Source organism: Eschrichtius robustus, chromosome 4 (assembly GCF_028021215.1).
Source record: "Eschrichtius robustus isolate mEscRob2 chromosome 4, mEscRob2.pri, whole genome shotgun sequence".
Taxonomy (NCBI): Eukaryota; Metazoa; Chordata; class Mammalia; order Artiodactyla; family Eschrichtiidae; genus Eschrichtius; species Eschrichtius robustus.
In genome coordinates this window covers 79839019-79983197 of record NC_090827.1, presented here as the reverse complement: position 1 = coordinate 79983197, position 144179 = coordinate 79839019, and the positions used below count along the sequence as shown (strand labels likewise).

The window sequence follows — 144179 nt, the reverse complement described above, 5'->3', positions numbered from 1 at the left end:
AATCCCGCAACGAGCCAGAAGGGGGTGCACTGGACCTAACTTACGTGCCTCCCCGGATTGCTTTGGCCACGGGCTCCAGGGCCCAGTCATGGGGTTGCTGCCAGCCGTGCTGGACCCTTTCCACCCTCTGCTGCTCTTTTCTCATGGTAGGCAGCCTGGGCCAGTAAAGCACAGCTCCGGCAAGCCTGTTATTGTTAGTGACCTGTTACTGACCTCACCCCATAACTGTTGAAATGTGGGCCCCATGGGAGCCATTGTGGCTGAAGCCAGAGCACCACCATTTTCAAGTTCAGAGGCAGCATGATTTGACAGGGATTTGGCTTCTGTGAGTGCTGAACGGAGGGGCCGGGAACACAACGCAGAAGCGCAGGAGAGTCTTGGCTTGTGAGGTAGAGTTTGAACAGGGAGGGGCAGGAAGTGGAAAGAGCCAGCGGATGCATTCCTTGCCCCTCCCCCTTTCCCCTCCACCCACCCCCCTCCCCGCCCCACCTCTTGACTAGTTCATGACTCCAAGATCCAAGCAGCCACTCTAGAGATGCCCATGTGCCTGCGCAACCGGCTGTGTTTCCCTGAGCATTGTCTTGTATTTGCATCCCCTGCCCCTTGCTTCAGTGACCTTTTCCTCTCACTCTGGTAGCCCGGGGATTGTTCTCCAACCCCATGCCTCCCTGCCAATAATACACTGGCTTTTAAGTTTTCCTGCATACTCTTTTTTTTCTAGGGACCCCAGGCTCAGGCAGCAAGTGTGGAGGTTGCTTAAGGTTTTTCCTGGGGATCTTGCCCCAAAGCAGATCATATACGTGGGGCTGGGTGGCCCTCGGTGGAGGGCTTTAGGGCTAGAAGTGCAGGCAAGTCGGGCTGACCTCAGTGTTTGTGAGAGCCTGGGTGAGGATCGGCCTGTGAGGGACAGACCTTGACAAAGCCAAGGCAAGGGACAGCCAGAGAATGACAATAAGATGTGCAGCCACTGGGCAGTCAAGGGACACCGTCTGCAGAGCCTAATTTGAGAACCCTTTCTCCCAAAAGCCCCAAAGATAGAGCGTGTCCCTCATATACCCAGACACTGACAGGAGGAAAAGAACAGAGACGAGACAAAAATCAGAGAGATAAAGTCATTCTAACGAGGCTGCTCGAACCAGTCGCGACAGAGAGTTCAATTACTTTTCAACAGACTCAAATTTTATTCAGAAAGAAGACAACTTAGATTGGAAGAGATATAAATATTTTTTTATTGGCAAATCTAAGTTGTTCCTCCTAGCCCAGGAAGAATATCAGTTACAGATGAAAGAAAGAAATCGCATTTACTCTCCAAGTCTGCGTGGCTTTTGAGTGATTTTGTGGCCCTGCTATAATTCACTGGAGTACTAGGTGAGAGCCAAGATTATAGGTCTAAGGAGCACCAGAAGTGGCCCTGGATGGGCAGACAACTGGCCAGCGCTGCTGTTCACTAACTTCGTGATTGGGAGGTCATTCTTTCTTATCTTGAAATGTGGCTGTTTGGCCAGATCCGTGGTTCTAAGGCAGAGGTCGCAGACTGCAGGTGTCCACGGGGGCCAGGCAGGCAATGAAATGGGTGAAGAGGACCCGAGGGGAACTGTGTGAAATGGAGTATGTTTAGCCCGCATGAACAGGCAGCCACTTCTCGACTCCCGCAGAAAAGAGGGTGTGGTGTTCCCAGGTAGTAGCTTACGTTTACTGAGGCAAATAGACGATCTCATTTTCAGCTCACAGTAACCCTGTGTGGGAGCTACTATTACTATCCCTGTTTTTCAGATGGGGTTGATAACTTGAGTTGCTTTGAGTCCTGAGGCAGAGAGAGGTTAAGTAATCTGAAGGCCAAACAAGTAGAAAAGTGGCCGAGCTGGGCTTCAGACTCGAGCAGTCAGGCTCCAGAACGTGCCCCGTAATGACAGCACAATTCTGCTGATTTTCCATGATTATTTGGAAATGGAGATTTTAAAAAATTTCCAAAAATGATACAAATATTTTAAAATGAACTTATTTACAGAGTAGAAGCAGACTCACACACTTAGAAAACAAACTTATGGTTACCAAAGGGGAAAGGCGTGGGGGAGGGATAAATTAGGAGTTTGGGATTAACAGATACACACGACTATATATAAAATAGATAATCAACGAGGACCTACTGTATAGCACAGGGAACTCCACTCAATATTCTGTAATAACCTACATGGGAAAAGAATCTGAAAAAGAATAGATACATGTATGTGAATAACTGAATCACTCTGCTGTACACCTGAAACTAACACAACGTTGTAAATCAACTATACTCCAATATAAAATAAAAATTTTTTTAAATTAAAAATAAAACATTTTAAATCTCCCAATTTAAATATTCAGAGTTAAAAAAAAAAAACAACTCTGCAAGCCGAAGAAGACCAAAGTGTGGGCCAAGATATGGCCTGTGGGTCGCCAGCCTGTGTTTGGCCTTCCATGAGAGTAAGTTAGGCAGTATCCTTGGAAAGCAAAGTTTTCGGTTTTTTTCCTCAGGTATCCATAGCAGTGTTTAAACTTGTGCGTTTCTCTTCAGAGCAGTCAAGTTGGGCACCTACACACTTTTACCAACAATGCTTTCATTGCTCAACACATTTCTGGAATTTTTCTTTTGGAATTGCCTTCAGAAAGGTTTACAAATCAGCTATATTATTTTGTAGCCATATCTCCTTTTTTGATGAAACTAGCACTTCCCTGCATGAGTCCAATCATCTTCACCAGATGTGGCTCTGAATCACTTTTAGTTATTTCCAGAAATCACATCCATTCCTAGTGCATGGCAACTTACTGCCAGGGGAATCATTCAAAAGAATGTGTTTCAAAAATCATTAAAATAAATTTATAGCCTTCAAGATAACGACATTTAAAAGGACACACCATTTCAGCCTTACATGTTCTTATTGGTTAAAAAACCAGCCACTAATATCAGGCTTCATCTCATTTATATTAGCTGGGTCAGACATTTGGAAAGATGATATGATATTATCCTTTGTAAATTCTGCCGTACGCAATCAATCATCTTTCTTTCTCTCTCTCTTTGGTGCTAAGAATTATGACAAGGTACAGATTTAAATGGTTTAGGTCTACAATAGGATAATATCTGAGATCTTGAAAAGCTGAACAGTGCACATTAGATTACTTTTTCTAGGCTTTTTACTATGTACGAGGTGGCTCTTGTAGCACAGCATTTCTAAATGCACCTGTTATGTGCAGTTTTCCTTTAGTTCCTGTGATCTGAAACAAATTCCAGTGTAGTTACTAGCTGCATAGAGAGTGCAGTTTTCCATAAGTTATTTAAATGGGAAAAAAACTACAGAGGAATATGAAATAAAGAGGAACAGCCACGGTGGCCCGTTGGACAGGTCATCCTGTTTCTGTTGCATCCATTCTCAACTCACAGCCTCCCCGGAAGTGGGGTAGGGGAGACAGGGCATACTCCGATACCATCTGCTACCCCTTCTGGATTAGAGTAAGACTGGTTTCCAGCTAGGAGATGTTATTCTGTCTCTATTGCATCTATGCTAGAATCCATTTATTTTCTTTTTGTATTTTAAACCCATCCTCTTCTTACCCTAAGCAAGTATTAGTGCATTTGTTGCTCTTTTCTGCCCAATAGTTTCTAGACTCGGATTTTATGATGTGAAATTTTTCTTTTAATGGCAGGGATTGACATAGCAATGTCAACTTTTAATTTTTCCATGTAAGGATATTAAAAAAAATACCGTCTATGATTGCCGCTATTTGATGAAAGAAAGGTGATTTTAACCTTTAAAAAAGTAAAAGAAGACACAATCCTAAAATAAAGGATGATGAAAGAAATTTATCTCTTCACACCCTACATGATCACACCCATTCTTGAAAAGAAAATAACAAGTGTTGGTGGGAATGTGGAGATATTGTAACCCATGTTCCCTGTTGGTGGGAATGTAAAATGGTGCAGCTGCTATAGAAAACAATACAGTGGTTCCTCAAAAAATTAAAATTCTCATATGATCCAACTATTCTACTTCTGGGTAAATACCCATAAGAATTGAAAGCAAGGTCTTGAAGAGATTTGTGCACCCATGTTCATAGCAGCACTATTCACAATAGCCAAAAGGTGGAAGCAACCAAATTGTCCATTGACAGGTAAACAGATGAACAAAATGTGGTATATAGATACCAAATAATATATTAAAAGAGAATGAAATTCTGACACATGCTACAACATAAATGAAACTTGAGAATATTATGCTAAGTAAAATAAGCCAGTCACAAAAAGACAAATGCTGTATGATTCCACTTATATTAGGGACCTAGAGTAGTCAAACTCAGAGACAGAAAGTAGAATGGTGGTTGCCAGGCACTGGGGAGAGGAGGATATGGGAATTATTGTTTAATAGGAACAGAGTTTCAGTTTTGCACGAGGAAAAATTCTGGAGATGTGTTGCACAATAATGTGAATATATTTAACACTACTGAACTGCACACTTAAAAATGTTAATATGGAAAATTTTATGTTTTATGTATTTCATCACAATTAAAAATAAAAAGTAAAATAAAATAAATGAAACCATCCTTCTCCTCTTCAAAACAGAACAAAACCCACCCTATACGAGTGTATCTCTTGCATCACTCATATCTCAGCAGGCTGGTAAAACTTCATCACAGTTGGGCACTGATCCTCAGTGGCTGTTTGGGAATAATTGGGCCAAGAGGCCTCATGCTTCTAGGAGGGAGCCGAGGTTCTTTGCTAGAAACAGAGAAGGAGCAGTGAAATGTGCCTTGCCTCAACCAACAAGGGAGTTTACCTGGGACAGGGCAGCTCTGTGGGAGGAGCCTGGCTATGTCCCCCAGGCAGTGGAAGTCTGCCAGTCTCTGGCCACTCAATTTCAGATGAGGAATCTGACTCTGGAATGTGTAATCTTATTTATTTCCCTTAGCATGGGGTAACAGTCAACTATTTTAAGGACAACCATTCATCAGTGGAATGGTTGCTGGCTGAGTGTTGGGGCAGGGATCTGGAGCGCCCCCTGCTGCTTTACCGGGTGCTCTGCCTTTGCTGGAGGGTTTCAGGAGGCTTGGGGAAACTGCTGAATGAATACCAGTGTTTCAATATCTTACATGCGCGCGCCCCCCAGCTTTATTAAGGTAAAATTGACAAATAAAAATTATAAGTATTTACAGTATACAGTGTGATGTTTTGATATATGGATACATTGTGAAATGATAACCATGATCAACTCAACATACCCATCACTTCACATAGTTACCATTTGTGTGTGTGTGTGTGTGTGTGTGTGTGTGTGTGTGTGTGTGTGATGAGAACATTTTGCCTGACCAAATGTCAAGTATATGATATTGTTACCTATAGTCACCATGCTATACATTAGCTCTCCACAATTTACTTATCCTGCATAACTGGTACCATTTTACCAACATCACCTCATTTTTCCTTCCCTGTCCCACTCCCTGGCAACCACCATACTCAGTACTCTGCTACTGAGTACGACTTTTTTAGATTCCACATATAGGTGAGATCATGCAGCATTTGTCTTTCTGTGCCTTGTGTATTTCCCTTAGCATAATGTCCTCTAGGTTCATCCATGTTATCACAAATGACAGGATTTCCTTCTTTTTTTTTTAAGGCTGAATAATATTCCATTGTATATATACACTACATTTGCTTTATTTATCATCCATAATAGACACTTGGTTGATGCCATATCTTGGCTATTGTGAATAATGCTGCCATGAACATGGGAATGCAGATATCTCTTCAAGATCCTGATTTCATTTCCTTTGGATATATACCCAGAAGTGGGATTTCTGGATCATAGTGCCAACTAAAAATAGGCACTTGCCATCTGCTTCTACAAGGATTAAGTCACAAACTGCTGTACAGCTGACCTTCAATGCACTCTGAAAGGAGTTCAGGGTGGAGATCAGGAATGAGGCACTCTGCTCTGGGAAAAACAGGCAGAACAGGCCTTCAGATAGTTAGATATTTTCAGGAGACGATTTTATGAGCCCAATTCTTGCATCTCCTCATATCTGGAAAAGCACTAAAATCATTAATGGTGACCTCTGCTCCTCGTGACTACTAGCAAGCCTCTGCCAACATGTGTGCTGGAGTGCATATAACCCCCTTCACTAAAATCGTATATAATACTGACCTCTCCCCTGCCTCTTTGGAGCAGTTTCTCGAGCTACCTGAAATGCTGTGTACTGGGCTATAGTCCTCATTTTGCCCCAGATAAACTTAACTCATAACTCTCATGTCGTGCATCTTTTTTCTGTTGACAACAGATAGTTAAATTTTTATCTTTTTGAGGAACCTCCGTACTGTTTTCCATAATGGCTGTACCAATTTACTTTCCTATCAACAGTGTGTAAGTGTTCCTTTTCTCTACACCCAAAACTTGTCTTTTGTCTTTTGATAATAGCCATTCTAACACATGGAGGTGATACCTTACTGTGGTTTTGGTTTGTATTTTTCTAATGATAAGTGATGTTGTATTTTTTCATATATGTCTTCTTTATGTCTTTTTAGGTCCTTTGCCTATTTTTTAATAGAGTTATTTGTTTTCTTGCTCTTGAGTTGTTTGGATTCCTTGTATATTTTGAATATTAGCTCCTTACCTGAGGTACAGTGTGCAAATATTTTTTCCTGTGCCATAGATTGTCTATTTACTCTGTTGATTTCTTTGCTATGCAAAAGCTTTTTAGCTTGATGCAATCCCATTTGTCTATTTTTGTTTTTGTTGCCTGTGACTTTTGGGGTCATATCCAAAAAATAATTGTCCAGACCAAGGTCAAGAAGCTTCTCCCCTATGTTTTCTTCTAATAGTTTTACAGTTTCAGGTCTTATATTTATGTCTTTAATCCATTTTAAGTTAATTTTGTTATATGGTATGGGACAAGGGTCTAGTTTCATTCTTCTGTATGTGGATATCCAGTTTTCTCAACACCATGTATTGAAGAGATTATTCTTTTCCTATTGTGTGTTCTTGGACCTTTGCCAAAGATCAGTTGCCTGAAAATGCGTGGATTTATTTACAGAGTCTCTCTTCTGTTCCACTGGTCTATTTATCTGTTTTTATGCCATTACCATACTGTTTTGATTACTATAGCTTTGTAGAATATTTTGAAATCAGAAAGTGTGGTGCCTCCAGTTTTGATCTTTTTGTTTGAGATTTATTTGACTATTTGGGGTCTTTCATGGTTCCATATAAATTTTAGGATTGTCTTTTCTATTTCGGTGAAAAATGCCTTTGGAATTTTTTTAAAATTTAATTTTATTTATTTTTTTATACAGCAGGTTCTTATTAGTTATCCACTTTATACATATTAATGTATACATGTCAACCCCAATCTCCCAATTCATCCCACCACCACACCCCACGCCACTTTCCCCTCTTGGTGTCCATACGTTTGCTCTCTACATCTGTGTCTCAATTACTGCCCTGAAAATCAGTTCATCTGTACCTTTGTTCTAGGTTCCACATATATGCATTAATATACAATATTTGTTTTTTTCTTCCTGACTTACTTCACTCTGTATGACAGTCTCTAGATCCATCCACGTCTCTACAAATGTCCCAATTTCGTTCCTTTTTATGGCTGAGTAAAATTCCATTGTATATATGTACCACATCTTCTTTATCCATTCATCTGTCGATGGGCATTTAGGTTGCTTCCATGTCCTGGCTATTGTAAATAGTGCTGCAATGAACACTGGGGTGCATGTGTCTTTTCAAACTATGGTTTTCTCAGGGTATATGTCTTTTCTCCATTGTATATCTTTGCCTCCTTTGTCATAGATTAGTTGACCATAGGTGCGTGGGTTTATCTCTGGGCTTTCTATCCTGTTCCATTGATCTGTATTTCTGTTTTTGTGCCAGTACCATATTGTCTTGGTTACTGCAGCTTTGTAGTATAGTCTGAAGTCAGGGAGTCTGATTCCTCCAGCTCCGTTTTGTTCCCACAAGACCACTTTGGGTATTCGGAGTCTTTTGTGTCTCCATACAAATTTTAAGATTTTTTGTTCTAGTTCTGTAAAAAATGCCATTGGTAATTTGATAGGGATTGCATTGAATCTGTAGATTGCTATGGGTAGTATAGTCATTTTCACAATATTGATTCTTCCAATCCAAGAACATGGTATATCTCTCCATCTGTTTGTGTCATCTTTAATTTCTTTCATCAGTGTCTTATAGTTTTCTGCATACAGGTCTTTTGTCTCCCTAGGTAGGTTTATTCCTAGGTATTTTATTCTTTTTGTTGCAATGGTAAATGGGAGTGTTTCCTTAATTTCTCTTTCAGATTTTTCATCATTAGTGTATAGGAATGCAAGAGATTTCTGTGCATTAATTTTACATCCTACAACTTTACCAAATTGATTGATTAGCTCTAGTAGTTTTCTGGTGGCATCTCTATGTATAGTATCATGTCATCTGCAAACAGTGACAGTTTTACTCTTCTTTTCCAATTTGTATTCCTTTTATTTCTTTTTCTTCTCTGATTGCCGTGGCTAGGACTTCCAAAACTATGTTGAATAATAGTGGTGAGAGTGGATATCCTTGTCTCATTCCTGATCTTAGAGGAAATGCTTTCAGTTTTTCACCATTGAGAATGATGTTTGCTGTGGGTTTGTCGTATATGGCCTTTATTATGTTGAGGTAGGTTCCCTCTATGCCCACTTTCTGGAGAGTTTTTATCATAAATGGGTATTGAATTTTGTCAGAAGCTTTTTCTGCATCTATTGAGATGATCATATGGTTTTTCTTCTTCAATTAGTTAATATGGTGTATCACATTGATTGATTTGCATATATTGAAGAATCCTTGCATCCCTGGGATAAACCCCACTTGATCATGGTGTATGATCCTTTTAATGTGTTCTTGGATTCTGTTTGCTAGTATTTTGTTGAGGATTCTTGCATTTATATTCATCAGTGATATTGGTCTGTAATTTTCTTTTTTTGTAGTATCTTTGTCTGGTTTTGGTATCAGGGTGATGGTGGCCTCGTAAAATGAGTTTGGGAGTGTTCCTTCCTCTGCAATTTTTTGGAAGAGTTTGAGAAGGATAGGTGTTAGCTCTTCTCTAAATGTTTGATAGAATTCACCTGTGAAGCCATCTGGTCCTGGACTTTTGTTTGTTGGAAGATTTTTAATCACAGTTTCAATTTCATTACTTGTGGTTGGTCTGTTCCTATTTTCTATTTCTTCATGGTTCAGTCTTGGAAGGCTATACTTTTCTAAGAATTTGTCCATTTCTTCCAGGTTGTCCATTTTATTGGCATAGAGTTACTTGTAGTAGTCGCTTAGGATGCTTTGTACTTTTGCGGTGTCTGTTGTAACTTCTCCTTTTTCATTTCTAATTTTATTGATTTGAGTCCTCTCCCTCTTTTTCTTGATGAGTCTGGCTAATGGTTTATCAATTTTGTTTATCTTCTCAAAGAACCAGCTTTTAGTTTTATTGATCTTTGCTATTGTTTTCTTTGTTTCTATTTCATTTATTTCTGCTCTGACCTTTATGATTTCTTTCCTTCTACTAACTTTGGGTTTTGTTTGTCCTTCTTTCTCTAGTTCCTTTAGGTGTAAGGTTAGGTTGTTTATTTGAGATTTTTCTTGTTTCTTGAGGTAGGATTGTATTGCTATAAACTTCCCTCTTAGAACTGCTTTTGCTGCATCCCATAGGTTTTTGGATCATCGTGCTTTCATTGTCATTTGTCTCTAGGTATTTTTTGATTTCCTCTTTGATTTCTTCAGTGACCTCTTGGTTATTTAGTAACGTATTGTTTAGCCTCCATGTGTTTGTGTTTTTTACCTTTTTTTCCCTGTAATTGATTTCTAATCTCATAGTGGTGTGGTCAGAAAAGATGCTTGATATGATTTCAATTTTCTTAAATTTACTGAGGCTTGATTTGTGACCCAAGGTGTGCTCTATCCTGGGGAATGTTCCATGTGCACTTGAGAAGAAAGTGTAATCTGCTGTTTTTGGATGGAATGTCCTGTAAATATCAATTAAATCTATCTTGTCTATTTTGTCATTTAAAGGTTGTGTTTCCTTATTAATTTTCTGTTTGGATGATCTGTCCATTGGTGTAAGTGAGGTGTTTAAGTCCCCCACTATTATTGTGTTACTGTCGATTTCCTCTTTTATAGCTGTTAGCAGTTGCCTTGTGTATTGAGGTGCTCCTATGTTGGGTGCATATATATTTACAATTGTTATATCTTCTTCTTGGATTGATCCCTTGATCATTATGTAGTGTCCTTCCTTGTCTCTTGTAACATTCTTTATTTTAAAGTCTATTTTATCTGATATGAGTATTGCTACTCCAGCTTTCTTTTGATTTCCATTTGCATGGAATATCTTTTTCCATCCCCTCACTTTCAGTCTGTATGTGTCCCTAGGTCTGAAATGGGTCTCTTGTAGACAGCATATAGATGGGTCTTGTTTTTGTATCCATTCAGTGTGAGCCTGTGTCTTTTGGTTGGAGCATTTAATCCATTCACATTTAAGGTAATTATCGATATGTATGTTCCTATTACCATTTTCTTAATTGTTTTGGGTTTGTTTTTGTAGGTGTTTTCTTCTCTTTTGTTTCCCACTTAGAGAAGTTCCTTTAACATTTGTTGTAGAGCTGGTTTGGTGGTGCTGAATTCTCTTAGTTTTTGCTTATCTGTAAAGCTTTTGATTTCTCCATCGAATCTGAATGGGATTCTTGCTGGGTAGAGTAATCTTGGTTGTAGTTTCTTCCCTTTACTCACTTTAAGTACGTCATGCCACTCCCTTCTGTCTTGTAGAGTTTCTGCTGAGAAGTCAGCTGTTAAGCTTATGGGAGTTCCCTTGTATGTTATTTGTCATTTTTCCCTTGCTGCTTTCAATAATTTTTCTTTGTCTTTAATTTTTGCCAATTTGATTACTATGTGTCTCAGCATGTTTCTCCTTGGGTTTATCCTGTATGGGACTCTCTGCACTTCCTGGACCTGGGTGGCTATTTCCTTTCCCATGTTAGGGAATTTTTTGGCTATAATCTCTTCAAATATTTTCTCGGGTCCTTTCTCTCTCTCTTCTCCTTTTGGGACCCCTATAATGCAAATGTTGTTGCGTTTAATGTTGTCCCAGAGGTCTCTTAGGCTGTCTTCATTTCTTTTCATTCTTTTTTCTTTATTCTGTTCCACAGCAGTGAATTTCACCATTCTGTCTTCCAGGTCACTTATCCGTTCTTCTGCCTCAGTTATTCTGCTATTGATTCCTTGCAGTGTATTTTTCATTTCAGTTATTGTATTGTTCATCTCTGTTTGTTTGTTCTTTAAGTCTTCTAGGTCTTTGTTAAACATTTCTTGCATCTTCTCGATCTTTGCCTCCATTCGTTTTCTGAGGTCCTGGATCATCCTCACTATCATTATTCTGAATTCTTTTTCTGGGAGGTTGCCTATCTCCACTTCATTTAGTTGTTTTTCTGGGGTTTTGTCTTGTTCCTTCATCTGGTACATAGCCCTCTGCCTTTTCATCTTGTCTATCTTTCTTTGAATTTGGTTTTTGTTCCACAGGCTGCAGGATTGTAGTTCTTCTTGCTTCTGCTGTCTGCCCTCTGCTGGATGAGGCTATCTATGCCATTGGAATTTTGATAGGGATTGCATCGAGTCTGTAGATTTCTTTGGATAGTATGGACATTTTAATAATATTAATTCTTCCAATCCATGAACATGGGATATATTTTCATTTACCTGTCTCTTCTTCAATTTCTTTCATCAATGTTTTATAGTTTTCAGTATACAGATATTTCACCTCCTTGGTTAAATTTATTCCTAAATATTTTTTGGTTTTGACACTATTGTAAATGGGATTTTTTAAAATGTTATTTCTCAGATAGTTTGTTGTTAGTGTATACAAATGCTACTGCTCTTTGTATGTTGATTTTTGAATCCTGCAATTTTACTGAATTTGTTTATCACTTCTAATAGTTTTTTAGTGGAGTCTTTAGGGTTTTCTATATATAAGATCATGTCATTTGCAATATTTCAATGTCTTTATTACCAGTAGGATCACACTGGTGAATACCAGCTCAATACTAGCTTGTCCATTAGGTTCTTAATAAAAGTCTTTCAAAAAATTACCAAACTCTGCTGCACTGAACTGAGGACGGAGGAGATTTGTTTGTATCTGGAACTAGTTAGCTAAGGAAAACAAAGTGGCTTAGATTAGGTGTATGGGCTTAGTGGGGAGTCAGGGAGGAGGGATGGTGAGCAGCTGGCCAACTGGAAAATCATGGAAGAGCTAGGTAAGCGGTGGTAAGGATGTGGGCAGAAAGGATAAGTTGGAAAGAATAAGTGGAAAAACACCTCTCCCTTCCCTCTTTTCAAGGGAGTGTGCAGAGCCTTGGCATACATGATTAACCTTGCAAACTCTAATAAAAGTAAGGACAGTTAATGGTTTATCTTCCTTCCACCACTCTGTTAGAGCTCAGAGCAAATCACAAAGCAGATTTTCTGAAGCCAGCAAACTAGATAAATGGATGGTTAGTTCAGGGAAAAGCTAGCTTTCATATACAATCAGACTCAATAGCTTTTTGGCATCTCATGGGCACATCTCAGTGTAACCTACTTTCTCTTCTTCCATCTGGAGGTGATGATATTGACAGACGAGGAAAGCTGAAAGCCAAACAGGAAATAGAAATAGCAGCAAAAGGCCTGGAGAGCATCCATGAAGACTGAGTGGCAGGCAGCACCTTCCATCGGAGAAGCTTGACCATCACAGTTTAAACCCGAGAATCCTCCCACACTAGGGGTGGTGGTGAGCCCCCAGTTGGGAAGAGAGGCATAAAATTTGCTCCCCTTCGCCACTGGAGCCAGCACTAGCACGTCTGCTTAGAGGATTTAGGCCACTTCCCCCAAAGCACTTCCCTGGGCACTAACAGCAGAGCCAGGGCTCAAACCGAGACCTCACCCCAGAGCTGTCCTCCTCACCAGTGCACTGGAGCACATTGTGATATATCGCCCAGAGTGTAAAAGGGGTCCACCTGGAATGGGGGGCTGGGACAAAGGAGAGGAAAGGATGGGTGAGAGAGATTTTTGCAGAAAGCACTCCAAAAGACAAATGTTATTCATTTTTCTCAGCCCAGCAGTCTGAAAAAGCATAGTTCAAAGATCAATGTCCAATTAATATCCAGCTGCTGAAAGAAAACAGTGCTTTGACCTTAGCAGAAAGTTACATAAACTCTCCTCAGGGCAAGAGACTTCTTAGGGAGAATTAAGAGGTTGCATAAACACAGCTCATTTGGGAAGAACCGGAAGAACTTTCCTGTTTAATCCCTAGAATTCCACTGAAAGCTGCGGTGGGTGGGGCAGCCCAGAGGGGGACTCAGCAATAGCTCGGGAGGTTCTGGGATTAGGGGATCAGGTTTCTTGAGGTATCTCAAGTCAAAGACAGTGGGATGGTGGTGGTGGTGTTGGGGGTGATTTCCAAATTCTTCCTCTATGCTTCTGTGTTGCTTTTTGGACCCAAGCTTGATTGTTGCAGTAAAGGCTCTGGCTTGCTCAGGGTCCCTGGCACATGGTGCTTTGTTTGATAAGCACGGATGTGGTGTGGCATGTTGGAGAGAACTCTGAACTTCTGAACTTCATTCTGGTCCCAGCCCTGAGTTATGGGCTGGCTGACCTTGGCTGTGCTACTCTGAGCTGACTTTTGTCATTTGAAACACAAAAGTGTTGGGCTTGACTAATTTTTAAAAATTCATTCCAGCTCTAAAAGGCTATGATTCTGTGACACAAATATTTTCATTTCCTAAGTGAAATGAAACTTTCCTAAGTTTCACACAGAAACTTTGATGAAGCAAATCTAACTTGCAAGTAGAATAACAGTAACAATAAATATTTGCATGGTGCTTATTAGTGCCAGACATGGTTGAAACGCTTTACAAATGTTGAATCATTTAATTCTTACATCAGTCATTTGAAATAGATAATATTATCATCTTCATTTTGCAGATGAGGAAACCAAGGCACGAAGTGGTTATGTAAGCCTATGGGGTAGGTGCTATTCTTATCCCTATTCCATGGATGAAGACACTAAGGCATACAGGTGGGGATGTGCTGCTAGCTTTTAGCAGAGGGTGGAAAGGGTCCAGCACGGCTGGCAGCAGCCCCATGACCTGGCCCAGGAGCCCGTGGCCAAAGCAATCCGGGGAGGCACGTAAATTAGGTCCAGTGCACCCCCTTCTTGCTCGTTGCGGGATTGCCTGGTCTGAGCCACAGCACAGTGGTACAGAGAGCAGCTCTGGAAAGCTAACTTCCAGCTCCCTCCTCCTGGCTTGGCTCTGGTGGCCCCAGGTCGGTGGGAGGGGGTAGTGTCTGAGGCAACCCCCTCCCAGAATCCTACCTGATGCCCTCAGCATGCCCTGGTCTCATGTAACCCAAGTCCCTCCCTCCTCACCTCTCTTTTCTCCTCCTTCTTCCTCTCTTATCACCTCCTACAATCCTTCAAGGCCAGAGGGGCAGGTTCTGACCTTTCATTTCCACTATTTCACATCCTCCTGCTCAAACAGTAAGCCCGTGGCCCAGGCCTGGTGGGCAGGAAAGGGATCTTCCCTATTCAGTGGAAGAACTCTCTGGGCCGGGTCCTCTGAGACTGGTTCTCGACCTTGTCGGGAGAGGTGCTCGGCCATGTGGGTGCCTGCAAGTTCCTACTGGGTGTACCAAGCATGCAAGCTCTCAGCCCCTTTCCCAGGGCACTTCTCAGGGTTGTGTCTGCAGGGAGCAGCCCAAGGAATGAGGCGACACCTCCTCGAAGACAAAAAGCAGGCTTGCTCTGAAGGAGGTGACTCCCTAAACTCAGTGCTCCTGGCCGTGACCCAAACCATCGTCACCGTCCTGTCCCCAGCCTTTCTGTGAGCACCTGCTGAGCTCCAGTGAAGGATTTGGGTGGGGGGGTGGGGGGTACTGATTTGGAGCATTTACCTGGGATTTGTATTCTCATTGTAGGCAGCTTGAATCAGTGCCTGCTATGGAGCCTGAACATGTACAGAGCCAAGTGGCTAAGTGTTTCTAGAAACAACCAGCTATTTATTGGCTTCCTGGCTCCAAGTAATCTGATTTGTGATTTCATAAGATCTCCAACAGAGCAGTGGGAGGAGGATGAATTATTAGCTCTCCTTACTTTTAAAGTTTTTAAGATAATTTTTTATGCCAGGGTTGTACATACTTCCTTGAAAAGATTTTTCAAAGTAAGAAGACAGATGAAAAATCTCACAATTAGATGCAGGGAGGCCCTCGGTTGCTGGCTGTCCTCACCGTCCCGGGTTTGTAGACTGAGGTGCTGAGACCCATGGAGGATTATAGAAACCTGATCCTGGCCCTTGAGAAGGAATTCAACACATCCTCCCTGATGGGAATGATGGAGATTTATAATAAAAGGCTCCTACTGGGGCATGACTGCATTAGGCACATGGGTCATGTAGAAATCAAGGCGGGGGGCCCAGTACGGGTGGGAAGCCAGGGCAAGTTCAGGGCTTTGGTTGAAGCACTGAAAGGGGCCGAGGAAGGTATGTCAGACTCAAGAGACGAGGGTAGGGTAGATACCACCGGGGACCTAGAAATCCCAGGAATCTTTACCCAAGCCCTTTTAAAATACACTCACAAGTGGCTTTCCATTTACCAAAGCAGAGAAGAGTTGGGTCCAAGCAGCCCTCTTCCAATGGTGAAAATTGTTAGAGAGATAGTACTTGGTCACTCTATCTATTGAAATTTTATGAAAATGTTTTAAGCGAAGAGAAAGACTGAAAGTCAGGAATAGTTAACATTCATCTAATTAAAAAAATTTTTAGAACATGAGGATGCTTCCCAAGAGATCACATAAAGTTATTATTAGAGGAGATTGACTGCATTCTTCTTTAGTGATTTCTGCAAAGTGAACAGTCTGGGACCTCCTTCCCATCACTAACATGTGTGTCCTTTCTCATAGAAGTATGTCAAAAATCACTTTTTCTGGCTTCAGTTGAAATTTATTTGTTCAATCAAAAATGTTTATTGAGACACCAAGGGGGGAAAGGGGAGGTGGGATGAATTGGGAGATTGGGATTTATATATACACTAACTAATATGTATAAAATAAAATAGATAACTAATGAGAACCTGCTGTATAGCATAAGGAACTCTACTTCACTTCGCCGTACAGTAGAAACTAACACAACATTGTAAAACAACCGTACCCCAATTTAAAAAAAATGTTTATAGAACACTTACTCTGTGCCAGGCACTGTCCCCAGCCCAGGGAATGCTCTAGTGACCAAGACAAATCCAATTTTTGCTCTTACTGGGAAGACAGGCAATAACACAAGGAAGTATTTAAATAAACAATAATTTTATAGATAATTTTAGGAGGTATGAATGTGATAAAGAATGCTTTGGGTGAGGTGTGCTACTTTATTTTTATTTTCTTTTATAAATTTATTTATTTATTTTTGGCTGCATTGGGTCTTCGTTGCTGCACGCAGGCTTTTTCTAGTTGCGGGCGAGTGGGGGCTACTCTTTGTTGCGGTGTGCGGGCTTCTCATTGCAGTGGCTTCTCTTGTTGCACAGCGTGGGCTCCAGGCACGTGGGCTTCAGTAGTTGTGGCACGTGGGCTTCAGTAGTTGTGGCACGTGGGCTCAGTAGTTGTGGCTCGTGGGCTCTAGAGCGCAGGCTCAGCAGTTGTGGCGCACGGGCTTAGTTGCTCCGCGGCATGTGGGATCTTCCCAGACCAGGGCTCAAAGCTGTGTCCCCTGCATCGGCAGGCGGATTCTTTTTTTTTTTTTTTTTAACATCTTTATTGGAGTATAATTGCTTGACAATGGTGTGTTAGTTTCTGCTTTATAACAAAGTGAATCAGCTATACATATACATATATCCCCATATCTCCTCCCTCATGCGTCTCCCTCCCACCCTCGTGGCAGGCGTTTGTACTGCTGGTGAAGGAAGCTTGTCTTCCTGAGTCTTTCCCTCTGAATTCTAAGCGGTCTGAGGGCAGGACGGCGTCGCTGAGGGTCCAGCCCCGGCCCCCATCCTCCCTCATACCTCGCACCCCGTCCTCACCCAGTGGCCCTCACTGCATTTTGCACATGAGAGGCTTTACGCTGAATGGAGGGGTAAATCCAAGCGCGATTCCGTGCCTATGCGTGTACAATTTAGCGAGCCAAAGTCGGCCTGCCATAAATACCATAAATACTTAGGGGATTTAAAAATGTGCCACCGAGTTAACTGAAAGTAATTCATCCCAGGCTGCTGAGCCAGCCAGAGTAAAAGCTGATACATTTTGAAGCCATGAGGTCGGGGAGTTGGTGGAGTACGTGGGCGCTATGACCTACCGCTGGTGGTAGGATTTACCGAACGGAAGGATCTTAGGAACTTCTCCTACGGAAACTGCAAGCTTTTACATAACCCACTCTCCCTACAAGCAACTCTTTGCTTCTGTGCAAGGAAATGCTTTTGCATCTATTTGGTTTTATCACGGTTTTTTTCCCCCCTTGGCAACAGCTGGCAGCACTTGTTCTAGGTTTTCTGCTCCCTGGATTTGGGTGTGAGTGAATTTCCATTTTTACTGCTTGTAAATCATTGTCTAGGCTTTGACGAGACACTTTTGCTGGCATGGGTGGCATGTGCTTAAATGCCTCATGCAGGACGTACCAGACATCTGATCACTGCCTCGGAGGCAGCAAATGTAGCTCACCAATGTTCACTGTCTCACACCCTTGCTGGAGCTGCAGACTCTCTCAGGACCTTGCATGGAAGATTTTTCAGCTCCTTTTTATTTGAATGTTAAACTAGGGTTGCCAGGTAAAACACAGGTCACCCAGTTGGATCTGAATTTCAGCTAAACAACGAATAATATTTTAGTAAAATAAGTCCCAAATATTGCATGAGACCTACCTCCATAGGAAGAGAGTACTTGTTGTTTACCTGAAAGGCAAACTCAGCTGGGCGTCCTGTATTTTTATTTGCTAAACATGGCAGCCCTAATTAAAGAGAAAGACAAATATCATATGATATCACTTATATGTGGAATCTAAAATATGGCACAAATGAACCTATCTACAAAACAGAAACAGATTCACAGACATAGAGAACAGACTTGTGGTTGCCAAGGGGGGCGGGGGAGGGAGAGGGATGGACTGGGAGTTTGGGGTTGGTAGATGCAAACTGTTACATTTAGAATGGATAAACAAGGTCCTACTGTAGAGCCAAGGAACTATATCCAATCTCCTGGGATAAACCACAGTGGAAAAGAATATTAAAAAAAGAATATATATATGTGTATAAATGAGTCACTTTGCTGTACAGCAGAAATTAGCACAACGCTGTAAATAAACTTTACTTCCATTTAAAAAAAGAGAATAAATAAATCACAGTCGCAGCCAGCTCTGCGGGCGGACGTGCTCCCTCTGTAGGCGAGGCGCTGAGTGGTGGTGAGTTGATCTCACGCCAAGGTGTCCTGCGGCACCAGGTCCCTCCGTGCCGGGAGCGAGGCCGCGTGGGCAGCCGCGCCCGGGGCTGGCAGGAGGCAGTCAGGCTGCGCTCAGAGCGGATGGCATCTGCCAGCCGGGTCGCGGCTATCTGTAGCAGGAGTTAACTCCAGAACACACAAACACACCCAGCTGCTTGAGTTTAAAAAAAAAAAAAAGGAGGGTGGGGAGCGGTGTAGCAACCGAGGGCTGCTTTAGATTTTACCGCTCCTGGGGTTGTAGAGTGTCCCGGCTGCCCCCAAGCTGAGTGCGCCCAGCCCACCTGAGGGAAGGAGCGGGGCGAGAAGGGATCCATCCGGAGGGAGAACCATCCAGAGAGGGAGAACCGCATGGCTCCCCTGGATCCGGAGGGAGCAATGGAGGGTGGGAACGAGGAAGCCTTGACCCTCGTCTGCCCATCCGCAGAACGTACGAAGGTGACGTTCGGGGCTGGAACTGTGGAAAGCCCAGGGCTACACCCAGCTGCCGGGCACCACACCCTGTCCCCGTGCCCGGAGCAGTGAGGACAACAGGCGTGGCTGCAGCAGGTGGCCGGTCTTCTTGGGAAGGAGCATCTGGAAGATGTTGTGACATCCTGAAAAGAATGTTTTCTAAATCTCCTGGGTGGCAGGGCCCCCGGTCAAGCAACCCAGCCAGCGGGAGAGGCAAGGATAAGGATTGTCCTCAGTGGTGCGGGACATCCAAAGTGAATTCTGGTTGGAAACAAGGACTAGCTGGGTGACCTTGGGCACATCAATTTACGAATCTGTGCTTCAGTTTTCTCCTCTACAGCATAAGGTTGGAATCAATGGTGGACTCTGCCAGCTCTGATCCGTTATTCACCGGGAAACGGCTCCAAACTGGAACAGTGCTTACCCGAAGTCAGGTCAGTTACCTACACCAGCTATTAGAAAGAACAGAATGACAAAGCTGGAAAAAAAAAAAAAGGAGTGGAAGCGAATTTACTTCCTGCATAATTATCAACATTATTTCTTATCATCCAGCATCAGAAGTTTATTCCCCTTGCTGAGGGATGGCATTCTGAACGTGACCAACATTAATAATTCGATGCTGAGGCAAATCAAAACTATAGTCATAGTGATTTTGGTATCTAAAGATGTCCATAGAGTCTGGAATCATAGATAATACTGCTTTACTTTAAAAATATATGGCAGATTGAAGATATCTGTGATATTATTCACCCATGTTTCTGGAATGTATATATATGTATGTATGTATTTAGTGTGTGCGTGCGTGTGCATGCATGTGAGAGAAAAAGCAAATATGGCAAATGTTAATAATTAGTGAATCTAAAAGTAGTCAATGAATGTGTATGTAACTCTAGGTTTTTCACAGGTGTATTCAGGTAACTACTATTTAACCAGTCAAAACATTGCATATGAATGGAAAACGAGCTTTTAAATCAATGAGATATAAGAAATGACTGCAATATTTACATTAGTTATTAAGGGCATTAAGTATATAGAAAGACGACTTTACATGAATGTAAAGAATTTATGGAAGGGACTTCCCTAGTGGTGCAATGGTTAAGAATCCTCCTGACAATGCAAGGGACATGGGTTCGAGCCCTGGTCCGGGAAGATCCCACATGCCAGGGAGCAACTATGCCCGTGCACCACAACTACTGAGCCTGTGCTCTGCAAAAAGAGAAGCCACTGCAATGAGAAGCCAGCGCACCGCAACGAAGAGTAGCCCCTGCTTACCGCAACTAGAGAAAGCCCGCGCGCAGCAACAAAGACCCAACACAGCCAAAATAAAATAAATAAATAATTAATAAATACATTTATTAAAAAAAAGAACTTATGGGAAATATCTAGTCTTATTTTTCATTTTTGTTCATTTTGTAACTTTACATTTGATTTGAAAACATTGCTAATTTCCACATCACATCTTAGGCAAAAATTGCAGGAACCCATGGGTTCACTCCTTCTAGGTACATCTGCTATTGAATGAATGGGTTACAGTGCTCCACCCAGAATTGGTCAAGGCCTTGCTAATTCTCCTTGTTTATGAGCTACACCGGATTACTTTTCATTAAAACTGAAGCATCAAACTCCGTGTTTAATTATTTTGATGAAATAATTCACCAACTAAGGATTATTTGAAATCTGCCTTTTCCTTAATTTCTGTTCACTATTTAATGCTGGAATGTAGGGGTGGGAGTTATATATAAAGCATGACCCTTGCTCTCAGTGAGCTTGCAGTCCAGATGATATAGGACACGGGTTGCATAAGGACTGACGTTCTAGTTCTGGGGATGGAATTGGAAGCAGGGTTTTTTTTTCCTCTAAATTAGAGTGGATCTTTACGCAGCCCCACGAGGTGCGGGTAAAACACCAGTAAGCTTCAATGCCATCTCCAGCCCTTCTGGGTAGAGCAAAGCCTGTTGTCAAAGAAAAGGAAGAAGGACTTCTTCTGACAGCCTGGAGTCTCCAGGTGGTACCCAGTACACCACCCAGGGCACATCCTATTGCCTTGGGCTACCCTGCAGAGAAAGTCAGAGGGCCCTCTGTTTACTGCAGTCAGTGATGTAGTCCTGACCGTATCAAGAGCGGCCAGCTTTCAGGGCCTGGGCTGTGCTGCCACCATAGCCCACTAATCCTATAAAAATACATGGCAGAAAGTCCCACGCTTACATTTCAAACATAATATTGGGGCCTAAATTTAAGCTGCTATTTAGCAATCGAGTTTCATCAGCCAGCTTTTTGTCTCAATACATTTGGAGAACAGTCTGATGACTAAAGAAAGCAAATCTGAAGTCTTGTAACATGGTGTTTTAGGGAAGCTCCTGAAGGAGACTATCCAGGGACCGCTACCAAGACACAGCCAGGTCAGAAAAACCATGTGGTGCAAGGCAGAGTGGAATAAAGGCTAAAGAGAATTATAAGGTATGCATTTGGGGACCACAGAGAGAGAAACGAGGAAGGTTGATTCTGGAACAATCAGAAGAGGCTTCATAAAGAGGGGAGCAGCTTTTGAGGTGGGTTCTGAAGGGTGGGTGGGATATTCACAGGCAAGTAATGGAGAAACATAATTCTTGCCCTCAGGAACAGCCAGAATTCCAAATACTAGATGGAATAAAATGATACTAGGAGGAAGCAATTAGCCAAATCCAGACTGTAGGTCACTCTGCAGGACAATTTACCCTGTGTCTTCAGCAAGTCAAGGGTATGGAAAGAGGTGGTAGTGGAGTGAGGTTTAATCTAGATTTAAAAAGACCTACTGCACCTCATTATAGCAGAACTCTCTGCCTTCCTTTCTTTCTTCTGCTCCCCCCTTCCTCCCTCCTCCCTTCATCCCCTCATTCATGTATTTGACAAATATTCATTCAGCACTCACTATGCGACAGGCACCGGGTTAGTCAATCAGCTCTGTGGATCCTACCCTCATGATGTCTCTCCAGTTGGTCCTTTCAGTTCCTCTCCCTCCAATCTTCTATCAATACCGTTTCCACAACCTGTAAAGCTAATGTGAAAATTGATTTGGAATCAACAAATCCCACCGAGCCTGGACAGAGGCCATCTGCCCAGGGGAGGGCAGATGCGTGGGACCTCACGGAAAGGGTTCCACAGAAGAGAGCTCACAGACAAAAATTATAAGACATGTGGGGAGGGCTTCCCTGGTGGCACAGTGGTTGAGAATCTGCCTGCCAATGCAGGGGACACAGGTTCAAGCCCTGGTCTGGGAAGATCCCACACGCCGCGGAGCAACTAGGCCCGTGAGCCACAACTACTGAGCCTGCGCGTCTGGAGCCTGTGCTCCGCAACAAGAGAGGCCGCGATAGTGAGAGGCCCACGCACCGCGATGAAGAGTGGCCCCCGCTCGCCGCAACTAGAGAAAGCCCTCACACAGAAACGAAGACCCAACGCAGCCAAAAAATAAATAAATAAATAAATAAATTAATTAAAAAAAAGACAAACTGAGGCATAAAAAAAAAAAAAAAAAGACATGTGGGGAAGTCACATGGCAAGAAAGACAAATAAAATGTTATACACCCCAGAGTAATAGAGTAATATAAGCCCCTTTTTGAGAGAAATAGGGAACAAAAAAATTAAATCTCTTTAAGAAAGGAAAATATTTTAATTAAAAGGAACTGTGAAAGACAATCCCTGTCCTGAGAGTAAAGGAAAGTCCCTGAAGAGTTTTGAAAAGAGATATGACATATTTGTTTGTATAAAACATCCCACTGAATGTAAGAACATGAGTCATGAGTCTGGATGCTTGGGCAAGATTGTAACTAGTGGAGATCAAGAGAAGGTAGTAGATTTCAGACAATCCAGGAGGTAAAATGGATGAGAATTGAACAATTAGTTATGGGAAGTGAGGAAGTAAATAATAAGCATTAATGATGGCTCCTAGGTTTCTGATTTGGGTAACAGGTGGACGGGGGTGTCATCCACTCACATAGACATCATTCATGTTTTTGAAGTTTAACCATTCTCATATGTGTGTAGCTGCATGTCACTTTAAATTTACATTTCCCTAATGACAAATGTTCCTGATCATCTTTTCATATGCATATTTGCCACCTCTGTATCTTCTTTGGTGAGGTGACTGTTTGGATCTTTTGCCTATTTTTAAATCAGGATGTTTGTTGTTTGATTGTTGAGTTATAAGAGTTTTTTATATACTGTTGATACAAGTCCTTTATCAGATGTGTTTAAAAATTTTTCTCTCTCTCAAAAAAAAAAAAGGGAACTGTGAGCAGATGCTCTTGCACCTAAATGTACATTTGTTTAATTGGGCATCATATGCAAATAATACCTCTTTGTTGAAAAGAGAAGGTGTTGCCACCAGTACACATTTGCTAAATGACAGGGTTGAGACAAAGTCTCAGGTGAGCGAGACTGCCTGTCTCTGGTGATAATTGTTTTTGGCTGTTTCCCAGCCATTCAGTGTAAAGCCATCAGAACTCTCTTGTTATCAAATTGTTTTATGATAAAAGTTTCTTTTGACCCACGTGAAATGTAAACCTCTATTGTTCGTTTGGATGTCAGTAATCATGAAACAGATTTTAGAGAAGTTTAAAAAGTCACAAAATACAGGTAAGAGATAGTAAATAGAAAAAAATGGTACTTGTTAATGACTGCAAATATAAATAAACTCAAAACAAGTTATGTTTTCTCCTTTCTCTACTAAAAGCTGTTTCTGTTTCTACTAATACTTTAGGAAGTACATTATAATTTCTGGTATTTGAAACAGTAGCATGGTAAAGATAAGGCTTTCAACAATCTCAAAACCTAAACACAACAGGAAGCTTTGTTTATGTTTCAACCCCAATAAATCAAAACAAAGGAATCTGAGTAGCAATCAGTAATGGGATATGTACAAATATAGCTGCCAAACACTGCAATGTTAAACCTTATTAGTCATCCAGTAGCCTTATTATCTGTGTTAATATTAACATTTTTACTTTAGACTTATTTTGTGTGGAAGGATAAAACAAGTAGTTATATTATTTGATTTTAAGTTATAAATAAAGCTATGACAGCAAATTATGAAAGAAAAGGAATTAAAATTAAAGTTAGGAAGAGAAGCTAAAAGTTTTAGCAGGTATGTCACAGAGCAAATGTAAAACTAAACCTTAGAAGTGTTCATGTGAACTCATGTATACAAAGGAGACCTTTTCTAACTCTGCCTCTAAATAGCCCAGCTACTGTTACCTCAATACTACACTCAACACAGATAATCTATTCTCCATCCTATGCCTAATTTTCATATGCTAGTATAGTATATTCCTCCATGTTCTGGTCAACTACATAACAGACCATCCTAAAACTTAGTGGCTTAAAGCAACAATCTGTTGATACTATTATCTCTCACATTTCTAGAGGTTGACAGGTTCGGCTGAGTTGTTCTTACTTTGGGTCTTATAGGGTGCAGTCAGGTGTGGCCTGTGGCTGAAGTATATATATCTTTATTATATATCTTTTTTTTTTAATTTGGCTGTGCCACGAGGCTTGCAGGATATCAGTTCCCCCTCCAGGGATTGAACCTGGGCCACAGCAGTGAAAGCACTGAGTCCTAACAACTAGACCACCAGGGAACTCCCTGAAGTCATCATCTTTAAATATCTGACATCCGATGGGATGTCTGGAACAGTGGGGAGCTGCTGGGCGTCTCTCTCGCCATGCGGCTAGCTTGAGCTTCCTTACAGTATGGTGGCCTTAGGGTAACTGAACTTCTTACGTGGTAGCTGGCTCCACCCAGAGTGAGCATTCCAAGGCACCCAGGCAGAAGCTGCAAAAGTTCTTATGACAATCTTGGAAGTCCTACAGTGTCACTTCTGCTATACTCTATTGGTTAAAGCCGTCACAAGTCAGCTCAGATTCAAGGAGGTGGGAGAATAGTCTCCACCTCTCAATGTACCCTGTATATACAAAGAGAGAAGAAATTGATGGTTTCACAAAACATGTTTCTACCACATGAATTAGTTCAAGTGCAATTAAAGAATGATGTCAGTCTAACCTAGAAGTCAAGTTTGATCATAACAGATTTTTTCTAGGCAAGGGGAGCCAGAAGAGCAGGAGTAGAATGGAAAGAAAACAATCCCACAATTCAGTGCTGTACTGGGAGTAGGAATCCTTTAGCTGTGTTTTGTGAAAATTGAAAATGAGCACCTGCATCAGGCTCTCTGGGGAGGCCCAGAGAGGTGCACCCCAGCCTTGGGCCACTTTTGGCTCCTGTGCCTGGGAAGTTCCTGGCTTGGAGCTGGTCTGGGCTGGATTGTCCCAGCACCCCCCCAAGCTCTGCTCTAACTAAACTGTGGCCAGCATTGCCACTCAATGTTTATGTGAATTTTTAATGTCTACTGTTGTAGCCTCTAGCCATGTCTAGCTGCCTGCCTGGGTGGTCCAAGGTGATTTCCAAGGTACCAGTGATTGTTTTTCTTAGTCCTTTGGTCACAAGGTTGCCTATTTTGAGTGGTCTCCCCAACTTTATTATTATTATTATTTTTTAATTTATTTATTTTATTTATTTTTGGCTGCGTTGGGTCTTCATTGCTGCACGTGGGCTTTCTCTAGTTGCGATGAGCGGGGGCTACTCTTTGTTGCGGTGCGCAGGCTTCTCATTGCGGTGGCTTCTCTTGTTGCGGAGCACGGGCTCTAGGCTAGCGGGCTTCAGTAGTTGTGGCCTGTGGGCTCTAGAGTGCAGGCTCAGTAGTTGTAGCACCCGGGCTTAGTTGCTCCACAGCATGTGGGATCTTCCCAGACCAGGGCTCGAACCCATGTCCCCTGCATTGGCAGGCGGATTCTTAACCACTGCGCCACCAGGGAAGCCCTCCCCAACTTTATTTATCCCATAAGCCCCATGACTTTTAATGTGTGATTTTGTAGAATGTGAGGTTTTTCAGTAATGCACATTTCACCTTATAGCAGACAAACCAGAACTATTTATTCTCCACTAAATGAAGGCAGGTCTCCTTGGAGAGAAGCTAATTCCATTCTTGGGATAATAGTCTAGGCTGACTTGGAACATTTATAGCCAGAAAGTAATGATGCTTTAGAAATTCTGAAGAAGGACACAGAAACTAGCTTAAAGGGGGATGCATTGACCAAACTGCAACAATTTGAGTATCAAAAAATAAAAATAAAACAAAAAAATTATGGTAATTACAACATATTGAGTCATGAAAAGCCAGAGTCAATAATGATATTCAAAGAAAAATAATGAGAATTTTCTTTTCAAGTAACGTGTTATATTTGGGTTGTACTTATTCAAAGGAGCAAAGATGTTATTATGTTTAAGCGTACGAATTGCTTCAGGATTGCAGATACATAGACACACAAAGGCAGATGAAATACTCGTCAGCAAAAGACTGAAAAGATTTCTTGCCCAGGTTCGGGATGTCCTTGTTCATTCTGGCAACTGAAGTACATTTATTATATGTTAAATTATAAAGAGTCCACAGAGCCTTAGAATTCATTAACACTTTCATTGCCCACATCACCTAGAATTTTCAGATAGTAGTAGAACATTTGAAAAATATAAACTGGCTGAAGTTTATGCAGAAACAATGTTCAGATAGCCACAGTTCTTGCCCTCAAGTTCTCATGAATATAAGATTTTTCAGGCAACAGAAAGATGGCACTCTCTCCCCTTTACTTATTAGTGGATAGGCTCGTGAGCCCTCCTGCTGTTAAGTCTGTGGCCTGCCACTTACTTTATTTGATGACATAGTAATCTAGTACAAAGCACTAGTGGAATTCACAGGCTATAGGAACCCCTTCTCCCCCTCTCACCTGCATCTCCCTTGGGTCTGAAGGTACTTCAGAGAAAACTTGTAGCTTTGAGTTGAATGGATTTTGTCTTTCAAATAGACTGGAAATATGGCGATATCTCTTTGCTTGCATTTATTTGCCGTTCGGTGGTTCTAGCGGTTATTCCTGGTTGTTACTCCCTGGATTTTCTCCTTTGCCCTGCATGGCCACTGAAAAGAACTGGATGAATCTTTCCTGAGGAGTGAGGGAGAGGACTGAGGCCTTACATATTGAACCATTCTAGAGGGTTAGGGGAAAATTTTGTCAACATGAACCAAAATGACTTTATTGAACCTGAAGGGTAGAAGATAACGTTAAAAAGACAGTTAAATGTGGCACTAGTTGCTCTTCAAAAAAGAAAAGATTTTAATGTTTCATATGTTGGGTTTGCAGCCATTAGCCCAAGATGTATTTAATAGTTTTAGCAACATGTAAAGGTAAATTATGCCAGGGATTTTTTGAATGTTTCTTAGATGAAAATATGCTATTATGGAATTGTTAGGCTGATAAAAAATTGAGTTACTCTGCTAAAGAAATGCAAAAAGACTTATCTTAATGAAAAGTGTGATGTTTTAAAGGTCATTTGTGTAAAAATAGAACTAGAGACATAATCCAAATAAGTGAAACTAAAACAGAGGGGGAAATTGGGGTAAAGGAGATCTATGGAACTTAGGTAGTTTAAAGTTTGAGTCAATTTGGGGGCAGACCCCGAAGGTGAGACATTTTGGAAATCTGGAAGTAGCAGGCCTCAAATCTCACTCACATCAAGCAGTGTTAGCCAAGCCTACAGCAAGGCGTATTGAGAGGGGTTTTAAAGTTTTGTTTTTATGAGTGCTTGCTGAGACACAGAGCTACTAAACTGCAATGCCTGTGATGTTTATGCCACATTACCAGAAGCTTTTTTTTTTGGAAGTGTGAACAAAAACAGTCAAAACTGTATATACTTTTTTCTCAGTGCTGCTGAAATACAAAGTAATTTTTCACTTTATAAAGTAACTGCTAACTCTGAGATTAGCAGAGTTAGCAGTTACTTTACTTTTTTGTCTTCATAGACTCTATGCTGGCACTGAACTTCACCCAGAAGTTGGATGTTGGCCCATAGAAGAGTCTCTAGTAGATCTCAATCAAACCACGTGAAACCTTGTTTTCTCCATAATGCACAGCGGTGCAGTGGGGGCCGAAGGAAGGAAGAAAGTGGTCTGTTCTACTTGGGTGGAATGAGCCAAGAAAGGCTCATGGAGGAGGCGACCTTAAACAGTGTCTCAAAAAGAGCAGAGATATTTGCCAGGCAGATGAGGCAGGGCTTAGTGGAGAGGCCAGATGTGCCCCCAATGTGGGGAGCAGGTGGGCAGGTGTGGTGGGGTGACATAGCCTGGTGTGTCTGTAACTGTGGCTTTCAGGAAGGAGGTAAGGCACAGAGAGATAAATGACACATGGAAAGTTGGATGGAAAGCCGGGCCAGGTCACCAACCTTGTGTATCACACTAAAGAGTTTGTTTTCATTCATTTATTTAATAAATCCATATATCGAGAACCTATTAAATGCCAGGCCTTTAGGAGACAAGACACATTTTTGTTGTTGTTGCTCTCACAGAGGTAGGGGTACAGAAGGGGCAGGCAGACATTAAATCAATAATCACACAAGCAATTATTTAACTTTGCTTGTGATAAGCTCTCCTCTCAGAAGGACAATGCCTGTGTAAGGAAAGAGTTTGCAACAGGGAAGTCTAACTCAGTCTAGGGGTCTGGGAAGGTTTCCGTGAGGAAGCGACAGTTAAGGCTGGGACCCAGGTAGGATCTACTGAGCTAAAGGGGGGCTTGTTTGGGTGGGCTTGTTGGGTGGGGTTGTTAAGAGCATTTCAGGCAGATGTGAAGTGGGCAAAGCTCTGGAGACAGGGAGTTATGCGGTGCTTTAGAAAAACCGAAAAACCTGCAGCCATGTAGACTCTACTCAGGGGAGCCACGTGATCATACTTGGGTTTCAGGAACCACCCCCTGGCTGTAGCGTGGGGATAATAAAGGCACGTAGGACTGGAGGTAAAGAAACCAGTTGGTGTGTTGTCGTCACAGATCTGGGGGGAGTGTCAAGGTGAGAGCTGAAGCTGGGACTGTGTGGACCGAGAGGATGGAATGGACTTGACAGATGTTGAGGGGCTAGAAGTGGTTGCACTCAGTGGCCAATAATTAGACGTGGGCAGTGAAGAGAGGGAGACTCCTGGGTTTCTGGATGGAGCAACGGAGCAGATAGTGAAATGGAACTTGGAGGATCAGACTGGGTGGATGGAGAGGATTAGGGGCTGCTACTGAGTTTCACTGTAGGCATAGGCATGGCTTAGTTAGAAGTGCCTGTGGGGATATCCAACAGGCAGCTGGACGTGAGTGTAAAGTTCCAGAAAGATGTCAGAGCTGGAGATACAGAAGCAGGAAATATCAGCAATTAGGTGATGGTGGAAGCCATGAGAAGTGACACCTCACATGGGGAAAGGAAATTGAGTGAGAAGATAAGGAGGTCTGGGACCAAACCCTGGGAAACATAGATATTTACCAGGCAAACATAGAAAGAGGAGGTAGGAGGAGCCTGAGAGTGACCAGAATCGTAGAAGAATCAAAAGGAAGTACGTGCTGTATGGTCCCTATTTGCCCAAATCTATTCTCCAAATTGACTTTCTCCCCCTCTCTGTCCTGCTCTGTGGCCTGGAAGGCTGACCTCTGTGGACTGCATCAACAGGCTCTCTTGCCCTCTGGCTTCCAGTCAGCCACTGGGAGGCTGGAGGGTAAGAAGAGAGAGAGTTCAGGTGCTTATTATCTTGGCTTCCTCCTGCTGGACAATGGATTCTTGGTGGCTGTGTTCCTCTACCAAAGGCCACAGCTCCTGCTGGGCACCTGTAGCTGCAATTCCCCTTGTCTCTTCAGGCCTAAGTGTGGGAAAGGCTTTCCCCTATTTATTACTAGCCTTTAGGTCCTTCACCTTCCCTTACTAATTTCCCTTCATCCTGTCCAGTTCTTTCCAAATGGTTCTTTCACTCAACTCTCTCTAGTCATCCCTGTTTCTTGCCATCTGGGTCCTGCTGGGATCCTCACCTTTACAGAGTTGTGTCACAAAACTACAGAGAAAGAATGTCAAGTTGGGAGTGGCTGACAGTGTCCAAAGCTGCAGAGGTTTTACCTGATGAGACTGAAGAGTCCATGCGTGTCCCATTGGAGGTTGTTGGTGACCTCTACTGGCATGGGTTAAAGGAACGGTGAGCTGAAACCTGACCATGGTGCGCTGGTGTGTCAATGGACAGTTGCTGACCATTCCTTGGAGGAGCCTAGCTATAAAGGAGAAAAGAAGGTGGTATTTTGAGGGAGCAGCAGGGTGGTGTTTCCGTTCTTCAATGTGAGTGTTGAAGGGACTTGAACATGCTTATTGCCCGTGAGTAAAAGCCATTAGACAGGGAAAGCTTGGACGTGCAGGAAGGGGAAACATGAGTGGACCCACACCCCAGGACCACAGCAAGAGCAGAGGGATTGACATTGACCAAAAGAATGCAGACTTGTTAGACTGGAGGACAGGCGTGAGTGTAGATATGATTATAAAAATGCTTACTGCATGGGGTAGAGGCGTGAAGGAGTTTCCTCCTGATAGCTTAAATTACCTCAGTGAAAATACAAGGACAAGGAAATTTCAAAATAGCAATTATGAACAAGGACAAGGAGGGAGAAATTTATCATGGACCAGTGAAGACCTCAAAAGTTTGCTGACATAAATGAATAAATTATTGATGTAAATGATATAAACCAGAATATAGAATGTGTGATGAAGTGATAATGTTGTGAGATGAAGCTGGAAAGGTAGGATGTGTCTAGATTATGGAGTTTGGTCTTTATATAGACAATGGAGAGCTATCAAAGGTTTTTGCATAGTGGACAGATGGATACGATATAAGATTATTTGGGGGTGAGTGGAGTCAAGGAGAGATACTAAAGGTCACAAAGAGGCCTCAAAATAATCTAGGTGATAGATAAGGGATGTGCCTTATTTGGGCGTTGAGAGTTGAGATCACAAAGTTAAGAGCTCCTGAGGAGTTGGATTCTATTAGACTAGTGGTGATGCCCACAGTTGGACTGGGAGGTCCTTAAGGTCATTCCCCCCAAACTCCATCACGTTCCATCTTAGTCTATCCTAAATATTCACTCTAAGTAAAAAGAGGGTGCTTTCTATGCAAACACTGGTTCAACATACATAGCCTAGCCCCCATCCAGATTTTCAAGCCTGAATGTCTCCTTGCAGAGACAAATTTCCACTGTATAGAGCTTAGAGGCTACTCAGATTTAGGAAATGAGAGAGAAGGAGTCAGAAACTTTAACTGGCTTTACTGGGTGAGTGTCATGATACTTTTGACCAAGGAAGAGGATGTGGGAGGTCATGATCATGAGGGAAAATGATAGATTTTGGCCCCCGGAGGATCTACATGGATTTGGGCAACCGGGGTGGAGAATGGGAGTCTGGAGCTTGGGAGGAAGGTTGGGTCTTGTCATGCAGACCTGGGCGTCACCTGTATAGAGCTGGTCGTGAAGCAGTGGGGTCCAAGGAGAGTGGCCAAGACTGGGAACAGACCCTTGAGGAATGCTCTTCAAGAAGACAAAGCAGAGGAGAAGTGTCAGGAAGGAAAGGGAGAAACTGTCAGAGAAGTAGGAAGATAAACAGAAGAACACAGATCCTGAGATTTCCAATTGGAGAGTCACTCCGAGGAAGGCCTACTCAAGGGTAATCGTGGAGTACCTTTTTCTTTTACAAGAAACATCACTTCTCTTCTTGAAAATTGATTTTTAATTTACACTTTGTTCTACAAAATGGTCCCTCCTTTAACATTGCTTTTAACAAATATTTAGAATTGCTCTGAATCCCTCCAATTTTTTAGCTTCCTCATCAAACTCCAAAAGGCTGTGCTGGTCTTTGTGCAGAACTTGTTAAAATCTCTTCAGCAGCTCCATGTAAGTGCTTCAATATGCACTAAAAATGTTACTTGAATTCCCTTTGATTTTCAAGGTGAATGTCCTTGTCTTTGTCATAGTAGATCTGGTCCTCACATAGACAGCCAACAACCATCAGGTTTCTCTGGGTCTGCATTTGAGTATAAAAATTAGAATCATCTTTTCCTAACTGCAACATCATCCGTGTTCAGTTTTAATGTAAAATTTATTCATTGGAACCTTTGATGTTCAAATATCTCAGTGCTTTCCTACCTAAATGATCTATGTCTTGTGAATGGTGGTTTTATATTAGAATTAACTGAACATAGGGGAGAATTTAGAGAATCAAATTCATTGATTCGGCTCTGGATGTTGACCCCAGTCTCTGTCACTGAAGGGCTCCCGTGTTCTTAGTGAACTGGTTTCATTTGGAAGCATCTGTAATAGTGGTACCTAGCTCCTGACACCATCTTCAAAATACCCCTCCCACCACCCCACCCCCTCTCACACTGAAGATCTGGTTCATCACCACAGGAGTGTAACAATTGTGTTTGGCTTATAACCTTGCTGGAATCACTGTCCTCAAGAGGACATACAAACCCCTCATCAGTGTCCATTCATGTTGTCCTCTTCAGAATCTTGTCGTGAGGGTCTTAAGCTTTTCCCCACAGCGATCTTGGAAGGAATATGGCTTTGAGCTGTGTCTACTCCCTGAACGTAAGGTTCATATTTACAAATGTCTGCATCTCCTTCACCACAGACACTCTCATCAGGATCTGAGGGAACTTCAGCAGAACGTGTTGGCGTTTGTGGTGAAACATCCACAACTGAAAACTCCAAGTCTCTAAGTGAGCATTGCCACTCTGCTGCCTTGGATTGAAGAGCTGTGACACAGTCGTCAATGGACATGCCTGGGATCTCATCACTGCAAGGACTGTTGCCCAGTGACACGGGCAAGGTCAAGGGATCCTCAAATTTATTGGTGTTAGAGCCACTTTCCGGATGAGTCTCGTACAAACCGTAGTCTGGATCAGAAATGAGAGTTTTTCCATAACGATCTTCCTGATTCTCACATTTCCCCAGAATCTTCTGGAAGGCGATGCTGTCCTCAAGACTCTCTAATGACACGACATTGTCCCTCCTTTCCCCTGAGTCCTCGTCCCCCAGGGGCTCGTTGGCTCTGCAGCTCTCCTCGCCACGTGCCTCTGCTTCAGCCACATTTCTCCAGTCTTCTGAACTTGTTGAACTTAGAGTAAATAAAGACCCTTCGTCAGAATCGGTGTCCAACTCGTACTGAGCGTCAGGAGTGTCCTTTTGTGCTAGCTCCTTGTTAGCAGGAGTCACATGCAGGTCATGACCCCAGCCCGGAGCGAAGACGGGTGGGGACGGGTCCGTGGTTCCTGGGTCATTGAGCGTGGCCGCTCCGCAGTGGGCGAGGGGCTCTTCCTCGTCACCGGCGCCCTCTAGCCTTTGCTGCTGTGAGCTCAGCACATTCTCCTTAGAAAACTCCAAAGGGAAGTGTGGAGTGCCCCCTCTCCCCTCCTTCTCTCCAGTCCTCAGCGCTTTTGTACGCGCCACCATTTGGGAGACAGGCGTGGTCATTCCCCTGGGGAGGGGTGGGCCTAATTCGTTGGAATCCTTACGGATTGAGCCAGGGCTTGTCTGTAATCTGGCAGCCACGGCAGGGATGCCCACTGAACGCTCACTGAGGGAATCTTCCCTGGCCACGGTGTCATAATTTACTTCTCCAGGAATATCATACCTGTAGATGCAGTCCTGTCCCGCCGGCATTAGTTGGGTATCATCAGCATTCGGCCGTCCGCGGAGAACGGGCCGGGCTGCACCGTGATTTGGAAGCACGTTATCCTTCCCGCTTCCTGCCCCAGTGTGGTCCCGGCATCGTTCTCCACCCTGCCGGCCGCCAGCCTCCTTGCTGCTCGGTGCCAGCGTCCTCGCAGGACTGACAGCCGCGTGTGGGGCTTGGTTCTCACAGAGGTTTGGACCGTGGAAAGTTTGGCGCAGATCCATCCTTGGCTGCTGCATGTTCCCTACAGCTACGATTTCATCGTAGAAGCCCTGGTTTGAATACACGTTCCCTGAACCTGGACTTTTTTTCCGGCATCTCTGTTGCCACAGTCTGTCCACATAAGGCCTCGCCAAAGCCCCCAGGCAGAAAGCCACGAAGAACGTGACGAACACTGACAGGCAGACGGCCAGGGCCAGGTCCTGGGAAGCGTCCTCCCTTCCGCCAGCAGCTTGCACATCCCCGGCGCTCCTAACCCTTCTTGGCAGCCGTCTCTGCCCCTCACTGGTATCAGAGCCCGCAGGGTCCTTCTTGCGCAGAGTGGAAAAACGCACTTCCCAGGGCCTCTCAGCTTTGCTCGTCGCCGTGAGGCTTTTCATACGATTCAGATTACTGTGAGGAAGGTGGGTCTCTCTGGATGCTCGCCTTGTGGGCGTCCACCAGTAGGTCTCCTCCTTCCCTGAGAGTGGGGGTAAAAGCACACGCTGAGTTGACACGGGAATGAGATTCCAGTGGTTTAAAAAGCATCTGTGAGTCCTCAGTCCTCGTCTAGCTAGATTTAAAGTGGGTATTACACGATTAGCAACTTTACTGGCTGATTGCTTGATTGGTTGTTGATGCCGACAGCATGTGTCAGGCTCTGTGCACACTTACACGAGGCTCTCAGGCTCGGGTGTGCTGCTCCCAGGCCCGGGAGACTGTGTGTCTTAGGCTTCCTGACTGACTGCTGCCCACGGGAGAAAGGAAGCCAGTCTGTAGGGACAGCCACGTCGTTCCTCCTTTCTCCACAGCCTTCCCTACTTACTGCACATTTACGAGAACATTCCATCAACCCTCTGCAGAATCTGCCTTGGCCACACCTGTGTTTGCTGTATCATTTCCTCACCATTCCTCAGTGCTGGCAAACAGCATAAATATTCAGGTTTCTCTGCTGGTTCCTGACATTCTGCCCTCCACACTCAGAATGCCACTGTGGCTCGTACGGGGCAGTGAAACAAGTGTGGCTGTCACCATTAAGACTTCTCTCTAATCTTCATGGATTTCTCCTAAACCCGGCAAGCATGGCCATGTCTCTACTTAATAGCAGTCCTGAACAGAACAGAGGCCAGGACTCATTTTAAAAAAATGACTTTCCCCCCCCCGCCCCCCCCCAGTTAGGAGTTTGAGAATTAGCCAAGATAGTTAATAGTGGGAAAAAAAAAAAAGCTTTCCAAAATATTCAACTGCAGTCACATATTCTAGCAGTTTGGGAGAGTGGCAGGGAACAAATCAAAGAAAAATAGACTTTTGAAATATGTGTGTTTTGTATATGTATAGGATTATACTTCCAGAGGGTTAGCCAGCACTTTAAATAATTATGTTTCAAGTTTTAGAAGTGCTTTCTTTGATCAATTATTTTGTTAATATTTGGGATAAAAATATGACATTTTGGGGCTTTAGGGAAAAAATCCTCTCTTTGTGAAATTTCTGGTTTTGACCAAATCCAGTGGTTTATGAGCTAGCTGAGCTAGGTTTCTCTGACCACGTGAAGAAACTCGTTCATGAACTGAGGAAAACAGTTAGGTACCAATGATTTTTCTGTGATACAGCCCAAGGATGACTAATGCCATAGACCAGCACTCTTGCTTCTGGGGGGACTGTCACTGTTTCAAATGAGACTAAATTTTTCATGTGCTCTTTTCTGTTTAAATGGAACCATTTCTGAGAGAAGAGGCACTACTGACTTACCAATAGACTTGTTGCAAATTGCATTCCACTTTTTTCTCCAGGATTCAGAAATAACATTTTGGAAGACTGCCACGCCATAGTCACACTGCCACTGGTTACCAGCCAAGTCAGCCTCCAGGTGGGGAAGTTCTAGAGCCACCATCATCATCGGCAGGATGGCGGTCAGGGCATTGTTGCTGAGGTCTACAACCTGATTGAGAAGAAACAACTTTAGGACAGTCTGTGAATAAAGACATTTGGAGACAAAATAAACTAGTTACAGATACTGTCTATATATCTATGGAAGCAATATGAATTTAGCACTGATCTCAGAGTCAGAATACTGGGTTTAATTCCCTGCTTTGTCCCTAAGAATTCTGTGAGACTCGGCAAATTGTTGACTCTCAATGAGCCTACCTCCCAGGGTTGTTCTGAGGATTAAATGTATGTGAAAGCTTTAAGTATGGTGCCTGTATTAGATGCCCAATCATTTTCCCTTCCTTCTTTCCTATGAACTGTGATTTGTACTGTTCGATATAACCTGGACTCCCAGTTGTTATCAAGGTCTGGAATTAGATATCAGGTCTAGAATGTCTAGAAGCACTGTGATCTTCAAAGTGGCAGGAGATACTGGATGATGACACAGAGCCCAGAAGAACTGCGGTTGACTAAAAGTAGCAAAGAGAGTTCTTTTGCATCAAGTATTATCTTAAAGGTAATAGTACATTTCTCTGCATCCATGGCTACTCAGTATAAACAAAATGACTAATTTTCCTAGTCTCATCAGAAATGAAGGGGAAACCGGGGAACAAAAAGGATTCAGTGACTCTAAAAACACAGAGTAGGATCTGTGAAGCTGGATATGGCAGTGGTGTGATGTGGCCAGGACAGCATAGTTAGGTGTAGCTCTAGCTACCATTTGCAGAGCATCGCTGTGTACCAGGCATTCTACTGGGTGCTTTACATGCATTATCTCTATTGCTCCCAACAACTTTGTCATTTCCCCCTTTTTTACAGAGGAGGAAACTGGGCTAGGTCACAGTATATCCCATATAATGCCTATTCCTAAGGCTTGGTACCCAGGTGCTCAGAAAATAATGGAGGAATGAATGAATGAATGAATGAATGAGTGAATGGCAGAGTTGAGACCTGATCTGGCTCCGTAGCTGTGTGCCTTCCACTCCAGAACACAGCCTCTCGGAGCCTGAGCTCCCACTGCACTGGAGTGAAGGGATGCGCAGAGCCAGGTCATGAGGTTTGGGAGAAAATCATAAATGCAAACCTTGCTGAAAAGTAAAAAAGAGGGCCATGGATGAAAACCATGGAGGCTGAATGTAATTCAGGTCAATTGTTTAATAAACATCAGGGAAAAAGCAGCATTGGCATCTTGGGTTATATAAATTCCTGAGAAGAGCTTACTCAGACAAACACTCAAACAGCACCATAACCAAGACTCAGTAGTGAGGGGGACCTTTGCACTGTTGAGTAACCAAGCACTCTTGACTCCCAAGGGAAGGCTGTCAAAAATAGGAAGTAGGAGACTGGGACCAGGAAGGAAAAACAAAACAAAACAAAACTTTGCTTTGGCCTGGCCTTGACTAGGATCAATAGTTTTCTATGTACCCCCTCCTCAACAACAGGGTGAAATATTCTAATGTTTTTGGGGGTATTTTCTTCTTAGTGCATGTCTGCATTTTTTTTTTTTTTTCATCCTAGCAGCTATTATACTATAAATCACGAAACTAAAAGCAAAACAGAAGAGAGGACAGAAAGCTAATCAAATGATTCAGGAGGAATAATTTCTGAGAAAAGATTAAAACAGAATAGTCCAATCTGGCTAAAGAAGTGGCCATCCACTGTCATTTGAAAGGAGCGTACATTATAGAAAGATTGGGAGAAGCATATAACGTTGCTAACAAATTACTGCTCTAAGAAGAATGGCAGAAGAAAAGGAATGCTTATTTGAAATGCCAACGAAACATTTCATTCTACCGCCACATGATGATGAATTTATGCTTTGAAAAATCTATCTGGTTTCTGAAAAGATCCCCACGTGGGAAGACACGTAATATATAATGCAAGTATTAAATACGTCTCCTGGGAAAAAACGCAACTACATCCATTTTAATATTCGAACTTCTGGTACCAAATATGCTCATGTTCCCAAAGAAGTTTTTAGAGTTATTGCTGAACAGGCAGAAGGGTTAATAGAGAAAGAGAAATTGTATGATTCTGGGCAGCTCAGGTAATTTAGAATTACAGATGATTCAGAACGTTCTTGGGCTTGTTTTTTAGTTTGCCTGTAGCATCTATTACCTGTGAGCTGCAGAAGACTTATAAAGCACAATAAAAATGCACAGGAAATAAAACAGGCATAGGGAAATTACACATACAAATATAATCAGTACACAATATACTAAATGAGGTTCCCAGGCAATCCGACAGCCTGTTTGTGGTGAACCGGGAGCACTGCCAAGTTAAGTGGACTTTCTCGTCTGCTCTGATAACTACGACGGCAGACAGGTCCCCAGTAACCTGCCCCCGTATTCACACCATCTGGGTAATCTCCTCCCCTTGAGTACAGGCAAGACCTGTGCCTCTCTTCTAACCGACAGACCGTGGCAAAGGCAATGGATGTCCCTTCCACGATTACATTCCATAAGACTGTAATGTTCTTGCTAGCAGCCTCTCTCCTTCGGGCTCTGAAGCGAGCTGCCATGCTGTGAACTGCCCTGTGGGGAGGGCCACACGGCACAGAACTGAGGGCAGGCTTAGGCTGGCAGCCAGTAAGGAACGGCGCCCGAAGCCCAGTAGCCCACGTGGAACTGAATCCTGCCAACGACCACGTGGGCTTGGAAGTGGATCCTTCCTCCCCTGGGCCTTCAGGTGAGACTCCAGCCCTGGCCAACACCTTGATTGCAGCCTTTATTTCCCCCCTTTTATTATTATTTTATTAATAAACTTAAGAACAGCTCTAACGTCTCCCTTCCCCCCAGAGCAACTAAACCCAGCTAAAAGGGGGTGTGGCCTGGGGGGCAGAGGGCGCTAGGAGTCATAATCCTCTTCATCCTCTGCCTCAGGTGCTGAGGGGCCCAGGCGGTGGGGTGCTGGGGGCAGAGGCAGAGTCGAGGTGAAGGGCATGAAGGGTGTCGGCGGGGGGGGCGGCTCTGGAAGCGGGCAGGGGGGTGGCTGGCCTGGAATGGGGCCAGGGGTGTCTCTTCTTCCCCGTCACTGTCTGTATCCTCAGACATCCTCCTGCTCTGAGCCTGTCCCTGACAGCTTCTTGTCCTTGCCTTTGCTTCTCACCCCACCGTTCTTCTGGCCCCTGCGGGGACCCTTGTTCCCATCCACGTGGTTGTCTTCCCCGTCCCCCTACACGTCAGGCATGGACGCCACCAGAACCTTCAAGAAGTCAAACTGCTGCTCCAGCACGTTGCACTGCTTCCGGGGGGTTGTGCTCACGGTCTTGGCGTTTCAGGACTGGGTCACTGGCAGGCCTTCCTCCACAGTGACTTCGGGAAAAGCTCGAGCGCCCGACAGAGGATGACAGGCACGGCCGCCGCCACCTTCCCAATCTCTTCGTCCGTCTACACGATCTTCTTGATCGGGCCGGTGGGAGCCGCACGTTGTACCTCCTCTTGCTCGGCATCTCGGGGCCTCTCTTGCTGCGCCGGGCCCAGCGCCACTGCCCGCAGCCTCCCGGCCCCTGGGCCTGCTCGTCGCCCACCTGCCCTCCGTGGTTTGACTGCAATCTCTTGAGACACCCTCAGCAGAGGCCCCAGCCAAGCCTTGCCTGGATTGCTGACCTCAGCAATAGATAACTAATACACCTATCCGTGATCATCATCCAGCCATTCATTCCTTTGTTTAATCAACAAGTGTTTGTAAATACATGGTATGTACTGGACATATGTTAAGCATTAGAAAACAAAATAGCCATGATGTATGTCCTCAAAGAGCTCACCGTCTGGTACAAGGGTTATGGGGATATAGGCATTAATGGCTAAACCATACCTAAAATGAAATAATTTCACTGTCCATACGTGCAATATGGAAAAAGCACAGTCTACTATACCTGTGTATAAACGGAAACTAATTCAATCTGGAGACCCAGGGAAGGCTTCCTTGAGGGCTAGTAAGAGTTAGCTCTTCCAGGCAAAAGCATCAGCAAGAGGGGAGGGCTTGGGGTGAAAACCAGGCAGGAATGCAGTCAGCAAGGGGAGGGTGGCTTGAAATGAGGCTGGAGGGGCAAGCAGGGGCCAGGCCCTTGTCGTGAAAGCTTACAATCAGATTTGTAGGTTAAAAGAGTAGGGCGTCGCAGCCACTTTAGAATTTCTATATGTAGTCTACATTTATAAAGGGCTTACTGTATTCCAACTACTGTTCAAAGCACAGTCTATGGATTAAAACACTTAATTCTCACAAAGCTCTATGAGAAAGGAAGCAACTTATGTCCATTTTACAGATGAGAAAACTGAGGCACAGAGTGATTCGGTAACTTACCCAAGATTGTGTGGCTGGTGAGCAGCAGAGCCTAGGGTTAAACTCAGGCAGCTGGCTGCAGAGTGGACCTCCCTCACCACTGCGTCACTAGTCTCCCTTTGAGAGAGGACGGGCTTGGAGGGCCATTCCAGTTGAAAGGGGCGGGGGCGAGGTTGGGCATTTGTCTTGCAGCTATGCTCGAAGAGCACCTTACATAAAACTGGGAAAACGCCAGCTGTCTGCATTGATGTGCTCTAAGGTGACAGCCATTGGCCACATATGGCTATCGATCATTGACATATGGCTAGTCCAAACTGGGATGTGCAGTAAGGGTAAGATACGGTCTGCCCTCCATATCTGTGGTTTCTGCATTCTCGGATTCAACCAACCATGGACAGAAAATAGTTTAAAAAAAAAAAAAAATTCTGAGTGTTCCAAAAAGCAAAACTTGAATTTGTCCTGCACAGGCAACTATTTACATAGCACTTACATTGTATTTACATAGCATTTACATTGTATTATTATAAGTAATCTAGAGATGATTTAAAGTATATGGGAGGATGTGTTTAGGTTTTACGCAAGTACCATGCCATTTTACATGAAGGACTTGAGCATCCACGGATTTTGGTATCCATGGGGTTCCTGGAACCAATCCCCTTGGATACCAAGCATCAGCTATACACACAGGGCTTTGAAGACTTAGTATGAAAAAAGAGAATGGAAAATATCTCATTAATAATTTTTATATTGACTACATGTGTAAAAGATAATATTTGGATATATTGGGTTACAAAATATATTAGTAAAATTAAATTCACCTGCTTACTTTTACTTCTTAAATCTAGTTACCGAGAACATCTGAAGTTACATATGTGGCCCACATTATGCTTTATTGGATGATACTGGCCTATATAAAGAATGGGGGTGTGTGGTGCAGGTTACGGGGACGGGGGATTCAACCTTCTCCTAAGCCATCTCTAGGTCCTGGTGTTTCTAAAGGAGCACTGAGGGGAGATTTTACAATATCTCCCCGAAGAGGAGGAGAGAGGAGGAAGGGGCTAGGAGGAGAAGGGGCTGAAGCTGCCAAAGCTAGAGCAGGGCTCTGGGGCTTACTCACACTCCCAGCCGTCAGGACCTCGGTGAGATTCACTGCAAGGTGCCCGAGAGACAGGCACCATGGCTCCAAAATGTGACGTCGATCCCCCCAACCTGGCTCTGATGTTTAGAACTGCATGTGGCACGTGGTAAGTGTGGATGAGTGGATATCATTATGATTTGTATTATTCTGTGCCCAATTTTGGTGTGGAAGCACCAGGGTCACTGGCCTTCAGAGGTCCATGTGGTCCTGGGCTATATGGGGTGTAGAGCCCATTTAGGCCCATATAGTCCCAAATTGCATAAAACCCCAGGGACCTTTGACTGACCTTGTAGCTCAGGGAGGGAGCCTTGCTAATAACCGAGATTTAATCTCTTGCCAACTGGTAAGTGGCAGCTTGGAGTTGGGTTTAATTAGATTCAGGAAAAATAATGTACCAATTCTTGCTGCTGAGCATACATGTTCAAATAAAATGTCCACATTCACGTCCACTACTGAGGCCTTGGATTTTTGAGGCAAGAGAGAGACTTCGGCTCTTTTAGGGGAATCTTAAAATAGACATATTTTTCGATTGGTAGCCAGTACTATTGGGCATGAAGAAACTCTTCAATGGAAATATTCTTCTAATATAATTGCCTATAGTTCTGCATATTTGAAATATTATAAACACTATTTTCTAACCTGTAATTTTTTTAGGTCCTTGAAGGCTTCTGGATGAATTCTGAATATCTTGTTGCTCTTTAAATGGAGGTTTTCTAGTTGCAGGCAGTTATGAAAATCAGACAAACCAATTTGCGTTATCCCATTGAATGACAGATCCAAACTCTGTAATGACTTCAGTTTCCATAGCCCTGTTAAAATTAAAAAGCAAATTGAAATATAAATTGGTGGTATTTACTGCAGCATTGTTTGTAATGGTGGAAAATTGGACACAACTTAAATGGTTCACGACAGAGAATGGGCAAAGGATGGCATATCAATACTACAAAATACTGTGTAGTCTTAAAAGAGAATGGGATAGATCAACATGAAATAACTGAACAGAAAGGAAAAGTTAAGTTGCAGGAAAGTAGAGTATAATTCTAATGTTCTTGGAAAAAAAGGCCACATGCAAACATACACATATGTTTCAAGAGAGAAGAGAAAGAGGCCTGGAAGGAGATGAACTAAGCTACCAGTGGTAGCTACACTTAGAAGTAGGATGGTGGAGGGAGGTGAAACTATGCTTCTATTTTATACACTTTTGAATTCTTCCTTTGAATGAACATGTGCTAATTTTATAATAAAAGCATCAATCAAAAATTTAACCTTGATTGAATGAAACGGTAAATATGATACTTGCTTATTTGATTGAACCATGGGTAAAACTGGATGATCTTGCTATGGTTATAGAGGAAAAAGTTGTTTTGATGCTTTATTTACATGGATGAATTCTTCCCCTTTTAAGATGTTCTTATTCTATTTTGTAGATGTATCCTTTAACTACTTATTGTTGATATTATAACTATTTTTTATATTTTTCAAAGGTAGTATGTTATAGCTAGAGGTTTTATTTTCTGGCAAAATAATATAATTGAGTTTTGGTCTCTGCCTTTGTATTTCACTTGATTCCAGAAGTAACCATGAGGCCCATTTGGCACTGAAGATTAAGGTTGAGAATGATGTGCCAGCCATAGCAGTCTTCCAAATTTGAGTTCCCATATGAGTCTCACATGGAAGCCCTGCATTTTTACGTTTCCTTCTGCTCTGTTCTCACACATAGTCTGTGTCTTTAACAAACTACTACATAGCAGATCAGGTTGGTTCAATTCCAGAAGGGTTTGTTCCTTGTCTACTATCTGCACTACTATCTATTATCAGTACTTACTGTAAGACTAATTATGCAGACAGATGATGACCTAAATGAAATGGCTGCACATCTATGTTCTCATTTGCTCATTTCAGCTGCACAGACTAAGCAAGAGACCACAAGGATGACAACTCAGTCAAAATATTATGAGCATGGCACTTCGTGCTGAGGACAAAGACAGCAGAGAAACTTTGTGTCTGGTTGCGTGATAAGACACACACACAAGAAAAAGTTATTAGTTATATAAAGCAGTTTTACCCCCACTATTGACTGTAAAATAATTGTTGTTTGTCAGCCTCTCCATCAGATGATTAGTCCTTTCAGGGCAGAATTCACACCTTTGTGAACACTTGTAATGCCCAATATATAATATACATTCAATAGGCTAGAAGTCACAGTGTTTGACCTGCACAGAGATTTAAAAGTTGTTGAGCCAACATCAAAGATTCAATACAAACATGTACATTTCTAGCTTCTCTTGAAAAATAAGTCTCAACTGGCACAAGACATTTGGCTGGAGCTGAATGAGGGCTGCCTGCTTTGGATGGGGCATGCACTTACAGAAGAATATGATGTCTCTATCAAAAATAGGAAGACAAAGGATAGGCCAAGAAGCCTGTATGTTTAAAAAAAATGAGAGAGAGAGCCAAGGCTGAGATTCAGCTGGCATATGCTGGTGAGAAATACTTCCATATTGGTTCATAAATAGCCACTGCTGAGCCACTGTGTGTTGCCCCGCTGCCCTGGGCACTTTAGTCTATTCTCCCTTCCACCTCCCACCCCCAGCAGGATTCTGCTTCATCATTACAGTCAGGAGGCATCCAACTTGGGAACCCAGCTCTGGAGAAAATACATTTCTTTCTGGAGTGAAGAATATTCCTATGTGTTTTAATATGCAAATGTATGGGTCTTGAGAAAAAAATGCAACACAGAAGCTGATATGAAAGAAGTTTCTTAACATTTTCATGATAATTGCCTGACCTGTACAGGGATGTGAGCTCATGGTCCCTATCATATTTAGTACTTAACTGAATTGAATAAGTACCCCAGGAGTTCAGTGGAGAGGGAGACCATGTCTAGTTTGGTCTCTATCAATGGATAGGGGGGTGTTGAAATCTCCACTGTAACAGTGGATTTGAAATGGAGCTGGACCTTGCAGGGCCTTCTCAGGGACAGACCCCTGTGTCCCTGGCCTCTCATTTGTAGAAAAGCTTTAGCCTCCTAGGGCTTCCCCAAGTTCCAAAGAGCAAATTCAATCACAGAAGTGACAAAATGTAGAAACAAAGGAAAACAGTCAAGCAAGACAAAATAATAATAGTTTATAAAAATAGAATGATCATATGGTCTAGCAATCCCACTCCTGAGAATATACCCAGACAAAACTATAATTCAAAAAGATACATGCCTCCCTATGTTCATAGCAGCACTGTTCACAAGAGCCAAAACATGGAAACAACCTAAATGTCCATGGACAGATGAATGGATAAAGAAGATGTGGTACATATATACAATGGAATACTACTCAGCCATAAAAAAGAATGAAATAATGCCATTTGCAGCAACATGGATGCAACTAGAGATTATCATACTAAGTGAAGTAAGTCAGAAAGAGAAAGACAAATACCATGTGATATCACTTATATGTGGAATCTAAAATACGGCACAAGTGAACCTATCTACAAAACAGAAACAGACTTGTGGTTGCCAAGGGAGAGCGGGGGAGGGAGAGGGACGGACTGGGGGAGTTTGGGGTTGGCAGGTGCAAACTATTACCTTTAGAATGGATAAACAACAAGGTCCTACTGTATTGCACAGGGAACTATATTCAGTATCCTGTGATAAACCATAATGGAAAAGAATATAAAAAAAGAATGTATATGTGTGTATAACTGAGTCACTTTGCTGTACAGCAGAGATTGGAACAACATTGTAAATCAACTATACTTCAATTAAAAAAAATAATAGTTTAGCTATAAAAAAAAGTCAATGACCTTTAGTTCCTCCTCAAGGGTATAGATAACATCCTGAGTCATAGCCTCGAGCTGTTTTGCAGATACTAAGACCCCCACCAGGTGGAGGAAGTTAACTGCATGCTGACCCCATGAGCACATAGATAGACCCCATGGTTGGAACCAGAAGGTTGATGATTCCTGAAACATCACCCTGTTTCTTTGCCATCAACCAATCAGAGAATTGCGCATGAGCGGATCACACACCCTATGACCCTCTCCCTCACCCTGTCTTTAAAAACTCTTCTCTGAAAACCATCAAGGAGTTCAGGCCATGTGAGCATGAGCTGCCTGTTCTCCTTCCTCGGCACCCTGAGGTAAATGCTGTCTGTGCTCTCCTTCACCACAACCCGGTGCCAGTAGATCGGCTTTGTTGCACATCGGGCCAGCAGACGCAAGTTAGGTTTGGTAACAGATTTGCTCACTTCTCTTTACAGTTCTGTCAGGTTTTTCCTCACATATTTTGACAATCTGTTGTTAGGTGTATTCACATTAGAATTATTATATCCCCTTCAAGAACTCTTCCCTTTATCATTAAGTAGTGCTTTCTTTATCCCTGAAGTCTCCTTTGTCTGAAATTAATATGGCTACTCCACCTTTCCTTAGATTAGTGTTTCTCTAATGGCGTATCTTTCTCCATCCCTTTAGCTAGCAGTTTTATTTGTAATACCAAAAAAGACAGCCCAAGTGTCTGCTGACAGGTAAATGAGAGTATCCACACAATGAAATTCTACTCAGAAATAAAAAGGAATGCAATTTTAATACATACAACAACATGGATGAATCTCAAAATAATTATACTGAATGAAAGAAGATACATCAAAAATAAAAGAATGTGTTGAACGATTGCATTTATATAAAATTATAGAAAATGCAAATGAATCGATAGTGACAGAAAGAAGATCAGTGGCTACTTGGGCAGCGGACAGATGATGGGTGGGAAAGATAGATTGCAGAGAGGCATGAGGAAATTTTGGGGGGTGATGGATAGTTATCTTGATAGTGGTGATGGTCTCACAGGTCAGCGTGGTTCAGAGAGCCAGAGGACAGACCAGAGCACTCAGAACATGGAGAATCAGCGGCCTCCAACATTATACAGGCCTACAGAAGTATGAACTGTAGTGCAAGATTGTTGGTGAGTACTCTGAACTTTATACAAACTCTGAACAGTTGTAGAAAGAGAATGAAAATCACCTTCAGTTACTCATTGTACCAGAAATCAAGGAGGTGATGACTATTATAGCAAAGACTGAGATGGGAAACAGAATTAGATACTCAGGCTGATCAAATGGCCTTAAAGGAGAACTAACACTTTTTGAGCACCTGTTATGTACGAGGTACAATGAGAGATGTTTTACATATATCATCACTCTGTGTGTTATAGTTTTTACAAATGCTATCTCTAACCCTCACATCAAGCCTGTATATATCACTATCTCCAGTTAAAGATAAGGACCAGGAAGCTTTTATAGGTTAGGTGACTTGCTTAAGGTCAATAAACAAGCAAATAGAGTAATACAAGGAGTATAAAAGATAAAATAAAAGAGTAAATAGGAAGAGTGGGACCAGAACATGCCCAAGCATGGGGGTGATTTTGAACATGGAGAGTTATAAGAATATCTTCTTATTTAACTCCCTTCTTAATATCAAGATAAGATCCCCAAGAGGAAGGGAAACTTCTGCACATGGGAATTAAGACTGTGAAGTTCAGTTACTCCTCCCACATGAAGATTTTCCTTTTACTTCCAATTTTAGAGAATTAAGGTTCAATGTTATTAAGAGAAATGGTGGAGTCCTGCAAATGACCTTTTTGTTTGGGGGTCTCTCAAGATGGAGTTGGAAAATTTGGGTAAACTCTTCTATGACACTTGGCTGTGTTTCTCAATAACGGAATACGTTCTTTTACATATTTTGCATGGCAAATCAACGTTGAGGAGTATTCAGGTGAGTGAAAGAGGTTGTGAGGTGCATTCAGAGCTGGGGCTTGGACATCAGAGAGTACATTTTATGTTTTAAGAGAGTCAAATGTTGGGAGAGGCATATGGAGGCACTTTTGTGGAGATGGGATTATTTATTGAACTGCTTTCTGATGATCACATAGGCAGGAAATTTGATAAGCCTTTGCATTTAAAATGCCAGAGGCAGTTTCATTATTTCCAAGAAATTATCTCAGTGTCTATGAGAAAAAAAGCCACAGAGGGCACGCCCAGACACTACACCATCTTAGAAATATTCCTTTGGACTCTGAACTTCTTAAGTGGTCTCCCAAATGTGATAATCTGATAACATAAAATGATGATATTCAAGGGTTATGGCTTCAAGTTCAAAGAGTATTAGGAATTGGAATAGAGTCTGGAATGATGCTGGATAAGATATTTGAGTCATAAAATCAGCCCCTTAATGTGGTCAAATTTATATAGATGAGCCAAAGACCTTGACCTTTTAGCTTAATGATATACATTCATTTTGTTACTTTAGAACCTGAATTGGTTTTGAGAGCATTGGTTATTGGTATTTCCATAATCCAAATAGTAATCAGGATGAAAGGTTCAATTCCCTACAAATGAAAAGAATATACTTTTTTTTTCAACAATACACTGGTTATGTTTTTCTCTCCTCCATCAGTTTCAAAAATCAGGTATTATTTCATCTCATTGATAACATATTTATCTCTTGGATTCTGGAATTTAGTATGTTAATGTGAGGCTGTCACATCTGGTCTTTCAACCTAACTGGAAACTCAGTAAGATGTTGGTGCTGAGTGCATTTTCAGGCACTTTGTGGGCACTCCAGAAATACTGCTTGATGAAAGTGGGATAGTTTAACTGGAGACCAATCCCCTTGTTCTCAATTTTTTTAAACTGATTTTTCCATTATTAATGCTGTACTCCAAGAATATGGGAGGAAGGTGGAATGATCATGAAGGTTAAATTCATGGCTGGCTTCTGTTTTGTGAATTGCATTGGCCGGTACCTCCTCTGGGTGTTTTCCCAACATGAAGCTTATTGGTAATATCACAGATGATCAGCATCAAGAAAGGAAATCAGCTGACACTGGGCTGGTTAGTCAATGTGATCTTTCACCCTTACAAAAATGGGCTTTCCACAGTCAAAGCAACTTTTCACTGGCTCTATAAACTGTCACCATATTAAGACATGTGAAACATGATTTATAAAGGTGCTATAGGCCAATTGCTTGATTGCTGCTTTCTGAGAAATCTCTAATTAATTATCTTTAGATGAGTGCAAACACCTATGTAAATAGTTAGATACAAATGATTCTCTGCTTATGAATTATAGTGGGCTAGGAGTCACATCTACTGCAATAATTATTTAACATTTTAAAAGATAACTTGAGATTCAGACAAAAACAAATTTATCATTTGTTTCTAAAAGACTGTTATTCTCAATCTGTGCCGAGAGTAATAATAACTAATATTTGCAAAGTACTTTAGAAGTTTATGAAGTACTTTTCACGTTTTAATAGCTACTGTTTATGACGCCAAATACTGTGTTAAGTTAGGTTCTTAAGATACATCTTTCCTTTAATCCTCACAGTTCTGAGTAAATATTACATTATCTAGACATTTCCTTTAAAAAGGCGTAGGATAAAGGAATCAAAAAAGAACAAAGGTCAGGAATAGGATGGCACTTCAGGGGGCACCTCTCTTACCAGCTTTTTCCCTCGAAAATGGGATTTCAACGTCAGAGTTACCCAGCCATAGTCACAGAATCATAAAATGGGACGGGACGCCAGAGGGGACTCTAGTCCCTAATAAGAACTGAAAGTGTATGATGATTACAGGAAAACACTTCAAACCGCAAAATGCTATGGAGAAAAGAACTCTGAATTACATCCAATTAGATTCAGGGCTTACAGTGGACCTCCATCATCAAACTGTTTCATTCATCACTCCATGGTTTTATTTGCTAGAATTCCATTAGAATTTCAGATAAAGGATTTGCTCATTTCACATCTTTTTATCCCCTCCTTGGCAAGCTTAACATATTTCCTGATATTCTGGGAGGCAGAAGTTTAACTTGGGAAAGGAGGATGGGACTGTATCTGCATTTTATAGGGATATTTGGTCCTTAAATGAAATGTATTCATCCTAACCTCCAGTTAGCTCTGGAGAATTCATCTGCCTTAAGGAGATATAGTCAGCGTTTCTCTATCTACTGTTATGGTGGGATAATATTTTGACATATTAAGCTTTTACCTGTCTCTATTTTCCTTGTGTCCTTTCTCTCTGTTCAAGCAGAAACTAAAAGCTCTGTGTTAATTGTTCCAGGGGAGGCACATCGCAAGGCAGAAAGCAGAGGCAAGCAGAGGCGACTACAAGTCTTTTTGGCTTTTGTTTTCCAAAGGCCTGAATCTTTAGAGGAAAGGAATTTCTAGATCTAGATAGAGAGTTTTGAAGAAACAAAAGCAGGTAAGAATTTTCTCCAAACTGAAAGACTGAAAAGAAACATTCTCTGGCTAGAGGGGGTAAGGGACACACACACACACACACACACACACACACACACACACACACACACACACACACACACTTTGATGCCTTGTCAGGGTATAAGATTCTACAGCTGCGGTATAAATCTAGGAAAAGATAAAGGAAAGCCCATGAAAAACTGATGTTAAGTGTAAGTACCCCTACATCCCACCACAACTGACGCTAGCAAAATGGGGGCTCAGAATCAGAAACTGTGCTGAGTTATAAACAGTAGAAGGTTATATCTCCAGTACACTTGAATTTGTGGGCTGAGATTCACATCTACCATACTAGTTAGAAAACACAGTTATATCATGTGGATATGTGTAGCTTTAATGATGTTTGTCAGAGTTATAGCAAACAAAATGGAAATAATCTAAATGTTGTTTGATTGAACAGATTATAATATATGTATATATTAAAATTATTCAACTATTTAAAATATTATTTATGAGATTGCTTAATTATGTAAAGATGTTCAAAATATTCTGTGATATAAAATTATGTTATGAAATATTATGGACAGTAAATCCAATTTTGAAAGAAAAATATATATGTAGGCATAAAGAATAAACTTGAAGAATACATATTACATGAGGGACTTTAATGTTTCCCTTTTAATTTTTCTTTAATTCCTAATGTTTTACAAAAAACAGGCATTCCTTTTGTAATAAGAACAATGTGATAAAAATCATAAAATAAAACGCAATTAGTTTACACTTTGCACTGAAAATACTATACACTGCTTTTATGGAAAAGTTCAGGGAGAGAAGACTCCTGTCCTTCTCACACAATTCTGCTGATGTGGTGACTGAAATAGTAGTCCCTTCACCTGCCAGGCTATTATAGTCAAAATTATGCTTAAAACAAGATACTGGAGAAAGAGCAAAAAATAAACGAATAAATAAAAAAATAAAAGCATGAAATGAAAGAACTGAAAATGAGAAAAACTAAATATGCATAATTTGAGATGGAGAAAAATGACAATATCCTTACACTTTCTTTTTTTAGCATAAGATCTTATATAAAGTAAGTACTTAGCAAATAGTGACCAAGACTGAAAATAGACAGGGAAAGGAAACTGTCTAGCACTCCTGAATATAAAAAGGAAGCTCTGGCTTATGAATCTGATACATTTTCTAAATAAAACATTGGTGGATTAGTTAAGGAACTCCAAAATGTAGGTTATTGAGTGTTGGAATGGATGAGAATTTATTATAATAGGAGGGTATGTGGATTTCTGCTAAGGAGTTCTACTTTGATTTGATAATAAGGAAGTTTATATATAATATTAGCATATATGTAGTCTACATTTGGAGGAAAACTAGATAAGAAGATGTAAAATGTATTCTGTAAAAATAAAAATTATAAATACGGCAACACTTAATTTGCATTGTTACATATTAAAAGCATCTGAACTAGCTATTTCTCAGTGCTTTTCTGTAATTAGTAATAAAAAATACATAAATCAAAGTAGGTAATTTAAAATCACACATTATTATTTAGTACTTAAATACTTCCTAGTATCTCTTGACAAATCCATATAAGATTAATGTAAGTTATAGCAATGGGAGATTAAATTACATTGACTTTAAATTCCACATATTATAACTTAAAATTCCACTAAGAAACTCCTTTTATTATATTTGCTCTGATCCAATTGCTTTGCTTTCAGCTGTTTCCTTGAAACTGAAAACAAACCTGGAATTCTTATTGACATAAAACATTAGCTCTCCACATACTCATCGTTTCGTGGTCTAGTCCATCTTTTAAAGTTGTACTTACCCTTGGGAATGTGACTGAGTTTATTTCTTTGAAGAATGAGCAACTTTAGAAATGGAAGCCCATTTCTTAAGCTGCCTCTGTGGCGCTTCACGCACAAGGACTTGAAACTGAGTAGATCCAATGACACGGAGTGAATGGCGTTGTTGCTGAGGTTTAATATTTCCAAAGCATGAAAATGTGCAAGAGAGCTTAAGGTTATTTTCGATATGAGATTGTTACTGAGGTCCAGGTGTTTTATATTCCATTCTTCTTTTTTCATGCGAGTTTGTAAGAGAACCCTAAAGAAACTGGAACTTACATCCACTGTGGCTGCTATCTGTGATATGTCCACAGGTATTTCATGCTTTCCAGCAAAAGAACAATTTGTCAGAAGATATCCGTTCCATTGGCACTCGGAATTGAAGAAAATACTTTTTCTTGATGGGTTTGTCATTGTGCCAGTAAAATAAAGACCTATAACCACGGTAATGACTCTGAAACGTAGGTTTTTCATAATGCCTGGAGAAAGAAAAATTGACTTATTCAAAATAACTTATGTAAAAACTAATAGCAAATAAGCAGAAATTTTAATTTTCAATTTAAGATTTAGGAGAGTTATCTTGCCTTGACTGTCAATTTACACGGATGTTTGATTTCTTAGAAAGTGGGGCAAAATGTAGCTACCAAAATGGTAAACAGCTATAGTGTAAAATTACATTTATGCCACATTTTTAAAGAAAAAACCCCTCCTGATTTGTCAGAAAATATGTATTCACTTGGGCCTCACCTCTGTGTCTGCTTTTCCAGGATTACTCACCCTGCAGTCTGCTTTGGAATGAGGGAAACCTACCAAGATTAAAAAGTTGTGACCGCTTGGAGGGGTGGGATGGGGGAGGTGGGAGGGAGGGAGATGCGGGAGGGAGGAGATGTGGGAACATATGTCTATGTGTGGCTGATTCACTTTGTTGTAGAGCAGAAACTAACACACCATTGTAAAGCAATTATATTCCAATAAAGATGTTAAAAAAAATAAAAATAAAAATAAAAAATAAAAAATATTATGTAGTGCTTATTTTCAGGATAAAGCTTTGAACAAAACAGAAAACTAAAAAAAAAAAAAAAAAAAAAAAATTCTCTGCTTCCTTCCTGGTCTTTAGTACCGAGCAAAGTCTATTATCCTTATTTTACAGCACGGTAATCAGCCATGTGCTTTATCACATGAGTGACAAGCCATACAGTTACACCAAACCGTGGAACTGCATCGGTGGAAAGTTCAACTCATGAAAGAGACTCTTGATTTTTTTAATGACTAGAAGAACTACAAGCTTTGTCTTTGCGGCTTTTGTGACTTTTCAAATCCACTTGAAACCATTTAGATATCTACGTTAAAAAAAAATGGGTTATAAAAAGGATGCTCTCCCTAGGACCCATGAAGATATAATCACCAAAGATTCTTGAGAAGCAACTGAAAGCTTTAAAACAAGTAACTACAAATCACAATGCCTGAATGTATACACAAAAAACAACTTTAAGAGTAGATGAATAACTTTTTTGTGATTTGTTTTAATTACTAAATTCCATTAAAAAATCAGTGTGTGTACAAATAACCCCATTACTCGGCACGTAGGTTTACAACAAATTGTCCCTTCCGTTCTGTTCCAATGGCAAATGGCACCACTCTAGTTCTCATCACTAATCTGCAATACTAGAATGGGCTAACTGGTTTTCCTGTCACTGCCTTTCAATTTTCCTTCTTGATTCATCCAATGAAATTCCAAAGGGTTACTTCCCCATAGTACTGTTTTCCCATATCGTATCCTCATTCAGAATCGTTAAAGGGCTCCGCAGTGCCTACAGTCCAAATCCCTCAGGTTGGCATCCCAGGCTTTGTATTATTTACTTTACTTTATGAACTAGTTTTAAAAGTACATGTGGAGCAACTACAAGATGGGGCTTGTGCACCTTGGTATATATGTAGACCTCATGCAAAAATTAGCTTTTAGTTCACTCCAATTCCAAGCCCAATGCCTTTTCCTCTCCTCAGTCCAAATCCTACATATGTCCTTCCAGATCCATCACAAATCCTATGACCTGAAGACCCTTCTTCCTGCTTTGGCCTCTATTTTGTTCAGAAATCTTTCAGTAAATATTTATTGAATGAATGAATGCATGTTAGTAACATTCAGTTTGACAGACTATCAGTACTGTCCTGTATTGCTATTGCTTTGCATTGCGTCTGTTTTTAACAGCCCAAAAGACTATAAGCTCCCAGATGGTAAGGGCCATGTTGTCATACATACATACATATATATATAACTTCCCCCCATGTTTTACATGTTTCATAGTCTTTAGTCTGTCATAGGACTATGCTATCTATATATCTATATATAGGGCTATATCTGTATCATCTACCTATCATCTATTTATCTCATCTACGTATCTATATATTTTCCCCCATGTTTTATATTTTTAATAGTCTGCAGTCTGTCATAGGGCTATGCTCTGCTTGGATAAATGAATGTATGCAATGGATGAAATTTACCATGTAACTTTTTAAACTTTGGTTTCATACAAGGTCAAATCTGCCATATTTTGAAAGGCATCTAAGTTCCGGTACACGTGGCTATGAACTGCAAAGGTGCCCTACAGCATGGAGGAGTGATTTATTTTTAAAGTGTGCCTCTTATGCAATACCAGAAACTGAATTAATTTGTAGAGTCAGAAAGATATTTGTTACCATATTCAAAGCTGCAATCATTGCCTATGTAATTATATAGCAAGCTAATGTAACAACATCAGCAACGAAAAAAGATTCATCCTTCACAGGCACACCACAATACTGAAGAGAAATACGTGGCTGAAAAAAACTTCTTCTTAAGGGGACTTAAGTAAGATTTTCACGGACCTGATTCTTTCTAAGTTGAAGAGATTTATCTATAACTACCAGTTTTGAGTTCAAAACACCTAGATAAGGATAATCTTATATCATAAAGAGAAAGGTATTCATTTGTAAATTAAAAAAAATATTATATATATATAAAACAAACTTATATGTATTAGGTAAGGAACACCTGAGAACTCCAGAAAAATTTTCTGAGGATGTTGGAGACAATTACGTGGAATGTAAATCTTTAAATGGACATATTTAAGCTTAAGTATGAGGAAGCAGAAATACTGGGTGTGTCAGACAGTGAGATAGGGAGAAGGCAGTAGAAAAAACAAAGTAGAAAGGAAATGAAGAGTTCATTCCTATATAAAAGAAAGAGAAGTTACAACAGTTAGAAGAAAAAAAGCAGGAGAGGCTAGTTTTGCTAAGATGTAGAAAGAACAAAACAGTAACACCGTTTCTAAGGCATACCTTTGATCCTTAGGGATTTTTCAAATGGGTCTCTCTCTGAATCAAGCCAGGTGGGGATTTTAGACTTGAGCCTTTGAGGCTCCACCCATCTGCCCTGGAGCCTGCCCTGTGGCAAACCTTCAACCCTTTCATCTCCAAGCTCTGGCCTCTTGCAGAGGTGACAGCGACAGACAGCGTGGTGCACATTCCCCTGGGATACTGGGGGAAAAGCCAACAGAGAGAGGCCTTCTGCAATGCAGAGGGTAGGACTTTCCAGACGGGGTCTGTACAACTTCTAACTTTGAGTTCCAGGATTCCAGAGAGATTACATAAATACTGGCAGCGTCCAATTCTCAAGCTGTATTTACATTCAGCACGTTTATATGAGTAAGTAGAAACCTGCTAATATTTTAACAATTAAAACATTAACAGCAAACAATTTTACAGAATCTTTATTGTAAACAGAGGTCATTAATAGTTATTACAAACTGAATCAACTGAAAGTCAAATTGGTAACTCGACACATTTATAGGTTTATTTTTGTATGGCATAACTTGTAATCTTTGCCCCTCTCAATGCTTTAAAAAAGATTACTAAAATTATCAGCATTTCAATGTTCTCTTTTTCTTTTTTGTCAAGTTTAGCACCGTAACATTCTCATGATCTTTAAAAAAACTCACTCAAAAACTAGGTAGAACTTCCACTTTTCATTCAAAACTATCACACACAATTTGTTTTTTCAATGCAAAAAGAATACAAATAAGTATATTTTAAAATATTACAGAGCACACATACAGTCCCTACTGTGTATAGTTTTGCATTCTTCCTACCTGCCCATTAGAGAGCCCCTAAAATACCTTGCTTTCATTTCATTTCTCCCCCATGTCATTATAATCCACCTCTAAAGGACTGTAGTTATTTAAACAAGCATGTGTCTGCCCCATCTCCTGGGATCCTGTCTTTGTCCTCTACCTCCCCCAAGTCTGTTGCTTGTCATATCAGCGCTTGATGGAGGGGAGGAATGACAGCAGAAGAGGCAAAATTAACAATTCAGTTTATAGAAAAATAGCATCTGATGGTGAGAATGAGTAGCTGAGGCTTTACTGTTATGCTAAACAGGTCACAGGTAAAATGGACAGTTTGTTCTTGTTCTGCTTCCCAGGGAATTTCCCAGGTCTACATTTCAATGAAAAAGCAAAAGTTACCTGTAAAGTGTCCTAAATTACTATACCTGTTACCTTAACAATCAGTTCTGTGAAAACATCAAAATATTCTCTCATGTCCAAAGCACTTAATGGAGATGTATCAAAAACAAGTATTTCTCAAAGAGAAGTAAAAATAGATTATTTCATGAATTACATTCAATAAATAATACTTTGTAACATAGTGTTCTGTGGTTTTTGTAAAAATACTTACCTAAACAAACTTTCAAAACAAATCTAAATAGAGCAGACAAGTAATGAATGTAAAATTTACAAATACACTGAGCATCTGAACGAATATTCCAATGGATTTTTTCTGAACATTATTCAGATATTAAATGATACTGAATATATTCATATGGGTTCTGAATATCACGACAACAAATAACACCCAGAGGTCATAAATTTCACTCTTTTTTTCTTCACTTAAAAAAAAAACTTCACTCAGTAGTAGGTAGTAAGTCAATCTCTACTTTAGTATACTTCAATGACTATTCATAATCTCTAAAGTATTTGGTTTTTCTATCAGAGAGAACTGTGAAAATATTGAATGCAAATTTTGTTTTTGTATTGATTTTCTTATCTGTATAGTTCAAACTGGCAAGGACAGAATATTTTACTTGAATGCAGAATGGGGCCTATGATTTATCTCTTCTGCCTATTTTACAGCAAACTACTTTGAGGTCTCTCTTCCTGATGTTATGTGTATCTTAATAATACCAGAGAGTTCCTTTCAAGTCAAATATAAAACACCTTAAAAATCAACTGGCTTGAGGGTTGTAATACATTATAACGGGTGGTGATGTTAGGAGCAGAGATCAATCTCATACTTACGTAAAAATTACTTATATTATTTCCTGCATTAGTACCCTTTAGTCCAGTGCTTCCTGACTTTTTACAAGGTATGGTACACATTAAAAAGGGTAATATTTGTCTGGCTTGCTGGGGTAAATCCACCAGCCATTCTGGGCCAGCAGGACTCATCTGGGGCATGGCCTCCCCATTTCCCACTGTGCTGCCCCGAGGGCTGAGGGCATACATATCTTGGCAACCCTTTTACCCATTCAGGTACCCCAGTTGGGAAACGGGGGCAACCCACAACTAGGCCAATTTGATCTCTCTATAGTATATTTTGGAATTGGCTTAAGAAAATTTAAAATCTGACAGTGATTGGTCAGTTTTTTGACTGAGATTGATTTATTTTCTTTTAATTAGAGTAAGCATACCTGTTTTGTTTGATTCTTATCTGCCTAGGTAAGTCCGGATTAGTCCTTGTTCATCTTTGCAGAGTTTTAAATAATTAAAACTCCAGCGCAGATAGTGAAAAGAATGCGGTATTTAGAAACAGGTCCATCTAGGTTTGAATCACACCCGAATTCCAATCCCAACTCTGCTATTTCCTCTGTAACATTAGGCAAGTTTCTTAACTTCTCTGAACCTCAGTTTCCTAATGGGTAAACTGGGATAACAACACCTGCTTATAGAGTTGTGGTGAGAATCAGAGACATTCCATGTGCAATGCCTAGGACAATGCCTAGCACTGTAAGGTGCTCAATACATGACAGCTATCATCATTTAACAGTTAAAGCTGAGATGGTGCTTTAACTTCTACCACATTGCGAGCACAATACTTACCAATATTTAATGAGTATACATTCTATTAGAGTATTTTCTTCCTAGTGCAAAACTAAGGAACCATAGTTTCTTACTAACTCCCATATGTGAAGTTCTTTAATGACCTCACTTGCATGTGAGAATATGGCTGAAAGTCAATGCACTAAAAATCTGTCTTTCCTCTTAGAAGCCAAAAGACAGAGCATGTAACATTTACTGATGGTGTACCTTTAAACATCTTAAGTGGGTCTATCCCCATTAGTTACCAAAAGCTTACTTATAGTGAGTCTGAACAGTTGCTTCAGCCCTTTAGCCTTTAGACAAGGAACAGTGGCATTTTAAAAACACTTCTTTAAAGATTAATATTGATTGTAATCACTTCTCTTAATTGTTTTAGAGAACTGTAAATTGCAGATCAGTGCAACTTAATGAAATGTATTAGAATTTAGGGTCTCTGAGACTATTTTAAACATGGAGACTATATAATAGATACAGTAGTGCTCTGCAGATAAAATAATTACGAGTTATCACAAACTCTGTAAAAACATGATTTGCATGCCTACTCTGAAAAAAAAAAAAAGTCAAGTCACGATATGAACCTACTGACGCCCTCTCGGGTTCTTCTAATGAGTGTCTCCACAGGGGTTGTCTGAGGTCTGGCAGCCCATGTTCTGGCCCGTCACTTGTACTTTGAAGAGGGTTCCGTCAGCGCACATACAGAGCTTGTAGCGTACCCAGTCACCGCCCCCAAACTGGTCTCCGCTGGAGGAACTAGGGAGGCGAGTTGTGCTGACCACCACAGTTCCATTCAGGATGATGCTGTTTTCCTATCAGGAGAAAACTCATATGGCTTGTTTGCATCCACAAGTAGGGGGAGAACAAAATTAATAAACAAAACTCACTGAAATCTTAGCAAGAATAGAGGGCAGCAAGAAAAAGTCATGACCCAAACAACAACAACAGAAAACCAAAACCAATCAAAATTCACCTAGTGACCTCTTAGTAATTGTTCACAATTTATATCAGTACACTTGTTAACACAATTTATTTCTTAATTAGTTAAAAATTATATCAAAATTCCTAAGTGCACAATAAGACTAATACTGATAAGGTCTCAGATCATTTTCATTTATTACTTCCTAAGAGAGTTTTAACCAAGCTACTGATTGATAAATTTCTGACGATAAGAAGAAAAAGACTGTTTTTCTCCTAGAGGAAAGTAATTTTAATTTCCAATGTTTTTTTGTAACACCATAAATGAAGTGAATTCAAACCATACAATTTTGAAGCCCAGGCACTCAAAGAAAACCGCCTGGAGGTTCTCTTCTTCCAGCCCACTATCCCAGGAACATTCTAGTATTGCAGACCCTCTCTTTTTCGGAACTCCTAACCCTCTCTCTCCCTTCTTCCCTTTTCTTCTTTTCATTCATTCAACAAATAATTATTAAAGGTCTCCTATGTGTCAGATACTATTCTAGGTGCTGGGGATGCAGCAGTCAACAGACAGGCAAATTCCAAGTCCCCATTTACTGGGGAAGGGCAGACAACAAACACCTGAAGAGGTAAAACAAACAGGACATCATCTGAGAAAAGCAAGTCAGGATAAGTAGAGAGAGAGTGACCAGAGGATGGTCAGGGAAGACCTCTCTGATAAGGTCACAGTCTGATGGAAACTGGATGACATGAGGGAGTAGGGCATGTGGGTAACTGGGCAGAGGAAAGCACATACGCAAAGGCCCCAAGGTGAGGACGTGCCTTGTGTTCTAGGAACAGAGAGGAGGCCAGAGTGGTTGAAGGACAGAGAGAGGGAGTCGACTGGTAGGTAGGAGATGAGTCAAAGAAATAACTAGGGGCCAGACACATAAGGCCAGGGAATGGACTTTGGATTTGATTCTGAATCAGATGGGAAGCCATTTGGAAGGTTCTGAATAGAGAAGTGACGATCTTTTAAAAAGGATCGCTCTGGCTGCTGTACAGAGAACTGAATACAGGGGTGAAAGACGAAGCAGGGAGACCACTTAGGAGGCTATCCTAGCAGTGCAGGCAGGAAACGATGCTGGTTTACACCATGGTGGTGGTGGTGAGAATCAGCCAGACTCTGTACATCTTCTGAAGGTAGAGCCCAAAGGCTTTGCTGATGAACTAATGGGTACCATTTAACAAGATGGGAACACTGAAAGAAATCCATGTTTGGGGAAGGAAGGAGGATATGAAGACTTTAGACTTCTTGAGTTTGAGATGCCTATTAGATATTGAAGTGGAGAGGTAAGAAGGCAGCTGGATATGTGAATCTTAGTTCAGAGGAGAAAGAAGGAGTTCCAAGTTGAGAGCCATCAGCTTATAGAGGGTATTTAAAGCAACGAAAGTTGATTATGAAGTAATGGAAATGGCTAATTGACTATGTAGTGATAGTATATGGAATTTTCAAATTTTGTTCCAACGCTGCCATCTTGTGGTTATGTAATTTTACTTTCTTTAAATTGCTAAAGTATTTTTTTTTTTAATTGAAGTATAGTTAATTTACAATACTGTGTTAGTTTCAGGTGTACATCAAGGTGATTCAGTCATATATATATTTTTTCAGGTTATTTTCCATTATAGGTTATTAAATTCTTGTGACTTATCTGTTTTATATATAGTAGTTTGTATCTGTTAATCCCATTCTCCTAATTTATCCCTCCCTGCCTTCCTTTCCCCTTTGGTAACCATAAATTTGTTTTTAATGTCTGTTTCTATTTTGTATATAGATTCATTTGTACTGTTTCTTAGAGTCCACATGTAAGTGATATAATATTTGTCTTAGCAGTTTTTTTAAAAAAGCAGTTTGATTGATAAAATTCTTTCTAATGACTAGCCATACACTTAAAAACTAACCTCTGATATTAACTGAATTATAAAGCTAATTATCTTTTCAATACTGGCTTATTTTTTTTAACTGTGGAGAAACTGATATGTGTGTATATGTATTTCAAAGTATGTCATATTAACAACAGGTAGAATTTTCAGGTAGAAAAAAATAAAAGATTTAGGTGACTTGCTAATGGCTATAAACAAATCAATCCCATCTCTTGCTGCTTTTGAGTTTCTGATGCAGAGAACAACAGCCCCACTGTGACCATTCTTCAACACTATTATTCTCTCAGAGGAATGGCTTCTTTCTACAATGTATGTAAACAATACTCAGCATTACTATTGAGTTTCTGGCAAGAATCACGTTTTATGTTCATATTTATTATTTAGAGATTGGAACATATTCTTCATGGGGAAAAGATATTTATGAAATTGAAAGAACTTAATTTTTTAAAGTTTTTTCCTTCAAGAACTATGATTAAATTTTTTAAAAGGAAAGAACTATTTTATAAGTCCTTAGGTTTAACTTTTGTCATTTAATGCTTAGTAAAACAAATTTAATTAGCTTTAATTAGGTAGCATAGAGCAGGTGCCCAAAGACATTTTGAATAAATATACTTTGACCAGAATTGTGAGCAGGTAAAATGTTGTCGAACTTATCGCTCCCTTATATGAAAAATGTTACTTATTAAAGTTCAGATATAATCTGTGAGGCACAAAGAAAATTTTACTTTTCAACAGGTATAATAAAGGCAAAATCTTTTTCCTTTACAATTAATAATAGATGTATAAATAAAAATACATTTAATATATTTGCTAATTGATTTTCACATCACTAGACACAAAACCCATGAAGAGATGTGAAAAATCTTTAACTGAAAAAAACCCTGTCAACTTCAGGGCGTGCACACTGAGAATTCTCTTTTGGAAGCTTTTTGCTTGCTTGTTTGTTTGCCTTTTAAAATAACACAGGCATCATTATGCAAAAAAAATAAAATTTAGAAAATAACAGGCAAGCAGAAATAAAAGGAAAATCATCTGTTACCCTGCTACCCATAACTAACCATTGTTGACATTTTGGCATACCCTTCTAGGTTGCTATAAACATACACATAATCTGAAAAAGAAAAATGAGATATTTCACAGATGGTTTTATAACTTTCTTTCACTTCATAATCCATTTTGAACATCTTTCCATGTCCAAAAAATACAACTACATTATCATTTTTCATAACCATTTTTCCACATAAGGACTTATGTACCCAAGAATCTAATAATTCTCTTAAAATCAAAAAATACTCACAGCCTTTAACTCCATATTACCACCCATGTGAAATTCAATGGTTTTGCCCATAATGAATACTCCTTCATTTCCACGCACAATAGCACGTCCATCAACTTTTATATTTAAATCACTAGTAGCATTGCTGGTAATCTGAAGATTAAAAAAAAAAGTAGTGATGAAGAGTTTCTACATTAAAGTGAGGATTATTATTACAGATAGAGGAGGAGGCGTTTCAATGACAACATATGAAAGGCAAGTGTTTTAATTCACATTTTACACATGTAGAGATAAAGAGAGATGATTTGATAACGGTCACATAAACTAGTTGATGACAAATCTAGAACTAATCCTTTCCGCTGCTCTGGAGTCACTTCTTTCATAGCATTTTATTAGTAAAGCTGCCCCTGCCCCCCCACCTCACACACTTTGTAACTTTAGATAGTAATTCTCTTCCATTAATAAAGCAAGGAAAATAAATCATACCCTTTCAGTAGATGCTTTTTGAACATTCAAACTTTTCACTCCACTTGGCAAACGAAACTCATGAGTTTCATAGTCTGTGCTGAATAAGATATTTTGAGTCCTTGGGTCGAAAAACTGCACACCAATGTCACTTATAATAGAAGTTTTGTTCTTTTCTACACTGAGCTTTGTTGTCCCTTGCTGAAAAACAATCTTCAGAAAAACACTTTATCATGAATATGTTTTCGAACAAGACTGCATCCAAAATTCATCAAGAACATTATAAGAAAATTCTACAATAGCAGGCTTAACTCCTAATAATTTTAACTGCCTCTCTCTGACTCCTTCCACCCGCTTGGGAGAAGAGTCCTTTAAAACGAGGCCTTAACATGCTTATTTGCTGTAATGCTTGGCAGACACAGATGGTCGCAGAGCACAGGGGCCCAGAGCTACGATGGGCAGGGGCAGTAAGGATGCCTCCTTGAGGTTCTGGTCAGTTGAAAACCTACATTATAGTAGCCACTTGACAGGGGCTGCCACTGACTAGACTGGCATATTCTCTTCCAGACTCCCAGAGAGTAGAGGGTATTCTAACCTGGGAAGGTGCTTTTTTAAATGGTTTCCTCATATGGAGGAGAAAAGCGTAAACTACATATTCTTACAGTAATTATATCTATCCCAGAAAATGCTACCATGGGACAAAATCTAGAATATTAAGAAAGTATCTAACATTAATAGATGAGAAGACCAACAATATTATTAAATATATTATGAATTTTCTCTAAAGGAAAGTATCCATTTCCAGTAATCAACTCTAGGTTTTTACGAAGAATTTTTCTCTAATGTTCCTCAATTAATGTGGTTACTTACAGGCTGGTTGTTGCCAGTGATGACTAAATTTTCATTTCGCCTTCCTCCTACTGTGCTCTTATAAAGAGGATGTATAACTCCCATGTCAGATACTTGTTTAAATCGAAGCAGACCACTTTCATGAAACTCCATGCTGTCACAGCCATTTGGTCCAATGCGAATCACAGCCCAGATAACAAGCGTTACCTAAAAAAGAAATCAAGCCCACTGTTAATAGGTAGCATACATTTAACATAATCAGTAAACAAATAAGAAAGATAGTTGCCAAAGGATTAAACTTCTTAAAGTGTTTCATCAATGAGATGAACACATCAATTGGGTTTCCACTTACAAACAAAACCAATTTTATTTTTATCAAGGTATTACATACCAATAACTAAAAGTCAAAAAGTGCTAAAGGTTCTGTAATAAAAAAAAAAAAGAGCAGTTTATTTCTTCTACCTCCCCTACACCTCGTCCAGGAACAACCACTTTTCAACAATCTTAGCTATTTCGTCTAGAATTTATCTCCATATTTCTAAATATAAGTATATGTTATTTCTTCACTGATCAATTTTAGGTTGTATCTATCAATTTTCTATTTTAGCAGATGAGAATTTTAGCTCATTTATATTTCTTCTCCTCCAACTCCAATCTCAAGTTTTGGTTAAATCCATGTTCAGTATTTTCAGTATTACAACAATATAAATATTGTTCACTGCTAAGCCAAATACTGTACTATGATGGCAGTTCCCTTCTTGTACTTTGTGTCTTTCAGAGTTTAATATTTGTCCTTCTTTCATTTGCTTAGTTTCTTTGAAAATCAGACTAAGTTTTTCCAAACTCTCCAACATTTCCATAAAATGTCTCTTAATAAAATGTTCTAAAAGTCCAAACCTCCCAGAAAATGTATTTAGTTATATTTTCCTCTCCCAAGAAATCTTTCTGGAATGAATCCTCATCTTCTTGCTCCAGTCTGAGCTCCTGCCCTCTGGGTCTGTCGTATGGTTGTAATCATGAGCTTTCCCTTCACTTTCATGCTGGAACTTCCTTTCGTCTTTCTCCCATGCAGGGTACCCAGTTTCCGGTATCCTTGTCTTCAACATTCTTGGTTTTGTACCTTCTTTTGGTAGAGCACATTGTCCCGTGGCTTCCTTAGAAAGAATGTACGTGAAGTAAATATTTTTTGAGAGTGTGCGTGGCTAAAACAATGTCTCTATAATTCCTCACATTTGACTGATAGTTTAGCTTGGTATGCATTTCTAGATTTGAAATTATTTTCTCTCTGAATTTTGAAGGTCCTTGCTTTCTTGCCTTCTAGTTTCCAGCACTGCTTTTGACAGGTCCGATGCCACTCTGATTTTGTGTTCTTTATACAAAACCTGTTTTTTTAATTCTCTGGAAGGTTTTAGAATCATCTCTTTATCCCTGGTCTTCTTAAATTTCACAGTAATAGCCTTGGTGTGAGTCTTTTTTTAATGCACATGCTGGATCCAGAATGGTAGTTTTCAACCTGTCCTAGGAATCTTTCTTGATTTATTTATTTGATAACTTTCTTCCCATTGTGTTTTTTCTTCTCTCTTTCTAAAACTCTTATTAACAGAATGTTCCTGGATTGATTCTTTAATTTAGTTGAACTTTGTGGAAGATTTTCTTTTATCTTCCAATGTCTGTCTATCTATCTATCTATATCTATCCATCCATCCATCCATGTATGTGTATTTCTATGAGTTCTTCCATATTCTTTAACTGCTTCTGTTTAATGGCACGGTATCCTTGTTTAATGGATGCAATATCCTCTGACTTCTCTGAAGCTACTGATTGTGTGTTTTAATTTTTTTAAGTTTCCTGTCATTTGTTGCCGTCTCTCCACTTCCCTGAATTCCCACTTTCCCCATGGTTTGGGTGCTTTTGGTCTCAATCATTTCTCAATTCTGGGAGCTTTCCATAAAAATCTACTGACCCCTGGTGGCTCTGTGTTCATAGTTAACAGAGCGGTTATAAAAAGCTCAGGGAAAGTTCTCTGGGTGGGGTGGCACTTGTGACTGACAGGCTTCACAGTAGGGAGATTAGGTGGCTTTTTCACAGGGACCTGCCAAGTGTATCTTCAGGTCTTTTCTCTATGTTCTTCAGTTTCTCCAGAGCAGGCTATTTTATCTCTTGCTGGGGGATGTAAGCCTGGTACAGGGAGCTGGAGGTGGAGGATGAGGATAAGGGAGCCTCAGTGCTCAGGATACAGGCTTTCCTGCCTTCAGTGTGGAAACCAATCCCTACTCTCCTCTTGGCAATATCCTCAGGCAGAAAGAATCCCCTCTGGTTCAGTGTGGGGTTAGGAGGGCTGGCTGCCTAACTGCTGCCTGGAATGAGAGGGAGGCTGGGGATTGCATGCCTCCTTCCATGGACTTTTCAAACAAGCTCTCTGTTTTCAGTTCCCCCTTCACTTCTGCTTTTCAAGGCACTTGTATTTCCAGTTCCTGAGGCTTTTCAGGATTCTGCAAGACACTTCCACCAATGTCCCCTGCAACCCTCTCCCCCAACATGCAGTTTCTCTTCTCTGGTAAGTTATTTGCCACTCCTCCTCCTTTCTGTCTTCATATATTACGGTTCAGGATTTCGGCTGCCTCCCACTTTCTTCCAAGATATTTCTGGTTCTTGACATTGTCACCTTAGGATGAGCTTTTAAAGCAGAAGGGGATGAAAATGTCCTTTTTTTTTTTTTTTTGCCATCTTAACCATAACTTTCCAAAAAAATAAATTTCTAAAATAAAATACATTCAGAACATGTGCTCCTAGTAAAGCTATTTACAGTATAAGCTCTTTTTGATTTAAGTGAAGAATTAGACACAAATGTTTTGGATGTACATAAAATACAATGGACTGGTTTGAGAGTATTAGAAGTAAAAAAATACAGTAGTAAGTGAAATTACGTTAGAACTGCTGCATCCATGTTCATGATTGGTCTCAGGGATACCAATAATCACTCTCTGAAAATATCTATCCACACACATGCCAGAGAGGTTCAAATTTAACCCTCAGGTAGTTACAACCTTGGATTAAAAGTCTTCTTCTTTAAGACAGCAAATATCTTTGGAAAAGGCAACACACCAGTTCCTCACACCTTAGTGTAAACCAGTCTACCTCAGATCCTTTCATTCTTTTATAACAGAGATTTAGGACTACAAACTATAACCCTTTACTGCCATCCAAGGTTTACAATTTTAAAATCTAGCTGAGGTGGCAAGAGCAAATTTTGGAAAAGTTGAATGAAAACAGGAAGGAGTATATTTTTAGGAGAGATGAAGGCAGTAAAATCATCTTGGCAAAGGTCTCTTCTATTGAGTTGACTCTAACCTTTTAAAAGTTAAGTCTTTTATTTTTTAAAATTAATTAATTAATTATTTTTGGTTGCATTGGGTCTTTGTTGCTGGCAAGCGGGGGCTACTCTTCGTTGTGGTGCGCGGGTTTCTCATTGCGGTGGCTTCTCTTGTTGTGGAGCACGGGCTCTAGAGCACAGGCTCAGTAGTTGTGGCGCATGGGCTTAGTTGCTCTGCGGCATGTGGCATCTTCCCAGACCAGGGCTCGAACCCGTGTCCCCTGCGTTGGGGGAAGCCCTAAAAGTTAAGTCTTTTAAAGGAAAGAGTCTATGAACATTTTTTTCTAAATAAAATTAGTGCATGGCAATATTAACATACTAGGTTTTCATATAGAAAATATTCATTAAAATTCAATAAGAGATAAAACATATACAGGCATACTTCAGAGAAATTGTGGGTTTGGTTCCAGATAACAGCAATAAAGCGAATGTTGCAATAAAGCAAGTCCACACAAACTTTTTTGGTTTCCAAGTGCATATAAAACTTATGGCTACACTATACTGTAGTCTATTACGTGTGCAACAGGATTATGTCTAAAAAAACTATGTATAGGGAATTCCCTGGCAGTCCAGTGGTTAGGACTCGGCGCTCTCACTGCCGGGGTCCCGGGGTTCGATCCCTGGTTCGGGAACTAAGGTCCTGTATAAGCCACGCGATGCGGCTGAAAAAAACCAAAAAACCAAAACCCAAAAAAACCAATGTGCATACCTTAATTAGAAAATACTTTTTTGCTAAAAAAATGCTAACCATCACCTGAGCGTTTAGCAAGTTGTAATCTCTTTGCTGGTGAAGGGTCTTCCCTTGACGCTGACGGCTGCTGACTAACCAGGGTGGTGGTCACTGAAGGCTGGGGTGGCTGGGGCCATCCTGCCACTGCTTTATTTAATTTCTTTCTTTTTGTTGCGGGTATCTCACAGGTATGTCTATTCGTGCTCGAGGACAGCGGCACTGCTACAAGTGTGCATGATGTCCCACATTCCCACAATACGGCCAGACCGACGTCCCATCCAAGTAAAGCTGGTTAATGATGACCACGAGCAGGCGTAGGACTGGAAGCTTTCAAGGCTTTACTTCTTTTATCAGCACTCCTGATTTTATAAACGATGAAGCCCGTCAACCCCACTCCGACCCAAATCTCCTGGTAAACTTAGGTACAGCAGGGCTTCACAGAGATGCAAACATTCTTAAGGCTTGGAAGCAGCTCAGGCAGCCCCTGCCACTGCCTTATCAACTAAGTTTATGGAATATTCTAAATCCTTTATTGTCATTTCAATAATCTTCACAGCATCTCCACCAGGAGTAGATTCCATCTCAAGAAAACACTTTCTTTGCTCATCCATAAGAAGCAACTCCTTATCCTTTGAAGTTTTATCATGAGATGGTAGCAATTCAGTCACATCTTCAGGCTCCACTTCTAATTCTAATTATCTTGCTATTTCTATCACATCTGCAGTTACTTGCTCCACTGAAGGCTTAAACCCCTCAAAGTCATCCATAGGGCTGGAATCAACTTCTTCCAAACTCCTGTTAACTTTGATATTTTGACCTCTTCTCATGAATTGCTAATGTTCTTAATGGCATCTAGAATGATGAATCCTTTCCAGAGGCTTTTCAACTTACTTCACCTAGATCCATCAGAGGAATCATTATCTATGGCAGCTATAGCCTTAAAAAATGTATTTCTTAAATAATAAGACCTGAAAGTCAAAATTATTGCTTGATCTGTGGGCTGCAGAATGGATGTTGTGTTAGCAAGCATGAAAACAACACTAATTTCATTGTACATCTCCATCAGAGCTCTTGGGTGGCCAATGCATTGTCCATGAGGTGTAACATTTTGAGAGAAATCTTTTTTTCTGAGCAGTAGATCTTAACAGTGGGCTTAAAATATTCAGTAAACTATGTTGTAAACAGGTGTGCAGTTATCCAGATTTTGTTGTTCCGTTTATAGAGCCCAGGCAGAAGTAGATTTAGCATAATTCTTAAGGGCCCTAGGATTTTCCAAATGGCAAATGAGCACTGGATTCAACTTAAAGTCACTGCCTGCCTTAGCCCCTAACGGAGAGTCACCCTGTCCTTTGAAGCTTTGAAGCCAGGCACCGACTTCTCGTCTCTAGCTATGAAAGTCCAAGATGGCATCTTCTTCTAATAGAAGGCTCTTTTGTTTGCATGGAAAATTTGTTGTTTAGTGTAGCCACCTTCATTACTTATCTTAGCAAGATCTTCTGGATAAGTTGCTTCAGCTTCTACATCAGCACTTGCTGCTTCGCCTTGTACTTTTATGTTATGGAGACGGCTTCTTTCTTTAAACCTCATGAACCAACCTCTGTTAGCTTCGAACTTCTTCTGCAGTTTCCTCACCTCTCTCGGCCTTCAGAGAATTAAAGAGAGTTAGGGCCTTGCTCTGGATTTGTCTTTGACTTGAGGGAATATTGTCATTGTTTTGATCTTCTACCCAGACCAGTAAACCTTTCTCCATATCAGCAATAAGACTGTTTTGCTTTCTTATCATTCACATGTTCCCTAGAGTAGGACTTCTAATTTCCTTCAAGAACCTTTCCTTCGCATTCACAACTTGGCTAAGTATTTGGCGTAAGAGGCCTAGCTTTCAGCTGATCTCAGCTTTTCACGTGCCTTCCTCACTAAGCTTCATCATTTCTAACTTTTGATTTAAAGCGAGGGACACCTGCAACTCCTCCTTTCACTTGAACACTTAGAGGCCATTGTAGGGTTATCTCAGGGAATAGGGAGGTCCGAGAAGAGGGAGAGAAACGGGGAACGGCCAGTGAATGGAGCAGTCAGAACGTACACAACATTTATCAATTAAATTCACCATCTTACATGGATGTGGTTAGTGGCAACCCCCAAAAATTACAATAGTAACATTAAAGATCACTGATCACAGCTCACCATAACAAATATACTAATATTGAAAAAGCTTGAAATATTGTGAGAATTACCAAACTGTGACATGGAGACTGAAGTGAGCAAATGCGGTTGGGAAAATGGCACCGACAGATGTGCTTGATGCAGGGTTGCCACAAACCTTCAATTTGTAAAAAACGCAGTATCTGCAAAGTGCAATAAAGCTAAGGGCAATAAAACAAGGTATGCCTGTACAGAAAAGCAGAAAGAGGGTCCTGAAAGAAATGATAGGAAGAGAGTCCACGATTTGACTAAAAAACAGAAGAAAAATTCCCCATGGTAATTAAGAAAAGAATATTCTGTACTAAATACTCACAATTAAATTGATGACAGCCAGAATAAACAGGAGGATAATCACACAGATGGCTAAGCTGCCCTTTCTCCCTCTCAGCCCCGTTTTATGCAGGCGATCTTCATCAATTGGAATATACCCGGCTTTAAAGTTACTGTTGTGCTCTTTATTGATGTTCCTTCTTTCAACGGCCTTCTCACGCATGGACTTCTTTACAGGACCATTGGAACTTGGCTAAAAATGAAATACAACACAATGGAGCAGCTATACCCTCTCTTTTTGATGCATTTATTTGTTAGGTGCAAATGCATAACTAAAGAAAGCTGAATTGGTTAGTGATATATTTTCCACCAATAAACCTCAAGTCATGTTGAGTTGCAGGCTCCAAGTAAGGACATGACTGTGCTGAGAAGGGTCAGAGAGAAGAACCTTCAGTGTGACCATCTGATAACATATTTCCACTGTCTGCTTTGAATAGTCCTACCGTCAGTAAACCGAACAGCTAGCTCATTTGGCGGAAGAGTTAACATACACATTCTACAGTGGGTAATCTTCTTTTAATGAATGATTTATAAAGATTTGTTTAATTGTATATAGTTTTTCATTTATATGAAAATAATTTGGAAAGGCTAATACACTTTATTTATCACTCCAATTGGCTAAAGTTAACATTATCCTAGACTAGCAGTTTTCAAAATACGGGCTGGGAAGCCCTGGAGGGGTCCCCTGAACTCTTTCAAGTGTCTGGAGGGTGCAAATTATTTTCAAAATAACACTAAGATGTTATTTTCTTTTTTTACTCTTCTTCTCGCATGAATATGCAGATGACACTTGAACAACATGGATTTGAACTGCATGGGTCCACCTATACGTGCATTTTTTTCAGTAAATATACTGGAAAAAAATTTGGAGATTTGTAACAATTTGAAAAAACTTGCAGATAAACTGTGTAGCCTAGAAATATCAAAAAAATTAAGAAAAAGGTGCGTCATGAATGCATAAAATATATGTAGATACATAAGTTTAGTGATATTTAATATAAAATTAATAATGCTAGTTTTCTTACTGTTTTATAACTCTGTTTTCAAAGAATTACATTACTGTACAGTCTCTCTCTCTAACTGGAGAAACTGTGTATCAGCCTATCATCCCATGTAACTGGTTTTTTAAAAAAGATATTATGAATATGACTGTGACACTCTATGCCATAAAAAATTTTATTACGATCCTTTCATTAGTGTATAGGTTAGGCTACTATGAAGGAACTGTACTGATTACACGAGGCTACTGTAAAGCAACCATACTGCTGCTTGTTTGTTATCAATGCATGAATCGTTATGCACGTAAATAAATATGAATTTATTTTCCACATTATCTTTTCATTTTTGATGTCCAGTGTTAGTAATATGTATAACATCTACAGTGTTTTGTACCATATAAGACAATATTGATGTAGGTGCTGACAGATGATTCATCTTGTAAACAGACGACATAAATTTATGGTATCGATAAAGACAGTACAGTACTGTAAATGTATTTTCTCCTTCCTTATGATTTTCTTAATAACATTTTCTTTCCTCTAGCTTACTTTATTAGTAAGCTTACTTTATTACTGTTAGTAAGCTTACTTTATTACTGTTAGTAAGCTTACTTTATTACTGTAAGAATACAGTATACAACAAATATAACATACAAAATACATGTTAATTGACTGTTTATGTAACCAGTAAGGCTTCTGGTCAACAGCATTCTATTAGTTTAGGTTTTGGGGGAGTCAAAAGTTATACGTGAACTTTTGACTGTGTGGGGATCAGCGCCTCTAACCCCTGCGTCATTCCAGGGTCAACTGTACAGTGAAGCTTCCAGAGGCTACATGACCATATGTGATGACATCATTGCTCTAACAGCTAATGGAATGTGTGTTTGTATATTCCTGTGTTTACAAAATTTCTCAGTTTTAATTTCTAATATGGTAAGTATCAACAGATACAACCCACATAAACAAAAGCTCTTTGGGATTCTCAGTCATTTTTAAGAGTATCAAGAGGGGTACTTCCCTGACGGTCCAGTGGTCAGGACTTTGCCTTACAATGCAAGGGGTGCGGATTTGATCCCTGGTCGGGAAGCTAAGATCCCACATGCCTCACGCCAAAAAACCAAAATATAAAACAGAAGCAATATTGTAACAAATTCAATAAAGACTTTAAAAATGGTCCACATCTAAAAAAAAAAAAAAATCTTAAATTAAAAGAGTATAGGGCTTCCCTGGTGGCGCAGTGGTTGAGAATCTGCCTGCTAATGCAGGGTACACGGGTTCGAGCCCTGGTCTGGGAAGATCCCACATGCTGCGGAGCAACTAGGCCCGTGAGCCACAACTACTGAGCCTGCGCGTCTGGAGCCTGTGCTCCGCAACAAAAGATGCTGCGATAGTGAAGAGGCCCACGCACCGCGATGACGAGTGGCCCCTGCTTGCCACAACTAGAGAAAGCCCTCGCACAGAAACGAAGACCCAACGCAGCCAAAAATAAATATAAAAATAAATAAATAAAGAAAGAAAAGATTAAAAAAAAAAAAAAAGAGTATAAAGAGAACCTGAGACCAAAGAGTTTGAGAACCTCTGACTTTCGACTACGGTTGAAAGACATTTTAGGTAATAATCTGGTATATCATGAACACAAAAGGAAGGAGTAGAATGGAATACTGCCCAATTTTCATATTTTTCAGAGCTCTGAGAAAATTAATTTATTGAATAGGCATTTATTAAGCACTTTATGCTTAAACACTAATACTATAAATAGGAATACAAAAGAAATATAGGACAAGATCCTTATCCTCCAGATATTACAAATGTGATTTGGGTACACAAAACAGTTAGCAATGCAATAAAATGCTCTGTATGTTCAGATGCCAAAATCAATAGTTTAGACAATACATGCTGTGGAGTTCATGGGAGAAGAGACAGGAGGACTTGGAGTTGTCAGGGAAACCAGAAGGAGTAGGTGAGTCAAATCTGGCAATGAAGGCAGAATCAAGTTGGAAATGGAGGATAGGTTGTGAAACTTTTTGGACATCTGGGTACAAACTCTAGTCTTTATGTCTGCTTATTTGGGAGTCACTGGAAGTCTCTGAAGATGAATGACATACGTTTCAGGATGCTAAATGTGTGGGCATTTGTAGGAGACACAGGAAAGAGGAAAACCAACAAGTAGGCTGTTGGGATGTTGTAGTAATGGAGGCCTGAAGTATTGAGGGCCTAAACTAAGGTGGGATGAAAAAGGATAGATTTAAAATATACTTCAAGAGAAGAGTTAAGTGAATTTGTACCAGGTTAAAAAAAAAGCCCCTCATGTTTACTGAATGGTGACTACTTAAATATGGGGAAGGAAGCAGGGAGAAGATTTTACACATGTTGCATTTGAACTGATTGAGAAATAAGCACCTGCTTTAAAGGCAATGGGAAGGATGGGATGGGGAATTAGGTCGGCCAGGAGTAGAAATACAGATTTGAGAGTCTTCACCTTCAAGGTAAATTAAATCTATGAGACTACATCAGTTTGCTGTAAAAAACAGTATAGAGGAAGAGAATAAAGAGCCCAGGATGTACCCTTGGAAAACTTTAAATGTGCAGGAACAGTGGAAAATGAGAAATACAAGAAAACTACGGATGTGCAGTGTCACTGACTTTGTCAAGAAGTGCCTCTGTGACTTTCAAACACGAACTTTGAGTAGCAAATTGGTAAGTAGGAATAGTCCTGAAAGGATGCCAGCATGTATGCATTTATTTTTGAGTCCAGAAAGACAAAAGTGTTAAGACAGAACACTAACTATAGGATTATGTACTGTCGGAGGAAAATTGTGCTCGTTCTTGTTGTTCTTAGTATCTCTCCATCCTCTCCTCACAACAATTTGCAGGAAGACTTGTATGTTTGATGGCAGAGGGAAAGATGCCAAGAAGGGCAAAGGTCAAAGATCTCAGAGTAAGGCAGAATAATGAGGGAAATAAGATCTTTCAGGAGATAGGAAAGAAAAGTGATAGTACAGGAGAAAACAGTCTTAAAGGGTGGGTTCCCACCTCATTGAAATGGTTCACACCAAGAAGAGAAAAAAAAAAATTCTTCTTTTCCCTGGGGATGTAAAAGGCAAGGTCATCTGCCAAGAAAGAGTGGAGAGGGCAGCTGGAATCTTATCGTGGTGGCAGGGGTAGCAGGCTGGTTGAGCGCTTATGGAAAATGGAAAAAGACAGGAATAATCATTGTGAGTAATGTGGCAGACAAAAATTTTTTAATTCCACAAAGCGGTAAGAAAGCCTCTGTAGAAGATAATTCAATCTACTCAACAGATTTAACACAAAACAAGTTGCTGAATACAGTTGTGTAGGTTGTATATCTGCATGAGGTACAACAGCTATGAGGGTGCATTGACACTCAAACATTTTAGAGTTGAATATGCATTTTGACAGCTGAAAGCAGTAAAATACCTTAGGGGAAGTGTGCTTGCTTCTAATTTTCACAGACACAGTATGGGTTTATGACAGTGCTCACAGGTGGGCAATTTAAAAATCTTAGCCAGAGTTTGAATATAGGTCTACATAATAGAGAGACGGGGCAAAACTTACCCTCCTGAGATGCATTCTTTAATTTTCTCTGCCAATTCATGTACAGTATTATATTTCATTTGATGTACTTACCATTTATTGAGGAGTTACTATATGTCAGATGCTCCAGACTACCAAGATGAGCAAGGCAGAGCAGCTACCCTCAACAAACTTACTTATAGGCCAGCAGAGTAGATAGACAGGGTCACTAGCAATTGCAGTTCAACATGGCAAGTGCTGTCGTACAGCAATGCACACAATACTGAAAGAGCGCAGAAGAGGAATGCCACTCGACTTGGCGAGCAGGGGCATCAGTTGAAGGTTTTTAAGAAAAGTTGGGGCTTCAGTTGAATCTTGAAGGACAAACAGGAGTTAGCCAAGCAAAGTACAGAGAAAGGCATTCCAGGCAGAGGGAACAGCATGGGAACTCTGAGTATAAGTCATCTCTGCAAACTAATTTTGGTAGCTTTATGTGGATGGTGAAGAGGATGAGTATAGGAATGGGACAAAAATTGAGGTGAGATGTGGTTAGGGGCTAGAAAATGAGTGGACATAAGTATCACATCAAGAATGATGAAGTTTATCCTGAAGGCAATGGGGAACTACTGAAGATTTCAAATAGGTCAGTGATATAATCAGATCTGCATTATAGCAAAATCAAACCAAAAAGAGATGAACTGGAATAGAAGAGTTTAGAGATGGAGATTTCAACAGCAGGTTTCTCTAACAGTCCAAATGAAGGCTTGACTGAGCTTTGGCGCTGCAGATGAAGAGAAGATTGGGGAGAAGCCTTAAGAGGTAGAACCTAAAGGACCCGGTGATTGACTGGATGTGAGTGTGACTTAGAGGCATCTACGATGACTCCCAAGTAGGACCCGCTGCATAATTTGTGGGGTCCAGAGCAAAAAGAAAATGTGAGGTCCTTTGCTCAAATATCAAGCTTGGGACAGCAGAGCATTAAACCAAGTGCGGGTCCCTTCTGAGTTCCGTTGAACCCGCCCTGCTCCCAAATTTGTGGCGAGGTGAACCAAGTGAATGGATGGCTGTAACCCTTTTAATGGTGAATATGATCCAATCCAACATTTTTGAGCTTGGGGTGCCTGTGGAAAATTCAGTTAAGTTCAGGCTGGAGACATAAACTCCAAGCAGTAGAGAAGTAGAGATTGAGGAATGGATCAGATTGCCCAGTGCAGGTGTAAAGCAAGAACAGAAGTTCGGTGGAACTTCAAGAGCATCAACAGGTGATGCAGATGAAAAAAGAACCATCTAAAACGGGCCCTGATGGGAAATCAGGAAAGCCAAGGGACAATTTTAATCTCAGCAACTGCAAGAAGCTTTATCTCCTTTCAATTTCACTCATTCCTTTAGATTTTATTTTATTGTTAGGACCTGTAGCTTGCCTACCATCTTTAGCTGATTTTTCTGCATTTATCTGGCATTTTGACTTTAAGCTTTGAAGGCAGATGTCATGTCTTTTATTTTTTATGTCCCTCAGAATGACTGTTCCAGTGATATCTATCTACTATGTCTCTAAAAGCTGTTAATTGCCTGAGAAAATCTTTCCAGTTCTGGAAACAGAATGTTGGCTACTTGACTTGTGTATTTTTTCAGCAGTGTTGAAGAATGAGACTTTCCCAAAGAAACTATCATACCACAGTTTCTTTTTAAAAGGAAATAACAGTTAAGGGGGAAAAAGTGACTATCAAAATTATTTTTATTATTACAAATCACCCTAGTAACTACAGGTATGTATGTATGTGTGTGTGTATGTAACTGTGCATGTGTGCCTATGTATAGCTTGCTTTTTGTAAGAAAACAGCCTTTTAAACTATTATTCTAAGTTACCCGTTTACAATGCAGATCAGGAAATACTTGATAAAGCATTTTAAAAAATGATTTTAAACCAACTGGATAGGAGACAGTTTTATATTGGTGACTGTCTCCAAAAGCCAAAGCGGGAGGAGAAACGTGGATGTCAGCATATGGGGATGGCACACAAGAAGGGGCTGCAAGCTGACACCCAGGCAACAGCTGGGTGTTTCTTGGCTGGTGTCAGGGGAGGCTCTTGGATCGCTGGCTGGGGTTATTTTTGCCTGCATCTTCGCTGGCCACCGAACAGGGCATGTCCCCGGCACGTCCTGGCCCAGGCTCCCGGCTGCCACGGCCGCCTCCCGGGCCCTCAGGACAGCGACCCCTCCTCACCCCGCCGACGGACAGCCAGGCCAGGCCGAGGGCCGGGGCTGGCTCCCCCTTCTCCGCCCCGGGGCCCCTGCCTGGGGTCCCGCCCGGCCTTTGCCAGCATCGCGGACTGCGGACAGCTCCTCCCGCCCCGCCCCACCCCGCGGAGTCATGCCGGCCGGCCCTAGGCGGGCCCCGCCGACAGCGCCCCGGCCTCCTCTGTCCCTCCAGCGCCCGGCCGCGGCGGGGCTCACAGACCTGCTCGGCTGCCGCCACCGCCGAAGCAGCGGCCGCCGCCGCCGCCGCCGCCGCCGCCGCCGATGCCGCCATGTTCCAGCGCTGGCCGCCGCCGCCGCCACTGCCACCGTCCTCCCCGCCGCAGCCGCACCCCGCGCGCCTGCGCCTGCGCCCTGGAGGGGCGGGAGGGGGCCCAGCCCCTCACCGCCTCTCCCCTCCTCCAACCTCGCCCCGCCCCGGCAGGGAGGTTCCGAGCCCGAGGCTGCAGCGGGGGCCCGGCGCCCAGGCGGTGGCCTCCGGGCGCGACTTCCCACGCACCGGGATTCCATGCAACCTCGGGCTGCCTCTGGATTCCTCCAAAAGGGCGCCCTCAAAATACAGAAGACGCCTCTCCCTTTCCCCTCCATTCCCCATCACGAGGGGCTGGTGCCATCCCGAGTCCTCCTTGCTGCACGGGCCGGGATCTCCCTGGAGAGAGGAGAGTACGCGTGGACGAGGAAGGTGGTGATAATGGGGCCAAAGTTAACAAGTTCCCGATTAGGTAACGAAAATCTTGAAAACCGAGACCCCTTAAGAGGACATACAATCACTTCAGGGATGCTTCTTAGCTCTGGAGGGCCTGTGAAGTCTGATGCTTTTTTCTGTAGTATTGGAGGTGGGTTGGAGATAGTGTCGATATATCTCCTGGGGACCCGATTTAACAGATATTTGCTGCACACCAGGAAGCCACTCAGATACACAAGTAACTCGAGTACACATTCCTTGTTCCCAGTCGAGTCAATATAATCCAATAATTCTCTTACTTAAAAAAAAAAAAAAAAAAGAGCAGTGGCAATCAAGGTGCAAAAACCGTTCCAAGAACTGTTCCTCAGGTAGCCGAAACCAGTTCTCCTAAGCACCTTTGGGCCCTAGGCCTGCCTAACTCAGCAGGAAGCACCAAAGAGACCTACCTGCTGACCAAGTTTTCCTTTCTCTGGGAACTAGGTCAGTTTTGCTTTTCAGTGACTGGAGCCGTTGTTTCCCTCTCTGCCTACTTTACTTCAGAGGATTGCCGTGAAGTTTAAGTTAGACACTTTCTCACGTGGTAAGTCCCTCATAATCTTTTCCCTTCTCTCCTCTGGTTTCGGCTAATGTCAGTACCTACCTGGTCATCAATCTCTGCCTATCCTTTCCCAAATGCTGGAACCAATTGATTTGCATCTCTAGGCTCACTCCTGCCTGGATCTCTAGGACAAACTTCATCTTAGGCAGGAAGACTATATAAGTTATAGCCCAATGCTTTGGCAGTCAGCAGTAAGTCTCTTTGAATAGTCTTGACTGTGGTCCCAATTATCCATTCAGATAACAGGGCTTTTGACTGATCTTTATTTCCTGTCTCCAATTCTGGTCCTGTAGTCCTTACTTCCTATGCTTTGCCTTTTTCCCCTCTGCTTGGAAAATCCTTCTCTTTTTTTCTGGCAAGCACACTCTTATACATCCTCCAAAAATCCATTCAAATGTCGCATTCTCTTTAAAACCTCCCCGGGCGTATGTGCAGTTTTAGCTGGTCCGTCCCTTAACTCTGCTCCTAGTCTTCTACACGCACTTTAGAGTGCATTGTATTCTATTTTGTTAACCTGTCTAATTTCATCTAAAAAACAGGGAGCTCTATCTGGAACGCCCGTATCTCACTCACTCTTTTATCTCCAATGCCTAACACAGTAAGGAAACTTAATAAATGTCTTAGAAATATGCCTGATACCCCAGTTTCTAAGACCAGCAGTCCTGCCTTGATTTTGCCAACCTCTCTCGCACTTAGGTGGTGAGATACCTGATTTTCCTAATGCCAAATTCCCCTTAGGCTATCTGAGAAAAAAATTACCTTCTCTTGGATTCCTCCTTGCTGATCTCCAGCTCTGTGAAAGGACACCTCACTATTCTCCTTGATGCCAATTACTGTATAGTCTTTAAATTCACTCATAAGACCACAACTTTAATGTAGGTCAGTCCCAAATGCATTATCTTCAAGCTTTTTTTTTTCTGAAATAATATTTTAAGTCCAATTCTCCCAGCAGTCTTACGAGATAGGTCATGTTATTCCCATTTTACAAATGAAGAAATCAAGGCTCATAGAGGTTAAACACCTAACCAAGCTTTCAACTACTAAAGAGCCAGGATTGAACCTAAGTCCACTTGACTAAAGTGTTTGCTTTTTCTACCATATCACATAACCTTTAATTCTGCACTTCCTTTTGCCTGTTACATATTATTAGCATTTAGAAGTGCAAAGCAGAGCTCCCCAAGGCTAGAGTACTAGTCAGAACATAGAGACAGTTATCCATTCATTCACATTATAGTGGGTTAAATAGTGTTCCCCCCGCAAAAGATATATCCAAGTCCTAATTTCCAGTACCTGCGAATGTGACATTATTTGGGAATAGGGTCTTTGCAGATGTAATAAAGTTAAGGATCTCAAGATGCGATCACTCTCGATTTAGAGTAGGCTGTAAATGTAATGACTGATGTCCTTATAAGAAGAGGTGAGGACAGAGACACACACATGGGAGAAGATGATGTGAAGACAGAGGCAGAGATTGGAGCCATGTGTCTACAAGGCAAGGGATGCCAAGACTCGTCACCAAAAACTAGGAGAGCAGCCTGAGACAGATTCTCCCTTAGAGGCTCCAGAAGGAACCAACCCTGCTAACTTCTAACTTTCAGAACTGTGAGGGAATCAGTTTCTGTTGTTTGAAACCACCAAGTTTGTGATAATTTGTTATGGCAGCCCTTAGGAAACCATCCAAAAATTAAACTCAAAAACTTCCCCCCAATCTACTTTTCCTGTGTTCTCTTAGTGAATGACACCACCATCCTGTCAGAAACCTCAGAAGCCATTCTATACTATTTCTAGTGTGATCTTTCTACAGTACAAACCTGATCATGTCTCTCTTCACCCTGATGCTTAAAACCCTCCAATACCTTCCATGATAAAAATCAAACTCTCTATAGTAATATATATGTATATATGTGTGTATATATATAGTCCTTTACTTTTTGGTTCCTGTCTACCTCTTTTTAGCCTCCTTTCCTGCCCCTTCCACAAACTCATCCTTCACTCCTGCCGTGTGCAGTATCTGCAGTTCCCAAGTATTTGCCTGAACATATCAAGTTCTTAATGTCTCCGTGCCTTTGCATATGTGGATATTTCTCTTTTTAATCTAGATATTCTTCCGCTTGTCCACTAAAACTCAGCTCAAGGGATATTTCTTTTGGGAAGACTTCTTTACTCTTCCTCCCCATCATGAATTTCTGATTTCTGTGCCCCTCCCTGTGATCCTCAAGCATGCCTTTATTGTCACGTTTCTTCCACTAAGCTGAAATTTATTTATTTGGCCATCTTTCTGGTCTATGAATTCATACCTCCCCAAATTCCAGTCATCTTTAGGTACCAACCTCAGTTCCACCTCTGCCTGACAATTACAGCCAATCATTATTATGCTCTTTAAAAAAATTAATTAATTAATTAATTAATTTTTGGCTACGTTGGGTCTTCATTGATGTGCACGGGCTTTCTTTAGCAGCGGCGACCGGGGCTACTCTTCGTTGCGGTGCGCGGGCTTCTCATTGCGGTGACTTCTCTTGCTGCGGAGCACAGGCTTTAGGCGCGCGGGCTTCAGTAGTTGCAGCACGTGGGCTCAGTAGTTGTGACGCACCGGCTTAGCTTCTCTGTGGCATGTGGGATCTTCCCAAACCAGGGCTCGAACCCATGTCCCCTGCATTGGCAGGCAGATTCTTAACCACTGTGCCACCAGGGGTAGCCCTTACTCTCGATTTTTAACTGTATTGCACCAATTTGCTATGACACCCATTTGATACTTAATAACACATTATCGTATGTTATTTTACTTTTCACGCACATAGATTGTGCTCCCGGGTAGACTGTAAGCTCATTAAAAAGCAGGGATAATGTGTTACTACTTCTGTTTGCCCCAAATCCTGGACACATTAGGAACCAAGTACATCATATGTACTTAGTAACTTTGATGGGTGACTATTGGATTAATTTTTTTCCATTGGGTAAAAAATATTACTAGCACCTAAGTGTTGCTGATATGTGTACATGCATTACAATTTCCTTTCTTCAGGGGGATGGAGGAGGAAGTAGAGGAAGGTCAGTGTTTCCATACAATTTTATATTTACCCTATTGTAACTTGTCACAATGAACTATGGTTGTGTCTCTCTCTCCTGAATAGATTGTGAGATGTTAGGGAGAAGGGACTGAGTCTAATTTTGCCTTAGGATTAAGGCAGTTGTTTCCGTCACACTAGAAATTCAGTAAATGTTTATCAAATGTGTTGAAAAGATCTATTTCAACATCCTTCATCCTAGAGACTGTTCTCATGCTGTCCCATGTCCCTCTCCTGAGGTGTTTAAGGGTATCTTATAATGTAGATCATACCCACTGCACCTTTGTATCAGCTTAATGCGTCCTAAGCTCATACCTTCAATGACCATTTTCTCAGAGCCAAGTATTTGCCATGTGTCTAGCGAGCAAAGCTGAAAAGATTGAGGGCAAGGATGCCTTCTTTTTTGAACTAACTAAAATGATGGAATCCTGGGTTGAGATAGGAGGGGTATCTTGTAGCCCTCAAAAATCACACCAAATCTACTTTTCCCCCCCTGCTAATCTGTATTTGCTACAAATGTTCTATAGTATCAATAGTTTATTTACATGCTAAGGCGATACAGCTGTGATATATTAAAATTTTCCTCGTTTTTGTAGTTTAATCAATAGTGGGCATGAAATAATTTTACAGAAAAATTCTGAACTGTTGCACTGAGTAGGGAATGCTTATTGGTATTACACAGAAAACAGAATCCCTGCTTCTGTCCAGTGGGGGGAAGCTTCTTTCCAGTGTGGCAGAGAACAAAAAGATCCAAATGAAGTTGACAGTATGAGAACACAGAGCATTCAGGTTACAGAATGCTGAGTGAATGGACAAATTAGTGTTTTCTACCTACGAGTAGACACAAAGTGCTTTGGCAATACTACCAATACAAATTGAATTTAAAGGAAACTTCATGCAATTGGGTCAGCAAAGGCTAAAAGATTTTCTTCAAATAGTAATATAGGCCCTGACCCAAAGGACTGAGATTCTGACACGGACAGCTGTAGGATAAGAATAGCATGGCACACACAGAAGAGGACTGGGGTGCCTGAAAAAGAATCCTGGCCAGAGCAGAACAGATTATGCCTTTAGCCACATTGGCTAAGGGTTTGCAACTGTCCCTAGTGAGGGAGCACTGGAAATTATGATGAGGATCCCACTGTATATCCTTGTAGCTTCCTGCATACAGGTTTCTTACATACAAGTGTGAAAAACACGCACAGATCTCACTATACTGAGAGTGGGTTCCGTCAGTCTTTTGTTGGCTTCTTAAAATCCCAAATTAAAAATATCTCCAGCTAACTGATGTAGGTAAAATATGAACCAGACACAATTAAGGACTTTCAGAAAGCCTATTCCACCCAGATGTTTGACTCTTACACTTCTCTAGATCAAGTGGCTCCTTGCTGGATGGTAGAATTATGATGCTCTAAGAACAACCAACTGGCTATTAAATTTGCTTTTCTTCTACCTCAATGGGATTATGACATCAGATATGAAGCAGCCAATCATCTCCTTCCTACCTTCTTTCCTCTTTTCTTTCTTTTACTTCTGTATCTTTTTGTTAACAATTCAGTTTAACGAACGTTTATAGAGGGCTTAGAAAGTGTCACTTGCTGTGCTGAGGATATTAAGCTAAATAAACCTTTGCCCTTTTCTTTAAGAAGCTCACAAGCTTATATAGGATGCAGACAAATAAGTTTAATATAGTATGATAACTTTAACAATATCAACATGTCTAAAGTTAGAGACAGAAAGTATAAAGAAGTGAGTGATGAGCTTTGTGGGGTTGGAGGAGTTAGGAAGATTTTGTCAGTTTGAGCTGGATTTAAATTAATTAAAAGTGCAACTATCGTGAACCCCTTTGTTTATTTCCTGGAGGTTAGGTATATTAGTTATTCCAGAAAGTCCGCAGATTAAATTGTATGCAAGGAAGAGGCTCAACTTTTGCTGATTGGCTAATGCTCTCAGAATCAAGGCTTGACCTCAGCTGAACTGTGAACCAAAAACTGAAACAAAGGGCAAGATTTGCTCAATCCAAACCATAACCAATATGTTAAAAAAAAAAAAAAAAAAAAAGGAAAAATAGCATTAAAGAATGTGAGAACTGTAAGAGACCTTAGAGCTCATCTAGCCCATGTTTTTCATTATAGAGAATGGAAAAAACATGAGGCTCAGAATGATTAAAGACTTATGTAAAGTCGTGAGAAGCCACTAACTGGCAGAGTGTGAGATAAAGCAAGAGTATCCATGTTCCAAGTTGATTGTTCTTTCAACTTCTCCATGATACCTGATAGTGTACCAAAAAGAAAGATTGATTTTTATCTTTTCTTCCCAAATAATTGCCTACTTGATAATATACTAAAATAATCGAATTGGAACAAAATTTAGAGCATCAAAAGATTCTCCAAATAGTACCTTTACTTAACTGATATTTTCTTTCATATATACACATAAAATAGACTTTTAAAGCAGAATCTCAAACTTGTTGAGTGCATACTTGTAGTTTGAAGCATATGGATTCTTCTTTAATTAGCAACATCGACTGTTTGCATTCCAGACTCTACCCCTCTCTTAAATTGATTACCATCCTACACCCATAAAAAGCTCTGAGGAGGGGATCATCATTAAGGGCACTTATGAGGATATCCACTTATTCTTACACGTATGGAAATTCTAAGCTTGTATCAAGTAACATCACCAGAGAGCTAAGAAATGGGGTGTCAATCGCTTGGCCCTCTCTTTGATGGCATGTGTTCTAGTGTTACCACCTTGGCATTGATCAAAGGTGACTGCAAGAAACAATCAAATTAAGATTGTTTCTATATTTTCTAAAAAAAAGTGGGGGTTATTAAGGACAGCTTCATCTATGTTGTTCTATACTCTTTGGAAAAGAATAAACATATTTTAGAACTGGTACCAGAAAAATGTGTTTTCATTCAAAAAATTAGTATGTATACTTTTAAAATCAAATAGTACTAATCATACCACCCATTTTCCTTTTTGCCTTGACTACTACAAAGCCCAGAAATAAATGTAAAATAAGGCTCAATCTTAGTACATAAGCTTAAATTGGGGGCATATTTTTTCCATTAAAAAAATTTCTAAATCTAACAATGATATTTTCTACAAGCCTTTTACTGTAAGCCATCTCAGATCCTCTTTTGGAAGTTTTGGGGGGATAAATAATAAGTATGCATTTCCTTTGTTTTGAGTCCTTAAGAACTATGCTCGTTGTTAGTAAGCATCAAGTTCCTGCTATGGGCAACCATACTCCAAGATTCTACAGAAACCAAGAAGTGCATGAAATGCCTGGAGGCCTGAAGGGTCTTGAATCTAGCTGTGGGACTCCAGTATTGTAGAGATAAATAACATCAGGTAGCATATTGTAAAGTGATTTCAAAGACCCATTTTATCCTAAGACTCTATAAGTCTATTAAATTAGTAATATGAACATTTGGTCAAAGCATATTCTGTTTTGAGTTGGCTTAAATATTGATATTTTGACTAACATTTTTCTGAAGGTGGTAAAGTTTTTGGGTAACTTTGTTTCTGAGTAAGTTTTCATAAAAGCAGTTTGTGTTCATGGTAGAAATTTGGAAAATCAGAAAAGTATAAAGGAACAAATTAAAATCATCCATAATCATGCCTTTGTTTCATGTTGTATAATGTAACACAATATATATAATTTAGTGTCTGGCTTTTTTCACTTAACATTATGTAGTGAGGATTCCTAGATACTAGATATTCTTCAATAACAAGATTTCTAGTGTGAAAATTTCATTGAATGATTTGCTCAATCATTACCCTATCATTGATTTACATTGTTTCCAACCTAGTTTTCTCTGTTTAATATAATACCGTGATCTACATTCGTCTTAAGAGTGATCATAGCATTTAGGAAGCACTTGCTATAATATATGCCAAGCACTGTGCTAAGTATACTTCACATGAATGATCTTATTTAGTCTCTAATATTCCTGTGAAGTAAGAACTATTGTAAGATGCTATAAACAAGGATTAGCAGTTAATTAAAGTGCCCATAGCAAGGAAGAGGATTTAACACAATCTGATATAAGCAAATATTCCAACTTGGTTTTTATTAATAAGTAAATCCAACTGTTCAAAGATTCCAATTGCCTATTAAAATGTGCAGTTATTGGCCCTAAATTAAGAAATCTATGAGATTCTTCCCCATTCCCTTCCTCCTTCTTTACAATTTTTTAAAGGAAGAAAGTCTCTAATGAATAGTGTTTTTTTGTAATTTAGTAATTGTTATTGCACCATGATAAAATGTGTGTTCTTTTTATATTCCTTAGTTTTTCTCTTTTTGTAGAGATATAATCAAAATAATACATTATGTACAATGATTCAGTATTTGTATATTCTGTGAAATGATCACCACAATAAATCTAATTAACATCCATCACCACACATAGTTACAAGTTTTTTTTTTTTTTCTTGTGATGAGAACTTTTATAGTTCTTATTTTGTGGTCTATAGAAGATAGTAAGCACATAGGCTCCAGAAATGAGCCTTTCATTTTTATTAGAGGACATTAAAACCATTGTAATTAAGAGAAAAAAAAGGGGGGGGGGGCAAAAATTCTGAATTTTACGGTAGGTGGACATGTGCAATGTTCATGTATTCTCATATACCTGAAAAAAAGGAACTGAATTAAACTAGCTGGCTGAGGCCCTGCTCCACCCGCACTGTTTTAATGAATAGATAAGGATGATTTGCAATCTGCACATCATTTGATGGCATAGAAAATAAGGGTTCTAAAGTGCTTAATGATGGTTGAAATGGTTTCATTTCTTAAGTAGTTCCAACTATCACTGTGGCTTAATACACCCTTTTGAAATAGCGCCAAACCGGCTCTGAACTTGAACAAAGTCTCAATTAGAGAATTCATAATTAAATGAAGCTTTAGAGTGTTAATGATTCTAAAAATAGACCAAATCTTGTTTAAACCTGATTAATTTGTGAACATCCTGGAGCTAACATCTATTTAGCTGGGCACCCACCAAACCCTAGGTGTTAACAGATGAAGAATTAAAGCCTTGAGAAATGAAAGAATAAAGGAAGGACCCAAACAGGTGCTTTCTTCAGAGCCTAACCAAAGACGTCTAGGGAGAAACGACCTTTGCTTTTCTAGACAAGAGGCCTCCAGCTGCCCCCCATCCTACACTGCGGGCGCGTCTCAGCCCATCAGGGGGTAGGGCAGCCGCCATCCGTAGTCTTAGCGTCTTCCAGACCCCGGCCCAACCCGGAGCCTCACTGGCTTTGGGCACCCTCGCTTTCGACCACCAGCAGCACCACCAGCAGCAGGAGGAAGAGCTTCAGCAGTGGGAGGAACGGCGGCATCGCGCGGGGTCGGAGGGAGGGCGCCTGGGCTGCAGGCGGGCGGAGGGCGCGGCTGGGGCTGGGCGGCGCGCGTACCTAGCAGCCGCGCGCTCACGTCAAGGTTTGTTTCACAATCACCCGGGTGTTTCTGGCCGGGGCTCTGGGCAGCCGCAGGGGAGCCTGGAGACCGCGCGGGGCGGCGGATGAGGTGCGGCGGCTGTGGCCCAGGGCACCCCCCCACCCCCGGCTTCCCGAACCCTGCCCCGTCCGACCGGAGAGGGAGGATGGAAACACCAGCCGCGCTCTGAGCCCCTCCGGAAGATAACACTTTTCCCGCCACACCGCCCCGCGGTCTACGAGCCCATCTCCCAGAGCGGGGCCGAGCGGAAAAGCGAGCAATGGCGGATAACCTGAGGAAACTGGTCTCCAACGAATCTTTAAGATCGATGCAGGACCAGCTAGAGTCCTGGCTGAGGGAGTACAACGTGAGTCAGGGTGGGAGACCCCCGGGGCTCGCCCCTCCCTCTAGTTCCTCGCACGACCCTCGGCGGGGGCTTCTTAGGACTGGTCTCCGGGTGGCCGCTTTGCCAAGTCCCGCGGTTGTGATGCCTAACTGGGGCCCAGCGTCGGACCCGCATCGCCGGGAAGGAAGGACAGTGCGCGTTCCCCTTTCTCCGTGCGGCGCGAGGCGGCGCTTCGGTGGCGCAGCCCGCGGAGCGCGGGACTCGGAGTCTGGGAAGGGAGCGCGCATTTTACCCAGCGGTAGCCAAGGACGCTGGCGGCCCTAGCAACGCGAAAGCCCTGCGAGCCGCCGGGGACTGGTCAAGCCTGCCACTCTCCCTCCTATGCCCTCCGCCAGCAGTCTATCCTCATACCCCCGACTCGAATTTTTTTTTTTTTTTTTTTTTTTTTTTACTACGTCCCTCCTCTTGCCTTTCCTCAAGTCTCCCACTCTGGGGATAACTTGTGGTTGTATCAGAATGGATTTTTATAAAAATACACCCAGGAGTTAGTACCCAGAAATCAGTGAAACGGGCAGTTGTTAACGTTGCGGGTTTCACTTGTGTGCTGGTCAGCATGGCAAGTAAGGCACAGTTTCAACACCAGGGCAGATTTCAGAAGGCCTGTTGCCAAGGCATTTGTAAGCCCATATTCTCTCATCAAACCCAGAAGGGTTCTTCAAATCTCCTTAATCCCCACCCCTACTCCAGCTCCAGTTAATCTCCACCACCCAGAGAGTAGAACTCCAGTGCTGAATTTTGCTTCGGTTGGTCTGTCTTAAAAGGGGGAGTCCTATTTTCACACAGCAAGTAGAACAGGGAGGCAGAATGAGCTAGGGACGCGGAATCAGTCCCCCTAGCTTCTAGGTCTGGCTCTGCATAGAATTAGCTGAATCATTTGGGACAACTTATTTAACCTCTGGGTCTCAGTACCTCCCCTGCTAAATGGGAGAATTAGATGATAGTAAAGTTCCTTTTTAGATCTCAAATTTTTGAGTCTAGATCAGCTTGTTTCTGAAATTCTACCAGGAAAAATGCAACTGGTTGCTGTCATGAGTCCCTGGGCTTTCCTATCCACCCTCTAACCAGGGCTCCCGGGAGGAGGGGAGCTCAAAGCATAGCTACAGCTTTCTCCTTAGCCTTCCTTCCTAGTGTTTACCCCCTTCGTGCACATTTAAAGAACCAGCACTGATTATTCCTTCTCCACCAAGATTGCAAGAAAACTAAAATTCACCTCTAGCACAAAGACTTGGATTCCCCTCACCACCTACCTTTAAAAGTGGCTACTTGTTACCTAGTCTCAGAAGGTTGAGAATAACAAATCCTATACATGTATTCACCCTTCTTAAAACTCCCTCTTACAAAAAAAATGTTTTTCTTGCTTGTGGTCTAAATTAACTCGGAATATTAAAAAGTGTATTCAGTTTGTCACTAGACAACATTTAACACAAATGATACTAGTAGTGGCTGGACCGAATTAAATGATTGCTTTGAAAATACCTGTAAGTACTGAGAAATGCCAAAGTTTATTGCACTTTCCCTTCTCACTGACACTGGTGCATCCCATTCCTGGGTTCTCGCTGAAACCATTTTAATCTAGGTTCTTCACCTGTCCCACCCCGCCCCCTAAAACACAAACACACACACACACACACACACACACACACACGAATAGTAGAGACTGCACTCTAAGAGATCAGTGGCTTTCCAAATTTTGTGGCCATTCCCTGGGCAACATCATTTGTCTTCAACTCTTTGGCGTCTCTGTCACATTTGACTCTCGACACCCCTATTCTTCTAAGGCTCTAATAATTTGTCTCCTTGCCTCACCCACTCCCCTCTTGTAACTGTTCTTCAAGGGCCAGACTTCAGAAATCTTCTCTTCTACCTCTGTTCCTGCTTCATCTCTTACTCCTATGCTGATCATCTCACATCTATATTCATGTCCTATTCTCATCTGAGCTCTCTCTTCTCCAATTGTACGTTGGACATTTTCAGTTGTGCTATTGTCATCTCAAAGTCAAATCAGTCTAAGACTGACCCTAGCCTCTCCCATGCCCCAAACACCAACTTCTTTCCTCACTTAATAGTCTTTATCATGACATACTCCGCTTTCTCCTCACCAGCAGAATCTGTGGGTACCAGTTGTAAATTCGTGCAGAACCGGACCACTTTCCACCACCCCTGCTGCTGCCACCCTTGTCCACCTTTGGTCATCTTTTATTTGGATCATTAAAAAAATAACCCAAAGTGATTCTTCTGAATGTCAAGTCAGATCAAGTTACTCCTCTGGCAAAACTCTCCAAACTTCCTGTCTCAGAAAAAGAGTTCCTACACTGGCCATCAAGCTCCTATACAACTGTGGTCCTTTAAATTCTGTGACATCATCTCTTACCCTCTCCCTTGCTCATCCACTCCAGCAATACTTGCAGCCTTAGAGCAAAGCTGTCCAACAGAACTTTCCATGATGACAGACGTGTTCTGTATCTATATCTATATCCATATCTATACCTATATCTGCACTGTCCAATATGGTGGCCATTGGGCACTTGAAATCTGGCAAGTGCAAACTGAGGAACTGAATTTTTAACTTCACTGAAGTCTAATTAAATTCAAATAGTCACATATGGCCAGTGGCGACTGTATTGGACAGAGCTGTTCTAGAACACACCAGCCATGCTCCAGCTTCAGGGCATTTTACACTCACTGTTCCCCTCTGCCTGGAAAGCTTTTCATCCATTGATATTTCATCCATTCCCATCCCCTCTGCCTTCATCCGGGCATCACCACCATCTCAGGCACAGCCTGTTTCCTTGATATGTTGGCCGAAACAGTAAGTTCTTTAAAAATGTAATTTTCTGCCCCAAAGCCTTTGTATTTTACTTGTTTTTTATCTTAAAACATCTACCAATCATCTGGGCCTTAGGCAAAACTGCTTCTTGCTTGATTTTTTTTTTTTTTTTTGACAAATCTTGATGATTTCAACAGTTAGATTTTTTTTAAAAAAATTATTTATTTATTTATTCTTGGCTGTGTTGGGTCTTCGTTTCTGTGCGAGGGCTTTCTCTAGTTGTGGCAAGCGGGGGCCACTCTTCATCGCGGTGCGCGGGCCTCTCACTGTCGCGGCCTCTTTTGTTGCGGAGCACAGGCTCCAGACGCGCAGGCTCGGTAGTTGTGGCTCACGGGCCCAGTTGCTCCACGGCACGTGGGATCTTCCCAGACCAGGGCTCGAACCCGTGTCCCCTGCATTAGCAGGCAGACTCTCAACCACTGCGCCACCAGGGAAGCACTTGATTTTTTTTTTAAAGTTATATTTATCTTAAAAAACTTCAAGAAGAAATATTTTTCAACCCCCCCAGTGAGAAACAAATCCTAAAAATAACAGCAAGCATCACCACCTCATTTTCTTTTAGTTATTAAAGAGATGCTGAATTATTGCATTACTTGGCCTTTAAAACTTGGATTCCACTGGAGGATGAGGGACAGGTTGGGGTAAACACATAACTCGCAGAGTTGGTTTTCCTCCTTTGTGGTTATAGAGAATTCCTTCTTGTTTAACCGTGAACTCAGCCAATTATTAAGCGTTTAATAATTCATTCAACAAATGGTTACTGGGACTTCCCTGGCAGGTCCAGTGGTTAAGACTCTGCACTTCCAATGCAGGGGGCATGGGTTAGATCCCTGGTCAGGGAACTAAGATCCCACATGCAGCGTGGTGTGGTCAAAACAAAACAAAACAAAAACCCAAAAAACAAATGGTTACTTAGCTTCTGGTACGTGTAAAGGGTTTGGGTCAGACACTCTATATAAATGTACACTGCACACTTCTTGCAGTGTACATTTATTCATTCAAAAATGTTTTTTTTTTCCAGAGTTTACGATGTGTGTGTCTGTGCTAGGTGCTGGGAATAGAAATGTCAGCTGCATCTTAATGATGAACTTCCAATTGGAGAAGAGGTTGAAGGATAGGGGAAACAGCATGTGCAAGAAGCAGGGAGCATGAAAAAGCTAGCACAGCTAGGGGGACCGTGAATACTTCCAGGCAGGGAGTCGACGTGAGGCCGAGGAGGTGGGGTGTTGGGGGCCAGAGGATGGGGGGCCTTGGGTAGTGTGTTAAGGATTTTGGACTTTATCATAAGGGCAATGGGGAGAAACTAAAAGCATTACGCAGGGAGGAGACATGTTTGTATTGTGTTCAGGAAAGGTTGCTCTAGCTGTTCTGTGATGGGAAAATTGGAAACCCTAGGGAGAACGGTCTCTTGCAAGACTTTAGGCAAGAGATTATATAAATCAGCTCCTTGTAAACTACTCTGGCACATTTAGTAAACAAGGTCAAAGACTCTGAAGATGGTCTTTAAGGTTTATGTAAGAGTGTGCGGCTCCAAATGCCTCCGATTTATCAAGCAACATCTGTATGGTTTTATTGGTTAATTCTTTCAAAGGGTCAAATAACCACCTATGCAGAAATGGATTCTGATTACCTAATTACTCCCTAGAGATGTCAAGATGAGAAGAGAAATTAACTTCCTTATAATGTTAGCAGTACCCAGAGAAGATCAACTCTGGGCTGAAACTCGCCTCCCTCTGAGATACTTTTGTTTAGACTCAGAGTCCTGTGGACCAAGAAGTTAACTTTGGTCAGATTCTCTGAGATTTATTACTTTTTAAACTGTACTCTATGGAGAAATGGTAAGAGCTTAATACCACTGATAACCCCATCCCTAAGATAGGACACGATTACATTTCTTAAGTAAAATAATAGACACCAGGACACTACACTCTGGACACTTCTGATTATTTGATATATAAGTGGGGATAGTAGGGAGGGCTGATAATGCTTCCTCTTGCATTACTCTCCTCTTGTGCTATAGAAATCTGTACTAACAAGTGAAAACAGTATATTAAATATCAGCACATAAAAAAGAGCTCTTAAAGAGGTGTCTCCTCTGCTTGTTTTAGAATAATCTTTGTGGTTGAAATAGAGGCTGCCTTTATGCCAAAGTATGCCTGCTTCTTGGTACACAAGGTTGTTGTCGTTGCTATGGTGTCTTCAACCAGATTCCCTGCCCTCCTTTACCCCTCCCCTTCTACATTCTTGAGGATTCATTCTAATTAGTAAATTTATAGAGAACATTTTTCTTCTCTTCAGGACCTTTATCTTTTTACTAGCCAGTAATGAATAAATGTCAAACCTTAGTGTCTCAACAAAATTAGATTTATTTCCCATTCATGCAAAGCCTGATGGCAGCTCTCTCATCATTCACTGGCTCAGATTCAGGTGCCTTCCATCAGGTGGAGCAACCACTCATTACGGGACCTCGAAGGTTCTGCAGGGTAAGAGACGGAGCGGAGAACTTGCACTGCTCGTACATTATACACGTCCCCTGCACTCATTGTCCCGTGGGCAGAATTAGTTATGTGGCTCCCATCTAATTGTAAGGGAGCCTGAGAAATGTGGAAAAGCACGTGGAATATTTAATTGGTGCTACCCCTTCTGCCATAGTTACTAATGATGGGTCCATGGCTACAAAAAAAATTGACAAGTGATTAAGGAAGATTATTTTCTTTTTAACAGAGAGGCTATCAACTTTTTCATTTGACTTTTCTTATTTTCATCTTGGGCAAACTGGTTAATGTAAACATCACCGTTGTTTAATGTTTAAGGAGAAGAAGTAATGAAAAAAGTCCAGTAGGAATATTAACTATGGGTCAAGATAATAAAATCCCGTGGAGAAGTCTAAACAGAAGCTTTTCCTAGACCGTTGGGGTATACATAAGCCTACTTTTTCTTATATCTAAAATTCAGGACTTCAGTTTAAAAACTTTGTTGTGAAGGCAGTGGTGTGTGGCCGGCAAGGTCAGCCATGATGTAGAACAGATGGTTGATTTTGGAATAGGGCTGCTTGAAAGACTGCCCACATATGGGACTGTACTTCCCTAGAGAAGAGGTTATAGCCTGTTATAACCAGAATTTTTGTTTTTACTTTGTAGCGTACTTCATTAAAAAAATTTTTGGGGGGGTATAATTGATGTACAATATTATATAAGTTTCAGGTGTGCAACATAGTGATTCACAATTTTTAGAGGTTATACTCCATTATAATTATAAAATATTGGCTATATTCCCTGTGCTGTACAATATATCCTTGTAGCTTATTTATTTTATACATAGTAGTTTGTACCTCTTCATCCCTATAACCAGCATTTAAAGAGCCCTTGAAAGCCTTCAAAGCACTCTTCATGTATTATTGCCTTTAAACTTTGTAAGAAACTATGAAATATCAGGCTTTATTTTCTGCATTTTACTGATGAGAAAACCAAACCCCAGGAGGGCAGCTTGCTTGCCCAAGGTCACTCCACTAGAAAGAGTGGAACTTGGATTTGAATCTAGGTCTTTTGCTTGTCAAGTCCATTCTCTTATCTCCTACAGAAGGAGGGACGGTATAAGGACATTCCACTTGAAGCATGTCTGTTTTCTGCCATCCTTCCCTTGCCCACTCCCCCAAGAATAAATACCCTGAACAGCGGGGGTGGGGAACAGGGAAAGAAGGTAAAAATTAGGGCTTTGCTTTCCATGTGTGACTTTCCAGGGCCAGCCGCAAGGACCTGCGAAATGCCGCCCCTCGGACTAGACTCCACCTACTGATCATCTCTTTCCCTTGCTCATCTACATATTCCCTAATTGGCAGGTTTGGAGATGGTATCCTTGTTGTATGTAAAATGAGGTTTGTTTTGTTTTTTTTAAAAAAAGAAAAGTATTAAAAAAATTAAAATGTCAGGCAAATCATTTAATGTTGTAGTAGCATTCATAGTTTAAAGGAATATTGTGATGAACCCTTTGGCACAATTTAATTCTTATCTAATATAGACGAAGCATATTTTGTGTATATGAGATGAAAATTTCTCAAAGTGGAAATAACTGTGTTTTGTACTAAAACTGATAGATTTGAATAGCTTTTCAAACTGAAGTTGGCAAGTTGATTAAACATATTTAGTGATAAATTTTATTATTTTGGGGTGAAATATCTTCTCTCTTTTTCATGTTGTGGAGGTGATTCGAGTTAGGAATAGAATAGTGGGTGTGAGAGAACCATTGATAGAGGCTGGGATGATCAGGTTCTCATGAGAAGAAATGTTAATAAGGTCAAGATTGCTCAGAAGTAAAGGAAGTGAAAGGGATCAAAGGAATGGTGGTCAACCTGGTGCACAGGTCACACGTACAATGGCAAAGCAGGATGGTGGCTGGATTGGAGAGGGTCGCTGGAGGAATAAGGCTGTGTAAGTGGTGGGGAGGCACATTATGAAGGACCTTGGCAATTAGGCAACACTTAGGCTCAGTGGGTTAGGACCTTTGGGTAAGAGAGTGGTGACACTGAAGGGATGGGAACAAAGCCCCTGTCCCCTTGCTCTCCTTCCCCACACTATGAAACTTCTTAAAAGAGTAATCTGTCTTCATTGCCTCTGCTCTTTAACTCCCATTTGTTCCTCAACCTGGAATAATCTGGAACAACACCAAGCACCACTGCCCCTGCATCATTCCGCCATAACTGCTCTCACGATGGTCACTGAAAGCCACCTGATGGTCAGTCACATCCAATCTCTTTTTTTTTTCTCCACAGTCCTTATCTCCTTGATTTCTCTGCAGCAATTGACACAACTTATCCAATTTTATGGCTTTAGCTCCTTCCCAGATGCTGGCGACTCCCAGATTTATCTCTAGCTTGGGCTTTTCTCCAGAGCTCCTGACCTGAGTGGCCGGCCACCTGCCTTCCAGACAGCTCTACATGGATGTCCACATCCTCTGACCCAACATGAACCAAACGGGACTAGTTACCCTCCCTCTAGTCTTGCGGGTTCTCCACTTGTGGCCTCTGGTTAGGCAACGGCATCACAATCTCCCCTGTGGCCCAACTCAGAAGCCCAGGCGCCCTCCCTCCCCATCACACCTCACCAATGGGTTCATCAAGCCCTGAGGATTCCACCTTTTAAAGGTCTCAAATATCTCCTCCCTTTCCCCTTTAGCTGCTATTGTTCTTATTCAAACTCCAATCATTTCTTATATATGTGGGAAAACCAACTTCTAGGATATATTTAAGGCAGATCTCAAGTGAACTTTATAGCAATAATGCCTACAGCTGCAGGGAGAAGATGCACTGGCATAGCAGTTGCTTGCTGTGCAGAGAATTCTGTCCCTAACAACTCACAGTATTTTTATAGCCGTCACGGTTACAAAAGGAGGCTAGTAGCCCACCTCTGTTGCACAGGGGTTTGTAGCTTCAAAAGAACACTTAAAAAAAAAAATGTTAATAATGCTGGTGGTTATATTCCGGAATGTTCTACTCCATTCTCTTACCTCTAGCTTTCCTATTTTCATGAAGCAACTAGAATAAGTTTGAAGTTTACTTGTTTAACTTCCAGACCTGCAACATGGCATATTCCTATTGATTTCCTGCCTTGCTCCACGCCCCTCTCCAATCCAATTTTTATACAGCTGTACAGGGGATCGTTTTGGGGGGCTCCTCATTCCCCATACCAGTGATTCTCAATGCAGGCAAAACCCTATGCCCTGGGACAGTGTTTTTAAAACTTACCCATAGAAATGAATGCATTTTACATCACGACATAGCACACATACACCCTTATATAACTGAAGTAAAGGTTCATAAATAATTCTTATCTTTAGTAATTGTGATGTACTCTGTTTTCTTTTTCATTAATTTTTTTAGGGGGAGCTGGATGAGACTCACTAAATCAATATCACTCCCCATTAATGTTGTGGTCTTGGTTACACCTACAAATCATCTAGAAAGCTTTTTAAGCTTTCTAATGCCCAGATCCCACACTAGAGCAATTAGAATTTTTAAGAGTGGGAGCCCACAAGGCTCCTCGGGTGAAGGCTTTCCTGGATCTTCCTGGCTTCTTACCACTTCCTCCTTTGAGCCTCACCTCTGAATTCTGGACCTACCTTTATCATAGCAGGCAGTACTCGATTTTGCATTCATTTACATGTTTATCTGAGACTATAAATTCCTTGGGTGCACGAGACTATCTTGGGTCCCTAGCACCCAGCACACCGTAGCCTCCTCCATAAAGATTTGCTGAGAACATAAATGCATGAGTGAAGCAGAGAATAAACCATCTTCTTTGGCTTCCTCTTTCTTCATCCTTCTTTCTGGCTGTCCTCTTATTTCTTACTGCTCTGGCTTTGTTTTTCATTCACTGGCCCCTCTTCCTCAGCCCACTTCCGAAACAGTCAAATTGCCCTCTGTCCAGCCCTCAGGCCCCTCCCCACTCTCCCCTCTGTGCACGTGGCTTCCATTCTTCCTCTGCTGGAGGCTTCCAGAGCCGCACCTCTAACCCTCACCTCCTTTCTGAGATCCAGATGACTTTCCAACGGCTTTTGGTAAAGCCTCATGTTAGAGAGCTCGGCTCCAGTTCCAGAAGCTGCAAGGATGAGTTTAGGTTCCAGATGAACCACCATGCCTTCCAAATTACTTAAGAGCTTTGTATTCCTCATTAGTGAATTCGAGATGATGGATGGTGTCCAATTTGCAGGGTTGTTTTGAGGATTAAATGAAACGTTTAAACATGTATTTAAAGCTCTTAGCGCAGTGCCTGGCTGGCAAAGAGTAGGTGCTCAGTAATGGTTACGTACTCTCACGGGACATCTCTATCTGAAGCTCCTTCAAACCCTTTAAACTGTCTGAAAACAGTATCTTCCCTCTCATACCTCTTACCTGTTTCCAAACATCCTGACTTCCTCCTCAGGTAATGCTAGACTCAGTGGGACCTTGCCTGGTACAGATGTAATTTGGGGGCTGGGAAGGACTCTTAGGGGACCCTTGTCATTGCCACAGCTCTCAGCATCTCTCAGCCAGACAGCTACTACCGTCTCACAGGACTCGCTCTCTAATCCAAATTATCTGGTCTGTTCCTGCCAGAGTAATTCTTGTAAAATCAAAGCAAATCTTCCACTTGCCCCATTAAACTTTTCAGTGATGGGATAAAGCCCAAAGCCCTTCACGTGGCAAATAAAGTCCTTCATTACCTGGTCACTGGACCCTGCATTCCCTTCTCCTGTATAGTATGCCTTACTGCTTCTTGCCTTGGTACCTGATGTTTTTCGTTTTGAAGTGTCCTAACCTCTTACCCTCACCCCTCACCAGAGTGTATTTTGCTCCCTCTACAGCTCATTGTCTTCCTAGAGCATTTAATAAACACTAAGGGAATTATTTATCCTCTGTGTGTTTCCCATTCTCCATCCTGCTTCCCCAGCTGGTGAGCTCATTGACAGCAGGCAACTTTTTATTTTTTCATGTAGTTTTGTTTCCTGAGCTGCCAGCCCAAGGCTTACAAATTAAAGGAACTCAGTGATTTATGAATGAATGAGCTTTGGAATTAGGAGACAATATAATTAGTTCATATCCTTGCTCTATTTATCTTGTGGGAGTAATTGTTTGGTAGAGTACTGTGACTCTATTGCAAGTTGAGTGTCTTGTGCAATGCTTTGTGTTAGAAACAGCAGCATGTTATGACATGTCTTGGGATCAGGAACTGTCTGATGTGGTATATTCTCTTCTGTTATTTCAGTCGTGTGTACAAACTCATTTGACAAACATTGAGCCCCTACTTTGTATCAGGCATTGGGCATAGCACGGGAACATATAGTAATAGTATTACAATAATGCTAATTATTACATACCTCCTCTACTCTGCACCTAAGTTAGCTGGTGAGATCAACCACCTTCTAAATACAAGTAAATGGAAGCTCATATTTAAAATATCCTTTCTAAGAGAAAAAGCTAATAAGTGGAGAACTAGATCTGAACCATGGTCTGCCCTATTACTCAGTTCATTGCTCCATTCAGTTCTGTGTAGTGTCTCGCAGGTACCAACTGTTGAACATCTTTTGCCTTTAAGGTGTGGAACGTGCATTATTTTGATTTAATTCTCTTAACACTCTGCAAGGCTTTATCCCATTTTCCTGGATAGGAAATGGGATCGGAGAGGTTAAATAACCTGTGCAGGATCACAAAGGACTGTGGCAGGTAGCAGAGCTGAGATACTCAGGTCTGCTTGACTCCCAAGCCCCTTCTCTGTCCACTTAGCACATGGCATGATCTAGCCAGAGGGCAAATGGCTGTAAGTGGGGAAGTGAAGTTCACTGTGGTAAGTGCAGGAATAAAACAGCAAGGACAAGGAGCTGCTGATTCAACGAGGAAGGAATGGAGAGAGCTGTTCAGGCTGTGGGTTCCATATGTTCTGATCATGTCAATATTATGCTAAGTCACTCACTCACTTGCTCACTCATTCATCAAATATTTTGGGCCTTTCGATTTGCTATGGATACTAGTGATGATTGATACAAACATGAGAAAGACAAAGTCTTTAAAAAAACTCATAGTCAAAACCAAACCAGGAAATTCCCTGGTGGTCCAGTGGTTAGGATTCCACACTTCCACTACAGGGGGCGCAGGTTCGATCCCTGGTCGGGGATCCAAGATCCCCCAAACCGTGCGGCGCGACCAAACAAAAAACAAACAAAAGAACCCCAACCCAAACCAAACCCAAACAAAAAAACTTAGTCTTGGCAGGAGAAGGGGATAGAAAGATGAGACAGAAGAAGAAATGGCCACAACAGAAATCAATGCTACAACAGAGCTAGTCCCCAGGTACCGTTAACCAGGCATGGAAGGTAAACCAGCAGCTTCCTCTCAGTTACAACGAGTCCATTCCATCTGGACTGCTTACCAGGCCTCCTGGGCCCTCCAGGATCTGTCCTGCCAACCTCTCTGACCACCTGTCCTCTGTCACATGTACCTACTTCTGGTTCAAGTTTGCCAGACTCCTTCCTGCCATTGGGCCTTTGCCCTTGCTGTTCCCACAGCCCGGCCTGCTCTTTCTCTGCCGCTCTGCAACCGGAACTTAGCTCCAGTGTCTCGTCCTCCGAGAGGCCTCCCTGAGTGCCCTCCTCATTCACACTTTGTCACATCATCGAGTCCTTCTCTTCCTCCTCCCGGCACAAATCATGATCCAGAAGTCACTATAGTTTAGTAGTTAAGAGCATGGGCTCTGAAACCAGGTCTCAGTTCTGGCATTTTACTAAAGTAACCTTGGCCATGTTATTTAACCTCTCTGGGTCTCAGTTTTCTCATTTGAAAATGGGGGTGATGACAAAGGCCCTCTTAATCTCCTAGAGTACTATAGTGCGGTTAACTGAGTTTACGTATGTAAAGCATTAACAGTGCCTGGCACTTAGGGGGGATGTAATAAAGCCAAAGTGAGTGAATCGTCTCATTTTCATTCATCAACCCAATACACATTGAGTTTGAATATATAGAGACAACAGAATGCAGGGCTGGGAATGCAACAGTGAACAGGCCAGGCATATCCTCTGTCCACAAGAGCTTACTGCCTGTCTGAACCATTTCCCTTGTTGACACAGATCTGCATTTTACTTGTAAACTTTTACCTAGAGGTCATCTGAAACTTTCCTCTTCATTCCAGTTTCTAGCTCCCACTTCCTGTCTCGGGATTCGTAGTGCCCAGAAGGTACCCCCTGCTAGTGCCTTATTATGGCTTGAGGTCACACATAAATCTATGCATTTTTACACCCACACAATTTGTTGCTTGTAGTTGTGTTCATTCCTTTGGAGTTAGAATCAGTTAGAGGTTTGGCTAACAAGGAATTGGTGAAAGGTCACCAAGGAGATGAGAAAAGCAGAAAAAGAGCTGAGAGGTCTACCTCTTGGCTTCTTCATTCTGGGGACAGACTTTCCCCAAGTCTGCCTAACTTCTTCTCACCTAGATTTCACTTTGTCTTGGAAGCCTTCCCTGACTTTCTAAGACAATGGGCTCTTGAATAGACTTTGTGCTCATCCCTATAGTAAGACTTTTTTCCACCGCAGGGTAACTGTCTACTCTCCTTTCTCCCCCACTTGTCTGGCTCACCATATGGCCTGGGCCATCTTTTTGGTCTTATACTCCATTGTATCCTCAAACCAGCAATACCTTCTTATTGTTAGCAAGTAGTGCCCTTTATGCACGTATTGAACTTAGGTAGAGGGTAAGAACCAGTAAAGTGGGTAAATTAGGAGGCAGTGATTTATGTTGTGTTACAAAAGGACTATTTACTTTTAAAAGAAGTTTTTGCAGGGTTCCATTGAGTAGGGAGTCAGGGTTATTGCTATAAAAACAACCCCCAAGTTTCAGTGGCTTAATGTCCACCAAAAAACTTTCTCAGTGATGTGACAGTTCAGTTCAAGTGTTCAGTTAGCAACCTTCTAAATCCTGTGGCTCCACCATCCCTTATGCCCCTGGGGTCCTCTGCTGGGTCCTCTGCATTTGGCTAGTAGATGGGGGGAGACAGGAAGAAGACAATCATTCAGGACAATCACATTACTTCCCATCCCTAACAGGAACTGGTTTGCATGGCTGCACCGACCGCTAGGGAAGCTGGGGAAAGCCGTCTAGTGGGTGCCCTGGAGGAGAGGGAAGTGTGTTTTGTGAGCACACAGCAGTCTCTGCCCTGGGAGCATACCAGAGCCACTGGCCCTTGTGTAAAGTGAAGTGCTTGTCCACCTGCAGTGGGTCCCAGAATAAGGAAATTGCACTGATGTCTACTGTTCTGGCGTTGCAGACGAACTCATGTGATCAAAATCTAAATCATTGCCTCGAACTCATTGAACAAGTCGCCGAAGTGCAGAGACAACTCTTTGGGATCTTCACTACAGCAGCCCAAGAAGGTGAGAATGGCCCATGCATCCCCCTCTGGTTCTTCTGTCTTTGCTTTCTTTTCTTTGTCCCTTCTCTGTGTTCTCTGACTGGGTTGGTGTGGCTGGATTTCTCTCACTGACCTGATTTGTGGATTCTTCTAGGAGGACATTATGATGGTGTGGAAACAATCAAATCGCGCCTTTTGCCTTGGCTGGAGGCCTCCTTTACTGCCGCTTCCCTAGGAAAACCTGTTGACAGCAAGGTGTCCTCTCTACAGGTAGGGATGCTAAAGGATCCTTCTAGGTGTTCAGCACCTCATCAGGCTGTGGGGACTCAAACATACGTAAGATATGGTTTTTACCTAGTGAGGGGCTCAACTCTAGTTAGTGAATTGAGACGCGGGTCGAAAAGGTGAGTTTCTATATACAGTAATACGTGGCATAATGGATTAAGTTTTCTCCTAAGACAAATCGGCATTAAAATCTCAGCCTTGCCTACTTACTGGTGGTATGGCTTCAGGCAACTCAATAAGCCCCTGCTTCCTCAGCTGTGAAAAGGTCCTGGTGATGATCTGCATCTGGGACATTGCTGGGCCCACACTAGGCACTAAATAGTAAGTTTTAAACGACAAGTTAGCCACCCAGACAGGGTACCTCCGGGCGGGGTCAGAAGAGAAAGAGATCATTAGATGGGGGAAAGCTCAGTATTCTGAAAGAGTAAAATAAAACTAATTGGAAACTTCCAAGATAAGAAGAAAACTCAATTCTGGTAGACTGATCATGAGTGTCATTATTTGTGGTTGATATTGGTGGTTTCCATGCGACAGTGGCAGTGTTTTAACAGTTGAGGACCAGACTGGAAAGAGAACGCATACTTTGCTTAAGGCGCTGGTATCACTATGTCTGGATAGGCAAAACATTTGTAACTTGATTTTAAATGTTTATATGGATTTACATAAATTCCTGTCAAAAACTGAACCATTTAGAGCAGACCGTTCTAAGCAAGAGGGCCTATGAGGTAGTGGCCAAAGGATTCCTGCTTAGAGATCACTGGACAGAATCCTAGTCTATCTTCTATGGTCCTGGGTAGGTTGTCCAACCTGTTAGGTCTCAGTTTCCTCATCTGTTATATGGAAACAATGCTTTTGCTGACCTAACAGGGTCACTGTGATTAACTCTCACGTGATAAACCTGCGAAACAACTTACATGTAGTAAGGGCTCTGGAGACATCAGTTGTTATTAAACAAATTTTTTTTGTGTGGGGATTTTCATACGCCTCTTAGATTTTTACCCCCTGTGGATGATATTTTGGGTATAAAGATGTAGGATGATATTTCACTGTCTTTTTAAAAAATCTGAGGTATCATTTACCTGTAGTGAAAACCATAGGTTGGTGAATTTTGACAAGTGGATATATTCTTGTAAGTCACACCACTATGGAGATATAAAACATTTCCATCACTTCAGAGCATTCCCTTGTGCCACTTCCCAGTCCCCTCCTTCCACCCTCAGGGCAACCACTCTTCTGATTTTTATCACTCTCCATTAATTTTGCCTGCATGGGAAATTCATGAAGATGGAACTATACATTACGTGCCCTTTTGTACTTGACTTCTTTTGTCCAGGGTAATGTTTTTGCAATCTGCCCATGCGGTTTCATGTATTCAGACTCTGTTTTGATTTGTGTACCATTCCAGGACACGTTTGATAAGGACGGACATAAAGAGTCTGGCGCTCGGGATCGGGACATACAACAATTAGATGCTGATTTGAATGCAACTCGTCATCAACTCAACCAGGTTCAAGACGAGTAAGAGGAATGCAAGTTATTTGCTTCCAAAAAGAATTGCTTGTTCTTAACTTAATTTTTTAAGTTTGAAAGGAGAATACTGGCTCATGTAAAATGTAGACATTTGCAAATAAGTCATATGATGTGTGTCTCTGTGTGTGTGTGTGTGTGTGTGTGTGTGTGTGTGTGTATGAGTTGGGAAGCAGTGTCTTTGAATTTGGGGACAGGATTCCTATATTACATTATGATCCCTAAGACCCTGGTCCCCTTGGCTTCATTCCTGGGGCTCCTCCTTTTCCATAGGCCCACTATCAGTCCATATGTATAAAATAGAAAGATTGTTGCATGAAAATCTAACTTTGGGGAGGAAAATAAGAAAAGAGGCAGAAGAGGAAGGGTTAAAGAGAGTGAAAGATCAGGTAAAGAGAAAAATTAAGAGAAAGAGAGAAAAAGTAAGATGAAGCAGCCTGCATCTATCTGTCAGTTAGGGGTTATTCACGCCTAACTGAGAACCATTCAAGATTTTGGAATAACTTTTAGATATAAAAATGTATTTTTAAAAAGTTAAGCAATGTCTGGCAGTAACAGATCTCAGATGTATGCTGTGTGCAAAGCCAGGGTAGCAAATTCAAAGAATCACTGCAAAGAAAATTGCAAACTTTGGGTTGTACTTGAGGGAGATAGACAAATGTGATGCAACTGCTTTTAACATATCTAATAAAAATCCATCAGTAAGGTGTTTCTCCTACCGCAGCATTGCTCCATGGCTGACATGTAGAGGACGGCAAGGGGTTCTTTTGTCACTAGTTAAGGCTTGTGATGGAATAGGGTATGGCATTCTGCCTTGTTCTCTGATTAGATTTCCTTCTAAGGAAAACATCTCTATCGATTGATTTAATTTTGCCTGATTATAAAAGTAATACACATTTCCTTTGTCAAAATGCATATAACAAATAAAAGTATAAAGATGAAAATCACCTGTTAGTTCATGCCTGTTAACATTTTGGCATATTTTACTCCAGACATTTTTCCTTTCTCACACATTTTTCCTTTCCGTGCTCTCCTGGTGATGGAGGAGAGGGGCTTTTGGTCTTGTACTGCCCTCTGGGTTCTTGCTGCCTTGGTTCTACCTGGGCACTGGAGTCTTGTGCTGATGGGCACTGAGTTGTGGCTCATCTGGTTAAGTTTCCTCAGGCATTCGCTGGCCCCTGCTGCTGCCTCCATTTGCCTCTGGTTGTGAGGCAAAGCTTCGCGACTGCTGATTCTTGTCTTCAGTCAGAATCCGTAGGAGCCAGGAATTCCTACCTGCCTCTCTTGTCACTATGGCTGTGTAGTTACCCATCAGGGGCATCGTGGACCAAAAACTATGACTGCACGCTTTTTTAAAAAAAACTTTTTATTTGGAAATAATTTCAAATACAGAAAATTTGCAAGAATAGTACTAAGAACACCCATATACACTTTCATATGCCCCTTGCCCTGTTTGCTTTATCATTTTTAAATTAATTAATTTATTTAATTTACTTATTTTTGGCTGCGTTGGGTCTTCGTTGCTGCATGCAGGCTTTCTCTAGTTGCAGCAAGCGGGGGCTACTCTTCGTTGCGGTGTGCGTGCTTTTCATTGCGGTGGCTTCTCTTGTTGAGGAGCACGGACTCTAGGCATGCGGGCTTCAGTAGTTGTGGCGCACGGGCTCAGTAGTTGTGGTGCACGGGCTTAGTTGCTCCGCGGCATGTGGGATCTTCCCGGACCAGGGCTCGAACCTGTTTCCCCTGCACTGGCAGGCGGATTCTTAACCACTGCGCCATCAGGGGAAGTCCCTGCTTTATCATTTGTATGTATACTCTCCCTATCTGTATACACACTGCCCTCCCCCATTTGAAAGTTGCACACAAGAAGGTGCTTTTCCCTATTTTTGTTTTGGTTTGTTTTTTAACCCACGTGTGGTTCATGTTCCACTTTTTAAGGCATCAGAAATGACGGAGGCTGTTCCCCACATTCTACGGTAGCCAGCTCTCTCCTCCACTGCTCTGCCTACCTGTCTCTAAATCCAGGGTGCTACCTAATGTGGAATGAGGGGCCCACCCCAGGAGGTTCCCATGTCTAACCCTGTGGAGACCAGTTTAGCTGTGACTCAGTTCCAAAGGTGCAAATTCCAACAGAGTGCTGAATGGGGACAGGTCTGCTCAGGTTTGACGAGCCCTAGACAAGGGAAGACTGCTGGATTTTATTTTGGGACTCTGGTTAGAAATCTCACCTGTCCTCATTTCCTATATCCAATCTATTAGAACATCCAGTGGAATCTACCTCCTAAACGTCTCCCACACATGTTCCTTTCTATTCTACTACCACTGCCCTCGTTCAAGTCGCTGTTACCTTTTGCCTCAGCCAGCTGCCTTCCAACTGGCTTCCCTGGGTCCATTCTTGCTCTACTACAACTCATTTTCCACACAGCAAATATAGATATACTTTTATTGTAGCAAGTCACCCCCTGGCTTAAAAGCTGTTAGTTGCTTCTTTTTGTACTTAGAAAAAAATTCTAAATTCCTTCCCAGGGCTCTCCCAGCCCTGCGTGATCTGACCCTACCTCCTGCTCCACCCTCATCTCATGCCAAGTTCCCCTCACCTAGTCTTCTGTCTATTTCCTCACCTCGAGGCCTTTGCCTGTGCATCTTCAGAGAAATGGAAGTCTTCTGCTGGCTCTTTGCATGGCTGGCTTTTTCTTGTCCTTTAGGTTTCAGCTTAAATGTGACTTTCTCAGAGTCTGTGACCACTATACATTGAATGGTCTTTCCTCTCCCTCTCCTCTAATTCTCTTTCACAATCATCTAAGAATAGCACTTATTGCAAGTTGGAACTTTGAAAAATTTGTTTGAATATTTATGATCCACTAGACTGGAAGCTCCAAAGTGTTGCTGTCCTGTATCGCTATTCTGACACTTGTATCTCCAGCATCTAGCATCGTACCTGGCACATAGTAAATTCTCAATAACTTGCTCAATGAATGAATAAATCCATAACAAAAAATAAATGTGTTAGCCTGCTTAAAACAATGCTTGTCACATGAAGGTATCTCCTTTCTTCTCTCTGTATATCGTCCAAGGGGGCCAAGTTGGCATATATATTTTCTTGTATATATATGTGCTCACACATGTATGCCATGTCTTGAGAGAAAAAAACCCGATTACTGTTCATACTCTTCTTCCTTTCTTGGTCTATTTTCTTCTTTTAATTTTCCACAGTTTTCTCTTGATAAAAATGTTCATTTTCCCATATACACTTTAAAAAATCTATAACATATTCACATTGAAATTAAATCACAGCAATTTCCTTACAATCGCCAGCATCCCTATTGTGAAGTTATTGCTCCTCTGGTTTTGTTTTAGACTTCAGACATTTCATTAATTAATTAATTCATTCATTCAGTTTTTCAGTTTTTATAAAAAATCTATATGACAGGTACTGTTTTAGGAGCTGGGGATAAAGAGATGAATAAAATAAAATCTTTGCCTTCAAGTAGTTCACAGTGTGTTTGTAATGAGATTACAGATATGAACAAGTGTTGGAGGGGCTCAGGAGAAGGGAAGACAAACTTTGCTTGAGAGTCAGGTGTGGCCTTTGGAGAGGCACTCATTGGATGAGTGGGCGTTTGTTAGAGGAGAAGGGGATGAGATGGAATTTGGGGAAACTCACACCACCTCCTGCATTGTCTCATTGGATCAGTGTGGACTTGATAGGGATCCTGCTGTCCCATTATTTCTCAATCTGCCTCACTGTATAGGGGAGGCCAGTGTTTGACCTTCCATGCTTCCATCCAAGTGTAGGGAGGAAGACTGGTGTGAGTTTGGATAGCAGTTGCAGTCTCTTAGCTTCAGAACTACTGTGATGAAAGATACTGGGTGTTCCAGGGATGCAAGGTCAGAGAAGTCCAAAAACCTTTGCTAATCCACAGCCTCTCACTGTACTAGGACAACCTCATTGAGAACCATTGGTCTTCATCCAATGGCATCCATCACATTCTCACTTCCTAAAGAAACAGTATGATTTATTATGATTTGTCTACAACGAGGAGAGTCCTTGAAACTAACAAGGACTAAGCTAGGTTGAAAACTCAGGAAAACTGTGCTCATTTAGTGGTGGAAGTCAGAGGCAGGAAGACACGATGTACTTGGTAGTCGAGTGTAACAGTGGAGGACTTTTTCATAGGCGGGCAAATAATTTTTCTATATTTATTTAGTAAATCTGGGAAAATTAAGTCAAATGCAGCTCTACAGTGCAAAGTAATAAGAATAGATATTAGTATATTACAGAAAAATGGAGATTTTATAGAGAGAGGCAACCTGGGGATTCGGTGTAACTAGAGCAGATGAATTAGGAGGGTGAGAAGGAGAAACTGAACAAGTTTGTCTTTTACATTCTAATACCAGTAATTATTAGATAGTCTTTTAGAGGTAGTAGCTCTGTAATTTCTTTGTGTTTGACATCGAGGAAAGATGCTAGCATGTTTTTGCATACTAGTGTGCCATAATAGTTGTAATATCATCTAATTGAATGCAAATGTCTTATAATTTGATGTTGTTTATATCGAATTTATATCATATGGCAAAAGTTCCCAAGAGAACCTATGCCTTGATTTAGAAAGTCTGCCAATTTTGGGAAATCTGTCTTTAGTTACTGATTTCTCTTACAGTATGGCTGAAACTGAAAAGACTCTTGAAGAAACCAAGAACAGATCGGCCATATCCCTTCTGACTGCAGAGGAGGAAATAAATCAGCTAAGAAAGCAGTAAGAAAAAATAATGACAGGATTATTGCAGGCTGCTGATTAACCTTTGAATTTAGCTTTTTTGGTGCTCCGTTACAATATGAAAGAATCTGTCCATAAAGAGGAAAGGCAGCAATGTTTTTATTAATGGTTTATATATTTTTCTTACTACAAAACAATACTTATCTACTATAGAAAATCTTCAAAGTACAACATAGTAGAAAGGAACCTTAGCCCTCATAATTCCAGAGCCAGTTACTGTCACCATTTGCTACTTCTTCCAATTAGTACATTAAAAATAAAGTTAAGACAACAAAATGTAAGTATACAATTGTGGACCCCATTGTTTCATTTAACATTTTTCTCTATTACTAAGAAAAAATAAAGCAGAGCTTAGTCTTAAATAGGTACATCATATTTCCTCATTTGGGTATTTCCCTAACATGGAATATTTACTTTGATGCCAATTTTCAACATTCAACATTTTCAACATATATTTCAGATTATCCTCTAAAGATAAATTTCTAGAAGGGGAAAATAAACATTGATCCTTTAAGGGTATACTTTTTTCAATCTTAACTTTGATTTTTTTTCCCCCAAAAAGAGCAAATGGGAGTTGTAGTTAAAAAAAAAAAAAAAAAAAAAATATATATATATATATATATATATATATATATATATATGCACACATACATACATACACACCTTTCTATTGCCTTCATACATGTTCCAATTGTTCTGATTTCTTCAGGAACATCCATAAATTTTAGCTGGGAGCACTAATCTCATTTCCTAGTTGATACAGCTTCTCAAATTCTTTGATCATATTACTCAGCAATTCCTTATAGCACCAATTCTGTTCTTCACTGTTTCTAGGGCAGCTTTTAATTCTGCTATTGCATTTTTAGTTTTTCTACATCCTTCTTTTTTTCTTTTAAATTTATTTATTATTTTTAGTTTTGGCCGTGTTGGGTCTTCGTTTCTGTGCGAGGGCTTTCTCTAGTTGCGGCAAGCGGGGGGCCACTCTTCATCGCGGTGCGCGGGCCTCTCACTGTCGCGGCCTCTCTTGTTGCGGAGCACAGGATCCAGACGCGCAGGCTCAGTAGCTGTGGCTCACGGGCCCAGTTGCTCCGTGACATGTGGGATCTTCCCAGACCAGGGCTCGAACCCGTGTCCCCTGCATTGGCAGGCAGATTCTCAACCACTGCGCCACCAGGGAAGTCATCTACATCCTTCTTAATCTTACCCCTTCCCTTTTCTTCTTACACCACTGTTATTTTCATCACAGCATGTTCTCTTCTTATGGCTTTTGCTCCCTGGTATGATGGCCATACCTCTTTGTATTAATGAGGATGCCAGTTTTATTTCTAAAGCTTTACTGCTTTCCATAGTAGTCCATTATTTTCATAGGTCCACACTTCTGCTTAGTGTTGTGGATGGTATTCAATTTCCACTGCAGTTTCCCCCCACATTCCGTCTGTTCAGAGAATAGAAGAGCTAGAGAGAATAGATTATATCTTTGACCAGCTTCTGGACTAGGTTTTGGAGGTCACAGGCTTCCAGAGTTTTGTGCAGTGAAGCCGTCCAACGTAGAATAGTATGTCTCTGCTTTGCTTCTGCAAAGACTTCATGACTCTGCCCGCTCTGCTTTGGCTAGAGGATTTGCATGCCTATCTTTTCTTCAGGAGCCTTTTTCCATGCAAGCTGCAGACATGAAGTGGCACCCTGACCCTGGCAATTCTGCTCTTTGTTAATTTGTGTTTGATCCTATGCATTTCCATCCGAGTTTGCCAGGGCAATAACGGCACACTAAATAGAGCAGCCTCCTTAAGTAGGCCAATTGCTGTTTATTACCTTTCCTCCATCCCTCCCTTTCTCTCTTTTCTTTCAAACCTTTTTTTTCTGTTCAGGCTTAAATCTCTTCAAGCCCAGGAGGAATCTCGCCACAGACACTCAGAGCATAGGAGCTCAGAGAAGCGGGGCTCCGAGCGTAGGAGAGAGGAGCTGCGGGGCTCGGAGCAGATGGGCGCGGACGGGTGGAGCGTAGACCAGCGGAAGGCAGAAGCGATATGCGATTATGAGAAACAGCTCCGAACGCTGAAGGACGAGATAGCTGTTCTGTCCGCTGAAAAATCTGTACTCCAAGGAAGGTCTGACAAAGTCTCACAGATCTTTTCATTTAAGTTCCTTTTGTTGAGTTAGTGATAAAAGCCTGGCTTGGAAAAGGAAAAAGGAAAAATAAAAAAGAAAAATAAAATGACATCCTGAGCGCGAACCCCAATAATATGGAAAACTTTGAATTGTAGAGGGATTGTTTTCTCTAACTTCATGCTTCCATAGAGAAAATACCTCGTGGATTGACAATACTTGGGCACTAATTAATTTTGGACTGACATTGAAGCTTAAGGAATGAAACTAAGATGTGCAAAAGGAAGGTTCTTTGTCTTGATACCAGATTTGAGTGCCTATAATGCAAAAGGTGGTACCCATGTTGAAAGACTGTTCCATGATAGGGGAAGGGTCCTGTTCTCTGAGTTCTAGGAGTTCTCTCGCCAGGATGACCAACTGTCATTTTACTAGAGGGTATTGCTTTTTTACATCTCACTTTGTTTGATGGAATGAGTAGGTAAGGGAATGTGAAATTCCCTTCTACTGATGGACAGAACGTTAAGACAGGTCATTCAGACAGTGTTAAGTGAGGACAAAGTAGAGTGTTTCTCTCTTTGGAGTTTCTGCATTTTCCTTGTTCTTTCTAACACTTCCTCTCTTCCCCCCCAGCCCCACAGTGTGCCCAGATTCAGGCTATCAAAGCCACCCCTAACCCTGTTCTCCATTCCCCTAAATGTCACCTTAGGCTTTCATTTTGGGGAATCACTCCATCAGTGTTATGCGAGTGCCAGCTTGTACTAGCTCTGGGAACTGATTCTGTGCATTTCTACCTAACTCTGGGTTCAGGGATGTCACATTGATAGTTTGCAATTGGCTATGGTGAGAGTATTTGTTGCACCACGGAAACTGGCAAACACTATAAATGAGGGCTTTTTTTTACCCTTTTCACCTTCAGAGAGTCTGCTTTGTACTACCTTTTGCCCCACAGCTCCTTCTACAAAACTTCTCTTTTTGGTGGCCCATTCCCTTTGGACTAGCTAGTCTGATCATTTACTTTGTACTTGGTAGCAATATACGTTTCACTGATACAATGCTTTTCGATTCACCAAGTACTTCCACATGCATTAGCTCACTTGATAACCTCCCCACCATCCCGAATTAGGGCACAAATTATGTAGGTGAAAATGGAGGACCTGCAGAGGAGAAAATGACTGCAAATGGTTCCATTGCTATGGAAGGAGAACACAGATTTTCTTTCTCATTGTTCAATCAGCGTTCATCTCATTTTATACCAGAAAGCTCAGTGATGTGTTAGTGGCCCAAGGTTGGGGTAAGAAATACTGAAAATCGGACTTTTTATTTAACTCTAGCTCTTGCTAGCTGTGTTACTCTAGGATAGCCCTCTTAGCATTTCTGAGCCTCAACTTCCTCATCTGTAAAAGGGCCAACAATCAATGCTGACCTCAACCTGGCTGCTTGAAGGATAAATTGATGCGCTGAGTGAGTGACAGTGTGTTATAAATTCTAATGCACCAGGCAAGTATAGAGTATTGTTTTTTGTTTGTGGTCCTATTTGAGGCCTTGTTGGAGACACAGTGCCTCTCACAGGGAGCTGCTCTCCCTACTCCCATGGCTTCTGGTTTATGGGGAGAGAAGCAGCCGAGTCTAGGAACAAGAGAGTGAAGGGAATCAGAGCGCTTCCCTGCCTGATTCTTGCTCACCAACAGGTCCGCCAGGAGCCGGTCTCCGAGCCCTGACCCTCGCAGCCGCGGCCGCAGCCGCAGCCGGTCCGCCAGCCCCTCCACCGCGGTCGCGAAGGTCAGGAGCCCGTCTCCGAGTCGCGCCAAACTGTCCAGCGCGGCGCGCAAGGCCGCCCTGCTGTCCCGGTTCAGCGACGCCTATTCCCAGACCCGCCTGGATGCGCAATGCCTGCTGCGGCGCTGCATCGACAAAGCCGAGACGGTGCAGCGGATCATCTACATCGCGGCAGTGGTACGTGAGCCTCGCGCGCGCCGCTGCACTTCCGCGGTCCAAGGGCGCTGCGGCCAGGCAGTGCTTGGGTCAACTGAACAGGACGGCTGAAAAAAGACTGGTAGGGCCTGAGGTCACTGAAGGAGGGTGGGTTTCCATCTGTCTCCTCCCTCCCTCCCTCCCTTCCTTCCATTACAGATATTTGCGATGAATTATTTTTCACACTCAATAACTGTTCATCTACGTTAATATCTATTGTGACCAGACATTTGTTGAAGCATCCATAAATGTAGGACTATCTCAGATGGGTATATACGAAGTTGATTCGCACTGGATCTTCTATTGTAATATGGGTATATGTACGCACAATGGATATATTATTGCTAAGGGCTATCATTTGATAGGTTACCTTCCCTTCTTAGAAAAATCAAAAGGCTGTGATTGTGTTCACTCGTCTGTTTATTTAACTAAGAGTAGTTACTAGAACTGCTAACTACTTGAGTATGGCAAGATTAAAAAATGCTCATATACAATCTTAAAATCCAAAGCAAATGTGTTTATTCTGTGGGTACCATACGGAGATACTAAGAGTCTGTAATGAGAGCAGCTAAATATTAACAAACAAAACAAAATATTGGTGTGAGAGTGGAATTATCAGAATCTACCGGACTTTATCCTATATTTATTCATTTATATCAGGAGTCAGCAAACTATGACCTCTGGGCTGTATCTGGCCCTGATCTGTAATTCTAAGAGAAATACCACCCAAGAGCTAACATATAAGAATGGTTTTACATTTTAAAGGGTTGTAAAAAAAAAAAAGTGACAGAGACAATTATATGACCTGCAAAGCCTAAAATATTTACTATCTGGCTTTTTACAGAAAAGATAATTTATATCATTAAGAATTATTTAACTTATATATAATTTATATAATTAAGAATCATGTACTGAGTTGGTTAAAGTTCTGTAATTGTAGCGGCTATATCTTTCATGCATAACTGAGTTTTCCCCGTGCCTGCTATATTACAGGCATTTAATAAATATTTGTTGAATTAATATATGCCAGGAAACATGTCAGACGCTTGATATGTGTCTATGTATGACGTGACCACTAGATTGATAATTTTCTCGTATTTCTTGACCAGTAATATGATATTGCTGTGGGATCAGAGCATCAACTAGCATATTTCAAGTATTTATGTAACCACAGGTGATTTTATTTCCTTGAATGCCTGCATTGTCCTGCTTCTTGCAATCAGGATTACCAGAACAGTGGTCAACTGTCTTGAAATTAGTGAATATGGATAGTCTTATATGTATTTATGTACTTTCCACAATTTAGATATGTATTTTCTCCCAGGTTAAAAGTAGTTTTGACCGTTGGGTTTAGTTACCAGAAGTCCAATATGATGTTGAATTTCTGTTGGGCATTCTTTCTTCATTCCTTGCTTTGGACCTCTTTACCTCCCTCCTCCCGCCAGATAAACTTGCTGTACTTTTATGTGCAGGAGGCGTTCCATGTAGCTAAAGTGGCATTCAGACACTTCAAGATCCGTGTGAGGAAATCGCTGACACCGTCTTATGCAGGGTCAAATGACTTTGAGGATGCTGTCTTGGATTATATCATTTGTCATCTTGATCTATATGATTCCCAAAGCAGTGTTAATGTAAGTGTTGGGTCTTTTATTGGGACTGGTTTGCTGCTGCTGCTGTTTGTAATGAATACTAATAACTCAGAAATCCATCCAGCTTAGCATCGCATCTATGTAATGGAAGAGCAGGAATGAGCATCCAATGTATTTTGTAGAACCAGTCATTATTGGCTCTTTCTTTCTTAGACATATTATGAGGAAAATATTTTGAGCTTTCTGGTTCTATTCTTCAGACAGGCTCTTAAGATTGGAAGATAGAATACCATAGTGCTTAGGAGCAATGATTTTGGGAAAGATAGTTATGGATTTGCATCCTGGTTCTGCCACTTACTAGCTGTGTGACCTTGCACATTTACTTAACCTCTCTGTGCTTTAGTTTTCTAATCTTAAAATGGGAGCAACAATGGTCATGACCCCATAGAGTTTGTGAGAGGATTAAATGAAAGGAAGCGGGTAATTTGCTTAGCACAAGAGTTGGCACAGAGTAAACTCTCAATAAGAGCAAGCTATTATAATTTTTATTGTTATAGATTATGAACAAGTCAGAGTCCTGTGTTGGTGATTATATAACTTGCCCAGAATAGAAAAATAAGGAAATAATAAATGAATGCTACTAAGGGTTTTTGCTTTAGTTTTTTGTTTTTGGAGACTTTCTTGGCCTTTAGTATATCATTTGTCCTCTGTCATCTTTCCTCCTTCTCTGTTAATGAGTCTTCCTCCTTTCAGCACATGCACTTCTCTTCTAGTTTACCTTGTTTTCACTCACATGCTCTTTTCCCCTCCCATCAGTCATAACGTCCTTAGGATTGTCAGTGTGTATTTCACAGGTTGGTAACAAGGTGATGCCATCTTTTTGTTTTTCAGGATGTGATCCGAGCCATGAATGTCAATCCCAAGATTTCATTCCCTCCTGAAGTTGACTTTTGCCTTCTCAGTAACTTCATCCATGAGATATGTTGCATTGCCTTTGCAATGCAGACTTTAGACCCACCCCTCGATATTGCATTTGGGGCCGATGGAGAAATTTTTAATGATTGCAAGTAAGAGACATAGGAGCAGAAGCTAAGGGATTCTTTATAAATAAGTGATCTTGTCTGTATTCTCTGGGAACAATTTAGGGAAAAGAACTCTGGGTGGGGAAATCAACAGACATTACCTGATTTTCAGGCCCAGCCATATACTTCTCTGTACTACAGGGCAGGGCCCTCTTCTGGGGTCATTTTCCTTCTCAGTCAGATGTGCTTCAGAGGTGATGTTATGATTTCCATTGAACATATTGGTCTTGGGGAGAACTAATGAGTACCTGGAGTCTGTTTGGAACTCTTTAAAAGAAAAGTGCTAGGGAGGAGATATGGGGATATATGTATATGTATAGCTGATTCACTTTGTTATAAAGCAGAAACTAACACACCATTATAAAGCAATTGTACTCCAATAAAGATGTTAAAAAAAAAAGAAAAGTGCTATAGAAATACAGACATGTATTGCTTTTTATTGTTTAAAATTTTTTTATTGAGGTATAATTGACATATAAGATTGTATTAGTTTCACGTCTACAACATAATGATTCTACATTTGTATATATTGTGAAATGATTATCACCATCAGTCACCATATATAGTTACAAAACTTTTTTTTCTTTCAATGAGAACTTTTAAGATCTATTCTCTAAGCAGCTTTCAAATTTGCGATACAGTATTATTAACTATATTGTTAACAATTATACGTCTGCATGACATTTATTTTGTAACTGGAAGTTTGTACCTTTGGACCTCCCTAACCCATTTTGCCCCCATGTCCAGCAACCACTAATCTGTTTTCTGTATCTGTGAGCTTGGTTTTTGTTTGTTTGTTTGCTTTAGATTCCACATGTAAGTGAGATTGTATGGTATTTGTCTTTCTCTGTCTGACTTATTTCATAATGCCCTCAAGGCTCATCCATGTTGTCTCAGTTGACAAGATTTCATTCTCTTTTTTTTTATAGCAAAATAGTATCCCATTGTATAGATACCACAACTTTTTAAACCATTAATCCATCAATGAACACTTAGATGTCCATCTTGCCTATTGTAAATAAAGCAGCAATGAACATGGGGGTATATATATCTTTTCAAATTAGTGTTTAGTTTTCTTTGGATAAATACCTAGAAGTGGAATTGCTGGATCATATGGTAATTCTGTTTTTAATTTTTTTAAAAATAAATCTATTTATTTATTTATTTATTTATTTTTGGCTGCGTTGGATCTCCGTTGCTACGCGTGGGCTTTCTCTAGTTGCGGCGAGCGGGGGCTACTCTTCGTTGCGGTGCGCGGGCTTCTCATTGCGGTGGCTTCTCTTGTTGCGGAGCACGGTCTCTAGGTGCATGGGCTTCAGTAGTTGTGGCACGCGGGCTCAGTAGTTGTGGCTCGCAAGCTCAGTAATTGTGGCTTACAGGCTCTAGAGCGCAGGCTCAGCAGTTGTGGCGCACGGGCTTAGCTGCTCCGCGGCATGTGGTATCTTCTCGGACCAGGGCTCAAACCCGTGTCCCTTGCATTGGCAGGCAGATTCTTAACCACTGTGCCATCAGAGAAGTCCCCAGCATGAGAAATCTTATAGGTTGCCTGTGGGACTTAGATGGTCTCTGTCTCTAGCATTTGACTGAATTACAATTCTTGTAATCCTGAGAAGGAACAAGACTAGTCTGGCATGACTTTTTTTTGGTCAGTTTAAAAAAATTGAAGTATAATTGATTTACAGTATTGTGTTGGGGTGGCTCCATTGTGCAGTGATAGCGCATTGCAGTTCTACAATGCTGTGTTAACTTCTGCTCTACAGCGAAGTGATTCAGTTACACATATGCATATCTCTATATACATTCTTTCTAAAATATTCTTTTTCATTATGGTTTATCATAGGATATTGAATATAGTTCTCTGTGCTCTACAGTGGGACCTTGTTGTTTATCCATCTAAATATGCTAGTTTGCATCCACTAACCCCAGCCTCCCACTGCATCCCTCCCACAACCCCTACCCCTCAGCAACCACCAGTCTGTTCTCTATGACATGACTTGTTTTTAGTGAGCCCATGTTGGGTCCTTGTTATCACTGGTTCCTATTCTAGGAGCCCACAACTATCTCTTTAACAATAGAATCAGGATCCATATTTATCTAAATGTGAGCAGAATAAAAGATGAAAATTTATACTGATGTCCCCTTCCCTCCCAGTTAGGTTACATAACTGCTTACCTTCTCTTTCTTGTTCTTTTGGGTGTTTAAAATAGGTACCGTCGAAGCTATGACTCCGATTTCACGGCTCCCTTGGTCTTCTATCACGTGTGGCCTGCTATCATGGAGAATGACTGTATCATTATGAAGGGAGAAGCTGTCACCAGGAGAGGGGCTTTTGTACGGTGGCCTTGCATAGTGACAATTCATCACAAGTGTTTGATTCACAAGTTCGAGAACATTTATAAACCCAGAGATTCTATAAAAGAAGTTCATAAAGGGTTATTTGATAAGATTTCGTACAAAGGAGAGGAAAGGGACCGGCTGGGAAAGAACAGATTCTTTTCTTTGATTCTTCCATGAGTCTTCATCATTTCCTGGCAGTCGTTTCTTTGTTTATTGCTTTATTTACAAGATAGAACTGGTCCTATTTGCCTCCTCTGTCTTAGAAATATTATGCTATTATAAGGGCAAAGCCCTTTGAGCTCAACTTTTGGAGGCCCTCTACAATTCTAAGCATTTAAAAGTGACCAATTAACTGTCAGAAAACAATTGGCCCGATTTTTACTGATAGTTCTGTATTTTGGGATATGATGGCTGTGTCCTGTTTTTCTCTCCTTGGTATGATGTGTAGGGAGGGGAGGGATGGAGAAAAAGAGGGCAGAGGAGGTGGGGAGAGAGGAGCCAATCAGTTTTGGAGGGTTGCTTCCTATATACATTGGCTGTAGAATGTTTTGAACATGTTAAATAATTGGACAGCCTTCAGAATGGAGTCTTAGGTATGCAAGTGTGTAAGTGTGTGTGTTAAGGTGGGGAGAGGATGTTGGAACTGGTTGCTACGGGTGCTTGGATATTCTGTATTGTTCCCATTATGGAGTTTTACCCTGCCCTTCCTAGAAGTTAAGTGAATCCTGGAGAGGAGCTCCCAGGTCCAGAGCAAAGCCACCATCTTGGTGGTCTCAGTTCCTGTTCTCTTTGACCTGGAGAATAGGGGAAGTGCTTCATGGCAGCTTTTCACACATGAAGTGGAGAAGCGGAATAGTGTATTTAAAAGAACTTAAGAACTTAAGCTTAAACATCCCACTGTAGCATAAAGTATCTCAATGAAAATATTCTGTGCTGTAAGAGTTGAGCCCATAGAAACTGGGTTGTGTTGACTTGGCAATCGCACGTGCTCTACAATGAATGAGCTCATAAAACGTGCTTCTTGCCCTTACAACAATTACCCTCTATTAAGAAACTCTTGTTGTAGACTGTCTGCAGTGCAATTTGGAAGGGAGGGAGAGGAAATAGCCACTATTCCTATGTTCTCCATCAAATAGCAATTGCCTTTTAACTTCCTTCTTCTCTCCCCTCAAGTATGTCACCAATATTTACCCAAGCTTAAACTCCTAAAACAAAGAAAATACCCTTAAAGCAAGAACTTGGGAAAGGGTTGAACGACGGGAATTGATGAGAAGACTTTGACTAGTAAAATCTCATTATAGGAAATAAAATTTTCTTTTTGTTCATTAACTTAGTTGGACAGTAGGTGGGCCACAGTAGTGATTCACTCACTCACTTATTCATTAATTCATTTTATTCAATAGTTATTTACGACCCAAGCACTGTGTTTACGTGCTGGGGATTCAGCAATGAACAAAGCAAACACAAATTCCTGACCAGATGGAGCTTACGTTCTCCAACACTTGCAAACCTGAATGTAATTTCTAACAGTTTACTCATCAAAACAAAGTTCCACTAGCATCATGAATTTGAATATCCCGAAGTTCATTGTAATGGGATTTTATTTGAGAAGTACCCTAGAGCTATTGTCAAATATTGGGCAGCTATAGCAAATGAGTGTACTCATACTGACGACCAGTAACGGGCAAGTGTAATCATATCAGAAAAACCTCTTGTTCGTTCTATGGGATATGAGTATTGTTTTAAGCCACCTGGGCTTTCACAAACTATTGACTATTTTTCTCTTTCTCTTTCTCTAGTGGAACTCAGTGCGATCTCTAAGTCGATGTCGAAGCAGGAGTTTAAGTCCCATCTGCCCTCGTAGCCGTATTAGTTTAAGCACGGTACGTATCTGTCTAATCATTTTTACACAAAATCATCTTATGGTTGATGTTTTTTTTGGTCCACAGTCACCTATAAAAGAGGTGATGATAAGTTTGTAGGTAGAAAGAGAACCTACTACAATCACCCCAGATTGATTTTTATACTACCTTGGCTAAGGAATTTATCATTCTAGAAAGAAGGAAGTAGAGGTAGTATTTTTCTTCATTAGTTGAAAGAATAATAGACTTTAGTTATTTCGTGTTTTATTTTTATCTTTAAATGAAAATGGGCTATTAGCTATGAGTCTCCTGAACAGAGAATAGGACATCTTAGTCAACTGGTCTCTGCACACATCAGTCTCTGGTATCTCTAGAACTTCTTGTATGAGTTTGGAGAAATTGCTCAAATGGTCTGGATTTCAATACTGTGTAAAGGGCATTGCAGGTCTTAATTTTCCTCCAAACTTCAAAGTAGAAAGAATTAGGATTAGTCTCTGTGTATTCATTCTTAGGATTACTAACACATCTATCAAAAAAAAAAAAATAACAGCAAAAACATCTCTGAAAACTTTGGAGATAATATCCCTAAAAACTAACATTATTATGATTCACCACTGTTCATTCATTCAACACATAATATTTAGTCAGTGCCTTTTGAATACAGATCTAGACCAAGACATGTTAAGATACCAGATAGGCTAACAATTTGCTGTTCCTTCAAATAAAAATTCTTTAAATATTTGTTCAAACTTGTTTTAGGGAGAGTGGTAGAGAAGGCAACTTCTCTGAAATTATCTCTAGCGATGCAACTCTAGCCCTAAACTTCTAAACCCCTCTCAACAAAACATTATGTTTGATAATGTTCTTTTTTTTTTTTTTAAATAAATTTATTTATTTATTTATTTTTGGCTGCGTTGGGTCTTCGTTGCTGCGCGCGGACTTTCTCTAGTTGTGGTGAGCGGGGGCTACTCTTCTTTGCAGTGCACGGGCTTCTCATTGTGGTGGCTTCCCTTGTTGTGGAGCACGGGCTCTAGGTGCGCAGGCTTCAGTAGTTGTAGCACACGGGCTCAGTAGTTGTGGCTCGCGGGCTCTAGAGTGCAGGCTCAGTAGTTGTAGCACCCGGGCTTAGTTGCTCCGCGGCATGTGGGATCTTCCTGGACCAGGACTCGAACCCGTGTCCCCTGCATTGGCAGGCTGATTCTTAACCACTGTGCCACCAGGAGAGCCCTGATAACATTCTTATCAAACATTTTTTCCGTTATCGGATGGATGCTAGTGTGTATGTGTGTGTGGGCAATACAGAAATGACTAAAACATGGTTTCTTCCCTGAATGAGTTTCAATATAGGAAGATCAGTATGATTTCAACAAAGTAACTGAATTTTACTGAATGACAGCTAAAGCTGTCAGAGGAGGTAGAGATTCCCTCTGGATTTAGTTCACGGGGGAGTTGTTATGTGATCTGGCAGAATTTTTGTGGGCTGGGAAACTGGGGACGACTGTCCACATGAAAGAAATGGCCTGAGAATGGAAAGCCATGTGTCAGACACAATTTTTAGCTCTTGCTGATTTTAATATAACTTAATTATCCTTATTGCCAAATAGGTATTCACAGTAGGAAAAAGCAAAAGGAGAGTACATTTAACGGGCTGATAAATTAAAAAGACATATTACGAGTTTTATACTGGAAGAATTACAATTCTCATTCTAAGACGAAGTGTTCTATCAGAAGAAAGAGCAATATTAGACACCTGTTGCACTTACAGCCATGGCAAATTATAACTCTGGACCCTCATTGGAAGGCTTAGCATAGGGCAATGTCCCTCTGTAATAAGTACCTGTATGTGTTTGAACCCATCCTCTCTTTTTCCAACTGTGTGCCCAGGGAGAGCAAACTTAAACTTTTGATAGACTAAAGTAGATTCTCAAAGGTGAAACTGCTGCCAAAATCCTGTCCCTTTCCAGCATCATCTCTTTACGACAAGCCCGGTACAAACATTTTTGGTTAATCTGGTTGACTTGTTTGAGACCTCATATCCAGAACAGCTTCCATCTTTGTTAATGTCTATTTATCTAAAGTGCTTGAAAACTCACAGCAAGAATGATGCTTGCGGTCAGTTATTTCCGAGCCATCGCAGGCTTGTAGGTATGGGGGTAGCTTTTCCTCAGTGAAAGCAAAGGTGAGATTTGAAAAATGGCTCTTTTCTGGCTTCCCAGTGACCCTCCTTCATAGGACAGCATTTTGGACACATGATATAATTCATATAAAGGATGTGCCAGAGAGTATTGGATCATTTTAGCTTTAATTAATAATAATAATAAATATTTTCTGGAAAGCATAGACTTCAGTATGGCCAGTGAGCATCCCGTCTCAAAGTGTTTAGCAACCACTAAAAACAACCACAGCAACAAAAACCAACAAAAAACTAGGCCACTGAGCTCAGCTTTTAGTTAATAATATAATTTAAGCTAAGTTGAGTGTCCATTTACTTCAGGAAGTATAAAAGGAATCACAGGGCTCAACCTCAGGGGGAAACCATCATAGTTCTAAACTGCTTCAGATAAACTCTTTAGCTGGTTTTAGGAAAAAAAAATCAAAAGGATTCTTTCTTTGAGCTCCATCTACTGTGTAGTTCACACTACACTTTTATATTTTCCAGATATCTCGAAGCCGGAGTCCTTCTCCAATAAGATATGGATTGCCAAGTAAGTAGGATGATCTAGACGGAACAAAGTTTCTGCTTTTTATTGTTGCTTTTAGAGCTCAGCATCGTGCAGCAAAATGAATGTTTTGCTCCTTGGAGAACATTTCTCACCTTCACTTCACACCTTTTATTTCTGGGCCTTCTTGCAGGATGGTACCACGGCAGGTGCCATGGGTGACACAGGAAGAGGCTCTCATGGAGAGATTTGATTGATGTAAACTTAGATTAACCACCCACCTTTCTTTTAGGTCTTCCCAAAAGAAAGTCTAAGAAATGGACCATAATAATAAACCGTTTGCTTTTCTCCCTAGGGTTTTAAAACCACCAGCCATGTTCCTCTGCCCAGGACGTCTGCAACGGCCAACTTACCCAGTGCCTCCGCCTGCCTGCTGTCTGCCTCAGACCTCACTTAAGATAATGTGAAAAGGCAATTCTGTGTATCACTTCACACAGAGAGTTAAATGTTTTGGCTTAGTGCATTTGTAACTTCAGATATATTGCATTTTATTTTATTTTATAGATACAGAGTCCATTAATTTGATAAAAAACAATTGCCTAGGTATTTAGGATCATATTCATTCGAAGCAAAGTCCATTACACTGGTTCAGGATTCTCATCCTGAAATACGAGGCTCTTTTATAGCAACTACAAGAACTAAAGTGGAAAATCTTTACCGTGCTGAGTCCAAAAGACAAGAGGAGTCATTTCAGTTTATAAACTGATCATAAATATTATAATTGCTGGTTTTAGCTTTAACTGGAAAACAATCTGGGGTGTTTTAATTTTCTTTGGGGGTTTGGAAGACAGCCCTAGTCTCAGGTTGGGGAACTTATAGCATAGCAGTGACTTCAGGCTAAATGTAGGTGATGATGATTTAGGAGAATATAGTTCATTGGCTCGCTTCTCTTTTCTTACTGTGAAGTGCCCAGTGTGGCTGAATTGAGCACTGTTTGTTGAAGCTACTTACTTGAGAGAATTCTCTTGCTTCATAAATGCAGAGCTGTGATCTGGATAGAAGCCAGTTTGGAGATAAATGTTAATTACCTTGTGTTTATCTCCCAGGAATATTTCAGGCAGTTTTAATGTACGTGTGAAATATAAAAGCTTCCTGGGACACATCCTTTACCTATTCCACCTGGTTGTTTACAAACTCAGACCACGTAAGAACTCCATCTGACTAAAAACACTTAAACTCAAGGCTAAAACCTAAGGGTACCATTTATGGATTTTAAATTGAAGGTCTATCCCTTGATTCCTTCACTGTGAAGTACTGTTGACAAAGTTCACATTCAAGGTTATAATGGAATGTTGCTTTCTCAGGATGAATAATGTTCTTTCTGTTTTTTTTTTTTTTTAAATTCTTTTCACTTTAATGCTGGTTTTAAACACAAGCTTTGCAAATGACAGCTTTTGCTGTGTGCCTTTTAGAGAGAAGCGCTGAACTGGTCACAGCTCAGTTTGTGTATGCTCAGCACCAGAACCAGCACCTGGGGCTTTTTAGGTGAAAACAAACAAACAAAAAACCCCACAAAAAACCAAAAAAATCTTCTCTAAAGCATCTTGCCTCTTGTGCTGGGACACAGGGACAGGGAGAGACCTCCCCAGTCTCCACCCCTTGGGTCTAATGGTCACCAACTCATTCTGAAGCGTGAACTTAATTGTTCTCCCTCTGCGTTTATGTAGGCATCACTTTGAGGCAGGGCCGCGTGCTGGAAGGAGAACTCAGTGCCCAGGTAACTCCAGTTCTGACCTGGTCATCAGCTTGCTTGGTGGCCTTAAGCAAGTTACTGCATCTCTCTGAGCCTCAGTTTCACTGCATAGCAAGGAGGGTGGATGGGATCAGTGGTTCTCTCAACCCTCCCAGACTCATGCCCTCTTTCATAACAAATATTTTATTTTGGCTATTCTGAAATGATGTTCAAAGTTAATATGATTTATAGGCATATATACTTTTAAACAACGAATACAGTACTTGAACTGTAATATAAATCAGAAAAAAGGAAAGCAGTTTTTAATAAAATAGAATGTAGTTCAACAAAAAAGCTTGGGTATGACTATCCCGGAAGATAAAGTCATCAGACGCTTACGCCTTTATCTTTATGTAGAATTACTAGCTACAAATGCAGATCAATGTGCGTTGTACTGGCAATATCATAAACACTAATGTCATGGGTTTTCTGAAATGGTGCACAACTCTTGGTAAAGTTTTGAACAAAAACTTACAGCTGTGCCTTAATTTACATAGTAAATGCATTCCTGGAGAAGCTGGTGTATATTAAAACCATAGAATGTGTTATATGTTAAAAGGTCTTTTCTAAAATCTCATTAAATAATGAGAATGCCTACATATCAGAATTTTTTAGGAGTGAAATATGGGAATGCATCTGATTGGGAAAAAGATGCATTAACATCTTAATGCACCTTAACCTTGGTGACTTTGAAAAATGATAAACTCTTTCTTTGTAACCTGGATAAATGTTAGTTTTTGTATTACCAGTTTAACCTCTAATAATAAAATTAAGAAAAAAAGTGCTTCTGTACTTGTAGGTTCTTTGCAATGAAATACTTTCCTTGCAGATTCCCTTCACCCATCTCCATTTTCTGAGGTCTGAACCAGGGCCACAAATTCCCTCAATAAATATCAATGGTGCCTCTGCTCTGGGGTTGACTCCATGATGCTGTGATTCCATGCTGCAACTTAATTATCAGCTTCAGCTTATTTTATTCACAATTCTTTGTCTTCATATTCAAGATACTCTCTCTGAGTAGTTCTATACCGTTTTCATGTACATTATTTCAGTTTCTCCCCACGAGAAATCCAGGTGTCTTCAGTGTAAAATAGGTTAGGAACCTGTTCATCCAATACACCATGTGGTCTTCTTCCAAGCCTTTTTATTTCAGAATAATATTCTCTCCTGTTTTCTTTTGTTCCTCCATGGCCTATAGCATCAGCTATTTTGTTTATTGGTTTGTTCGTTCATTCATTCATTCATACATTCACAAGTTCAATGAGCACCTCCTGTATGCTAGATACAGTATGTCCTGCTAGGGATGTAGTGATGGACAAGGTTCGGGCTCTTCTGGAGCTTAATGTCATGTCCAGTTGCATTCCTTTGTGCTTTTCCTGTCATAGAGAGCATATATGATGGAAGAAAGAAAAAACAATACAGCCAGTAGAGCAAATTTAAAAGAGAGAGCACCACATATCAATTGAAGAATTAATTTGGGGGGCAAATACCTATATATAAGAAAGTTATTCAAGACAATGGGAGAAATATGGTGAACGTCACAAAAGAATGTAACTCAGTTATGTCATTCACAGGTGAATTACTCAGTCTTTTTACAAGTATCTACTGAAACTATAATCCTAGGGTCATCATCAGCCATAAAATGAGTGCGGGGAGAGGGGCCCAGAGATCCATCTAATACTTCCAATTACTGCAGCTGTGTCCTCCACCTGCCATATTCCTAAGAAATGGCAAGTTGCAGAGCATTATAATTCACTTTTAGGCACCTGCAAATCCTTCACAAGGCAGATTGCTGCCAATAGTGTTCTATAAAGTTTGGGTTGAATGGGAGACTTCTTAGCAGTATGACTTTGAATAGTATTATACCTATAGTTAAGGGTAATGTGTTAAGGAGATTTTAAGAAGTTAGTATTCCAAACTGCATTAGGTCATTGAACTGTGAGCCCAGGAACCATACGGGTAGGGTAAGTGACATTCAGCATATGCCATTTAAATACCAAAACGGTGAAGGCTGTTGGCCTTAATACACTGAGTGAATAGGGGCATCGAAAATGAAGCAGGAACTAATTTTCTTTCAAGTGCAATGTGATGCAATAATTTCACGCTTAAAAAATTGCCCCCTGGGTGCCAGCATGAATATCATACTTTCCACAGTATCACTGGCAATTAGTGTATCAAAACCAGGCAGCCAGCAAACACATGAAAGGATGCTCAACATCACTAATCGTTAGAGAAATGCAAATCAAAACTACAATTAAATATCACCTCACACCAGTCAGAATGGCCATCATCAAAAAAATCTACAAACAATAAATGCTGGAGAGGACGTGGAGAAAAGGGAACCCTCTTGCACTGTTGGTGGGAATGTAAATGGGTACAGCCACTATGGAAAACGGTATGGAGGTTCCTTAAAAAACTAAAAATTAGAACTACCATATGACCCAGCAATCCCACTACTGGGCATATACCCTGAGAAAACCATAATTCAAAAAGAGTCATGTACCACAATGTTCATTGCAGCTCTGTTTACAATAGCCAGGCCATGGAAGCAACCTAAGTGTCCATTGACAGGTGAATGGATAAAGAAGATGTGGCACATATATACAATGGAATATTAGCCATAAAAAGAAATGAAATTGAGTTATCTGTAGTGAGGTGGATGGACCTAGAGACTGTCATACAGAGTGAAGTAAGTCAGAAAGAGAAAAACAAATACCATATGCTAACACATATATATGGAATCTAAAAAAAAAAAAAAAGTTCTGAAGAACCTAGGGGCAGGACAGGAATAAAGATGCAGACATAGAGAATGGACTTGAGGACACGGGAAGGGGGAAGGGTAAGCTGAGACGAAGTGAGAGAGTGGCATGGATATATATACACTACCAAATGTGAAATAGATAGCTAGTGGGAAGCAGCCACGTAGCACAGGAAGATCAGCTTGGTGCTTTGTGACCACCTAGAGGGGTGGGATAGGGAGGGTGGGAGGGAGATGCAAGAGGGAGGGGATATGGGGATATGTGTATATGTATAGCTGATTCACTTTGTTATAAAGCAGAAACTAACACACCATTGTAAAGCAATTATACTCCAATAAAGATGTAAAAAAAAAACAAAAAACAAACAAAACAACCAGGCAGCTAACTCTATTTGCTATTGGGTGAACAACAAAAAATATGATAAATGGGTATGTTATAGCTTTATTTCAATATAGTTTAAGCCATAATTTTAGGATACAACCAAAATAATGTCTTGAAATGTGATGTGAAATATATTTTGGAAAAGGTAGTAATTGGATAATTGTCAGAAGCTCTTGAGCGCCATTTGATGAATCGGACCCTTTCGCAATTGATTTCTGGTGTTGGGTTGCTGGGGATGTGGCATTATACGCCCCTCCTACTTGCTTCTATCTTCTTAGACCAGGGGACAAATTTCAGAGCTGTGTCTTCAGAATAACAGACTTTAGGATTGGCCTGGCTCTGCGGGTCACAAAGTTGAAGTGAGAATGGAAACAGTTATTCGTTCATTCATCATTGATTCACTTAGGAAGCATTTGTCTGTGCTTTTTTTTTTTTTTTAATTTATTTATTTTTGGCTGCATTGGGTCTCCGTTGCTGCGCGCGGGCTTTCTCTAGTTGCAGTGAGCGGGGCTACTCTACTTTGCGGTGCGCGGGCTTCTCATTGCGGTAGCTTCTCTGGTTGCGGAGCATGGGCTCTAAGCGTGTGGGCTTCAGTAGTTGTGCTTAGTTGCTCCATGGCACGTGGGATATTCCCAGACTACGGACTGAACCCACGTCCCCAGCATTGGCAAGCAGATTCTTAACCACCGCGCCACCAGGGAAGTCCCTTGATGCTTGTTAAATGATGTTCCAGTCATGGTGTTAGGAGGTTTTGGAGTCTTTTCAGGAAGTCATATGGGTGGAGGGGGAGATGAAGGACTATTAGCGCCTTTAGCATGTGATTAGGGTTGGCAGGATATATAATGGAATTTTACCCTTTGAATGGGATGGTCAAGGGCATGAAAACCAAGTTACACCTATTACACTCTTGTGTTTGGCACCAGTAGAGTTTTACTAGGCAGTGAGAATTCTGTGTTTCCAGAAGGCAGCTTCATTTTAGAAATGGTTGCTTTAGACTGGATATTTGTGTCCCCCCCAAATCCATATGTTGAAACCTAAACCCCAATGTGATGGTGTTTGGAGATGGGGGCTTTGGGAGGTGATTAGATCATGAGGGTGGAGCCTTCATGAATGTAATTAGTGCCTTTATAAAAGAGACCCCCTCGAGCTCCCTCAGCCCTTCTCCCATGTAAGGACACAGCAAGATGACCGTCTATGAACCCAAAAGCGGGTTCTCACCAGACATTGAAGCTGCTGACACCTTGATTTTTGACAACCCAGCCTCCAGAACAGTGAGAAATAAATGTTGAGTAAGCTCCCACTCTATGCTATTTTTGTTGTGGCAGCCCGAACAGACTAAGATAATGGTTATCTTTATCTAAGACCCGTTTGTATCCATTCTATCCTGTTGTTTATGACAACTCTCTGCTGCATATCACTGGCCTGGATGTGATGTGACCGATTTCTGACCTTTCTTGGTTTGATTTGAAATTGCCTAACTGAAAATAAAAAGGGTTGGGGGTGGAGGGAGGAAAAATAAAAGAAAAATTTTCGGGTTTTCTTTGATTGGAAAAATAAATTTCTTCTGATGTTATGAAGAGTGATGGCATAATTTAATACATACGCTTCATATTGATAATTTGACAGAAAGCTTAAGATGTTTCTCAGAATAGCCTTTGCAGAATACAAATAACTAGTACTTAATCCAACATTTTTTATGTGCCAGATGTTATGCTAAGCATTATTAAACCCATTTTACAGATGGAGAAGCTAAGGCTAAGTTATTAAGTAACCTGACCCAGGTCACGAAGCACGTAAACGTTGGAGCAAAAGTTCAACCCAGGTTTTCTGATGCTGAGCCCCACCCTCTTCTCCCTGATTCTACAGAATGTTAGTAAGATGTGAACTGAAAAAAAGTGTCCTGTGGTCAACTAAGTTTGAAAAATAATGAGTTAAAAGTGATTCGAACAAATCTCTATAGGACTTCAGAGCCTTTAATCTACTGTTTCTGGGGAACTTCAAAGAGAATGTCATGTGCAGACTCTCTAAAATTATTTTGCCATGGAAGCCTTTTTTTTCATGGAGTTCTTGAAGAAGTACTGTTCTAGAAGGCCTGTTTCAGGAAATTCTTCCTAAGACCTATTGGTTTTCTAGAATTACAGATGCTGCTCACCACTGGGAGTTAGGTTTTATCAACTTTTACAAGTGAAGGAAGAATTCTGACTCTATCACCTGATAAACAGACTTTTCACTCAATAAATTCGTTATGGGATAAAAGGCTCAAAATGGAAATCTCTTATTTATCCTTATTCTTTATACTTCTGCTTATCTTTCCCTTCTGTCTTATTTTCTTCACCCTTCTATCAAGCGTATCATAAAATAAAATTCCCTTGAACCCAGTATTTATGTCAGTGTTGCTTTTCCAGCATTCATGTTTCTCCTTCAGTCCCTCACATGTGATGCCTTTGCATCTTTACTTCTATTTTCTCTTTCTTGTTCTCTTCTGCTTTATCAGGGTTTTGTTTTCCTAGTTAGTCTCTCTAATGTAAATCTATTTACACTTCTTAAAAACAGGTACCTAACCTTTAATGTAATTATGAATCAATGAAAAAGACAAATGGATATTATTCAAAATTAGAACACACTGAATAGCATTCCCTATAAAGATGAATTTGTATCCTGATTCATATATGCACGCATTTTATGAAATTTTAAAATAATTATTTTCTAAATGTTTGAATATTTGGGTTAATAAAAATGACAATTCTTAACTTATGTGTAACTTCCAATAAGTCTGAGTTGTGATTATACTTACATCTTAAGTCACTTCAATAAAAATGTTGATTAATATTTCCCAAATTTGTTTGATGATGAAAATCACTTGGCATGCTTATCAAAGATAGATTCTTGGACTCTACTCCAAGCATACTGAATCAGAATCTCCAGGGGCATCTGTATTTTTAACATTGGCAGACAAGTTTGAAAAGCACTGCTCTCGATCTGGCCTTAATGACTCACAAGCAGAATATTGCAGAAATAATTTATTGCATGTATTATGCTGTCCTTAACTTTCTAAATGGAAAATAAAATATTAATTTAAAAGCCTCTGAGAATATTATTTGCCATACTGCAGTAATAGGTAAGTTACTGAAAATTTAGTATATGTATTCTTGATCTGTGTACATACATATAAAAATATTGCTATATAATTAGATTTTCAATAAAAGAAAGAGAAGGACAAAAAAGAATAGAAATTTTATTTTTCTTCCCTAGAGGTTAAAAAATGTCCTCTCTTGTGTTTCATATTTGGATAGGTTCTTTGTTGAGCTGTCAGAATGTGTATTTCATGTCATTCCCTTCTACCTGTGTTCACTGTGTATTACTGAGAGTTAGAAACACAGAATAACGAGTCCCCATCGGCCACAGTTTGCCTACTCGTGGTTGTCTGCCAAATGGAGCTTGTCACCTGGATGATTCAGACTTTGGAACAGCTTTATGATTATTCATATGAATCTCTAGAGAAAATCTAACAGAGTGAAACTGACATCCAAATATTAGACCTCACAGGTGGCCCACCTCAACTGGAATTTTCCCAAATATTAAATAGAGGAGAGACATTTGGCTTTTTCTGTTTACTCAACAAATGTCCCAAAGAGAAGATTGGAAATGAACCTGTTTCAGTTTCTATTCGTAAAAACTAAAGCACTTTTTCTGTTTTCAGAGTGCAATATAATCTCTCATCACTAGTGTCTTAGTGTTGAAAATTAGGTTCTCAAAAGCTCCAAGAAAGAAATATTGATACAGAGGGGCTAAATGTAACTTCAAATTGAATGTGCCAGTATTTGAAATACATGGTGCTTTGGTGGAAATAATGATAGATTTTTTTTTTTTTTCTTAATGTTTTCCTTGTTTGGTTCAGCTTTTCTTCACTGAATAGCCAGAAGTGGCCTTGTAAAACAAAACAACATTGATTATTGGAAATAAAAGCTGTAAAATTTGGGGGGGGCAGGATAATCCCTTTGTCCTTAACCAATTTGATCCACAATTAAAGGAAATTGTGGGACATAAATCAATTCCAAACTTGAGGTCTCTTTAGTTCACGTAGGCCTGGGAAATGTACAGACAGCCACCAGATGGCAATGTTGCTTAAGAAATAGGCTACTGTCCCTCAGTACTAAGACGCAAACTGGGAAATAGCAATTCCTTAGGTAAAATCTATAACAATTACCAGTTTTACTGCTCTCCATAAATTTAGAGAATAACTTAAATTGATGGAGGATGGCCATGCATAAAATACAAAAAGTGTGATAGAAAATGTGAAGTGTTAAATAACTATCATTATACCTAATAAAGTATTTATGTATTTGATCCCCAAGGCCTGGGAAGAAATTCCTCTGCTAAAACAAAACTTTCTGTGTGTTAATTTTTAAATTTCCTTATGCAACTTACCACCACCATCTTGTTAACTTGGAGTTCTTAATGAGGCATGATTCAGTTTGTTAATAAATATTTTGAATATAGTTCTTTGCTTTTAAACATGGAATAGGAGAAACTGAAGGTTTAATCATCCTTGAAGGTTTCCAGAATTTTTCAGATTGTTAGCTTTTCCCATGGTCCAAACTCCCCAGGTCCGTCCTGAGCAGGGAGGTCAGTTTCAGAGACCCTTAGGGTTATTCCATGCAAATATTTCAGTTGTCACCTGGAAGATGGACTAATATTGCTGAGAAACTCTCTTAAGAAATTATAGGGACTCACGAGAATAACACACGAGCGTTTGAAAAAGGTCACAAATGAAAGGAAGAAAATTCTACAGCATTAATTAAAACTATTTACTTAAAAAAATAAATCTCTGAAGAAGCAGAAATGTTTCCTGTCAAAAATGTAGATTTCCAGGATGGGGGGTGGGAGGAGATAAATTAGGAGTTTGGGATTAACATATACATACTACTACATACAAAATAAACCAGGACCTACTGTATAGCACAGGAAACTATACTCAATATCTTGTAATAATTTATAGTGGAAAAGAATCCGAAAAAGAATATGTATGCATAACTGAATCACCTTGCTGTATACTTGAAACTAACACAACACTGTAAATTAACTATACTTCAATTAAAAAATGTAGATTTGCATTTTGGCTTCTCTAGACCTGCTTTGGTATTTTTTTTCTATTTTATTTTTTAACATAATTTTTCTGAGAACATTGATCTTAAAATTTACGTCTTTAAGGTCAGTGAATTTATCAGTTAAATATTCCTTCTGCCAATGACCACACACCTAAGTTTAAGTGAAAATTCTAGTCTCCAAACAAAATTTTACAAAGGATTTTATACATCCCCCTCCCTCACTGAGGCTTTAATCCAGGTCTTTAGGCTCTGTATCACCTGGGTCAGACTTTTGGGTAAGGGGATCAATCCCCAATTTTTCCACTATCCTCAGAGATATAACAGTTTCAGGATATTGTCGCTGATGGCTGGGAAAGGAAACTCTTCCTTGGTGTGTGTTTATTATCAATAACAAGGATGCTGTTAATTGATGTTACAAGCCATCAGGAAGCCAAGAGCTTATTTGTGTATAGTTTTAACAATAGAGCATCCATCTACTTAGTATTTAATTTTAATAAATAGACATTGTGCATGGTCCCAGGAGGACAGAAGTCACTGTGGGTAAGGTACCTATCTCTCTTAAACCAGAATAGTGTAATAGTGACTTTGCCCCAGAGTCAATCCAGGAAATGGAAAGGAAAAGTTTTGAGTGTTAAAGATATAAGGAAAAGGGGTTAGGATTAAAGAAGAGGTTGAAGGGGGTCTGTTTTCAAGGACATCTCTTTGTTACTAGTTTTGCTTCTGGAGCTGTGTCTATCAGGAAGTCAAGGAGAGGTGAAAACAGGATGTCCACGTTCAGTTGTGCAGATTTTGCTTTTCCCAACCCCAGGGAGCACCTCTCACTTGGATCACTGCTATTCAAAGTGCCAGTCAACAAGGAGCTGGGACCTGATTGTAAATCAATGAACTGCTTCCTTTGTTGAGACAGTTTTGCTACGGGGGGGAAAAAAAAAAAAAAAAAAAAGCTGCACTAAACAGCATGTTTAGGGATAGAGTTGATTTAAATTCTGATGCAAGCTCCTTATTTAATGGTGGACCTAAAATCAATAGCTTGTGGGCTGATAGCAGTCCTGAGCAGCACCAATTAGACTATGATGACAGCAGTGTCCCCTAGAATTGTGCATTGCCCAACAGTGAACCTTATCCAGCAAACCTGCATAAGAGAAGGTGGCTTTAGTATTGGTTTAGTAGCATCTTCAAAGTTCTTGGAAGGCCTCATATAGAAGAGATTATCAGAACCATTTTTGCTGTTCCCCTGCTGAGGGGAAATAAACCATATTCTTCAAACGGGGCTTCTCCCTTTCTTCTGAGATCCTTTAGGAAGAGAAGTATGCACAGGATCTGGACTAGGGTGAGGCAAGTAATGCAGTTGCATTGGGTACCAAAAACTCAGTAATAAAATAATATTTTAATGCAATATTAAAAAAAAGTCAAAGTTAATGAAAAAAATCCATGACGAACAAAGTACGTGCACTTTAAATAAAGACAGGGATGATACTGATAATACATTCTTTTGGATTCTGAATGCATGCTTTGAATTGTCTGCAAATTAATTCAATATGGCTAGTATCTCTGGGCTTTGATGAGAGAATCTCATTGTGATCTGTATCTTTTCAATAAATCAGTTTGGAAACAAGACCAAAAGTAACAGGTTTCTTGGATCACATGAAACTGCATTTACGAGCAACTTTTCTCTGTAGCCACAAAAATAAAAAATGCTAGATCTAAGAAATAATGAGGATTTGCCCAATTTCAGTTTCTGATCACATGAACTTTGTTACACAGGTCTGATCAATACACTTCCATTTAATCCTAGGCATATTTCAGACCAATATGGACATTGGGATGGAAGTGCCAGTCTGATGTGTGGACATCTGTACTGGTGGACCTAAAAGGCATTTCCAATCAAGGGTACAGTGAATAAAAATTTAAAGGCATTTAACAACATAGAAACTGTTTTTTGAGCAAAATATAATCTCTGACATTCACACTGAAAGAGAACATCTTGTGTCAGGAAGAGAGACATTTCCTTGGAAAAGTCAAAGATAAGGGGGAGTTGTTAATTACTGGATGTAATCCCATCGTCTGTTCTTTGATGGGGCTTTCTGAAATACGTATCTTGTTTGGCTTTAGTCTCTGTGTACTGGAGAGTTGCCTTAAGAACAGTTAGCCCTCCATCAATTACAGGATGGTGCAGAGTACACTAGCACTTGAGTGATCTCTGCTTTGAAGAACAATAAGAACTTCATAGAGAAATTTTGGAAAGTCATTCCCTTTGGAGATAATACCAATGTCCCACTAAGCCTCCCCTCTTGGAACACCCCTTTCCCAAGAGCCATAAATAAAGTTAAATGAACTTGTTAATTTCTACATATTCTTAATTATGACAATAGAGTCATTGAAAACAGAAGAAAGCTTATTCTTTCCTTCTTCTTATGAACCTGCAGATCTGTGTTTGCTTCTAACCCCGAGGGCCAACAACAATGCTCTGTTTTGATTTTCATACTTGGAAGTAGAGGACCAGGACCGATCCTGGGCTGCTGCTAGTCAGGCTGAACATGAACTAGGGTATCAGCAAAGCAAGGTCACCCCCCCAAGTAAAATAACTTAGTGTCTATTATTTTCAGAAAGTATTATAAGTAGCTTTAGGGAAAAAAAATCAGAATTTTGTTGGACTTCCTTAAGCTTTTAGACTGTGAAAAAAATTGAATTGTAAATGGGTGGAGGGGATGCGTCATAATTTCTTCAAAGTTTAAGGTCTTTGAAGACAAAATAACATGTACGGGGCAAAACATGAAGCCAGTCTGTCCACTGAGGCTTTTCAAGAAGACGGTCAGGGCTTCCCTGGTGGTGCAGTTGAGAATCCGCCTGCCGATGCAGGGGACACGGGTTCGAGCCCTGGTCTGGGAAGATCCCACATGCCGCGGAGCAACTGGGCCCGTGAGCCACAACTACTGAGCCTGCGCGTCTGGAGCCTGTGCTCCGCAACAAGAGAGGCCGCGATAGTGAGAGGCCCGCGCACCGCGATGAAGAGTGGCCCCCGCTTGCCGCAACTAGAGGAAGCCCTCGCACAGAAACGAAGACCCAACACAGCCATAAATAAATAAATAAATAAATTAATTAATTAAAAAAAAAAAGAAGATGGTCAGCCTGCACGTTTCCCACAGCTACTGTGCTCGCCTCTCTTCAGAATTTCCCACACGGGAGGGGACTGGTTTTGTTACTGGAAACTCTGACCAGAAAAGAAGTTCTCCATGTCTGGACAATTCCCTTTGTTCCTGCCCTTTACTGCCCATGTGATGGTCCTGGCTGCCAGCAGAAGCCCTCTCCACAGGACCCCTGGCAGGGAACTCACTTCAGTACCAGCCTCAACTCCACAGCCTTTGTCCGAGGAGGGAATTCTAGCCACAGAGGCAGCTTTGCACACGGTGTCTCTGAGCCATGAGGGAGCCACGCCAACCAGTGTGGACACTGAATGGGGACTAGGGTGGCGCTGTGTGCATAAATAGAATACTTCTCCAGGTTTTACTGAGAGAGGAGAGCTGGGTTATCCACTCCATCACTTCTCCTCTGGCTCAGCTTTGAGCGCAGCGGACTGCCGATGCTCTGTGCAAAACGCAGGGCCAGAGTGACCGAGGGAGGCTGGGAGGTGACGTGAGGGCAGTGCTTTTTCACTGGGCTGCTTCCTCTGCTGGTATATGACCAACAGACAGGCATTCCAGAACCAGCCGAGTGAGAGATTCTGTCAACGGCTCACAAACACATGGACACACACTCTGTACTGCATGCAGAGGTGTGCTGATAAAGGCTGGAGACGTGGCTGGGGGCAATTTTACTCTGAATATGTAAAGTCTGCCTGCTGGGACCCTGCTTCAGAGAGGAAGTGTCCAGAGAAAGTCTATCCCAGGCCATGAGTCTTTGAAAAAAAAATTCACTCCTGTCTCATGAAGTAAAATATTTGCTCTTACTGAGAGTAGCATGAGAATTGAGTTGATGCCAGTTTTTAGATAACTGTCAGTCCAGAAACTTCAGAAGTGGGGTGCAATGATTCCTGTGAGAGAAAAAAGTCTTCCCAGGAGTTTACCCTCTCAAAGTCAAATGAAGTGTCTGGGGGTGTTCTAGCTTTCTGAGGCCTGTCTTGGTGGTTCTCTTCCTCCTGGGAGGATGGGAGAAGTGACACTGGGCCTCACACAGCTGCGAGTAGAGGTTTGCTCAGGGACCATTTTGTACTCAGGCAGCCCTGTCCAGAGCTTGGGAGGTTTCTGACAGGTCTCAGGCCAACCCCACATCTCAGGGAGGTGGGAGACTTCACCCCAAGGACCCGAGTCTCCAGCCTGCAGACATTGGATGGATGAGAGCTTCCACCGTTGGCCCACAGGGTGTGTTAGAGGAATGGCCTCATCCACAGGTGGTTCCTCCTCCAGTTATGTTGGGGCTGGAGGATGGTCACTAGCTAGAGCTGTGCAAGGCCTGCCTTCTGTTGAGGAATGCAGGGCCTTGTAGGGAGATGTGTCAGGAACAAGAGAGTACAGAAGGAAGATGAGAAGTGACTCCCTGATGGTGACCCCTGCTGAGGTACCATCAGTTTGGGTTCCTTATCTTCTCTCCTCTCCTTTCTTCCCTCTTCTCTCTCTCCTTCTTCACCCTAACTAAGAAGAATCCTTGGCTGCAACAAGGCTTTCCTACCAGTAGGTGGGAGTTCCCTTTGGGTGCCAGGAGGAGGGAGAGGGTGATTTGGGTGGATGAAAGAGATGTATTTGAAGCCAGCACAGAGAGAGAGGGCTACGGAGAGAAACTGGTAGGATAAAAGTCATGGCTAAAAGGAGTGGCAGATTACTGGGTAGGTCTGGAGGTCTCAGCATTTGCTGCCCCCTCTGAGTTCACAGCCAAACTATCCACTCCCTCTTGTTACCTCCCCTCACTCCATCCCCCAGAACTGCTGAGCCTTACATAGCTCCATCACTCAATGGGAACCAATTCTTGACCCCCTGGGCAGCATTTTCAGGCTGTTTGGTCTGTGGAACTAGTGCCCAGGGCTTGGCATCAGTTCTTTGGCGGTGGGAATCCCTATGCTGCCTGTGGTTTCCTTTGTGAACTTGGGCAATTCATTTAACTTCCCTGAGACTCACTTTCTTGATGGATAAAATGGGATATTTTAAGAACTAAATTTGAAACAATGCAGAACAGGTACTAGATAAATGTGCTGAGAACCCAAATCTCCATAGAACATTGAAGAAGCAGCTGGAGAAGTTAAGCTGTCTCTTGCTGACAACGCTCAGCATTCTGTCTCTGCACACCCCACTCCAGCCCCGTCCCTTTCTTCCCCAGTGCTGTGGCCCCTTTCTCTGATTCCCAGGCTCTCAGTTTTCTGGTTTTCAGTTCCCAGGCAGGGTCACTTCTAGGAATCCTGGGATATTACTTGTGAGAAGCTGTCAGTGAAGGCAGGACACTGTTGGCCAAGGAAAACCCACTGTAGAGTATACATACAGGCGGCCAGGTCAAACCTGGTTCTGCTCTGGGCTTTGGTGAAAAAACATTACCACTGTTTCTTTAGAAAGAATTAATATTTTTGAGAATAGTTAAGGATTGTGCATAAGAGAGAGGACTGAATAGCACATTGTTTTGGCAGGAAAGGATGCAGACATCTTAAAAAACAGGAGCGCCCTGCTGCAATACTATCGTACTGTTTTGAAATATTCTACACCATTAAAATAAAAAAGCAAACAATTTATGAAGCTGGGGAACTTTAAAGCTTTTCTCCTGAGTATAAAGAACTCCGAACATCTAGGACAAGACCTGTGAATCGATTCCTCCTATAACGAGACCTCTCTGCAAACGCTCTCCCCGTGCCATGTCTGTAGAAGTAACCAGTGTAATTTCTGGTCTGGTCTGGCCTGTAGCTCTGATGACAGGAAGAGAAACTCCATTTCCTCTTTGCATGGCTAGTTCTTGCAGTGTTTCCCGGAAGCAGTGTTTTGTCTAGTCCTAACGGAATTCGAAAGCTGAAGGCATTATTCCTTCCATTCTGCAGATGCAAAAGCCTAGTAACTTGTGCATGGTCTCAGCTCCAACCCCTTCCTTTCCTATTAAAATACGTGACAACAAAGAGTCCCGACACTCATCCTGTCAAGAGTTGGAGAAAGTTTGCCTCTATGTGTTATTTTAATACGGAGCTCACTAAATCCCTTGCCTGGCTCGACTCACTTTTAATAATTAAAAACTCAATTAACTCAAATATATAAACACAGGGACTGTGCAAGCTCATGTTTCATTTGGAGCCCAGCTTCAATGCAGACAGTTTATGGGCTCTTACTTTCTTCAGTGTGAACCTGCAGGGGCTGATTATTCAGTCTCTGCATCTCTGACTGCCGTATACTTTCCTCACTGCTACTTTAATCAAGACCAGACTTTGCTTGATGTGAAATGAGATCTGAAGGCCCTGAGAAGTCATCCTCATGAAATTTGAGCAGCTGGAGCCCGCAGAGTGAGAGAATCTGATTTAGAAACATCATTTCCATGCTAGATTTCCCGTCCATCTTAAAGGGAACACAGCTCACATCTTTGGACGCTGAAAAAGTTGCATGAGATCTGGGGGTTTCCTGTGAACCTGAACCTGACTATATAACTAGTTTAGGAAGTGAGAAATAAATTTTTGGATGATCATACAGTTGGATCTGCAATCTGTTGGGTTCAACGGGTTTAAGTACGTTTTTCCAGTAAATTAACAAAAGAGAACAAGGAATGTTGTTATAGGTCAAGTCCTTTGTATGAGTTTTTTCAGCAATTTATTTTAATTAAATCAGATCAACAGAGCTACAGTGAGGCCTTGTGAGAGTTGAGAAAGCTGCAAATAAATTGTCCTTGCCACACGATGAAATAAGTAGGGTCTGGAGCTTTAACAGGGTTGTGGACGCTTAGGGGGAAGAGAACACTGAGACCCAGGGCAGCTGGGTTCTTTCTCCCAGGCCTTGCTTGGTCTGGATGGGGGCATTCTCTGCCCAGAAACTTACTGTTGGGTTGAAGTGAGAAACCTCAGTGTGTCCTGAGAGCAGTGCCCATGGTGTGTCCATTGTCCCAGAGAAGCTGTTTGTCCAGTCTTTGGTGGCAAATCTGGAGCTTTTCATACTCATTCACTCAGTGGAAAGAGAACTGCCACTTCCTGGTTATGACTCACATCCTTTACCTTTCATGATTAGTGCAAGGGAGGTAATAATGTCTCCAGACCTACCTCAGGTGAGACTCGCATGAGACAGCAGTTATGGAAGGAAGCAGAACATTTGGACCCTTAGATTATTAAAGTGTTCAGCAGTTCTGGTGAAGTCACAAATGGCCTCTTCCTAGTCTGATATGCAAAGAAAGCTCCTGTGTTTATATGGAAGTGATAAACTCTGAATCACTACATGATCCCTGGAGGGCCTGACTCCAGACTTCTTTTACACAGGAGAATACATTCTTGTGTGATCAATACACTATTTTTTTTCAGGTATCAGTTTACTCACAGCTGAATATAATGTCTAACTGATAATTATGTTTTCTGAAACATAGTATATGGAAATTTATCAATATTCATATCATTCTCATTAAAACGTATAGAGAAATAGTCTTTATTATTTATTTATTTATTTTTAACATCTTTACTGGAGTATAATTGCTTTACAGTGGTGTGTTAGTTTCTGCTTTATAACAAAGTGAATCAGCTATACATATACATATATCCCCATATCCCCTCCCTCTTGCATCGCCCTCCCACCCTCCCTATACCACCCCTCTAGGTGGTCACAAAGCACCGAGCTGATCTCCCTGTGCTATGCAGCTGCTTCCCACTAGCTATCTATTTTACATTTGGTAGTATATATATGTCCATGCCACTCTCTCACTTCGTCCCAGCTTACCCTTCCCCCTCCCCGTGTCCTCAAGTCCCTTCTCTACGTCTGCGTCTTTATTCCTGTCCTGCCCCTAGGTTCTTCAGAACCATTTTTTTTTAGATTCCATATATATGTGTTAACATACGGTATTTGTTTTTCTCTTTCTGACTTACTTCACTCTGTATGACAGACTCTAGGTGCATCCACCTCACTACAAATAACTCAATTTCATTTCTTTTTATGGCTGAGTAATATTCCATTGTATATATGTGCCACATCTTCTTTATCCTTTCATCTGTCGATGGACACTTAGGTTGCTTCCATGTCCTGGCTATTGTAAATAGAGCTGCAATGAACATTGTGGTACATGGCTCTTTTTGAATTATGGTTTTCTCAGGGTATATGCCCAGTAGTGGGATTGCTGGGTCATATGGGAGTTCTATTTTTAGTTTTTTAAGGAACCTCCATCCTGTTCTCCATAGTGGCTGTATCAATTTACATTCCCACCAACAGTGCAAGAGGGTTCCCTTTTCTCCACGTCCTCTCCAGCATTTATTGTTTGTAGAGTTTTTGATGATGGCCATTCTGACTGGTATGAGGTGATACCGCATTGTAGTTTTGATTTGCATTTCTCAAATGATTAGTGATGTTGAGCATCCTTTCATGTGTTTGTTGGCAATCTGTATGTCTTCTTTGGAGAAATGCCTATTTAGGTCTTCTGCCCATTTCTGGTTTGGGTTGTTTGTTTTTTTGATATTGAGCTGCATGAGCTAATTGTAAATTTTGGAGATTAATCCTTTGTCAGTTGCTTCATTTGCAAATAATTTCTCCCATTCTGAGGGTTGTCTTTTCATCTTGTTTATGGTTTCCTTTGCTGTGCAAAAGCTTTTAAGTTTCACTAGGTCCCATTTGTTTATTTCTGTTTTTATTTCTATTTCTCTAGGAGGTGGGTCAAAAAAGAATTTTGCTGTGATTTATGTCATAGAGTGTTCTGCCTATGTTTTTCTCTAAGAGTTTTATAGTGTCTGGCCTTACATTTAGGTCTTTAATCCATTTGGACTTTATTTTTGTGTATGGTGTTAGGGAGTGTTATAATTTCATTCTTTTACATGTAGCTGTCCAGTTTTCCCAGCACCACTAATTGAAGAGGCTGTCTTTTCTCCACTGTATACTCTCGCCTCCTTTATCAAAAATAAGGTGACCATAGGTGCGTGGGTTTATCTCTGGGCTTTCTATCCTTTTCCATTGATCTATATTTCTGTTTCTGTGCCAGTACCATACTGTCTTGATTACTGTAGCTTTGTAGTATAGTCTGAAGTCAGGGAGCCTGATTCCTCCAGCTCCGTTTTTCTTTCTCAAGATTGCTTTGGCTATTCGGGGTCTTTTGTGTTTCCATACAAATTGTGAAATTTTTTGTCCTAGTTCTGTGGAAAATGCCATTGGTAGTTTGATAGGGATTGCATTGAATCTGTAGATTGCTTTGGGTAGTATAGTCATTTTCACAATGTTGATTCTTCCAATCCAAGAACATGGTATATCTCTCCATCTGTTTGTATCATCTTTAATTTCTTTCATCAGTGTCTTATAGTTTTCTGCATACAGGTCTTTTGTCTCCTTAGGTAGGTTTATTCCTAGGTATTTTATTCTTTTTGTTTTAGTGGTAAATGGGAGTGTTTCCTTAATTTCTGTTTCAGATTTTTCATCATTAGTGTGTAGGAATGCAAGAGATTTCTGTGCATTAATTTTGTATCCTGCTACATTACCAAATTGATTGATTAGCTCTAGTAGTTTTCTGGTAGCATCTTTAGGATTGTCTATGTATAGTATCATGTCATCTGCAAACAGTGACAGCTTTACTTCTCTTTTCCAATTTGGATTCCTTTTATTTCTTTTTCTTCTCTGATTGCTGTGGCTAAAACCTCCAAAACTATGTTGAAAAATAGTGGTGAGAGTGGGCAACCTTGTCTTGTTCCTGATCTTAGTGGAAATGCTTTCAGTTTTTCACCATTGAGAACGATGTTGGCTGTGGGTTTGTCATATATGGCCTTTATTATGTTGAGGTAATTTCCTTCTATGCCTACTTCCTGAAGGGTTTTTTATCATAAATGGGTGTTAAATTTTGTCAAAAGCATTTTCTGCATCTATTGAGAGGATCATATGGTTTTTCTCCTTCAATCTGTTAATATGGTTTATCACATTGATTGATTTGTGTATATTGAAGAATCCTTGCATTCCTGGGATAAACCCCACTTGATCATGGTGTATGATCCTTTTAATGTGCTGTCGGATTCTGTTTGCTAGTATTTTGTTGAGGATTTTTGCATCTATGTTCATCAGTGATATTGGCCTGTAGCGTTCTTTCTTTATGACATCTTTGTCTGGTTTTGGTATCAGGGTGATGATGGCCTCATAGAATGAGTTTGGGAGTGTTCCTCCCTCTGCTATATTTTGGAAGAGTTGGAGAAGGATAGGTGTTAGTTTTCTCTAAATGTTTGATAGAATTTGCCTGTGAAGCCATCTGGTCCTGGACTTTTGTTTGTTGGAAGATTTTTAATCACAGTCTCAATTTCAGTGCTTTTGATTGGTCTGTTTATATTTCTTCCTGGTTCAGTCTCAGAATGTTGTGCTTTTCTAAGAATATTTCCATTTCTTCCAGGTTGTCCATTTTATTGGCATATAATTGCTTGTAGTAACCTCTCATGATCCTTTGTATTTCTGCAGTGTCAGTTGTTACTTCTCCTTTTTCATTTCTAATTCTATTGATTTGAGTCTTCTCCCTTTTTTTCTTGATGAGTCTGGCTAATAGTTCATCAATTTTGTTTATCTTCTCAAAGAACCAGCTTTTAGTTTTATTGTTCTTTGCTCTTGTTTCCTTCATTTCTTTTTCATTTTTTTCCTGATCTGATCTTTATGATTTCTTTCCTTCTGCTAACTTTGGGGGTTTTTGTTCTTCTTTCTCTAATTGCTTCAGTGTAAGGTTAGGTTTTTTATTTGAGATGTTTCTTGTTTCTTGAGGTAGGCTTGTATTGCTATCAACTTCCCTCTTAGAACTGCTTTTTCTGCATCCCATAGGTTTTGGGTCGTTGTGTTTTCATTGTCATTTGTTTCTAGGTATTTTTTAATTTCCTCTTTGATTTCTTCAGTGATCTCTTGGTTATTTAGTAGTGGATTGTTTAGCCTCCATGTGTCTGTATTTTTTACAGATTTTTTCCTGTAATTGATATCTAGTCTCATAGCATTGTGGTTGGAAAAGATATTTGATACGATTTCAATTTTCTTAAATTTACCAAGGCTTGATTTGTGACCCAAGATATGATCTATCCTGGAGAATGTTCCATGAGCAGAAATAGTCTTTAGTATCAAGAGCTTGGGATAAAAATTTCCACCGGGTCAAGATGCCAAAATGTCCTGTACTCTGAAGGCATACTTTTAAAAGTAAAAAGCTCAAGGCAATTTAAGGATTTCTGTTATTTATAATTCACCTAGAAACCTCAAACACATTCCATCTTCTCTCATACAACTACTTACTCAAATCTTGGATTACAAACTTCTTTAATTGCAGAGGTTGTTGGGAAAATATACTATCAAGGCCCATGCATTCATTCTGTCGGGACACCCTGTTCCCCAACTAGAGTCAAATACCTGTGGTTTACATTTGCCTGGGGCAAGGCAAATGGAACCAGCTGGGAGATTTCAGTGGGAAATTCTTGATTAAACACAATGGTTGTGTAACTCAGATATCATCTGAAGTCTCCTGAGCCCTAATGATCTAGACAGAAATAGCCTGAACCCACAAATAAAGACCTCAACTAAAGTTCAATGTCCACCTAACATTCTGAAATTCATTGTCACTCCTTCTGATTTCCTGTGTCCTCTGAAGTCTTGTTTTACATTCTGAATCTTAGTGTTATTTCAATTTTCACTGCCCCATATTACTCCAAACTTAGAATCTTCCTCTTGATGTCTCTCTCCCAAACAATTGTGAATACACAGCTGTGGACTGTAGTAGAACTTTCAGTAAAGGTCTATGAATTAGTATGAGGGAGTTTCATAACACCGCACTGCACAGTAATCAGTGTGAAATTGCATATTAAATAGCTTTATTCTTTTTTTTAACTTTATTGGGGTATGATTGATATACAAAAAATTGCACACATTTAATGTATATATCTTGATGAATTTGGACATACGCATACACCTGTGATATCATCACCACAAACAAGGTACTAAATATATGTTTCACCTCCAAAAGTTTCCTTTGTTCTTTTGCATTTTATTTTTTCTGGTAGGAATACTTCATGAGATCTATCCTGTTAACATATTTTGAAAGTGCACAATACCATGTCATTAGCTATAGATACTGTACTGTACAGCAGATATCTAGAACTTATTCATCTTGCATAACAGAAACTTTGTACCTTTTGAGAAACAATTCTCCATTTCCCTCTCCCCTAGCCCCTGACAACTACTATTCTATTCTTGGTTTCTGTGAGGTTGACTACTTTTTTTTTTTTAATTTCGATTGGAGTATAGTTGATTTACAAGTTTAACTATTTTTAGATACCTCATATAGGTGGTATCATGCACATTTGTCCTATGATTGACTTATTTCACTTAGCCTAATGTCCTCTAGTTTCATCCATGTTGTCACAAATGGTGGGATTTCCTTTGTTTTTTAAGGCTGAATAATATTCCATTATATATATATATATATATATATATATATATATATATATATATATATATATATATATTGTATATAACATTTTCTTTATCCATTCATCTGGCCATTTGGGCTGTCTCTATATCTTGACTATTGTCAATCATACTGCAGTGAACATGGGGGTATAGATATTTCTTTGAGATCCTGATTTCAATTCTTTTGGATATATACCCAGAAGTGGGATTGCTGGGTCATATGGTAGTTCTATTTTTTAATTTTTGAGAACTTCCATATTGCTTTCTATAGTAACTGCACCATTCTGAGTTCCCACTAAAGTGTGCAAGGGTTTCAATTTCTCCACATCCTTGCCAGCACTTGGTCTTAGATGTTTTAAGACACCTATCACCACCAGCATCTCTCACTAGCTCTGCCACACCATATAATGCCTAGGCTTCATGCCACTTTGCTAGCTCTTCTTCTCTCTCAATTTCCTTTCTTTCTCCTTCACCAGCATATGGCCCGAGGTGCCCATAGGGACTCCATGCTCCTCTAGCTCTGTTCCCCCCTCCAGCCCCTATTCCCAATGTACCCCCAGGCCCATTTTCTCAGGACCAGAATCCATCAAGGTGTTTGGCTGAGTGAAATTGTCATTCTTTAGCCAGACCATCCTCCTTACAAGGAAGAGAGCTCTCACTTCTCAGTCTGCTGGCCCCTTGATTGATCTCGGACTTCTGGCCTCCAGAACTGGAGGAATAAATGTTGTTTAAACCTCCCAGTCCAAGCTGGCTAAGACAACTGCAGTGTGAGAACTCAGGTCTAAAATTGCCACACCCTACAATATTTAAAAGAAAAGCTGAAATTTTCTGGTATTTAAAACAGCAGGTGAGCCAAATGAAACAAAACCATAGGCTGAATGTGGCCTCTGGATCACCACTTTGCAACTTTTCCTGTAATAATTAAGAGTTTAGGCTCTAAAATCAGAAAGGCCGGAGTTTCTGGAGCCCCAGCACTTATTAGCTATGTGTCCTTGGGCCAGTTAACTCATCTTTGATTTCAGTTCTCTCCTCTGTAAACTAAGCATAATAATAGCACCCTACGGGGTTAAATGAGATCATTTAGGAAAAGTAACGCAGTGCAAGACAAATAAAAACTGTTCAAATGAGCCAATCTGAAAAGGCTACATACCGTATGATTCCAGCTACATGACATTCTGGAAAAGACAAACCTATGGAGACAGTAAAAAGGTCAGTGGTTGCCAGCGACTCAGTGGGGGAGGAAAGGAGGAATGAATAGGAGCACAGGGGATTTTCAGGGCAGTGAAACTACCCTGTATGATGCCATAATGGGAAATACATGTCATCATACATTTGTCAAAATGTGTAG

At 40.9% G+C, this 144179-nt stretch overlaps 3 protein-coding genes and 1 pseudogene across 4 annotated transcripts; 1 reads left to right on the top strand and 3 right to left on the bottom strand.

The window, feature by feature from the left end:
- Nucleotides 1-32218: 32218 nt before the first annotated feature.
- LRRC66 (leucine rich repeat containing 66) lies at nt 32219-54821 on the bottom strand. Of its 2 annotated transcripts, none has more exons than XM_068542986.1 (5): nt 54497-54821; nt 51160-51657; nt 41706-41875; nt 35468-35657; nt 32219-34199 (listed from the first exon to the last, which is right to left on the bottom strand). In XM_068542986.1, exons 2-5 carry the CDS (start codon nt 51650-51652, stop codon nt 32323-32325), a joined length of 2730 nt encoding a protein of 909 aa, XP_068399087.1. In that variant the 5' UTR covers nt 51653-51657; nt 54497-54821; the 3' UTR covers nt 32219-32322. The 2 variants fall into 2 exon arrangements, with proteins under 2 accessions (XP_068399087.1, XP_068399088.1); XM_068542987.1 differs by lacking the exon at nt 54497-54821 and adding an exon at nt 43132-43279 and having other exon boundaries at nt 51160-51244.
- Nucleotides 38492-39095, bottom strand: LOC137763751 (dr1-associated corepressor-like; annotated as a pseudogene).
- Nucleotides 54822-54911: 90 nt separating the features above from the next.
- On the bottom strand, nt 54912-76470 carry SGCB (sarcoglycan beta). The gene is made up of 6 exons (XM_068542989.1): nt 76359-76470; nt 69353-69562; nt 62759-62944; nt 61910-62101; nt 61445-61576; nt 54912-58118 (listed from the first exon to the last, which is right to left on the bottom strand). The coding sequence occupies exons 1-6, from the start codon at nt 76428-76430 to the stop codon at nt 57915-57917; spliced, it is 996 nt and encodes a 331-aa protein (XP_068399090.1). The 5' UTR covers nt 76431-76470; the 3' UTR covers nt 54912-57914.
- Nucleotides 76471-86230: 9760 nt separating this feature from the next.
- On the top strand, nt 86231-120663 carry SPATA18 (spermatogenesis associated 18). The gene is made up of 13 exons (XM_068542216.1): nt 86231-86317; nt 99972-100077; nt 100210-100325; nt 101746-101858; nt 106526-106621; nt 108511-108750; nt 110437-110701; nt 112192-112350; nt 113200-113375; nt 115598-115721; nt 117527-117610; nt 120249-120294; nt 120605-120663. Exons 1-13 carry the CDS (start codon nt 86231-86233, stop codon nt 120610-120612), a joined length of 1620 nt encoding a protein of 539 aa, XP_068398317.1. The 3' UTR covers nt 120613-120663.
- The last annotated feature ends 23516 nt before the right edge of the window (nt 120664-144179 follow it).

What these genes read in the sequence shown, in the direction of transcription:
- LRRC66 (XM_068542986.1), bottom strand. Translation starts at nt 51,652, where the DNA reads ATGAAAAACCTACGTTTCAGAGTCATTACCGTGGTTATAGGTCTTTAT. An exon ending in ACTCAGTCACATTCCCAAGG is followed by an intron (nt 41,876 to 51,159) that starts GTAAGTACAACT and finishes TAATTTTAACAG; the next exon opens with GGCTATGGAAACTGAAGTCA. An exon ending in AGGACCTAAAAAAATTACAG is followed by an intron (nt 35,658 to 41,705) that starts GTTAGAAAATAG and finishes CTTCTCAATCAG; the next exon opens with GTTGTAGACCTCAGCAACAA.
- SGCB (XM_068542989.1), bottom strand. Translation starts at nt 76,430, where the DNA reads ATGGCGGCATCGGCGGCGGCGGCGGCGGCGGCGGCGGCGGCCGCTGCT. An exon ending in TGGCTGTCATCAATTTAATT is followed by an intron (nt 62,945 to 69,352) that starts GTGAGTATTTAG and finishes TTTCTTTTTTAG; the next exon opens with GTAACGCTTGTTATCTGGGC. An exon ending in GTAATATGGAGTTAAAGGCT is followed by an intron (nt 58,119 to 61,444) that starts GTGAGTATTTTT and finishes TTCTCCTGATAG; the next exon opens with GAAAACAGCATCATCCTGAA.
- SPATA18 (XM_068542216.1), top strand. Translation starts at nt 86,231, where the DNA reads ATGGCGGATAACCTGAGGAAACTGGTCTCCAACGAATCTTTAAGATCG. An exon ending in CCTGGCTGAGGGAGTACAAC is followed by an intron (nt 86,318 to 99,971) that starts GTGAGTCAGGGT and finishes CTGGCGTTGCAG; the next exon opens with ACGAACTCATGTGATCAAAA. An exon ending in TCATCTACATCGCGGCAGTG is followed by an intron (nt 110,702 to 112,191) that starts GTACGTGAGCCT and finishes TTTTATGTGCAG; the next exon opens with GAGGCGTTCCATGTAGCTAA.